We start from the raw sequence: 144,179 nt of genomic DNA, 5'->3' as shown, positions 1-144,179 counted from the left end.
TAGTGTTTTATATACGTGTAAAAGACGTTTAATGTTGTCGTTATTTAAACGCATTAAAAAAACGTTATTATAACAGTAATAATATAATACCCATGGTCATTTCGATACAATGCAAATAATTTCTACTAAACTTTTGTTTTGTTTATATCTTTTTAGGCAAATATATATTTTTTTAATTTTTTTCGACAATTTGTTATGCAATGGATAGTAAAAATTTTCTTTATTCCAATTTTCTAGAGTATCTGTTTTTAAAACGTAGTTTTTTTTATTCGTGTAAAAGACGTTTAATTTGGTTGTTATTTAAACCAATAAAATAACGTTATTTTAACAGTATATAATATCCATGGTTATTCAGATAGGTTACAATGCAAATAAATACTCTTTCATTCGTTTGTTTACAAATTTTTAAGCAAATAAAATAATTTTTAGATTTTTTTAATATTCATTTAAAACTTATACAATTATTGCACTTAAAGAATGTTCAGCTTTGCAGGCAGCTTAGAGTTTAAAGTAGAATCGATAGGTAATATATATGAGTTAGCATTATTAACATCTTTATTAACACATTTTTTTCGTCGAACTTTATCTACATATTATTCAAACGCAATTTATAGTCACCAAAAAAGAAGAAACAAAACAACAAAGTACCAAGATAATATAATGAATTTCCTATTTTATAATAATGTTTATAGAATAAATAATATCTCAATTAATAAAATTCTTTAACGTTTAAAAAACATTTAAGATGATAGAAGAAATAAAGTTATAAAAATCTGTTATTAAAATGTTATAAAAATATTAAATTTTATTTTGGATTGTATTCAACGCCCTTTTAACGTTAACTTATACCGTTTTATTTTACACCAAAATTCAACGGTTAAACTTTCAACCTAAAATGTCCTAACACCAATTATCAACGTATGACATATGAAAAAATGTTAAATAAACGTGTATGTGTTTACTGGGTATAGTCAAAGTCATAATACTTATACTTTATTTGCTAAGTTTACAAACTGGTGCTTAAAGCCTCCTAATCCAAGAATTTACAGTACTAGTAGTTATTTGGTTAAACCTAAAACAGGTTATAGAATCCATTTTGATTGTACAGGGTGGCCCAAATTTGACCCTCATCATTGAGATCTCGGAAACCGTAAGAGATACAAGGTCAGTTAAATTATGACGAAGTTACTAAATTTAATGCTTAACAAAATGCCGTCTTAAAATTAAAATAATTTCGAATAGTTCCGAAGATATCTGGAAAAAACTTCATAACTTTTTTATAACGTTATTTAAAATCGTATAATAAAATAAATAACACAATAATTATTACAGTTTCAGCTTACGTATTACCTTTTATTATTATTGTCTTTAATCTCGTTTAATAATTATTGTGTTTATTCTGTGTTCCTGTAAAGTGTTGTTTATTTACTGTTGGTCAACCTCTTCTCCAAGACAATTATTAGAGTAGTTTTAGAGTAGACGACACTTATCTTTATTATTAATTACTAATTTATTGTTGAGAATCCTAGCAGAAGACGTCTTCTTCATAGAGTACCTCGTTTTCCGTCCTTTAATCCTGCGTTCAGTGAAAATTTCCTGCACCAACATTTCCCTTAAAAATTTAATGAAAATATCATGCTAAAGCTAAGCTCCTGTTAAGCTTTGTTTACGGTTTACTTATGACCTTTAATTATTAAAAGGATAATATGTCTGATAAAGTCCTTCCACAAAAATAATCAATTTTTCCCCTTTAGATTAATATAAAAAAGGAAAGTAGCCTAACAATTTGTACTCGGCTCATATAACAATTAAATTGTAAAAGATAAAAGAAAATTAGTGTCGAGTTCGGAGAACAGTTTGAAAGATTATCGCCTCTCCTTCTCGGAAAACTTTTTCCTATAATTTCCAGGGCCTTTAGTTCTTCCGATTAAAAGGAAAAACGGATTGCGGGAAATCGGTTTTCGAACGGAGCCATTAAAAGATAAAAAATTAACTTTTATATATGGGTAATAAAGTAATACAGTGTCGCACTATTTAGATTACTTGTAAAAAAATTTTTTTTTAGTTAAATGACTCAAAAATTAGATATATTTAGGATGTACAACAGGGTGGCCATTTGAAAACGAAACAGAGCCTATTTTGGATCCCTCAGAACATTTGCGAAAAAATCCTCGGACACGTTAATTTTTGATTCAAGGGGGGAACCATTTTTTTGCTAGGGCTTGGCCCTCGGGGGGTGACAAGGGCCCCCAAAATTTTAAATGGAACGAGGGGTCGAGTGATACCTTATTTTGAAGGTATTTTTATGTGGATTATAACCCTAAAGTTTTAAATCGTTACTATTTGCCTTGTCGATACAGGGGCTAATAAAAGTTACAAAAAAATTAAAAAAAAATATAATATATTCCATTTTAAACAGAAAAACAAAATTGCACAAGAAAATTATGTTCTTCCTTAAAAATTGTATTAATTTTCAACTTTAAAGCTGAATAACCTTTTAGGATAGTTAAAAAACCCATTAAACAACCCACAAAACTTAACTAAAACACCACCAATAGCAAAAATAATATCCGAACCATTATACAGCTTTTATTTTCACTATAATAATAATAATCTCTGACCCAGTTTTTGGTCCAAGGCAATAGGAAGGACTAGTACAAGTAACTGCCATGCCGTTGATTTCTGATTACGTCACACTGCAAAATTCAACCTCACCAACGTATTACTTAGAAAGCTGATGATGGCCGCTTATATACTTTCACTTAAGGCAATCACCAAAAAAAAAATCGAGTTTTTGCGAAATGTTTCTTTTACGAATTATAATCGATAATAGCAAGTAAAATGAGACTTTTCCAGCTAAATTAACCTCCCACGATGATGATCAGAAACTTCGCAGCTACATAGAATAGTAGTAGTAGTAGATTTGACCTAGTGACCTACTTGTAATTTAATATCCGATTTAGAGACTTTTAAGCGAAATTGGTTTGAAACAAAAACAGGTTTAGGTGTTTTACTTTGATTAAATTGGGGATTTATTGCAGGCGAAGGGAGAACAATCTTTCCAAGGGGTATATATTATAAATGTAATCGAAAACGGCTCTGGATCCTTTGTATAATATGTATAAAGGGTCTATATAAGGAGTATTTTTCTTGGTAAATATGTGCAATAAGGTTTTAAAGTAGGGAAACATAATAATACTAGTATAATATAATTTTTTATTAAAATTTTATATTTTGGCTTTTTATAAGAAATATAAGATTAAATACCAACAAAAAAATTGATTCAAATGTCTGAAAAATGAGCAATTTCAAGGATATTAAAAAAAATAAAAGTTATTAAATATAATCCTACTAACTCCTTGGATAAAGTCAATGACCAATGAGGGTCTGAAAAAAAAATAGTTCAAAAATGACCCTAATTCGCTGCAACATCGTTCAAATAAAAACAAAATCTTATTTTCTAAATTGATCATATGCAGACTGACTTTCGTTTAATATCCTAACATTAAAAAATGTAATACGTTCGAGAAATCCGAAATTCAACATGGCGTCGAGACCGCTCTTTGAGTGGCATTTAAACCACCGCCGTATCCCGGTAACGTTTCCCTCTCTGGCACACAAAGCACATATTATTACGTCGTTATTGGATTTAGGTGTCCTGGAGTAGCACAATATATCTGGCAAATTGACGATGCCCACTACTATATGCGCCAATTTGGTTATATGGATATATGCGCCCACTCGCTATTACTATATATGCATCCTAATTTATTGACGCCGTATATATATAGATACATGTATGGGGGTTCATAATTATTAACTGTTTTAAATTTTCATTTTGTCTATTCACAAGACATCTTTGGAATTTTTTTTGGCATTATAAAATTTGGGAAATTATTTTCAAATTCGAAATTTTACTGCTATAGGGGGCATAATAATTAAAAAATAAATAATTCAATTGTTAATTTTCTGCGGAAAATGTCAACTCAAGATGCTTTTTTTATCAAGGAATTTTTTTCATTATTTTGGTCATATACATTGACGTACTGACCTTCATAAAATAAGGTAAGGTAGTATCTTATAATTGTTTAAATGGCTATAATTCTGAAACGACTCAATACGGGTATGTCACTTGGCATTAATAATTATTAGGTTTCTTTTCTCTATTTTCTCTCGCATTACTGACTAATCCAAATTATGACAAAATAACAACATTTCTAAAACGTCTGAAGTTATTATCCTAGTCTAATTAAAATTATGTGAGGTAAATTTAGATAGCCATGGCAAATCATGGAGAAGTTTCCATGGAGATAAACCAATGAAATTGCAAATAATTAATTTTTGACAGTTGATAAAATTAATCGGATATGCATTGTTCTCATTCAAATCCATTATTTTAATTAAATAAATTATTTTCTGCCTAATTAAAAACTCGTGCAGTATTTTTTTCTTTATGAGGCTCAAATGCCTGGAATAATAAAGCATCTCAATAAACAGGAATTCGGTTTTATGATTTAACTGCTTGGAATTGAAGGTTCAACTGTCTAAAGCTAAAAAATGAATTCGTAAATCAACTGCCTGCAGTTGATCAAGATCCGGTAAATATACTTTATGAACACTATGGTAAAATCATTAAAACTTTGATCTTATTTGAGCCAGATGTTACCGCGTAAAGTAAGTTTACGATAGGGACTGAATCTAGACTGAAAAAAATATCCGAATTATTTTTTAGCTGCCTGCCTAAGCAATAATTTCACACGATAATTTCAACTATTAATATCCGATAAAATGTCCGCATGATATACGTTGAGAAATTTAATATTGTGTTTATGTTTAAATCACGTTTAATAAGAAGGTTTATTACATGTTAATCTATACGCGATTTATCGTAAATATTATTTAATAAAAAAAATATACCACCGCATTTTTCTAAAATAAATTTTATTTATTTAATTTTGAGTAAATTTGAATATATTCTTTGGTATAATTATTGTTTCATATACGTTAATGCATTTCCAATTTTTTTCTAGATTACTTAGTGTATAATACGAGGGCGGGTCAATAAGTCCGTGACTTTTTGAATTTCCCGCCCTTTAATGGAAATGGCAACTCTGCACCTGGCAACAGAGAACTGTCAGTTGACGCCTGACAAAATTTGAACGAGCTGCGTGATTTAGTTTGTATTTGACAGCTGTTGATAGCAGACTACCACTCGTTTTGAGAAGAAAATGGAAAAAAGTGAATTTCGTGTCGAATCACTCAAACCAAGGCTAAGCTTGGTAAATATTATGGGGAGTCTGCACCATCCATTTCCATGGTAAAAAAGTGGTTTACTGAATTTCGATGTGGCCGTACAAGCACGGAAGATGCCGAACGTTCTGGACGCCCAGTCGAGGTCTCTACATCCAACACAATCGAAAAAATTCACGATATGGTTTTAGCCGATCAGAGATTGAAAGTGAGAGAGATTGTGGATCTCACATGGTTCAGTAGTTTCAATTTTGAATGATCATTTGGGTATGAGAAAGCTTTCTGCAAGATGGGTGCCGCGTTTGCTCATAATCGACTACAAACGCAACCGTGTGACAATTTCCCTGGAATGTTTGGCGTTATTCAACCGCAATATGGACGAATTTTTGCGTCGTTGCATCGTGGATCCACCACAACACGCCAGAGACCAAACGGCAGTCAAAACAGTGGATTTCTCAGGGTGAATCGGCGCCCAAGAAGGCAAAGGTGGATTTGTCAGCCAATAAAGTCATGGCGACCGTTTTTTGGGAATAATCCACATTGACTATCTTCAAAAGGGGAAAACAATCAATGGATAATATTATACCAACTTATTGGATAGATTTAATGAGGAACTGAAAGAAAAAAGACCACATTTGGCCAAAAAAAAAAAGTTCTTTTCTACCAGGACAATGCAATAAGGGTCCACACATGTGCAATTGTGCAGTTTCCATGGTTTCCAAAAATCCATGAAATATGTTACGAATTATTTCCTCATCCGTCCTATTCTTGAGATTTAGCCCCCAGTGACTATTGCCTATTCCCAAATTTAAAGAAATGGCTCGGCGGAAAAGGACGAAATCATCTCTCAAACAAATGTCTATTTTGATGACCTCGACAAATCATTTTTTTTCCGAAGGGATAAAAAAATTGGAGAAACGTTGGACTAAGTGTAGAGAACTCAAAGGAGAGTATGTTGGAAAATAAAATAACTTTTTATATAAAAACCTGTCTTTTATCCAAAAAGTCACGGACTTATTGACCCGCCCTCGTATTTTATTATTACACTATAAGACTACTATTATTACACATTTAAAATTCAGGGGTGTGTTCGAAAAAAAAAACGCTCGGAGCCGTCGATTTTTATTTCAAGTTGCGCCTCTAGTTTGTATATACAGGGTTGCTCAAAAATGAATTACGACCATCGACTTAATTTTTTCAAATGAAAGCACCTTGTTTTTATTTCATCTTTGAATTTCGCGTGGAATTCTACGTATGTTTTATGCATCACGTCCTGTACCCAAAGTCAACACACTCTTAAAAATAGGTGAATAAAAATTCAACAATTGTATAGATTTTACAAACAATTTGATTCTGGAAATGGTACAGAATCAATTTGTGTAGAATTTCTCTATGCTATTGTGTTTAAACAACTGTGGTTCTATAATCAACAAATTGTGTATCAATTTGATTTATTTTATTGTATGTATAGTACACTATTTGTGTACTTAAATTCGACAATATTTTGTATTTATTTAATATAATTGTTCAGTAAAAAAGCAAACTCTTAGTGTTTTTTTAACATGGTATGTACAGGAAAAAAACACAATTTGTGCATTTTAAATACACACGTTAGTGTAGTTTGTTTTAACAATATATTTTATTTTCTTTTATTCCAACTATTAAATTTTATTACAAATTGTGTATAATAATACTATATATTGTTTTATAAATTTAAATAGAGTGTAGGTTACTTATTTTAGGTTTGTATATCAAATTAACATGAGAACTGGAGTTTTTTATTACAATGTTTTGTATTTATATTCATAAAAATTTAAAAATAATCAATATATTTGTATAAAAAAAATAAACAAATTGTTTAAAAATTTAAAATACATTTTAGAGAATTTCGTCATAAATCTGTGTAATAATAAATTCTAGTGCACCTGGGAAAAACAGGATTAAAAAAAGCTGCTTTTTTATTTTAACAATTTATTTAATTGTAAGATTTAATACATTAAAGCAATGTATTAAATCTTTTCTTCAATCGTTTCAAACCTAAGTTTTTTCCATAGATATTTTACACTGTCTCCTTTATAGCTCCATGTAAGTTTAGGGGATCTTGGTGGACACGATATATCTACAGGAGCCTTCCTTCCTATCCAATAAAAAAAATCTTAATTATTTGTTTTAATAGTAATAGCCTAGGTAATTTTTAAAAAATTTTTAAAATTTAATTTTAAAAGGTTTTTAGTTTGTTGATAATAGTTTAGTTACCATAGAGAGTGTGAGAGCTAGTGGCTGCCCACAGTGAGTAGGTATATGTAGGTATAGGTGTTCAAATTTCTTTACAATACTACTACAGGACTTGAAAAGGACGGTACAGGACTGTCAGACAATGCTATGATTAAGTAGATACCATTTTGTAATACAAATTGAAATACAAATACAATAAAGGTTACAAATTTAACCGACCTCTACATTAAAATTGAATAGGTACAAAGATAAAAAAGATGTAAAAAAAGTAAGTATACCTACTTATCTATTCTATAAGTAATGTTATCAGTTATCACTGAACAGTTAAACTAAATAGGTACCAGCTACCTGTCTAAACGTCAAAATATACAGTAAATTCCAAAGTATACAATAAATGCAAAAAAAATATGGTGCTTACCTAATTACCTACCTACAAACTGCTCCTGGAGTTGGGCCAATAAACCCCACTCCTTAAGTTTATCTTCAACGAATATATCCATTTTTTTCTTATGCAATTTTAACACTTAACAAAACGAAAAAACCTTAAAACAAATTAATGCGGGCCGATTGATTGAAGGACTGAAGAATGAACAGTTGAACACCTGTGGCACTGGGAATTATAGCAATGCTGCCATCAAATGTATCTTAAAGATTACACCGCCAATTAAAAAAGTTACGTTTCCTTTTTCCTTACGCGTGTTATTATCACGATATTATTTAAATAAATAAAATTAGAACTTATGCTGATTGGGCTTATTTTTAAATATCCTATTAAATTATTTTCAATTAACAATGTTAAATCGACTGCAAATTTTGATGCATATCTTTACAACTGTTAATATTGAATCTGGCAACATTGACGCTAACAACGAAGTTCTAGCGGCAAAGGCAAGGGCGTCGGGCGCGTCCTCCTTTATACACAATTGTGTATTATAACTACACAATACATAGTTTAAAATTCTATAATTGTGAAGGGCTGAATTAGCAAGAATCTTTTTTATTCTACACAATTGTAAATAAAATCAAAACAAGCCAGAATAAAAAAATAATTAAAAATTGTAGTAAAAATATACTTGGTTATTAGATTTTTGTACCAAACTGCATTGGATTTAAAAAAAAAAATGTGGAATATTTATACACATTATCTTAATAATTAATATCCACTTATGGTGTATTAATTTAATATGCAATAATTGTTTGAAATATACACATTAAAATATATACAAAATGCCTGAGAATTTTTATACAGGACTGTGAGATATTATCTAACAATTGTGTATTAAAATGAAACATTTTTTTTTACACAACAAAATGTGAAATAATCCTTCGGGATTTTTCTGTGTGCAGTTATCGAAAAAAAGACGATTCATGTAACAAATAAAAAAAAGAACAAAAATTAAGTTAAATGTTTAAAATGGTTGCCATCCACAGGCTTGATAATATCCAGGCTCGTTGCACATTTTCAATAATTTCCGGAGTTATGGCGCGCACTTCTCGGCGAATTCTCTCTTTCAAGTCGTCGTAGATTATTTGGCCTATTAACAAATACCTTCGACTTGAGGTATCCTTACAAAAAAAAAAGTCCATTGGTGTTAGGTCAGGTGACCTAGCAGGCCATTCGATGGGTCCTCTCCTTCCTATCCACCGATTTGGAAAGGTTTCATCCAAAAATGTACGCACAGTGGCAGCATAGTGCGGAGGAGCGCCATCATTTCGTTTTCCTCAAGGTACAATAGCAAAATTATAACCGAATAGCTACAGTAGAGTGTATTTTTTTTATTGGTTACTTATTTTATGTATTAAGGTCATCGTCGGACCAGCGAAAAATTGTTATGACAGATTGAAGTTCTTCGCTGATCTGATGGCGCCCTATAATACCCGAAACACGTAATCAAGAAAAGTTTTACCTTATTGCAGATTTTGAAATGTGAGAACTTTGTTTTAAAGAATATGACTCACGTGTCTGGAATAAAGACATAGGTTCTTAGCCTGAAATAATAAAGCAACTTAATAAACAGGATTTTCATAATTCAGTTACCTAGAAATGGGACATGAATTCTCGGTACAACTGCCTGGAATAATGGAAGGATCAATCAGTGGAAGGCACGTTAAAGGGTTACGAGAATTTCAAAACAACCGTAAAAAGGAAGAAGTGACCTTTTAAAAAAAATATATTGACCCCGTCTGTCGTCGGTGTCGTCTTTATAAAACAAATTAAAACACGGTGACGATATCGGGCGACTTCACCGTTTCGACCACCACGAACAACCAAATCTCTCTCTCTCTTTGTCTCTCTTTCGCTCTTACTAATCACGATTTATTTTCCCGTTCTAACAAGTTTTAGTTTATGTTTCCGCTCTTTGTTATTTTTTTTACATATCACAATGGCGATTATCCGTAAATTATAACATGTGTGTGTGTGTGTGTATAGATATACCTAACGTAGCGTAATCTTTATTTTAAATCTATTTATAACCATTATGCACTTAAATAGAGTCGAACGACGAACAATATTCCACTTAGCGCGGGGAAATTTTCTATTTAAAAACGATAATGGCTCGATCCTGTTTTAATTTTTGTGTTTTGTTTATTTGTTGGTTATGGTGCCTCATGGTTATATTATATAAGGTGGAAAAGTTGCAGTGTAATCAGAAAATCACTAATGTGATAAAATAATTCTTTAAAGAAAGTAATAGTGATCAAGATATAACTAAGAAATCACTGCCATAATACTCAAAAAAAATTGTATAATTTGCAAGGTATTAAAGAAAAAACAAAGCTTTATTAAAGTAAATAATTTAATGGAAAAAAATCTATAATTGGCTTTTCAATTATAAAATATTTATCGCAGCAGTAATTTTTTTTTAAAGTTTAGTAAACAAGGATCAGTAAAAACTTATCTTAGAAATCACTAATTGTATAAAAAAAATGTTTAAAGTATTAGCAGATGCTAAAGAAGAAAATCATATTTATTGCTTTTTTAATAAAAAATTGAAATAAGTCTAACTATCGTCTGTTATATACTGTATAATTAAAAAAAAGTAAAAAGAAATTAACACAAACCGAATAAAATAAGGTTCCTCCTCCCTCCCTTATAAAACTCGTCGTCCTGACTTAATCTCCCTCCCTTATTTCCCAAGGAAACATCCCCGAGACTCTAAAGCCGACATAAATAAGACAACCCCGTTTTATTTATCTTGATGAAAATACCACCGTTGAGTTGCAAGCGGAATGCAACTTTTTCCAGGTATTACTTAATGAGTTCCTTTTCCTCTGTTTTTTATTAATTTTTTTTTTGATGATAAACGAAAGCTTTTTTGATGGTTTTAAGCTTACAGGTTTTGTTGGTACATTATGCCCTATTATTGAACATTTCAGCTTTTTAGGATAAAAATAAAATAGTTCAATGAAGAGGCGAAAAAAAATTTTAGAAACTTGAAGAATGTACTTCATCTATTCAGAGGTTAGGTCCAAATCTCTTTATAGAATATCATAGAAGTAACTGAATCATTACTTGTCCGTGTATTGTTTGTTATTGTATGTCCTAAAGATGTCAATATATAATAATAATGACGAAACGTCGGTCAATTTAAAAAAATATGGATTTTATTTAGTGATTTTTTAAAGGCACTTCAAAGGATAAACAAACCCCCTTCTATTTATTTTTTCTAATAAATAGTAGCTAAACGTTAAAAGAAAAGATTCAGAAAATCATCAATAACTACCAAAAATTGAAATATTTTTGAGCTTTATCTACATCTGAATGAGAAATTGGTTTATTTTTTACGGGCACTCCTTGATAGAACAAATTTAACAGGACCATGTTTGTTATTGTCTTGTAAAATTGTATAGTTGTCGTGACGCAGTGACGGTACACGGTTTTATTAACAAATTTCGAGGAGCGACACCTATATGGGCTTGGGTAAAAAAAGACTTCTTTGTGATGCATCTGTATCATAATTATGTGACTTTGGTTAGAAAGGTGTAATTACCGAATAAATCAAATTGCTAGGATGTAGTGTATATGCCAAAATAAAAAATAAAAAAATGAAAAAGTGCTGATTGTGAGTTTGTTTGAAATTTTGAGGTTACCAACGTTTGTTCCGTAATAGGAACATCCAACCCTATAAGAGTCTATAAGAAAGAAGTTGGTTTATTTCTTCCAGGCACTCCTGTAAGCAAAACGTCAATATTTTGACTTTCAAATTATGAATTTTAATAATTTTTTCAGTAGTTGCTTGAAAAGCTGTTGATTATCCTAGAAATCAATAATTACATCATTTTAATAAGTAGAAATCAAGATATTCAGTTGCCAATAAGAGACAAATTATTTAGTTTCTTCCAGGCACTCATGTAAGCAAAATGTCTATATCTTGATTTTTAATGTATGAATTTCAATAATTTTTTTAGTAGTTACTCAAAAAGCCCTTGTTTATCCTAGAAATCAATAATTACATTATTCTAATCACAAGAAATCAAGATATTCAATTGCCAATAAGAGACAAATTATTTTATTTCTTCCAGGCACTCCTGTAAGCAAAATGTTAATATCTTGATTTTGAATGTATGAATTTTAATCATTTTTTCAGTAGTTGCTTAAAGAGCCGTTGGTTATCCTAGAAATCAATAATTATCTCATTTTAACCACTAGAAATCAAGATATTCAGTTGCCAATAAGAGACAAATTATTTTATTTTTTCCAGGCACTCCTGTAAGCAAAACGTCAATATTTTGATTTTTAATGTATGAATTTCAATAATTTTTTCAGTAGTTACTTAAACAATCCTTGCTTATCCTAGAAATCAATAATGACATCATTTAACCACTAGAAATCAAGATATTCAGTTGCCAATAAGAGACAAATTATTTAATTCCTTCAAAGGCACTCCTGTCCAAGAGACACATCATTTTATTTCGTCCAGGCAATATGTACGAAGAATAATCATATTTTTTTGGAAAAATGTTGACAAAGCTTAAATCTTAATGATTTTTATAGCCTTAAATTCCAAGTTAATTTCAGACTTATTCCAGGATTTAAAAACTCTAAAATTTCTAGAATTTCTTAAGATTTACACATTCTAAATTATTTCAAGTAAATCCAAGATATCGTGAGGAACGTAACCCCTTAAAAAAGACTTACAAGTTTAATCTCGCTCCTTTGGGCTGAATATATAAAATTGTTTAATTATTTTTAAATTCCATGAAAAGTGACAATCCAATAAAAAAAACAATAATTTTCCTTATTTACATTATGACAATTATTTCCCATTAAATGTTTAAATAAATTTACCTTTTAATACATAAAACAGCAACAAGGCAAAAGAAACTCGCTTCTCGCTTTAGCTCACTTTTCAGTTATTTTTTGTCTCTGTTTTACGAGATCCTAAAGCAGGTAAAAGGGCACGTTTGAGCCCTCACTTGCTGAACAGTGATCGTTTGGTTGGAATTTGTTTTGGAAACGGTGAAGTGCACTTATGAAAATTTGGAAAAGTAATTAATTAGTCATCAAAAATTGTAATTATTTTTTTTCTTTTAACTCTATCTATTTTTGTTTTAATTCTTTATATTCTCTAGTTAATTCAGCAGTTTTTTGAGTTTCTACCTCATCCCATTTTCCATCCTTGTCTGAGTCATCAAATGCCAAAGTAGTGAATCTGGAAATATCCAAACTAGTCAGTATTTTCAAATTTAAATTTCACAATAGGTAGCGGAAATTCATGAATTTTAAATAACAATTTCGCCTTAACCAATTTATTTAAGTACCTCGTTAATATTAATGTGACTTGCGCCATCTGCCTTAGACAAACGGTCGTAATTATAGACTATTTAATTATTAAATAAAAAAGCCATTTTTTAGCATTAAACATCATGTTGCTTCAACCAGTTTTAAATCCAATAGTTGAAACACTATATATGCTATACGCCGTGCACGGTCTACTTTCTCTTTCTTACTTTCACCCTTGACGGGACCAATTACAACATAATTAACTGCATTACGAATCAATGGAAGTAAGTAAATGTTAATAACGTAATGAATTTTTTTTTGAAACTATTATTTGTATCTTCGCCTCAAATAGCCTAGAGTGTTTTCAAACTCGATAATTTGTATGACTAATATCTTGTATATTTAATGTTAAAAATAATTTTTTTTGGCAAAAGTAAGAGAAAAGGTGTCTCGGTATCAAAAAATGCCAAATTTGTGGTAATTCTCTAGCAGTATTGATTTGTCATTGAAAACCCTGATTTATCAATAAAAGACTGAAAATTTAGAGGATTTCTGGGTTAGCAACACTACACTTTCGGCTATAATTTCTTGAAAGAGTTTTGTAACTTAAAGTTTCATTGAAATCCCTGAAATAATAAAAAGGTTTTATTCCAGTTTTCAAAGTAGAAAAAACACTTTGGATTCCCTGGTCTCTAAGTCTCGTTCTAATACTCCAATTTTCCTCATTTTTGTTTTAAATTAATCCAGAGACTTCTCTTCAACTGTTCCATAATATGATATTTTCATAAAAATTATTTTTTTCGAAAAGAGACTTAAAATTTGGAGGATTTTTAAGCTGGCAACACTGCAATGTCAATTTTTCCTTAAAAGATTTATGACACAGAGACCAAGAATAAACAACATTATTATTCTCAGAAGAAAAATTCCAAATAAGCAAGAACTAGGGAAATAGAGCTAGAACTAGCACTATAGTTAAAATATAGTAGATTTTTTAAAATGTCACACTTTAATTAAAAATTATGCCTCAATTGCTTGGTTATTAATTAATTATTAAATTTTAAGTAAATCATTTAACAATTCTACGCAGTTGAGTTATAGGTGTTTTATTTAAATTTCAATCAATTTAAATAAAATTATGCCTCAATTACCTGGAAGAATTAATTAATTTATTAGTTTCTAATTAACGTTTAAATTAAATTATTTTAAAATTCCAGGCAGTTGAGTTGCATATTTTAAACAAAATTTAGCCACTTTAATTAAAATCATGCCTCAACTGCCTAGAATAATTAATTAATTAGGTTTTAATTAACATTTAAGTTAAATGATTTTACAGTTCCAGGCAGTTGAGTTGTAGATTTTTTTAAATTCTGGGTACATTAATTAAAATTATACCTCAATTACTTAGTTAATATTTAATTAATTAATTTAGTGCTGATGCTTGAGTTACAATTATTTTGTAATTCTAGGCAGGTGACCTGTAGATTTTTTAAATGTCAGTCACTTTAATTAAAAATCGTGCCTCAATTGCCTAGAATAATTAATTAATTAGATTTTAATTAACATTTAAGTTAAATGATTTTACAATTCTAGGCAGTTGAGTTGTAGATTTTTTTTAATTCTGGGTACATTAATTAAAATTATACCTCAATTACTTAGTCAATAATTAATTAATTAATTAATTTAGTGCTGATGCTTGAGTTACAATTATTTTGTAATTCTAGGCAGGTGACCTGTAGATTTTTTAAATGTCAGTCACTTTAATTAAAAATCGTGCCTCAATTGCCTAGAATAATTAATTAATTAGGTTTTAATTAACATTTAAGTTAAATGATTTTACAGTTCCAGGCAGTTGAGTTGTAGATTTTTTTTAATTCTGGGTACATTAATTAAAATTATACCTCAATTACTTAGTCAATAATTAATTAATTAATTAATTTAGTGCTGATGCTTGAGTTACAATTATTTTGTAATTCTAGGCAGGTGACCTGTAGATTTTTTAAATGTCAGTCACTTTAATTAAAAATCGTGCCTCAATTGCCTAGAATAATTGATTATAATTATAGATGCAACTATATAAGCTTGCGTTAATTTCTTGATAGAGTGTAAGAGAAACTCTTGAACTTGATTTTCTATATTGTATATTAAATTGACTTAAAACATGTTTATGTTTGTCCTAAACTGTACAATAGGATCGCTGATTGGCCTTTCAGCTTTATATACAGGAAGATTTAAATTATTCTTATAATAATTCCAAGACAGTCATAAATCATCCGTGGACTATTCCTATTTTCACTTGCAGCCCACTGTTTGAATTAAGAGCTTCAGAGAACTAATTATCAATAATCTTTGATTAATAAAGAGCTAAACTCGAAACTGGAAAATGCCGAGGCTTAATGCCGCCGTGTCGTGATCAGTGCGCATATTATAAACCCAGCAATATTCAAATAGGTTTACCACGAATTAATATTTCATATGGTCATACATTAGAACGGTTTCCATTAAAAAGTAATTAATTAATACCTACTTACTCTATACCATTAGTTTACATCCTTAAAAGCATAATCCTTTAAAGCACGATTAACATCTCACTCTACTCTATATTATAAACTCAAACACCACAGGTGCTATAATATCCAAAATAAAAAACAATCTCTACACGTCAGCCATAATCGCTGTCAATATTAAAGAGAAAAACTAGAAAAGGAGAAGAAGAAGTTATTTGTCTCCCTCCCCTGGTGTGTTAAAAACCAAACCGCTGGTAAACGTGAAAATCGAAACGTAAGTCTTTGGTCGGCGCGCTCCGAGCGCTGTTTCCCCGCCCGTGAATAAACTCGCACTGCACGGTCACATTCGAAATTCCCTAAAGTTCTTCTTGTTCAATCGTGGGCCGTTCAGGCCTCCGCTAGAGTCACCCTTCAAGTTGTACACCACCACCCTCGCCCCCCGACGAGGTCTCACTGAGAATATGAATTTATCTAAATTGATGCTTTTTTTTGGTCCATATTATTATCCAATCTGATAACGCTCTGTTTTTTAATTAAATATTTATACCGGGTGGTGCGTCCCGAGCGGAACATAGGAAATCCCATGTAAATTTTAAGGGGGTCAATTATTGGCTTCCCGGTACATTTTACAGAAAAAATGGAAGATAACTTTTTGAAGTGACCAATCTGGCTTCAAAAAATTTTAATAAGTTTATCTTGAATGTAATTGCAAACAGGCACCAGTAAAATGAATATTGTCACTGACGTGACAAAAAGTGTCAATAAATCAGTGACAGTCGAATTAATCAATCGATGAAAAAATTGCCATAATTAAGTGGCATTATGCGGGAAACGGAGTTTTAGAGCAGTATCTGAAATGTTTTCAGTTTATTTCCCCACTAAGCCCATTCCGTCCATTTCAACTATATTAAACATATTATTGTCAATAAGTTCGAGTCTGAAGGTACCGTAATAAATATTTGTGAATGTTCAACTCAGGATATCGAAAATAGAGCCGAAGAAAGAGAGTTCAGAGATCTTAATATTCTACTGAGTGTGGAGAAAAACAAGATGGTTAGTACGAGGGTTTTAGGGCAAGAGGTAAATAAACATCATACCAGAATATTGCGCACTTTAAAAAAACACAAGTATTATTCGTATAAATTCGAAAAACATCAAGAGCTGCAGGAAGTAGATGAAGAGCGAAAAATGGCATTTAGTTTTGAAATGATGGAAAGAGCAAATAATGATAGGCATTTTTTAAGAAATGTTTGTTTACATTTACCCTCAACAATGAACCAAATGTTCAGAATTGCCGGTATTGGAACCAAGAAAATGAACATCGCTTTGTTTATACTCGGACCCAATATCCCCAAAAAACAAATGTATTCGTGGGAATTATCGCGAAAATAAACTAAAAACATAAAATTTAGGTGAAAAATTAAAAAGATGTTCTTAAATAAATGTGAAAACGTTCAAAACACTCAAAAATAAAATCCTAAAAAGGTTTATAAAAAAACTAACAAACATGTTTGAACCTTCTATTATTGGCAGTTATTGCAACAAATTCTTTTTACGCAATGATTTTTATAAACCTATTTATGGATGTTTATTATCATTGCGTGGACAAATAGAACACCTAGGTGGTCTTTCCCCATGTTCATTTCTGCCTGGACCTATCTCTGGAATCTGACCAATTCGATGAATAAGCGCTTTTAATTCCCCGGGAATATTTTCCATTTGAGATCGGCGAAATAATTGGTTATGTATTAGATCTCTTCCTAAGGTAACTAGAAATTTTTGGTGTGTCATTTCAGCCTCTGGATGAGCATTATTATGCAAAATACTTCCATTTACAGCGCTAATATTTATCATACGAAACCAAATTGCTTGCGGCCATCTTCTAGTGCGTCTACCAACTGATCTACTACATCTACCCCCACTTATGGTAATATTGTAAAAATCTATCATGTCTGGAAGTTTATTTTCTCTGTCCAAAATTCTATCATTATGATGAAAACTTGATATAAGACAAACTGCTCGATTTTTTACTGGAACATAAGATAGCAAAGTTACGTCTCTGGTAAATCCGAAAATCGAAGAATAAACCGGTCGCTGCTTATTTATCAAAAATTCCTTTGGTAGGTCCCTTTTGTTTTTTCGGATAGTACCGACATAGGTAAGTTTACAGCGTTGTAGCTCTTCGACAAGCTCTAAAGAAGAAAACCAGTTATCCCCAGTAACATTTCGGTTAGAATTTTTTATCGGATCAACTAAAGAAAGAACATTGAGGGTGGGTATGGCTAGCTTCTTAGGATTCTGCATTTGAGTGTCTTTTCCGGTATAAACAAAGGCGTTTACTAAATAATGCGTCCGCGCGACACATCATTTTGATTCCGTATTTTTCCGGCTTACTTTTGATAAACATTCGAAATTTACAATTACCGCGAAAACCAATCAACATTTCATCCACAGTTACATATTCCCCACATGAATAGTTTGTATGACAATTATTCACGAAGCAATAAAATATATTAGAAATATGGGCTATAGCTTGTCTCCGGGTTCAATGCGCTGACTTCTGGTGTCTGGATCATCAAATCTCAAAGCTGTGAGGAGAAAATTAAATTTTTTTGCAGTCATAACGGAACGAAATATATCACGACCCGTGCCATCAGTTGCGAAAAGGGAATTAATATCTTCGTGGTTCAACTTGAATACGCCTGCCAAGAAGAAGAGACCAAAAAATGCCAACGTTTCGGTTTCGTCAACATGATTTAAAAATTGGCAGGATAAGGCATTGTGCCCATAACTAGCTTGCAAGCTCGTTATTTTTTCATTGGCCTTCTCGATAATTTGCTCGATTATTATTGTATCGTCAACTAACAGCTTAAAAGCTTCTGTGGCTGAATTTGGTTTGTTAACTCGTGCTGGTCCAGAAAGTCCTGGTGAAACAATATTGCTTGCACGAGCACGGCTTGTGGCAGGAGCTTTTGTTGACCAATAGTAGCTTCTTACGCCAATTTCACTGTCATCATCACTACTATCTTCCCAAATATCGAAATTTATTTCATCTGGCAAATTGCCAACATCCGGTTCAGAATCACTATCGCTTGAAGAAATATTTTCACTAACGATAGTCTCGGCATCAGAAATGTCGCTGTCAATATCAAAAAAAGTGTTAGCAAGCTGTTCTAACTCGTGCTTTGTTAGTGGTGCCTTTTTATTAACCCAAAAAATTACGTTTAACGTATGGCGGGGTCAATTTAGACCTATTTAATTCACAGATCTTAGCTAAAAGATAACTCAAACGCGACTGCCACGCAGAAATATTCTACTCAGTACGGCGGAGGAATACATGGAAGGCAGTGTTGTCACTTAGTTTTTGCAATAGTTTTTATTTTGGATGAGGTCAAAATTGACCCACCATACCAGTTAAGGGTTAAGTACAGTAAAATGATCAATGCAGTCAAAGGCCTTTGAGAAGTCTGTGTAAACTACATCGGTCTGGTCGACGTCATCAATAGCATCACTTAAAAATTGAGTAAATTGAAGCAGATTAGACATTGTAGAACGTTGGGGCATAAATCCGTGTTGCTGAGTGGCGATGAGTGTATGAACTGCTGGAAACATACGGTTGTATATGACTTTCTCAAAGACCTTTCCAAAACTACTGAGAATCGCAATTGGTCTGAATATGATTAATGAATTGTACATTATATGGAAAACAAAAGGGCATAACGTCGTGTCAGATGTCTAGATTTGGCCTGTATGCAAGCTTAAAAATATTAACTATAGGCTTTCATATAAAACATACTACAATTTAAATTAGAAAACTAAGTAAATGTTTTAAAAAAATGAAGTTGATTGTTGAATGTCAGTAAAATCTTATAGAGTTAGGAGTTGTTCTTTAGAGTAAGGTAGTGCCGGAAACAAAGGATCTAAGGGATATTAATGTAATCAAAGCCTAATGAACGTGAGGTTTTTACTAATTGACGCTGAATTTATATATCTAGTTTTTAAACTCGATCACTACACCTCAAATGTTTGATGAAATTCTTCTGAAAAATCACTGTTTTTCGTCCATATTATCCAATCTAATAACGATGTTTTTATATTAATTATTTATATAAAAAATTATATTTAATTTAAATAAACAGTGTTATTAAATTAAATATTGCATATATATTTTCTACAAAAATATAGTTTTTCATCAACACAACCCTTATCCCCCCACCCACCCCAAACATCTGACCAATAAGAAATTCCTTTGAAAAATTTCCGTTTTCCGTCCATAACATCTAATCTAATAGCACTACTTTAGTATTAAATATTTATTAATATACAAATATATAATTATATAAACAAACTGTGTTATTAGATTAAATATTAACGACAAAACCAGCTCTTATTCATGCGTATTATTTTGGATAACAATGATTTTTGACAACAATTTATTACTGGTAAATTGTGTGGGGTGGGTGGGGGGCTAAGGGTAAAATTAATAAAAAATGTTTTTTTTTTTGCAGAAAATAATTGCCTAACAAAAAAATATTTTTGTTAGGCAATTATAGGTGATAAAGATCAATATAAGGTCACTTTATTTTGAAATTTGCAACTCTCGATAAGTACAATATAAATATTAATTTTTTTAATGTCGTTTCAGGCACTTTCTTCCAAATATCTAAAGTTGTTATTCCAGGTATTTGATGTAATAATTTGTACTTTCCAGACAGTGGAAAACATTTTTGGTTGTTTTTTTCAGGTTTTCATGTATTTTTCTACGTGTTTCGCTTCAAATAAAATAGAATTAAAAGTTAATTAAAAAAATCTGGAATATATAAGACATGAACAATAATATACAACACCTGGAACTCCTGGAAGGCAGAAAAACTTTTCATGTTTTTAATATTTTAGACCGTTAGATAAATTTTAAATTTTATTTCAGGCATTTGGAATATTGTTATTAATATTACTTAGGGAAAATAAGTGCGCAAGCCGGTCATAAAACTGTTTGGCTAGAAATATGATTTTTCTATCGTATTCAAACCAAATACACAGGAGAGGCATAATTTCTAAATCTCAGATGGACATTAAGAATCAAAGGTCCAAAATTTCACTTTTTAACTCAGACCACTTTAAAGTCCTAACCATTTAATTAATAACAAACACGAACTCCATATAGACATTTTAACGACCTTTAATCCCCTACTTTAAATTTTTAAAAGGGTAGTTTTCCATTTAGGGTGGCTATAATACATCCCTAATGTTTCATGGAGGCCCTTAAAACATTTTAAATATTCGTCAGGTTAAGTTATTTTAAATAGTAATTGAGAATTTCTTAATTCATTTATGCTCTAATTGAAGCAAAGAAGGTTCCATGAAATTAATAAATCGTCAACATAATAGTTGTTATACTACCATAGAGAATTCACTAGTATTAAACTAAGGGTCTTGTTTCCAATGAATAGTGACCTCAGGTAAAAATAAAGCAGATTTTTGAGACTAAGGGAGCATCCTTCGAATGTTTTTGAGTATTTTAAGAATAGAAGACGACGAAATTGAAAATAATTTCCTGGTATAGATTTATTAATAAAAAATCCCTGATACTCTTAGTTGACTTTCTAATAAAGGAAAACTCAATTGTTCAAATCAAAGAAAATGACACTATGCTTCACTCACAATCCTTTATAATAATAATCATAATTGTTGCTTTGCAATTAGATAAAATTAAGATACATATCCCGTAACGAAATTGGGTCAACTGGAATTCAGTTAATTCCGGCGGGTTTAATTTTAATTCTCTAACGTAGATGCAACTTAAACGCCAAAACCAGTGAAAAAAGCAGTTTTAGTTTTCCGCATGAAAAGTGGACGCGCACATACACGAAACGGAAATGTTTCGGTTCTGACAAGTGAAATACGTCTGGTTTTCTCTTTAGAGGCTCTTATATTTTCTGTGTATGAACTTTATTTACTTATATACATATCGGAGAAGCGTATATTATCAAATACTTTTATTTTATTGAAATAAGATGAGTTTATTTTTAGCAACTGACGTTCAAGTAATACGATTCTTACTATTTAAATATTATCACTTTTATTTCTGTATTAATTACAAACAACTTGTCAAATGAAGTTGGTTCTATGGTTCTAGTTTAAGTGTATCAAGGGTTGTTCACTAAAGACTCCAAGACGTACTAACGTAAAAAAAACTGCATCTCATGCACCAATTGATTGATCTGAAAAGCGATTAGTTGCATATCAGTACCAAAGAAGATATGGCTGATTTTCAGGTGTTGATACAAATAAATACAACATGTGACACCAATATAATCGCTAACGATTATGAAAAAAAAAGCACGTCAACTCCTCATAACCATAACAATAATTTCGCGTAACAGGAAGCAATATATTTACCGCATAGTTGCCAGTTAACCCAGATTAGAATTAACACACTTTGCGGTTTAATAAGTGAAAGGAAAGACGACGAGTCCCAAACAAGTTGATGTAAATGTTCGGTAGAAACTCTTTAAGGCTTGGGTAACAAGGTCACGTTATTTTTTTTTTAGATTCGTGGCTTATTATTGCATTCAGATATGACATGGAGGAATGTTCATTTTATGTTCGTTATCGTGAAAATTAGATTCAGGTTTCAATACATGTATAAAGCAAATGGGAATATTATTATGAAATAAAGAACGTTGTCACGGGTAAAAGTAAATGCAAAATTTTTTGCAAGGGCATGCAAGGGCACACATTGCTTTGAAACATTCTGGAGGATGTCAAAATCGATCAAATAAATGTTGGTTAGCATCAAAAACAATCTAGTTGTGAGTTATATATGCAGCCTTAAGTAAGTAGTATACTCAACGTTTATCCCCACTGAAACTCAAATAACTTAAAAACCATCCTAAGTAAAAATATGGTATAAATAGCAGTGTATTTAGAAGAGTATTATCAACAAATTTTATTTGGGGTACAAAATAATCCGGGTACAACTTTTTGAATTATCCAGCCTTAAGTACAGCTGACCATATCATACTACCTGAAAGAGATAAAAATATTTTACTAATTCCAGGCAGTTGATTGAGTAACTTTTATCTAAAGTTTGCCAAAGAAAGAACCTTTCGCAGGTTAAATAGATTTTAGGTTTCATGTGCCTGAAAAAGTGAGATAAATTTCAGACAGTCAAATTGGGAAGTTCTTTGTAATATTCTTAAATATTTGGATTTTTAGTAGAGCATACCTTATAGTCAGTATTATCCAATTCATAAGAAATCTGCTAGTAGAATGTATTCGATATCACTTTAAAATAGTACGATATCGATAAAATTAAGACGCCCAAATTTAAATTTATTTGATGGTTTGTGAGTTTTGTTTTCGATAATATAAAGGGTGTTCCGTTGATAATCTTGCAAAGTTTTAAGGTAGATAGAAAACGTCAAAAAGAACGAAACGTGTATATGTATATGGGTCCGGAAATGTTTCCTCAGGGAGTACAGCTCTTTGAAGATAACCTTTAAAAACTAGTTTTCGTCTTATAGGTTCGGAACTACTTTAACTACCACAACCAATTTTAGGACATAAATTATTATTAGTACGTTTATTCTTTTGAACCTACTAAACAAAAATAATTTTAACCAGGGGCATGGAGAGCAAGAGAATAATTGGTAATTTTAACCCCATTTCTCTAAAACTTCAATTTCTGCCCATTTGGGTATCAGATTACAATGGTCCTGTGTATTTTGCATAAAAAAAAGGTGAAAAATCACCGTTTTTGTAAAAATTGCCTAAAAGGAACCATACTCTATTTCACAAATGCATATATTAAAAAAAAAACTCAAAGAACTTATTTTATAAATAAGCCTATAACTCTCAATAAAGCCTGGAATAATTTTCTATTTATCCTTCTTAAAAGTTGATTTTTTCTTTTTAAGACCTTGTCTCAAAAATTTCACGTTAACTAAGAGAATTTTGAAGCTACAACATTCTTTCACAGATAAAATTATCCTTATAAAAAGGCTTCAACTATCAATAAACCCTTTAGATTTTTGTCTCATCAATTTCACTTTAACTCGGAGATGTTAATTACAGCAACTATTATTTAAAAACCATTGAATACTCTCGTATACCTCTTGGGTCCCAAAAATCTGATTTCTTTCTTACCTGAGGTCACTATTCATTTGAAATAAGACCCTAACTTAGAGCTGCCTTTAATACAATACTGCTTATAACCAGTCGATTCTTTATGCTATTATAATTATTGTGTTCAGCATATTTACTGTATTTATTTTTAATTTTATAGAATATTTGTTTTACTAAGGGGTCATTGAGTAATTTATAAATGAAAGAAGATATTCTCGAAGACTATAATATAAAAACGACTTAAACTAACGAATATTATCGTTACCCCACGTCGAAATCATCCCTTTAAAAATTGAAAGCAGGAGGCTGAAAGTAGATTAGGGTATCTATAAGATTGTTATTAATTAAATGTTATTATAAAGGCTTTAAAGTGAAATAAGGTAGAAAATTAAAAACAGAAATTTGTGAGTTATTCAGTCTTTAAGTTCAAGTATACTCAGATGGCCAACATTTACTCCTACTAAAAGTCAAATTAAAAACTATTTAATAAATTGAAATGTATTTAGGTGTCCTCAATAAATGCTTTTATTATAAAAAAATTATTTAAGTACAATTTATTTAGTTATCCAGCTTAAAGTCCAGTTGACAGCCCGGGAAGTAGAAAGCAATTTTTCAAAGTTAAAAAGCAATGTTTCATATTATGTTCCAACTTTCGAATATTGGTCAGTTAGAAAAGGGACAGGTGTTTAGACTTATTTAATCAATAGCAAACAGGTGTGGTTACCTTTCTTTTTATTTCAATTAATACTGAATCAAGATGGAAATATCTACGTAATTCCAGGCACTCTTATGTTCCTTCCAAATAGTTTTAAGAATAAAAAGTTGGATGGAAAAACTGTCAAGTCTAAAGACCTACTGAATAAAATAAAGAGGGGTTAAGAGAGGGCACATACACATTTACTCAAAAAATAATTGGGTATACCATCAGGGCCAGCACTAAGTTTAAAGGGTAATCGAAAGTTCTTATCAAAAATTAATCCAATAGATAATTTAGGATTTGGAATAGTTATGTTTACACCAGTCTGCCAAGCAGGTAAGACTTTATTATCTCCATTATAGACAGTAAAAAAAAACTTGGCAAACCCTTCTGCAATTTGTTCACAATTTGCAAACTCCCCATTATTATAGGTCATCAAATCAGGAAGCCTATTCGTTGCTCTCCTGTTATTAAACTTTTGGGGTTTGTATAAAGTAACTGGTCCAAATTTGAAATAAAGTTCTGGTAACAAGTCTCCGTTAGAGTTTTGCACCTAGCTCTAAGATCTGAGAAGACTTCGTAGTCTGCAACAATATGACTAGTCTAATATTTTTTATGTGAAATTTTCTTTTGCTGGATCAAGTACTTTAACTCCCCTGAAAGGTTCTGAATCTCTTAAGAGGCACAAACAAAGCTATAGCCATATTCAATACATGATAGAACTCTGACACCGCATCATCAATATTAATTACATTCAAAACATGGTCCCAATTAACTCCACACAAATAATTTATATTTCTAAAGTCATAGAAGAACTGTACAAAATTTAAAGTTTTTTCTTTACCATTGTTAAAAGTTAATTCAAAATGATAAGGCTTACGATAGAGAGATTCATGAAAAACACAGTCAACAGCTTCACTCACCACCACAGATCATTCCTATTTGTAAAAGTAAGATCAAGAAAAGGTATATGTATCATTTGGCACAAAATTTCTTTGAAAAAAGTTAAGGTAAGAATAAAACTCCACATGATTTATTGTTTTTTTTTTCCATAGTTCCTGAACCAAATGACATACTGACATGAAATTTAAAACATGCGAGTCATTTAAAAAGAAAATTAAAATTTCGTATAGAGTTTTCGGTAGAGGCCACTTAATTTTTTTAAGCCCCGTATATCGGTTTAAAAAGTATCAAAATGAATTCCTTTTTAATTTTACATAGAAAATCTATACTAACCTTTGGCAGTTGGCGTTGGAGACAAGTGTACTTTAATAATACTTTAACACCCTGTATTTCAGTTACTATTAAAGGCAAGTTGACCTCAATCACATTATTTTGACGTAAGGAATCTACTGTTGTTCTATGTCCCATTACTTTCGGGACATCCTGTATTGTGGGGTCTTTATTGGCCAAATTGGTGCAATAAGTATCAAGATAAAAATACACTGAGTGTTCTTGTACGGATGTAGGGAATAGCAAAATTTAAAGCTACTAGGAGATCTGAAGCATCAATTTGATTGTTACATATTTTAAATAATTAAAGAAAAATATATTTTTATAAAAACTCTTTGTAATTAAAAGTTATTTTCTCCTTTTTAGTTTCGATTAGCGTGTGTTCTTTTGGTTTTTTTAAACTATTATTTATTTAATACGAAAACTCATTTAAGAAAATTTACTCAGATTGGGATTCATTGAGAAAATGTCTCCAAATAAATGTCCATTATGAGGCAAATAATAGATTCCAAATAGACATCCAAGAGTGTGTCTGTTTTAAAAGAAAAATTAGTAAATTCATTGTCTAATAATGCAATTTGCGTTCTTTGGTCTAAATAGCATTTATTAATTTAAGTGTAGCTGCCTGGATTCCAATACTTGCAAAAGCTTTCTATGACACACATTGTCGAAAGCCTTTGTTAAGTCTAGAATTCTTTTTAGATGTGTCAATTGAATGGTTAGGTAAGCAATTGAAGTGTCTGCGAAATCCACATTTTTTTGATGACAAAACGTTATTTTTTTAATAGTAAAGTTAAATGGTCGATTTTACAATTGCTGATTTAACTAGTCTATATCCGGTAAAAAATGTCAAATTTATGTATATGTTTAATCAAATCAGCTAATTCTTTCAGGACTTTTAAGGTTATTTTATCGAAAAAACCCAAACAGAAAGACACAAACCACTTAAACGCAAAAGACGACCCGATACGACGTCATCAAAACTAATTTGGTGGGCGGTTGAATGAATATCTGAGGCTTAGCGTCCTGTAATATTAAGACCGAATTCTATCAGGCGAACGATAGATTAGAACGACAAATAAGGAGAAGACGAAAGTAAGAGAGAGAAGGCAGAAAGGCCCCCCCTTCAAACGTAATAATTCCTATACGACACGTAAACACGTGTGGCTGAACGTCAGTAAAAAGGGTCGAGTTTTGTCGTCACCCCAAGATAACTGTTCTTCAGGGTTCAATAATCTACCGAACCAAAAGAACTTCGACTCGGAAAGTTACGAACAAATTCATCACCACTGTATACAAGCCTTCCAGGCAGTTGAATTTGATGTTGTTGCTCTTTATAACCTGAATACACTCAATTCCCTAGAATAAATATCTCTATTTGTACTAAAAGTAGAAAATTTTTCACAAAAAGTTGAATATTTCAAATAACTCAATTTTTGATTATTTTACACTCAAAACAAGATTTATTAGGAATACTTTTCTGAATATTATGCTCTTGGATTCGTATAAATAGCTTTACTAGTTTTTGAAATTTCTTCCTTAGAAATGGGTCGTCAATTTAAATCCCAAACATGCTCCTCATATCATACTTCACAAAATATTGAATATTTTTAATAATTTACCATGAACTAGTATAGATTTGTTAAGTATACATTTTTGGATAGTATGCTTTTTATTTCATACAAATAACTTTATTACATTTTGAGATTTGTGGCTTTAAAGTGAGTAGTCACTATGAATACCAAACATCTTTTTTAGACCACATTCCATAAAAAGTTACACAGTTTTCTTAATACATCTTAAAGCGATTTAGACCTTTAGGCAAGAGTCACTTAGAATACTTTTATGGATCACATGCTTTATGTTCCATCTAAATATAAGAAAATTAAAATCTGATAGCTGACTACACTCAACACTCTACAATTTAAAAAAATTACAAATAATTGAGGTTGGCGCTCTCTATAAACTCAATGCTAAAACTTTAATTAGTAACATTATCCTCTCTAATTTAAATCAAAAACTGCAGCACGAATACAACTTTAAAACTCCTTTACGTGGAATTATATCTTGTGCATTGGCAAATATGATACATAATCATATATACGATATTATTAGAGAAAACAGAACTAATTAAACATTAAAACGAAATGTCACGCAGGCAAATGGAAAACGGCTCGCACGAGAGAAATTATCGATGGGAAGACATACAATGTGGAGTTGTCAGCGGGGCCCGTGTTTGGCGATATTCTGCTTTTCATTACTCTCAGGATATGTACGCTAAATTACCTTTCGATTGAGCAAAACGTTTATTAAATATGAAGGGAAAATTGCCAGCCACTGGAACTACTGTAATTTACTAGAGAGGATTATCGATCTACCGGGAAAATCTAAACGTAAATTAGTTTTTCCTTTAAGGGTAAACAAGAAGGTTCTTGTCCTAAATAAGGAAAGCAGAAAAATTAAACGTTATTAATATTATTGGAAAATGTAATGAAATATGTGAAGTACGTTTAACTAAATATCAGGACAAATTAGTGAAAGACTTGGAAAATAAGAAAATTACGTCGTGAATTAAGAAAAATATAAAGTTACTCAACAAATTTGGAAAATATGGTTAAACATTTCTAGAAAATTTAAATAATTGTACTACTTAGTGCTTGGAAAAGAAAATGAAAAATTGTGTCTCTTATTGTGAGACTCTTGGGAAATAGAAAAATGCCTGGAATAAATTAAAAATTACTAACAAAGTCTAACGGAAAAACTTCAAATCAAAACTAGATACTCCAAAAAAATTCCAATGTTGTCAGAATATATCAGTTTTAACGAAAAATTTCATTAGTCTTGTGATTTTTTGAGGCACACGTTTTTTTAGTAGAACAATGATATTTTTAGGTGTTACTGAAAAATTAAGTTGTACTTTTGATCACCTAAAAATCGTACGATTTCTTGTCTTTATTTAGTTTCAATATAGGTCTAAAAAAATAGCATTTCCAGCAGCCGAGAAATATAACGACAATCAGTATTAAAAACAGTACAATGACCCCAAATAATAATAATAATAATAATTATAAAAAAACTGCATAAGTCGTAAAAAAAATACCTCATTTTAATACAACGATGGCAAAAATTACTTAAGCTAATCAAATCTAATAATAATACTCGCGTGTAAAGTGAAATAACCGCGACTTGTTGCTAAACAAGTAGCGGGAGAGTCGTCGGTTACATGCCGGCTGACAGGTACGAACCCGAGTGGGTACCGTACGTACCAAAAGCAACCAACCGACACACCGTGACCTTGCCTAAAGCGGTACCCGCTGTAAGAAGGTTACGAAGGAACCGACCATTATATTATACATTGACTATAGGTTCAAAAACGGTACTCGTTATTTAAAAAAAAAAAATCTCATTAGAACCGTTTGGTTTAAGTCATTTCAAGCACAATAAGTTGAAAACTATTCCAGGTACACCTATAAGAGTTTTATTGATATTTGAAGCCTTTTTAATAGGATAATTTTATTTAAATGGTACCATTTTCTATCAAAATAATTCGGGCAGAGTTATCGATAAGCTGTCAATGCATTCCCTGGCAGATTTTTTATGAATTGTGATTTTCTAATTTCTCATGCATGGTCTACTAAAAATCCGAATGATTGAAAATAGTACAAAGAATACTTCCCAATTTGACAATGACATCGTCAATTGTCTGAAATTTGTAAAATACTTCTTACTCTTCCAAGGACATGAAACCTAAGATCTGATAAACCTGGGAGAGGTTTTTCTTCTGATAAATTTTAGAGAAAAATGACTCAATCAATTGCCCAATATTAGCAACATACTTCGATTTCTTTCAGGCAGTTAATCAGGAAAGAGACACTCCCTGAAAAACTTTTTATTCTTAAAACTATTTGGAAGGAACATAAGAGTGCCTGGAATTACGTAGATATTTCCATCTTGATTCAGTATTAATTGAAATAAAAAGAAAGGTAACCACACCTGTTTGCTATTGATTAAATAAGTCTAAACACCTGTCCCTTTTCTAACTGACCAATATTCGAAAGTTGGAACATAATATGAAACATTGCTTTTTAACTTTGAAAAATTGCTTTCTACTTACTGGACTTTAAGCTGGATAACTAAATAAATTGTACTTATATAATTTTTTTATAATAAAAGCATTTATTGAGGACACCTAAATACATTTCAATTTATTAAATAGTTTTTAAGTTATTTGACTTTTAGTAGGAGTAAATGTTGGCCATCTGAGTATACTTGAACTTAAAGACTGAATAACTCACAAATTTCTGTAGAAACTCAGTTTTATTACGCCTATATTTAAATGTGGTGCTGCTAATGAAATGTTCAATTACAGGAGTGTGTGCGTACAGTCTGCTTATCCAAAACTTCTGAACAGTCTTATTTATGACCAAATTAATTTCTATTGCAAAGAACTTCTGTTAAGTGAACAGTATGGCTTTAGTCGTGGCAAGTCTGCTATTACAAACTTGTTGCTGTATCATGGTGCTGTGTTAAATGCTTTGGAGAGGGGTGAATAAGTGGATGTAATATATACAGACTTTTCCAAGGCATTTGACAGTGTCAACCATAGCTTATTATTAGAAAAATTGAGACTTTTTGGTTTTTCAGATTGTTTGGTGGCCTGGTTTGCGAGTTTTCTTTCTGACAGATTTCAGCAGGTACAAATTAGGGATGCTAGGTCGCGTCTTATCAGTGTGACCTCTGGGGTTCCACAGGGTCATGTCATTGTTCTCCCCTATTATTCAATATTTTCAATAATGATATTGTTCAATATTTTCATTGATGATTTAAAGTTTTATAGGGTGATCAGTTCAGAGCAAGACCTGGTTCTCTTGCAAGATGATCTGAATAGATTGTGTGAATGGTGTGTTGGTAATAGTTTGGCTTTCAATGTGGGTAAACGCAGTTACATTAGTTTCTACAAATGAAACAAACGGGTAATTTCCTCCTATACTATTGATAATGTCAATTTTAGGTACACTGAAGTAGTCCCTTGGAATCTTTTTTAATTGAATTTTAAAACCCATGTGAATATTATTATAACTAAATCATCTAAGGTCCTCGGTTTTGTCTGTCTCAAACTTGCAAAAGGTTGTACTTATCACTTGTTGTCTCTTTGTTGGAGTACGGATCAATAATTTGGTCTCCTCTGTACATGAATAATTGTATGGCACTGGAGAGGGTTCAAAATAAATTTCTGCGATTCTGCCTTTATAAACTTCGCATTTCAGTTCCTAATGACCATTGTTATAATGAAGCAATGAACCTGCTGAATATGCGGAGTTTACTTAAGAGACGCACTGAGAATGATTTGGAGTTTATTTATAAACTTTTGAATGGCCTTGTGATTTGTCCCGAACTGCTTAATAAGATTTCATTTAATATTCCACAACGTAATCTGAGGGTAAATCTATAAAAATACCAACTATGCTATGCACTCGCCTGTCGAAAGAACCTTGAAACTGGTAAACTCTACTGGTATTGAAGTTTTGGGAATTTCCTTAGGAGTTTGTAGGATTTTGTTTTTTCTTAGCTAATTTTGCATTGTTGATTGTTCAGATTTTGAGAGAATATTATTACTTCTTGTAAAACAGTTTAGTTATCCTTGGTATTAAGATTAAGTCTGATAATTATTGTTAATTAGTAATTATAGTTTAGGAGTTATGGTCGTTTGAAGTTTCCTTCACGTCAGTAAAGCTTTGATAAGTCAGGCTCGAGGTTATTGGTTGATAACTCTTGATCTACTAAAGCTAGAAGCATAAAATAAATTTTAAGGACTCACAATGACTATTTCTAAAAAGCTAATAATAACTATTAAAACCCTAAACTCAATATCATTGGAGATATTCAAATTATTAGACCTAATATCCCTTTAACAGCAGTCATGGCACAAAAATCGCTTGTATCTTCTTTGAGAGTTAATTTACAGTCGTCAGCATCATAACCAAAGTTGAAGAATGTCTAAATGGCTACAAGAATCTTCTTAAATTTTTTTAAAAGAGCTTATAGTTTAAGTGTTATGATCATTTGAAGTTTGTTGCACGTCAGTAAGGGTTTGATACGTCAGACTCTGAGTTATTGGCTAATAACTCTTGATCTACCAAAGCTAGAAGCATAAAATAAACTTTGTTGGATTGGTGATGAATAATTCTAAAATGTTGATAATAACTACTAAAGCCCTAAACCTAATACCACTGAAGATAATCAAGCTGTTAGACCTAATACCCCTTTTACAGCAGTCATGGCATTAAAGTCTCTTGTATCTTCTTTGGTAGTTCATCTACAGTAATGAGTATCATAACAATAGTTAAAGAATATCTGACTGGTTATAATAATCTTCTTAATTTTTTTTAATAGGATTAATGGTTTTGGAGTTATGGTCATTTGAAGTTTCCTTCACGTCAGTAAAGCTTTGATAAGTCAGGCTCGAGGTTATTGGCTAATAACTCTTGATCTACCAAAGCTAGAAGCATACAATAAATTTTAATGGATTCACAATGACTTTTTCTAAAATGTTAATAATAACTATTAAAACCCTAAACTCAATATCATTGGAGATATTCAAATTATTAGACCTGATATCTCTTTAACAGCAGTCATGGCACAAAAATCGCTCGTATCTTCTTTGGAAGTTGATCTACTGTCGTCAGCGTCATAATCAAGTGGTTAGGTAGTATAGCTTTTATTTCTTTTTCAGAAATGTATATATTTTTTGTAATGGGGTTGATCCCGTGTATTGATTAAATAAAAAATTAAAAAAAAAAAATCAAATAATTCTTTGACACCCTGTATTTCAGTTACTATTAAAGTTAAGATGAGGAAAATTGACCTCAATCACATTGTTTTGACGTAAGGACTCTACTGTTGTTCTATGTCCCGTTACTTTCGGGACACCATGTATAGAGATGGTTCAATTATATTCAGCTAAGGATTAATGTTGATCTGTTTGGCATGGCTTTGACTGATTCCAAATCTATTATCTCAGGTAGAACTAGACTGTTAATTGTTTAAGTACTTATTGAAACACCTATTATTAGTTTTATATTGTACCAGTTAATGAGTTTGATATTGTTATTTATTGCATTACTGAATTTATTGTATTATCAGTCGATATTTTAATAATTGTTTTATTATGGGAATTTGTTTCCTGTTGGACAATAAAACTTTGAATTTGAATTATTACAGTAGTAGAAGGTCGGACAATCAATCATAATTATTTACCTCAAATATATAAAAATCATAAAAAAATTTATGAGAATAATTTAAACCAAAGTAAAAACCCTGGAGTATATTATATGAATGAACACTTTTAGATAATTAGTTCAAAGTACCTGAAATATGACTTTGAATGGCTGCATTCCTTGAAAAAAAAAGAAATTAAAAAAATAAAAATTAGTTTAGTCATCAAAAAGTTAATCGAAACATTCCAGTGCCTGAAAATATACAAATAAATCGTGTTAAAACCTAAAAAGCTAATTAACCGTTTTTTACAATTTGTAGGAGTTTCCTTGTTGTAAAAATGTTTATGGCCATAATCTTGGTATTGTTATATAGCTCAAAACCTCAGAAAAGCCATTCGTTAAGCACCTTTTTAATATACTTTAATAAAACTTTATGATTTGACCAACAAAAGAGAGCCGAACCTCAGTTAATCTTATTTCTGTCATTTGCTTTCGTCCACATTCAGCAAATTCACTACACGACACCTACAAAACGCATATTTGCGAAGTCGAAAATGAATTTAAATTGCACATTATCGAGGCGAAAACAATGACAAATTAATGCGGCACCAGATATTCTTAAGATTGATTAAAGTCTATTTCGGTGAACGTATACAACGGCAGCCATCGCATCGCGGGCCTCATCGTCGGAGTAAATTACAAAACGCTTTTACAGCGACGTTTATGACTGAATCGTTGTTTAAAGGTCGTTCGATAAAACGTGTTTCGCTACACATTCGGGCTTTTAGGATGCGAGGATGATATTACACTTGTTCGGTAATTATTCACGTAATTTCATTTTTATTGCTCGTGTGTACGATAACTTTTACGCTAATCAAGTCTCGTGAGTCGTATTTTTTTGTAGGAAAAAATTCAGAAGTTATCATATACAAGTTATATTGTTTTTCTTGAATCATGTGCTCAGTCCAATCTAAGATTTTCATGCTGAGTTGATGGATTTATTTATTTTTACCTTTTAACTCCCCAAAATCTCCCCTATAATGACTTAAATTCTTTTTTTAGCAATATTGCCAAGAGCCTGCAACATCACTTAGGTTGATCCAATAAGTATTCTCTCTTTAGTTTTTCCTTCCAATAAAGATGTTGCTAAAAAAGCACTATATATCCACTATTAAAAACAAAAATTTCTACGGTGAGAAGGGCTTATCTTGCGTTTTAAATTCCTTTTAAACCATTTATATGTATTGCCGCAAAAAACCCAAATAAATAAACCGTTTAAGTTACGAAATAAACATGGCCAAAGTGGTGGAGGAGTATCTTCGATTTTGCTGTCGACAGATGTTTACTAGGGGGAGAAAAAGAGAGAGAGAGAGAAAGAGAGAGACGCTATATTGCAGAGAATTCATTTCAGTAAGTATTTCGACCCCCGAAACAGCCCTTAATGTTTGTTCCGGACGCACTATGGCAATCGGAATTGTCAAGATCAAAAAATATGATTAAGAGCAGGTTATGATGGGAAATTAGTATTAGATTAGATTATGTGTAGGACTTAGAGATTGATAATAAAATGAAACTTGCTTAAAATATTAATATATTAAAGTCGGAGTTGTAGTGGTCCGACTCAGCTATTAGGTTAGCAACACGTTTTCTATGTTTCTCTTTTACAACTTTTTTATATTGATTGAGGTAAACAATATAATATATATATATATAAAAGCTTTATTGGTATTTATATTTTAAAATTTTTCCCCTTGTGTAAACAGAATTGTTTACGATATACGTATATTCTACAATTTAATAAATATAAATTTACCAATACTTTTAATTTAAAAATTGTCTTCATACTTTAATAAAAAAAATTAATTTTCACTTAATTGCGATAGAAATGGCACAATTATTGCATCTTTTATAGCATAGGGTTTTTCCACGTTTTATTCGAAAATCTTAAGGGTATGTGAGAAAAATATAAATACAAAAATTATAGATTTTTTTATTAATCCTATCCTTACCCCCCCACCCACCCCACACAACTTACCAGTAATAAATTGTTGTAATAAAATGTTTGTTTTCCAAAATGATATGCATAAATAAGAGCTGCTTTTGTCATTAATATCTAATCTAATAACACAGTTTATTTATTTAAATTTAATATAATTATATATATTGTATAATAATAAATATTTAATACAAAAACAGTGCTATTATATTGAATATTATACATAATAAAACTATATCAAATTTAAATAAACCAGTGTTATTAAATTAAATATTGAATATAATATTTTGTGCAAAAACATTGTTTTTAATTAACAAAACCCTTATATCCTCACCCACCCCCTGTAAGAAATTCTTTTAAAAAATCACCGTTTTTCGTCCATAATATCCAATCTAATAACAATGTTTATTTATTAAATATTTATTAATATACATATATAAATTTATATTAAATCTAAATAAACAAACTGAGTTATTATATTAGATATTAATGAAAAAACCAGCTATAATTCATACGTGTTATTTTAGAAAACGATGATTTTTGAAAAGAATTTCTTACTGGTAAGTTATGTGGGGTGAGTGGGGAGGCAAAGGTAGAGTCAATAAAAAACGTTTTTTTTCCAAAAAATAATTGTCTGAGAGAAAAATGCTTTCTAAGGAAATTATAGGTGATAAAAAAATCTATAGTTTTTGTATCTATACTTTTCTCACATAACCTTGAGGTTTTCGAGTCAAACGTGAAAAAACCCTTTTTTATCACTATGAAAATTGCAGTAGTTGTGCCATTTTTGATCGCAAATAAGTGAACATTTAGTTTTGACAAAATTTCATTTCTAATTTACTAATGGTTTTCGTACGTCGACTATGAATAGAACGCTTTATAAATTCAGTAATTTTCCAGTAGTTTGAACCATTTTTCCTAGAAACCTTCATAAATACAACAATATTAATTGACCATTTTACTTCAATAAAGTTTCTGCAAATCTGATAAACTCTCTCTCTATTAGGCATATTCTTTGAATACGCTCCATAAAACATTCTAAAAATATTTTATGTTTAATCATTAATTAATTTAAAAAACATGTTATTAAACAAAAATTATAACAATATGCGCACTGTAACTGAATTAATTTTTAAAACTGGTGTATGGGTAAAACTCGTTAGTTTTGTTCGATCATCGGTCAGTGCAGTTCGATTAGGCATCTCTTTGTCCGATTATCCGTTATGCTTTATACCGGTTTATTAACAAAATGAACATTTAAAAATCAGGAAATATTTTCGGTGTATATTTCACATTTTAGATGGAATTTTTTGCAATTAAAGATTCTTTTGTTTTTATGTAAAAATTCACAATTTACCACATGATGAACATGGATATGAACAATTTATTTGGGTGTAAGACGCTTTTTTTAAGTGATTATTACTAATTAATAAAATTGGATAAAATATTCACAGTTTGGTAAAAGATTTTTGATTCTAGATTTTGTATAACTATAGGACAAACTATTTATATATTATATTGAATAAAATTATTTATTTTACACGATTTTTGGATCAATTATTCCTTTTTCCCTATAAAGATTAAAAAATTAGTATTTATATGCAATATTTAATTAAGTTCTTATGGGAATTATAATTCTTTATTAGTTGTTTATAGTAATTAAAATATTTTTTCTTTGTCTTTTTTAGAATTGATAATAGAAAATATTTTTTTATTTATTATGGAAGAATATCAAATGTAAAAATAAAAATTGTAAATCGCCCTATTTTGGTTCAACGATTTTTTCTCATTATATGACAAATAGAATTAATTTTCATGGCTATCGAGGATGATTCCTATATAATATCTAGTAAATATCCACCTGATCGTTAAAAACTGAACCGCGTTCATTTTTCCGCAAAATTAATATGAATATGCAAATTAGAATATTCGCGTTTCTTTGTTTGTTTTCGCATTTTTTGCGGCCGAATGCTCTATGAAGTATGAAGGTAAACATGCACGCCAAAGGTTTTTATACCCGTTTTTCTTCATAATTAATTAGAATTACCGGCGAACTGTGGCGGGTATTGAGAACAATATAGAGTGTTATTAGATATTTACTATTTGTAAGTTTTTATACTAAATATTTATATATGAAATTTAAATCAAAAGTATTATTAATTTAAATATTTAATATATATTTTTTGCTGAAACATGTTTTTCATCAATACAACCCTTGCCCCCCCACCCACCCCAAATATTTGCCCAGTAAGGAATTCTTTTGAAAAATCGCTGTTTTTCGTTTATAAAATCTAACTTAATAGCACTGTTTTTGTATTAAATATTTATTAATATATATAATTATATCACATTTAAATAAACAAACTGTGTTATTAGATTAGATATTAACGATAAAATCAGCTGTTATTCATGCATATTATTTTGGAAAACAATGATTTTTGAAAAACAAATTTTTACTGATAAGTAGTGTGGGGTGGGTGGGGGGCTAAGGGTATGATTAATAAAAAACGCTTTTTTTGCAGAAAATAACTGCCTGAGAAAAAAATGCTTTTTAAGCCAATTATAAAAAAATCTATAGTTTTTGTATCTACACTTTTCTCACATTACTTTAAAGTTTTTAATATATAAATAAAAAAAAATTCGATAATATAAATTTGTTCAAAGCTAAACAAGGATTTGTTTACAAAAATGGAGTGGTTTATTTATTTATTTTTCTAAATAATATTTACGATAAGCCCCTTATGGACGCCAGTGATAAAAATTAATTTTTTTCATTGTAGGTCAAAAAATGCCCCGTGATGACTAAAATACGTCTGCAAATTTAAAAAAAAAAATCCGTTAATCGCATTTTATAAATGTCTTTAAATAGTAAACAATATGCCATACTTAAACGTGGATATTAAATTCCTTAAGGTATATCACGCGGACATTTTATCCGAAATTTCTTGACTTGCCCAAAGCACCAAATAAAGAAGAACACTAAATGCAAATTTAATATGACGCAATAAATGCGCGTTATATACGTGGTCCATTAATAAACCTCATTAGAATAAATACGTTCATGCATAAAACCATTTTGCTGCAACGGCAATAACAATAAAACTCGTCGGACAAAAGGATTTTCGTTTCGCGAATGTAAATATCTGGGGTTCAACGAAATATGAGCAAGTCCAAGACCATTTAGTTGGACCCCGTCCAAAAACAATAATGTCATCGGGACTCGAAGGGTTTTAACCGAACAAATTAGCGGTTCACTTTACGTTTAATGAAGTGTTCGACTATTTATTTTATTATTTATGGAAATAAATCAAAGTGAAAAGGGAAGAAGGAGAATTTATTGGCCCTATACGGGTATAAACTGGATATAATAAATAGTAATATTTTAAATAAAAGCAGCCCTAGAAACACATCATAATTATTTTCGTTAAATATATATTGATTCAATGTTTTTTTTGTTATATTTATCAACCCTATATGATCAAAATATATTTATTAAACTGTAGAATATATTATGATTCTGTTAGAGAGAAAAACTTTTAACAAAATTAATACCGAATTTAGATATCTAGTTTTTAAACTCAATCACTACACCTCAAATATTTGATGATATTCTTCTGAAAAATCGCTGTTTTTTCAGTTTTATTATCCAATATAATAATACTGGTTTTATACTAAATATTTATATAAAAAATTATCCCACCCACCCCAATATTTTTCTAGTAAGAAATTGTTTTGAAAAATCACCGTTTATCGCCCATAATATAGTACTATTTTTGTATTAAATATTTATTAATATACATATATATAATTCTATCAAATTTAAATAAACAAACTGTGTTATTGAATTAGATATTAATGACGAAATCAGCTATTATTCCTACATACTATCTTGCAAAACAATGATTTTTGAAAACAATTCCTTACTGGTAAAATGAGTGGGGTGGGTGGGGGGCTAAGGGTATGATTATTGAAAAACGTTTTTTTTGCAGAAAATAATTGACCGAGAAAATATACTTTTTAAGATAATTATAAGTGATAAAAAAATCTACAGGGTGTCTCAAAAATAGTGGACGAAACGCGAACCCTGTATTCTTTGGTCAAAAATAACCTCACTTTTTCCTATAAACATATATCGGCAAACGCCCCCCAAGGGAGCTACGCCCCTTTTAAAGGGGGCACCTGAAGATGGTTTTTTCCACTTATTTTCGAAACGGGTAAATATACAAATTTTAAATTTTGGTATTCTCCCAATTTTGATATGCTGAATTTAGTTGTCATTTCATAATTTTCATTATTTGGTCAGGTGTGTATCATTTAGGGGGTGAGCCTAAAAAAATATCTAAAAAAAAATTGTGTGCAAAGTTTTTGTTTTTTTTTCATTAAATTTTAAAAATTTGAAGCTTTTTACGTAGAAAAGTACCTCTTGGTCAATAACGCTAGGAATTACCATTTTCGAGAAAAACGCATTTATATTTACCCGTTTCGAAAATAAGTGGAAAAAACCATCTTCAGGTGCCCCCTTTAAAAGGGGCGTAGCTCCCTTGGAGGGCGTTTGCCGATATATGTTTATAGGAAAAAGGGAGGTTATTTTTGACCAAAGAATACATGGTTCGCGTTTCGTCCACTAATTTTGGGACACCCTGTATAAATATCTAGTATAATAACAGCGTCATTAGATTGGTATAATATGGACGAAAAACAGGAATTTTTAAGATTTTCATCAAATACATATATTCAGTCAGACAGAAACAGAATCGTAAGCGAAAAAATTATCCTTAAATTTAAAAATACTTAAAAACCTTAAATTACGACCAATTTAGGTACGCGAATACTACAGGGATTACGAAACGTTTTATGGGTAATCTACTTATGAAAACCATAAGTAAATTGGTCAACTATTAATGGTTTTATGGAAGTTTCTCTAAAAAGTGGCCCAAAAAAAACTATCTCAAATTTACAAATATTAACTTACAAAACTCAAATCAAGATCAATTTACTTACAAGCATTATAAAACGTTCTAGAAAGAACAAAAGAACGTTCTACTAGTTATCGATGTCTCAAAACCGTAATTGAATTGATCAATTATCTTTGAATTTATGAAAGTTTTTGGAAAAGCAGCCCAATAAAAATTATTATCAAGTTTAAAAATTAATAAGACTATAAACGGTTTTATTGGTAATTAATGTGCAAAAACCAATTTATCAATTATTTGTGAATCTATAGAAGTTTTTCAGTAAATGGTCCAAAAAAATTACTATCAAGTTTAAAAATTCAAATAAAAATAAATTTACTTGTAACTTACTGAAATTATATTATAGTTCAATTGATAATCAACGTATGAAAACCGTTAGTAAATTGGTTAATTTTTTTTTAAATTTATAAAAAATTTTTTAGAAAGTGATTTAAAAAAATTCATCTGAAGTTCATTTAAAATTAAAAAAACGATCAATTAACTTAAAACTTACTGAGAATAAAAAACGATTTTATTGGTAATTGATATGCAAAAACCATAAGTTAATTGGTCAAAAGTTTTTCAGAAAATTATTTGAAAAAATTAACTCTTTCTACGTTTTAGCTTCCTGGAATAACTAAAATAATATATTTCTTTCAAACAGTTTACAGAATTCAATTCAAATTAAATTATGCCAATAGAGTTGGTTGTAGCATTTTACATAATTTTATATAAAAAACAAACAGTACAACGCAAATCCATAATACGAGCATAATAAATCAAAAATACCTGAATTATTATCATTTTCAAGGAATGATAACGATTAGCCGAATGGATCTCTTAAACCCATTGAAGTAAACATTTCCATTTCCGATCTTGCCGCAGATGGCATCTATTTATATGTACTTACATCTGCATACGACGTTCGAATACATACGATCGTGTTTTTATCGCTTAAGCAGCTTTTGTGGCAGCTCTCTTTATTGTGTAATTATTTTCAACAGCTTTATTAGGGCCAGCAAGTTTATGTCAATTGTAAATAATTTTAGTTTAATAATATTAGCTAATAATCTCGTTCATTTTGTACGTGAATTTTATGAAACAAAATAACTGCTGCTGTTCAGTTTAATATACATTTTTTTGAAATATTGTAAAAAAATATACAAATTATTGTCAATAATTAATATGCCAAGCGATAATTCATATCGGTCCTACCACGCTAACAAATCCATTAGTAAAACCAACAATTTTAATCAACTTTAAACGGCAAAAGGGCAATACTCAAATTACAATTTATTAACTCTGGCCATGCGATTCGTATTGATTTTAAATGGCATCGGCATCGCAGCGCACAGTATTGCGCTTTATAGGCACGTTGAGACCAAAATTCATTCATATTCTTATAATAATATGCGTATTGGGTACAAATAAAATCCGAAAATAAACAGTTTAGGCTTTATATTAACTAATGCAATCTATTATATACAGGGTGTCCATTTAATATCGCGGTGCTTGATTGCGGCTAAACCGTGAAACGAAAAAAGAACTTTAATAGTGGGAATGTTAAATGGGTTATAGGGATGACATTTTTAAAATTAGTTTGGTTGATACAGGGTGTCCCAAAAAAGCGTGATACATACTTTGAACTTTTATTTAAATGGAACTACCTATATTTTTTTTCTGAAATGGGAGTCTCTCTCTATGACCCTAAAATTATTTTGGCCTCAAAAACGGTCGAAAAAAAAAAATTTTTGGTGAAAAAATTCGATACGGGGGGGTATACCCGAAAAATGAAAAAACCCAAACTTTGACGGTCGATATCTCGGCTTCTATGGGAGCTATCGGGAAAATTCCAACGGTTTTGTCTTAGTTTCGTCATTCTAAATCCAACGAGACCATCCGCAAGGTCGTAGCTCTTCTAATAGCTGAGATATGGCATTTTTGATGCCCATTTTTGGCCTCAAAAACGGACGTCGAAAACGACTTTTTCACGATTTTCAAAGTGCTCTCATTCCCTTAGTTTTGCTCAGATCCTGCTACAACCCGGTGTTTTCGTAATCTAGGTGACCCAATTAAGACGCTGGTATACTTAGTTTGATTTCGACAAAAATCAATTTTTGGTGAAAAAATTCGATACGGGGGGGTATACCCGAAAAATGAAAAAACCCAAACTTTGACGGTCGATATCTCGGCTTCTATGGGAGCTATCGGGAAAATTCCAACGGTTTTGTCTTAGTTTCGTCATTCTAAATCCAACGAGACCATCCGCAAGGTCGTAGCTCTTCTAATAGCTGAGATATGGCATTTTTGATGCCCATTTTTGGCCTCAAAAACGGACGTCGAAAACGACTTTTTCACGATTTTCAAAGTGCTCTCATTCCCTTAGTTTTGCTCAGATCCTGCTACAACCCGGTGTTTTCGTAATCTAGGTGACCCAATTAAGACGCTGGTATACTTAGTTTGATTTCGACAAAAATCAATTTTTGGTGAAAAAATTCGATACGGGGGGGTATACCCGAAAAATGAAAAAACCCAAACTTTGAAGGTCGATATCTCGGCTTCTATGGGAGCTATCGGGAAAATTCCAACGGTTCTGTCTTAGTTTCATCATTCTAAATCCAACGAGACTATCCGCAAGGTCGTAGCTCTTTTAATAGCTGAGATATGGCATTTTTGATGCCCATTTTTGGCCTCAAAAACGGACGTCGAAAACGACTTTTTTCACGATTTTCAAAGTGCTCTCATTCCCTTAGTTTTGCTCAGATCCTGCTACAACCCGGTGTTTTCGTAATCTAGGTGACCCAATTAAGACGCTGGTATACTTAGTTTGATTTCGACAAAAATCAATTTTTGGTGAAAAAATTCGATACGGGGGGGTATACCCGAAAAATGAAAAAACCCAAACTTTGACGGTCGATATCTCGGCTTCTATGGGAGCTATCGGGAAAATTCCAACGGTTCTGTCTTAGTTTCGTCATTCTAAATCCAACGAGACCATCCGCAAGGTCGTAGCTCTTCTAATAGCTGAGATATGGCATTTTTGATGCCCATTTTTGGCCTCAAAAACGGACGTCGAAAACGACTTTTTCACGATTTTCAAAGTGCTCTCATTCCCTTAGTTTTGCTCAGATCCTGCTACAACCCGGTGTTTTCGTAATCTAGGTGACCCAATTAAGACGCTGGTATACTTAGTTTGATTTCGACAAAAATCAATTTTTGGTGAAAAAATTCGATACGGGGGGGTATACCCGAAAAATGAAAAAACCCAAACTTTGACGGTCGATATCTCGGCTTCTATGGGAGCTATCGGGAAAATTCCAACGGTTCTGTCTTAGTTTCGTCATTCTAAATCCAACGAGACTATCCGCAAGGTCGTAGCTCTTCTAATAGCTGAGATATGGCATTTTTGATGCCCATTTTTGGCCTCAAAAACGGACGTCGAAAACGACTTTTTCACGATTTTCAAAGTGCTCTCATTCCCTTAGTTTTGCTCAGATCCTGCTACAACCCGGTGTTTTCGTAATCTAGGTGACCCAATTAAGACGCTGGTATACTTAGTTTGATTTCGACAAAAATCAATTTTTGGTGAAAAAATTCGATACGGGGGGGTATACCCGAAAAATGAAAAAACCCAAACTTTGACGGTCGATATCTCGGCTTCTATGGGAGCTATCGGGAAAATTCCAACGGTTCTGTCTTAGTTTCGTCATTCTAAATCCAACGAGACTATCCGCAAGGTCGTAGCTCTTCTAATAGCTGAGATATGGCATTTTTGATGCCCATTTTTGGCCTCAAAAACGGACGTCGAAAACGACTTTTTCACGATTTTCAAAGTGCTCTCATTCCCTTAGTTCTGCTCGGATCCTGCTATAACCCGGTGTTTTCGTAATCTAGGTGACCCAATTAAGACGCTGGTATACTTAGTTTGATTTCGACAAAAATCAATTTTTGGTGAAAAAATTCGATACGGGGGGGTATACCCGAAAAATGAAAAAACCCAAACTTTGAAGGTCGATATCTCGGCTTCTATGGGAGCTATCGGGAAAATTCCAACGGTTCTGTCTTAGTTTCGTCATTCTAAATCCAACGAGACTATCCGCAAGGTCGTAGCTCTTCTAATAGCTGAGATATGGCATTTTTTGATGCCCATTTTTGGCCTCAAAAACGGACGTCGAAAACGACTTTTTCACGATTTTCAAAGTGCTCTCATTCCCTTAGTTTTTGCTCAGATCTGCTACAACCCGGTGTTTTCGTAATCTAGGTGACCCAATTAAGACGCTGGTATACTTAGTTTGATTTCGACAAAAATCAATTTTTGGTGAAAAAATTCGATACGGGGGGGGTATACCCGAAAAATGAAAAAACCCAAACTTTGACGGTCGATATCTCGGCTTCTATGGGAGCTATCGGGAAAATTCCAACGGTTCTGTCTTAGTTTCGTCACTCTCACGAGATGTGTTATCCGCAAGGTCGTAGCTCTTCTAATAGCTGAGATATGGCATTTTTGATGCCCATTTTTGGCCTCAAAAACGGACGTCGAAAACGACTTTTTCACGATTTTCAAAGTGCTCTCATTCCCTTAGTTCTGCTCGGATCCTGCTATAACCCGGTGTTTTCGTAATCTAGGTGACCCAATTAAGACGCTGGTATACTTAGTTTGATTTCGACAAAAATCAATTTTTGGTGAAAAAATTCGATACGGGGGGGTATACCCGAAAAATGAAAAAACCCAAACTTTGAAGGTCGATATCTCGGCTTCTATGGGAGCTATCGGGAAAATTCCAACGGTTCTGTCTTAGTTTCGTCATTCTAAATCCAACGAGACCATCCGCAAGGTCGTAGCTCTTCTAATAGCTGAGATATGGCATTTTTGATGCCCATTTTTGGCCTCAAAAACGGACGTCGAAAACGACTTTTTCACGATTTTCAAAGTGCTCTCATTCCCTTAGTTTTGCTCAGATCCTGCTACAACCCGGTGTTTTCGTAATCTAGGTGACCCAATTAAGACGCTGGTATACTTAGTTTGATTTCGACAAAAATCAATTTTTGGTGAAAAAATTCGATACGGGGGGGTATACCCGAAAAATGAAAAAACCCAAACTTTGACGGTCGATATCTCGGCTTCTATGGGAGCTATCGGGAAAATTCCAACGGTTCTGTCTTAGTTTCGTCATTCTAAATCCAACGAGACTATCCGCAAGGTCGTAGCTCTTCTAATAGCTGAGATATGGCATTTTTGATGCCCATTTTTGGCCTCAAAAACGGACGTCGAAAACGACTTTTTCACGATTTTCAAAGTGCTCTCATTCCCTTAGTTTTGCTCAGATCCTGCTACAACCCGGTGTTTTCGTAATCTAGGTGACCCAATTAAGACGCTGGTATACTTAGTTTGATTTCGACAAAAATCAATTTTTGGTGAAAAAATTCGATACGGGGGGGTATACCCGAAAAATGAAAAAACCCAAACTTTGACGGTCGATATCTCGGCTTCTATGGGAGCTATCGGGAAAATTCCAACGGTTCTGTCTTAGTTTCGTCATTCTAAATCCAACGAGACTATCCGCAAGGTCGTAGCTCTTCTAATAGCTGAGATATGGCATTTTTGATGCCCATTTTTGGCCTCAAAAACGGACGTCGAAAACGACTTTTTCACGATTTTCAAAGTGCTCTCATTCCCTTAGTTTTGCTCAGATCCTGCTACAACCCGGTGTTTTCGTAATCTAGGTGACCCAATTAAGACGCTGGTATACTTAGTTTGATTTCGACAAAAATCAATTTTTGGTGAAAAAATTCGATACGGGGGGGTATACCCGAAAAATGAAAAAACCCAAACTTTGAAGGTCGATATCTCGGCTTCTATGGGAGCTATCGGGAAAATTCCAACGGTTCTGTCTTAGTTTCGTCATTCTAAATCCAACGAGACCATCCGCAAGGTCGTAGCTCTTCTAATAGCTGAGATATGGCATTTTTGATGCCCATTTTTGGCCTCAAAAACGGACGTCGAAAACGACTTTTTCACGATTTTCAAAGTGCTCTCATTCCCTTAGTTTTGCTCAGATCCTGCTACAACCCGGTGTTTTCGTAATCTAGGTGACCCAATTAAGACGCTGGTATACTTAGTTTGATTTCGACAAAAATCAATTTTTGGTGAAAAAATTCGATACGGGGGGGTATACCCGAAAAATGAAAAAAACCCAAACTTTGACGGTCGATATCTCGGCTTCTATGGGAGCTATCGGGAAAATTCCAACGGTTCTGTCTTAGTTTCGTCATTCTAAATCCAACGAGACTATCCGCAAGGTCGTAGCTCTTCTAATAGCTGAGATATGGCATTTTTGATGCCCATTTTTGGCCTCAAAAACGGACGTCGAAAACGACTTTTTCACGATTTTCAAAGTGCTCTCATTCCCTTAGTTTTGCTCAGATCCTGCTACAACCCGGTGTTTTCGTAATCTAGGTGACCCAATTAAGACGCTGGTATACTTAGTTTGATTTCGACAAAAATCAATTTTTGGTGAAAAAATTCGATACGGGGGGGTATACCCGAAAAATGAAAAAACCCAAACTTTGAAGGTCGATATCTCGGCTTCTATGGGAGCTATCGGGAAAATTCCAACGGTTCTGTCTTAGTTTCGTCATTCTAAATCCAACGAGACTATCCGCAAGGTCGTAGCTCTTCTAATAGCTGAGATATGGCATTTTTGATGCCCATTTTTGGCCTCAAAAACGGACGTCGAAAACGACTTTTTCACGATTTTCAAAGTGCTCTCATTCCCTTAGTTCTGCTCGGATCCTGCTATAACCCGGTGTTTTCGTAATCTAGGTGACCCAATTAAGACGCTGGTATACTTAGTTTGATTTCGACAAAAATCAATTTTTGGTGAAAAAATTCGATACGGGGGGGTATACCCGAAAAATGAAAAAACCCAAACTTTGAAGGTCGATATCTCGGCTTCTATGGGAGCTATCGGGAAAATTCCAACGGTTCTGTCTTAGTTTCGTCATTCTAAATCCAACGAGACTATCCGCAAGGTCGTAGCTCTTCTAATAGCTGAGATATGGCATTTTTGATGCCCATTTTTGGCCTCAAAAACGGACGTCGAAAACGACTTTTTCACGATTTTCAAAGTGCTCTCATTCCCTTAGTTTTGCTCAGATCCTGCTACAACCCGGTGTTTTCGTAATCTAGGTGACCCAATTAAGACGCTGGTATACTTAGTTTGATTTCGACAAAAATCAATTTTTGGTGAAAAAATTCGATACGGGGGGGTATACCCGAAAAATGAAAAAACCCAAACTTTGAAGGTCGATATCTCGGCTTCTATGGGAGCTATCGGGAAAATTCCAACGGTTCTGTCTTAGTTTCGTCATTCTAAATCCAACGAGACTATCCGCAAGGTCGTAGCTCTTCTAATAGCTGAGATATGGCATTTTTGATGCCCATTTTTGGCCTCAAAAACGGACGTCGAAAACGACTTTTTCACGATTTTCAAAGTGCTCTCATTCCCTTAGTTCTGCTCGGATCCTGCTACAACCCGGTGTTTTCGTAATCTAGGTGACCCAATTAAGACGCTGGTATACTTAGTTTGATTTCGACAAAAATCAATTTTTGGTGAAAAAATTCGATACGGGGGGGTATACCCGAAAAATGAAAAAACCCAAACTTTGAAGGTCGATATCTCGGCTTCTATGGGAGCTATCGGGAAAATTCCAACGGTTCTGTCTTAGTTTCGTCATTCTAAATCCAACGAGACCATCCGCAAGGTCGTAGCTCTTCTAATAGCTGAGATATGGCATTTTTGATGCCCATTTTTGGCCTCAAAAACGGACGTCGAAAACGACTTTTTCACGATTTTCAAAGTGCTCTCATTCCCTTAGTTCTGCTCGGATCCTGCTATAACCCGGTGTTTTCGTAATCTAGGTGACCCAATTAAGACGCTGGTATACTTAGTTTGATTTCGACAAAAATCAATTTTTGGTGAAAAAATTCGATACGGGGGGGTATACCCGAAAAATGAAAAAACCCAAACTTTGAAGGTCGATATCTCGGCTTCTATGGGAGCTATCGGGAAAATTCCAACGGTTCTGTCTTAGTTTCGTCATTCTAAATCCAACGAGACCATCCGCAAGGTCGTAGCTCTTCTAATAGCTGAGATATGGCATTTTTGATGCCCATTTTTGGCCTCAAAAACGGACGTCGAAAACGACTTTTTCACGATTTTCAAAGTGCTCTCATTCCCTTAGTTCTGCTCGGATCCTGCTATAACCCGGTGTTTTCGTAATCTAGGTGACCCAATTAAGACGCTGGTATACTTAGTTTGATTTCGACAAAAATCAATTTTTGGTGAAAAAATTCGATACGGGGGGGTATACCCGAAAAATGAAAAAACCCAAACTTTGAAGGTCGATATCTCGGCTTCTATGGGAGCTATCGGGAAAATTCCAACGGTTCTGTCTTAGTTTCGTCATTCTAAATCCAACGAGACTATCCGCAAGGTCGTAGCTCTTCTAATAGCTGAGATATGGCATTTTTGATGCCCATTTTTGGCCTCAAAAACGGACGTCGAAAACGACTTTTTCAGGATTTTCAAAGTGCTCTCATTCCCTTAGTTCTGCTCGGATTCTGCTATAACCCGGTGTTTTCGTCATGTAAGTAATAGGAACAGAACGCTATTATAATATACATATAAATCTACTAAACAAAGATTGTTAATCGAAAGCTGAGTTAGTAGCATCGCCTGTATATTTAGTGCATAATTTCACTTCATTACTCATACTTTTATGACAACTAACATCATTTTTCTAAAAGCGAATAGGTAATTTCCCTTGAATCAGGACAATTTTTATTTTCTTTGGAATATTAACAGCCTGGAAGCATTAAGCAAAAATTGTTTTTCACTGGATATTTCCAGCATCTTTTACATGTAACAACTTATCTAGTTAGATGCCAAAATTTAAAAAAAATACATTTTTATTAGGCTTGAGATGAAGTATAAGTTTGACAATATTATACTTCAAATTTTTTGAAACTGTGCTTCATAAAATATTATAATATTTTCAAAATATATAAAATCGTTTTATTATTAAATAAAGGTAAACAGGTTTAAACGCTTTATCTGGTCGACTAATTAATCCTCGATCATTTACAGAATCCGGCCGCGCTCACTGACCCGAATTTCGTCCCGATAATAAGTGAATTAAAATATTCAATTACCGGCTCTCTTATCTCTATTATTATTGCAACCTGAATATTATATTTTCTATTAAATAGAGAAGAAAATCGATACCAGTAATTTATAAAATATTTATCTGTAATAAAAATAATAATCATCAAAACCCAATCCGAAAGCCCTCAAGCGTGCCATTTCACTTCCTAACAAGTGTGTTCTCACAAAATATCCTTATAATCTAGCTCGAGCTCTATGATTGAGCCTTATCGTCCCGTCTCTCTCATACCCTCGCTGCTGCCTGTAATTCTATCCATTCCGTGATGCCCCCTTTATATACATATCGATCTTTCCAGACCCTTATTCTTAACCGTCCTGTTTTTCGTATCTGCGTCTCCCTTTCTCTAGTAAAACTATATTAAATCCCTAATGGAATTTATCGTTTTATATACTGAGCGATTCACCTGGAAAGTTGCCATACTGTTTTGTAGTTATTAGTTGTAGCTATTTCAACTAGTGTTAATCTAAAACTGATATGTGAATATGTAGCAGTAGTAGTTATTAGTTGGAAATTAGAGACAATTGCCAATAAAAAACCCTGTTAAATAATTACAGTTTTTGGAATGAATCATTTATTACTAGTGATAATGGAGTAAGTCTTTTTTTGTATCAAGTAACGTACTTGTTTATTTATTTATTTATCTTTATTAGCAGTTTTGAACAGTTTACAAAAAAAGAAAGCATTTTTTCACATTTCCTATAAACCCCATGTTAAAGAAAGCATGGACGAAGGTATGCCAGATCAGTTCATTAAAGGATTTGTAATAACCTTATTCCAACCATTTTTCTGCTTCAAATTATAATAATTGTGATGATGACCAATCGTATGGTCTCTGCTAAAACATCAGGTTCTGTTAGAACTAAGTCCAGTCAAATTGTTCACCTTATTTTAATATTTCCACATTTTTATTTAAATAAATATTCATTTCTCTTGGAAAATAGAAAAGGCATTCTTGCCAAGGCTATTTTCAGAAGATAGCTTAACTCATGAAAAGAAAATTGTTTTTATATGTTAAGAAGCAATGTATAATGTCCATAAATCCATTGTGAGCAAGTTATCTAAATCGACATTACTTCTAAAAAATGAAAGAGAAAATTTGCCTTGCTTCTTTAAAGTCTCTTTATAATGATGGGCGTTTCCAGTTTCTAGAATCTTAATGAAGTAACTAAAGAATTCACCACTCTCAATTGCTAAATGCAAATTGTTCCTCTTTTGATCGCATCAGTGTGGGTCCAATTCAAAATATAAGTCCAATCAAAGAATACTGCAGTTTGATAATAATTGCACTATGCTGGCCGAAAGTATTTCTATAGAAATCAACATAAAAAAGCATAATTTAAAGATAAAACATCAATTTTTTTTTTATCACCTTTTTTACACCCATAATAGAAATTTGCCAGAGGTGTACATTTTTTTAAACAAAAATCCTTGTAGTACTAAATCCCAAGATATTCCAATAAGAGACCAAGTGTTTTGTTCCTTACAGGCACTCCTGGAATAAGAAATCCAATATGTTGACTTTTAGTGAATGGATTTTCGTGATTTTTTAAAAAAAGACTAGACAAGTCTTAAGAGCAGTCCATAAATCAATAATTTCTAAATTTTGACTATGAAATGACAAGATATTCACTTACCAATAGGAGACAAATTATTTTGTTTCTTTACAGGCATTCCTGGAATAGAAATTCCATTAGCTTGACTTTAATTGAATCAATGATAGTAGTTTTCTTAAAAATGACTGAAATGACATGACTGGCTGTCCCAATCTCTGTCCGACACACGGTTTTAGGCATAAATGTCTCCCCGTCACACTCATACTCATTTTGAAGTAAACGAACGATCTACTCAGTCAAGTTCCAAGGAGTTAAGAGAAACTTTCCCAGTGTTTCAAATTAATAATCCAGGCAATTGATTTATTACTGCTATTGGTAGTCAACTAATGCTAAAGGCTATTGGTAGTTCATTGCATTATTCCAGATAGAAAAATAAAGCATTGATTTTTTACAAGGATATAACATAGATGAAGTAATGGAGAAAAATACTAGTAGAGCTCCCACCACTCAATTTCCTGGAATTAAAATGCGTATTACGTAAATTAATTTATTTTAGTTCCAAGCAGTTAAGTGGTTATTCATCAATTTTTTAGGCAGTTGCAGCAGGTACTTGCTTGCTAATTTTTGCAGTTTTTCCTTGCCTCCAAGCAGCTGAGCCGTTCAAATTTGAATTCCAGACAATTGAGTGTAGTCTGGTAAATAAATTGTACTTTATATTACCACCATTAAAAACGAATACAATTTTGTTATAACACCCTGATGATGGCTTATTCTAGGCCGAAACGTTGACGAAAAGAAATTAACTTATTCTGTCATCCTGAATTAGTAATAAATTATTGGAAACAACGAGGTTGGTGTGTTGGGCGCCAAAAAGTTTTCGTAAATTCACCGAATTTTTTTATTATACTATTTACCTAAACGATTTTCAGTTTCAAGCAGCCTTAATTTCGAATAATTAATGGTAATAACTGAACAGATATTAGTGATTTCTTCAAGCAAGTCTAAACAGGTCTTCAGAGTAGCTTATGAAACAATAATTTTTAAATTTTGACTACTAGAACTCAAGATATTCGCTTGCAAACAAAGACAAATTATTTTGTTCCTTCCAAGCACTCCTGGAATAAGATTTCCATTATCTTGACTTTAAGTTAATGAATTTTAATAATTTTTGCAAAAAAGACTAAGCAAGTCTTCAGAGCAGTCCATAAATTAATAATTTCTAAATTTGGACTGGAAAAACCCAAGATATTCAATTGTCAATAAGAGACAAATTATTTTGTTCTTTACAGGCACTCCTGGAACAGAAATTCCATTATCTTGTTGACTTTTATTAAATCGATTTTAGTTATTTTTTTAAAAATGACTAAAAAGGTCTTTAGAGTAGTCTATAAATCAATAATTTGAAAATTTTGACTACTAGAACCCAAGATATTCATTTTCCAATAAGAGACAAATTATTTTGTTTCTTACAGGCACTCCTGGACTAAGAATTCCCATATCTTGAGTTATAGTGAGTGGATTCTAGTCATTTCTTTATTTAAGACTAAAAAGGTCTTCAGACTAGTCCATGAATCAATAATTTCTAAATTTGAACTACTAGATCCCAAGATATTCAATTGCCAATAAGAGACAAATTATTTTGTTCCTCACAGGCACTCCTGGACTAAGAATTCCCATATCATGACTTATAATAACAATAATAATAATAATAATAAATGTCTTTTATTATTCAAATTCATCAAAACTTGATACAAAAAAAAAACAAAGTACCTGAACCTGGCGCAGTCTAGCTTTATATAGCTACGCCACTGAACCAGATCAGGGTGTATTCGAAGTATATAAACCAACATTATAACAACATGTTATATGTAAAGAGACATTCCCAATTATAATATAATGTAAGACAAAAAAAGTTTTCTTCTTCTATAAAAAACAGCAAATTTGATACATATTAAACAGGAAGAGAATTGTCTTGAATATTCATAAGAACAATTTTATATTTCCTCCTAAATTTATCTGCACGAAGGTCAACAAATTCTGCAGGTATTTTATTGTAGCACTGAACAGCATTGTAAGAAAACGATCGCTGAAACATAGCACTCCTATGGACCGGCATGGTTAACTTATTTCAACATTTACCCCGTGTACATTTGCTCTAAACAACAATTTATTCCTTATATTCGCAGGTGCCTTTGGGCTGCTAAAGATTTTGATCAAAAAAGTGGAAAAGTGAAGAGTTCTACGATTGTCCATTTTAAGCCAGTTAATTATTTTAAAATATGATCATACTTACGTAAGCCATAAACCAATTTGATACAGGCATTCTGAATTTTTTGTATGCGCATTTTACAATCATTATCTAAGCAAAAACCATAAACATAATCACAGTAGTTAAAATAAGAGAGCACCATGGCCTCACATAGGCTGCGTTTAAGATTAGATTAAGAATAACTCTTACTATATAAGATTTTTAAAACCGTAAACGATTTTTGAATAATTCTTTTAACATGCTCCCTGAATCTCAACTTACTGTCTATCACAATGCCCAAATTTTTGGCAGTTTCATCAATATAGTGAATGGATTCTAGTCATTTCTTTAATTAAGACTAAAAAGGTCTTCAGACTAGTCCATGAATCAATAATTTCTAAATTTGAACTACTAGAACCCAATATATTCAATTGCTAATGAGAAACAAATTATTTTGTTCCTTACAGGCACTCTTAGACTAAGAATTTCCATATCTTGACTTATAGTGAGTGGATTTTAGTCACTTCTTTAATAAAGACTAGAAAAGTTTTCAGACTAGTCCACGAATCAATAACTTTTAAATTTGAACTACCAGATCTCAAGATATTCAATTGCCAATGAGAGACAAATTATTTTGTTCCTTACAGGCATTCCTGGACTAAGAATTCCCATATCTTGACTTAAAGTGAATGAATTTTAGTCATTTTTTTAATTAAGATTAAAAAGGTCTTCAGACTAGTCCATGAATAAATAATTTCTAAATTTGAACTACTAGATCCCAAGATATTCAATTGCCAATGAGAGACAAATTATTTTGATCCTTACAGGCACTCCATGACTAAGAATTCCCATATCTTAATTTATGGTGAATGGATTTCAGTCGTTTCTTTAATCAAGACTAAAAAAGTCTTTAGACTAATCCATAAATCCATAATTTCCAAATTTGGACTACTAGATCCCAAGATTTTCAATTGCCAACGAGAGACAAATTATTTTGTTCCTCACAGGCACTCCTGGACTAAGAATTCCCATATCTTGACTTATAGTGAGTGGATTTCAGTAATTTCTTTAATCAAGACTAAAGAAGTCTTCAGACTAGTCCACGAATCAACAATTTCCAAATTTCAACTACTAGATCCCAAGATATTCAATTGCCAATGAGAGACAAATTATTTTGTTCCTTACAGGCACTCCAGGACTAAGAGTTCCATTATCTTGACTTTTAGTAAATGAATTGTGGTCTTTCTTTAAAAAAAACTTAAGAGTAATCCATTAATCTTAACTAAGCATTTTAACAAATTTTATTAAAGTATTATATTTTAAAATAAAAATTGTTCTGAATACATGTGGTTTGATTGATTTCTATTGTCCTTCGAGCAACACAGCCACTTCCCTCTTCTATCTAATCATCTATAGCTAAAATTCCTTTTTGTGTAATAATGATTAATTAATACTATTGAAAAGTCTTCTTAAATAAAAAAAATGTCAGGAAAAGTCAGAAATATCCTTAATAAGAAATTTAATTTAAGTATCCCTCTGAACAAGACCTGAATAAGAATTGCAATGTTTTAAAACTAAGAAATCTATGCTTACATTGTACAATAAATTATATATATCAAATATAGAATAAATTGAACAACAAACAATGTTCGTCTCCTTCTGTGATTTAACGATTTATATCTATTTATTGGTCTGCGGTATTTAATAAACTTCCCTTAAATATTAAAGCCTTATCAGTAACTAGTAAAATTAAACTTACGAAATTTTTGCCTCATAACCAACGTCTTTTAATGTCATGACTTTGTCGTTTAGTATTAAGAATAAATAATTTACTTAGAGTCATTATTTCTCTTAGGTTGACTATAATTTGCGAAATGGCATTGTATATAGAGAATTTTAAAAATAAAAGTAATAATTATATTTTGAGACAATATGTTCAGTTGTATTTTAGAAATATGAAGCCATACGTCTCATGTCCTTTTGTTAAACTTATTTTAAGGTAGTTGTTTCTGGAAATTTAATGTAAGCTTTCTAGGTAAACCTTCAAAAGTACTTTTTCAAATTGTTGCTCCAAAAAGTCTATAAATTATTTATAATTGCCAATATTCACTCATTTATTTATACGAAAACGTGAAAATGACTAAATATCAAGCGCCCTCGCCCTCGAGCGACAAAAAGGAATTTAATTTTGAAATAAATTATACGGATCGAAAGGATTCAAGCGAAATGTTCTTTAGAAACGTCGTTCGAGATAAAAGGGAAAGTTTTCGGGACCCGCTCGCTTGAGAAAATTCGTATTCATGAAAATCTTCAATTCCGTATTAAATGGTCAACTTCGGAGAATGGTCCTTTAATATTTAAACCCTCCGTGTCGGTTCAATTTCGGTAAGTGACGGTCTTATTTTGTTTTCGAAAATATTGTATACATATAACCAGGATCGCTTATACGTTTCATATAAAATTAGAGCGAGGAGATTTTTGGGTCTTTTCTAGCTCTATCTAGATAAAAGAAGTACTATATGCAATTTACATAAACCTAAAAGCGCAATGTTCCTTTTTTCCACGGGAATTGATTGAACCGGTAATAGAGCAATAGGAAGGACACCCCTAACGGAATCCTAATTTCACAAAAACCGAATTAAACAGAAATTTATCATCATCGCTCGCCTTTCAGTGTATGTACAAAGCGACCCGACTCCATTTGAATATGGCCGCCGCCGTTCTGAATTAATTCGAAATGTCGTATCACCATGTTGATTTATTAAATAGCACTTTCGCCGTTTAACGTTAATTAATGCCCCCCTGGCATACAAAAGTATTTATGGCTCTTATCTTATCTGTAACACCGATTGACTGTTGTTTTATATACAGGGTGTTCTTTAAAGAGGTGCTAATATTTAAGGGGGTGATTCTTGGACCCATTTTAAGAAAAAAAGTTCCTATGAATTTATGTCCTAAATGTCTTAATTTTTGAGAAACAGGGTGTTCAAGTTTTCAAAAAAAATCAGTTTTTTAATCATAACTTTAACAATCTTGTTATGAAATTTGGTACATGTGTTCTATGCATCAAGACGCATTTTTTTATGTACAAAAAAAATATTCTATTAAATATATTTAGAGAAAAAAATATGTTACGCCACTGCTTTTTCTTAAAATAAAAATTATTTTAAAAATTCTCAATCACTTCTTTTTTTCCAAATGCATGGAATGTATGGAAACGTTAAAAAATATAAATAAATTAAGAAATACTCATGCTTTTAAGCTGTTTAGAAAGTAAATGGGAGTAAAAACGTTGTTATGGACAACAAGCCTTTTTAGGGAAGTTAAATTGTTTTTATTTTTTTTAAGCAAAAACCATGCGTCGGACGAAAAAAAACCAGATCAAATTTACTAGAAAGTGATCAAAGATTTTAAAAATAATTTTTATTTAAAAAAAAAGCAGTGGCGTAGTATTTTTTTCACTAAAAATATTCAATGGAAAGCCTGTAGGGACGCCACTGGCAGAGAAAATACTACGTTTTGCACGTCAAAAAATGAATCTTGATGCATGAAATACATGTAGCGAATTTCATAAAAATGTCTACAATATTGTTTAAGTTATTATTAAAAAACTGATTTTTTTGAAAACTTTAACACCCTGTATCTCAAGAGATAAAACATTTAGGACATATGTTTATAGGAACTTTTTTTTTACACTTTACCTTTCTTAAATATTAGCACGTCTTTAAGGAACACCCTGTACAAGGATAAGCGAAATTTTTTCCTAAAACTTCTTCTTCTTCTTTGTTGTTGTGCCTTGTTATCTGCGGAACCTTTTTGTGCCTAAACGTTTGAAATTCCCAAGAAATGGAACTAAAACGTTGAATAGCATATAAGACAAACGACCCGACCGGTTTCGTCCGTCACAAAACTCCTCAGTGCTTCATATAACTGTAATTTAATACTAACTGGGACGAATCTGTTAAGTGTCAAACTTAAGAAGGCAATTAGAATCTCGTTAATTTAAACACTTTTTTGTTGTATTACTGTTGTACTGTGTATAATTTATTCTGCTCTTTGTTTTTGTCCTATTTATGAAGAAAATTAATAATTTAATAGTTGAAGTGAAAGTAATATCCCAAGCAACACGCTCTAGTTAAAAAAACGTTTATTTTTGGTTTAAGCTAGATGTACATTTTTGGTTCAACTATAAATATCGAATAAAATGTCCGCGTAATATACGTTGACGAATTTAACAGTATATTTTATCACGTTTAACAATAATACAATTATTATTTCATAAAAGTTAAACGTTTAAGTATGGTATATTGTATACAATTTAAAGACATTTATAAAATGCAATGGTCAAGGGTTGTGTTGATGAGAAAAAGGTTTTTGCAGAAAATGTATATTCAATATTTAATTTAATGTAGGAGTGAAGTATAGCAGGTTAAGGACAGAAATCAAACCTCAAGATTTGAAATTAGCCGACGTTTCGACGTTTATTTACGTCTTTTTCAAGGCTGAAAAAGATACAATTGGTACAAAATGGTGAAAGCAATAGTTATTAATACAATAGTTAAGAAACCACCCAAACAAAAACACAAATAAACGAAGACTAAAGGTTATGTACTTTAAATAAGATAATTATTTCGAGCTAAGAATCGTACCATTTTAGGACAAAATAAATATCCTTGGCGCAAACATTTATGTAACTGTGAAAAGTAATCCTTTTTTATAAAAATATACGTTTAATTTTTTTTCTCTTATATCGAAAAATATATGTATAATATACAGTATGATCATAATAGTAAGCAATAAATTCAATATTTCATTGTCATTCATCATGTTAATTTTTTCAGAATATTCTATTAAGTTATCATAGGTGGTTAGTCTGGTTAGCAGATATTAGCTACAAGTATTCGAGTTTTGGAAATGTAAATAACTTAGAAACCATAAACCTAGACAATAGTTATTAAATAATTTAAAAAAATAAGACTAGTGCAATAAGTGTTACAGATTTTAAAAATTTTTTTTTGATGCTCATAGCATAATAGAGAGTTTAATTTTACCTTTAGGTTAAATATTAACGATATAATATTAGTATGTATTTTGTGAAACTTATGACTTCCATAATATAAAATAAAAGTGTGTTATTAATATTTTATCTTCTTTTCTTTTTTATATCCTCGAACAAACCTCGTAAAAACCGCTATAAATTTTGCTTCGATATTTAATATTGAATGCGAAAACTTATTTAAGTGAATAAAATATAAAAAGTAAAATCAAAAACAGTTTATGAAAAATGAAAACATAAGATACATTTTAATAAAAATGATAATAATAATAAAGATAATATATAAAGATAATAATAATAAATAATAAAGATATTATATACTCGTATACGTATTTGGTTGTGAACAGTCATAATCTACAAAAAAATGTAAAATTGTGTGTGAACCTGTCTAATTAATATTATAGTGTTTTCTGACAGGCTTAACTTAATTTTATATTTTTTTGTGAGTTATATTACGAAATTTCGAAAAGTTATCTTCCGAAACCGAAATAATAATTCTTGGGTCAAGTAAATAATTTCTTAATACAAAATTTTTAATATTTGACGTAAGAACTTAATGATCTTGAATCCATTAAATTTTTAGATTTTAAGCCATTCATTTATTTCGGTCAAAGAAATGTCTTTCAGACAAGTACATTTATGTACATATGAGAAGATCACACGTTTTGAAGTTAAGATTAGGACTCTTGTACCAAAAACATAATGACCTTGGGGAGAGAAAATTATTTTTTTTTTCTTCTCTTAGACCAAATAACTAAATAATTTGCTGTTCTTACAATTAGGACATATTTACTTAACAATTCAAAATAGTAGTAGACTAAAGCTAAGGATATGGTAAGTTTTTCCTAAGGTAATATTCATTTGGCTATATCCAAAGACATGGCGGCCTTGGTTTAAACTCGTTTTACTTTATGTTAAGAGATCCTTTTTATCTGTGATATACATATATTTAACGATAATAATACAGGGTGTTTCAGAGTTGTGGTGCCAAAACCTTAGGGGAGATTCCGCTCAGCAAAATAAGAAAAAAAGTTTATATGAACATGGGTCAGGAAATGTTTCGTTTCCGAGATACAGGGTGTCAACTTTTTTCCAAAAATTAAGTTTTTTATTAATAACTTAGAAATGCGTTAGTCGATTTCATTGAATTTTTTACAGTTTATTTAAACCATTATCAGACATCTACTGAAGCAATTAAATTTGATCCAAAATTTCCAGGGGCGTACCAATAGAGCAAGTATTTTGTCTTTTTGTAGAAAAATATATCACCCTGCAACTTTTTTGCGGTTTTTATTTACTTATTTTAAAAAACCCACTAAAATACAACTTTTTGGTCTCTTGACTTTTTTTAGTGTCTCGCTTCGTTTTTGAGAAAAAATTACAATACGGCACCACGGCACGTCTCTGAACTCCATAAGGAAAAATAAAAATGCTTAGGAATTATCCAAAAATGTATCGCAGTGTGGTTATTTTTGAAAACTAAAAAAAAATATCAAATAAAATTTTCTCTAAAATAATACATTATTTCTCAATTTTCTTAGTAGGTACGAGAATACATTTTTGTTAAAGTAATCACCCATGTTCACCCATGTTCATATAAACTTTTTTTCTTATTTTGCTGAGCGGAATCTCCCCTAAAGTTTTGGCACCACAACTCTGAAACACCCTTTATATGATGTGTCGCTTGGGAGAATATACATGTGAAAATGTTCTTAATTTTGCTTTTTATTTTTTTTCTGGAAAACTATTGGATATTGGAATTTTAATAAAGGAATAAGTTAGGAATAAAGTACAATAATTTCCCAGGAAACTGGAAAAAAAAAACCTCCAAGGAGTTTTTCCTCATTTTCTCAAAAACTATGGAAAATTTTTTTTAGCATTGTATTCCTAATCAGAAATAGAATAAATCATTAAAAATTATATTTAGCTGTAAATCAAAAAATAAAAGAGTTATAGACATTTAAAAGAAATTTGAAATGCACTAAAGATAAACTCGGTTATAAGATTACGGTGTAAATTAACAGGTCATAACGTATACAGGCCTTATTGTGTACCAAAAATCAAAAATCAAAAATCCTTAGATATGGTTGAGTTGTATGTACCTAAAACAACTGCTTAACTTGTCTTTACTGCGTTACTGGTTGAGAAAGAACGTTTCCTGGACGATCATCGATTATACTGTCGCCATGTTACCTAAACTACCTAATATAATAATTATTGTTATTTAATGCACAAATTAATAGGCATTATATGCAATAACCAATAAGCCGTACATCAATTCCAGAGTTGCCGTATTTAAAGGCCCAAACGAACCAAAAACGCGTTCAATACGGGGCTTATTTATTAATTATTGCACAAAACAGGTAACTGTGATAAAATAAACGTCCATGTTGGGAAAGTTCAAAAGCAATTTTCGTAATGAACAAAGTGCATAGATTATGCGCTCTCGTGTACATATTTTGTTTTAATAACGACGAGCGACGGGATTTGACATACAGCTGCAGTATTATTACCACTTTAAGCCAAGTGATTTACGCGGGGTGAAGGGGAAGGGAAACAGAACGTTCTCACTCACTCACTCACTCACTCCGAATATCTCTTTTTCTCCCTTATTTTCCTTCTCACTTTAACTAAGCCGAGGCCGCGACATACGCCGCATAAAGAATGAGTCGAGGAATAACTCGCGACAGTTCCCATTATGGTTGCTGAGAGATTTAAAATTGTTATATTGTTTGTCTTGTGGAATAGAAACGGATAATTTGACGATTAAAAGCTTAATTTAAAGTTAGGACTTGAAAGAAAATATTTTCTGTGTCTCAAGAAATAAAACTATTTATTTGCTGTTATAAAGATATATGCAGATATCTGCCTGAAATCGTTAATTCATATAACATCGCAGGACCAACTGATAATATGTTAAATGCTCTAGATAGTGCTTGGAATAAAATAATGAATCCATTCAACTCAGCTCAACTGCCTGGAAATGATCAATTCCTTCATTTTTAATTGATTTTCTTTGAGTGCCTGAAATTTAATAATTAAGACCCCCTTGAAAAGGCTTCATGTATCGGATTTTATTCAACTTTTTGTTCCTACAAATGCCATTCTAAGGAATCAAAGAGAGAACTTGAACTGCATTATATGATTCAACCGTATCAGTAATTTATTGCATATTAAAACTTTCATAAGTAAAATACCGTTATATGGCACTTAGTAGGCACTAAACCCCACATTTACTCACGTCAAACTATTTATAAATAATATAATTTACTTAGTATACAATATATGCGACCGATATACGACGCTACAAACTATAATATAAACAATATAAATCCCAAAGCGGTGTTTAATTTGGTTGGCACTTATCCACGATGCACGACGTTTCCTCGTATGTTAGAACCGGAGGAGATCTTTAAATAGATCTTTTTAACTTTTAATTGCGTAAAACTTTTCGGTATTTTTATCAGTTACTTACGGTTGTTTTTGTCTTTGAATTTGTTGGAGTTTTTAAACGATAATGCTCTAATAGGATGTTTTTTTTTTGGTTAGTACATTGTAATGTCTATCTCGTTCTCTCAGTCATAAAATATTTAAAGGGATTTTTCACTTAACCCGGTTTCATTGTTTATGTCTATAAAATAATTATTTATATTTACTGGTATGTTTTTTAATATTTTCCAAAACTTTAATTTATTTTTTATGTTTCAAAGGTTCTGCAAATAATTTTCTTTACGTAATTTATGTAGTAATTTCTAAATTTTTCTTTATTTTTAGGTATAATTAAATAATATTGAATTTCTTAGGAATTTAAGTAGTAATTCATACAGTCAATTAAGGAAGATTTAAAAAAATCATGCTGCAGTTGTTCTTTTCGTAGGTGGTCTAAGAAGAAATCTTAGAAAAAACTAACTTTGTTCCCGTTGATTTTATAGCTTCGCTCCCAGAGGAATTATGGAAAGTTTAATTGTCCCAAAGTTTTGCTCTATATAAACTATATAATATAATATAATCAATATAAACTTACCCAGAAAATTAAATTAAACAGAAAAGGCAAGGGTACGGTATATACGTTGTATGATTCATCCAAATTTATTTATTAAAAAACAATATCTGCTCGAATAAGATATAAAAAAAAAAATTAAATGAGTTTTCCCAGAGAATCCAAATTTTTTGGACATTAATAAAACTTCACTGGAAAAAAATTAAAGTCAAACACTATTAAGAAAATTAAAATTTTAAGAGGAAAATCGAATTCTCTTAGCAACTTTAAAAAGTCATATCTCGGAAAATATTCGTCGTAAAGTTTTCCCAGTAGTACTAATCGATTTAGAAGGGTCCAAGTAAGCATGTTACAAATATTTGAAGCACAATAGTTTTCCCAAGAAAAAAATCGAAAATATGCCTTTTTTATGTCGAATTATCGAATAGCTTTGATATTCATCATATCTCAAAAAATGTACAATACTCACCATGTACAGTACCATATCTCAAAAAATGTTAGTCGTATAGCTTTTCCAGTAGTACCAAACGATTCAGGAGGTCCCGAGTATTTTAGAAATGTCGAGAAACTTATTGGAAGGTTAATAATTTTTCGAGAAAAAAATTCCAAAATTAGCCCTTTTTGAGCACACAAACTCAACACTTCCTCTATCGGTTAAATTGTCTCATTAACTTTGAAGAACCATATCTCGGAAAATATTGGTCGTACAGCTTTGTCAGTGGTACCAAACGATTCAGAAAATTTCAAGTATTCTAAAAACATTAAAAAAGCCATTTGAAAAATAATAGTTTTTCCAGGAAAAAAATCCGAAATTGGTCTTTTTTCAGCTACATCCCTTTCATACGTCGAATTTTCCTAGCAACTTTGAACGGCCATATCTTAAAAAATGTTTTTCATTCAGCTTTTCCAGTGGTACCAAATGATTCAAAAGGTTCCAGATATCCAGAAAATTTAAAGAAAAAAATTTGGAAAGCGATAGTTTTTCCCATAAAAAAATGCAAAGTTGGTCTTTTTTGAACAATACTCTCCTTACAGGTTGAATTTTGAAGGGCCATATCTCAAGTAATGTTTGTTGCGACTTTTCCAGAGGTACCAAACAATTCAGAAGGTCCCGAGTATTTTAGAAATGTCGAGAAAATCATTGGAAGGTTAATAATTTTTCGAGAAAAAAATTTCAAAGTTGGCCTTTTTTGAGCACTCAAACTCAACACTCCCTCTACCGGTTGAATTGTCTCAGTAACTTTGAAGAACCATATCTCGGAAAATATTGGTCGTACAGCCTTGCTAGTAATGCTTAACTATTAAGAAGGTTCCATATACTTAAAAACGTCAAGAAATTCATTTAAAGGTTATTAGTTTTCATACCAAAAAATTCCAAATTTGGCCTTTTTTGAGCAACAGCCGCCTCTATAGGTCGAATTTTCCCAGCAACTTTGACGGGCCATATCTCGGAAAATATTGCTCATACAGCTTTGTCAGTGGTACCAAACGATTCAAAAGGTTCCAGATATCCAGAAAATTTAAAGAAAAAAATTTGGAAAGCGATAGTTTTTCCTATAAAAAAATTCAAAGTTGGTCTTCTTTGAGCAACACTTCACCTATGGGTCGAATTTACCCGGCAACTTTAAAGGGTTATATTTCGAGAAATTATTGTCATAAAATTTTTTCCAGGGGCACCAAACAATTGAAAAAATTCTAAATATTATAGGAATTTTAAAAGGTCCATTTAAAAGTCAGGAATTTTCTTAGAAAAAAATTCCAAATTTGGTCTTTTTTGAGCACTCAAACTCAACACTCCCTCTATCGGTTGAATTGTCTCAGTAACTTTAAAGAACCATATCTCGGAAAATATTGGTCGTACAGCCTTTCTAGTAATGCTTAGGCATTGAAAAGGTTCCAAATACTTTATAAACGTCAAGAAATTCATTTAAAAATTATAAGTTTTCATACCAAAAAATTCCAAATTTGACCTTTTTTGAGCAACAGCCGCCTCTATAGGTCGAATTTTCCCGGCAACTTTGAAAGGCCATATCTCAGAAAATGTTGCTCTCATAGCTTTTCCAGTGGTACCAAATGATTCAAAAGGTTCCAAATATCCAGAAAATTTAAAGAAAAAAATTTGGAAAGCGATAGTTTTTCCCATAAAAAAATGCAAAGTTGGCCTTTATTGAACAACATTCTTTCCTATGGGTAAAATTTTCCCTGCAACTTTAAAGGGCCATATCTCCGAAAATATTGCCCACACAGCTTTGACAGTGGTACCAAACAATTCAGAAGATTTCAAGTATTCTAAAAACATTAGAAAACTTATTTGAAAAACAATAGTTTTTCCAGAAAAAAAATCCGAAATTGGTCTTTTATGAGTAACATCCCTTTCATACGTCGAATTTTCCTAGCAACTTTGAACGGCCATATCTTAGAAAATGTTTTTCATTCAGCTTTACCAGTGGTACCAAATGATTCAAAAGGTTCCAAATATCCAGAAAATTTAGAGAAACAAATTTGGAAAACGATAGTTTTTTCCCACAAAAAATGCAAAGTTGGTCTTTTTTGAGCAATATTTTCCTTACAGGTCGAATTTTGAAGGGCCATATCTCAAATAATGTTTGTTGTGCGACTTTTCCAGTGGTACCAAACGATTCAGACGGTCCCGAGAATTTTAGAAATGTCGAGAAAATCATTGGAAGGTTAATAATTTTTCGAGAAAAAAATTTCAAAGTTGGCCTTTTTTGAGCACTCAAACTCAACACTCCCTCTACCGGTTGAATTGTCTCATTAACTTTGAAGAACCATATCTCGGAAAATATTGGTCGTACAGCCTTTCTAGTAATGCTTAACCATTGAAAAGGTTCCAAATACTTTAGAAACGTCAAGAAATTCATTTAAAGGTTATGAGTTTTTATACCAAAAAATTCCAAATTTGGCCTTTTTTGAGCCCCTATAGGTCGAATTTTCCTAGCAACTTTGAACGGCCATATCTTAAAAAATGTTTTTCATTCAGCTTTTCCAGTGGTACCAAATGATTCAAAAGGTTCCAAATATCCAGAAAATTTAAAGAAAAAAATTTGAAAAGCGATAGTTTTTTCCACAAAAAAATGCAAAATTGGCCTTTTTTGAGCAACACTCACCCTACGGGTCGAATTTTCCCTGCAACTTTAAAGGGTTATATTTCGAGAAATTATTGTCATACAATTTTTCCAAGGGCACCAAACAATTGTAGAGATTCTAAATATTATAGGAATTTTAAAAAGTCAGGAATTTTCTCAGAACAAAATTCCAAATTTGGCCTTTTTGAGCAACACCCCTCCTATGAGTCGAATTTTGAAGGGCCATACCTCAATAAATGTTTGTTGTACGAGTTTTTCAGTGTTACCAAAGGATTCAAAAGATTCCAAATATCTAAAAAACGTTAAAAAAGTATTTGTAAATTAATGGTTATTTTAAGAAAAAATTCCAAAATGGTTTTTTTTTTCAGTAACACCCTTCTATGGGCTAAATTTTGCTAGCAACTTTAAAATACCATATATCTCGGAAAATGTTTATCGTATAACTTTTCCAATGGTACCAAACGATTCAGAAGACTCCAAACATCCTAGAAACGTCAAAAAAAAACATTTTAAAGATAATAGTTTTCCTAGAAAAAAAATTCAAAGTTACGGCTATTTTCGAGGAGTGTCCTCAGAAAGCCAAAGAAAAAACTATTTTGTCACAACACCTAAATGTTATTTGATAGCCTAATTACTTGTTATTAAAGTCAAATATGAGGCATTTCAATTTTCACTTATTGTAAACCCCTTTAACATTAAACACACTAATAATATCATTAAAAGTAATTGCACCATCGGTAAAGTTACTTAAATACTATATTAGATTAACACTAGAAATAGTTTTGCCAATTATTATTTCAATTTATATATGTTGTCTTGTATTGGACCCGGTGCCTTCGCCAACTTACAAGAGAGTTATTGCAAATATTACTGAAAGTACGTTAAAGAATTTCTTTATTGTATTCTTATTTATTTATAATTTTTCACCAGTGGTATTTGTACACGATTAGATTTTATGGGTTTTTCTAAAAATAACAGATTGCCACAATTTTTAGGGAAAATCTGTTTAAAAATTAAGTTTCCTTTATTTTGCTTACAGTAATGTGTCCTTATTTTCAGCAGTGGTCTGAGCTCTGTACCTGGCAAAACATTCAAATTTTCTTAATTTTTTTTCTTATATACGAATAATATTCTATACATAAATAAAAATTGAACCTTTCTTCTTCTCCTCCCTCTGCACCACCCTCTATATTTATTTAGGTACTTTTAATTAAAAAAAATATATAATTTCCTCTTCTCTCTGAACGAAAACATAATCAATACACAAATAGCAAACCGATTCAGTGGGTTTATGTACGTGACGTCAGGAAGTTAAGGGGACAATATAACCGGTTTGAATATATCCGAAGGGTTCTATAGCAGCGTAAAATGTTATGCGTTTTCACCTGTGGTATATCATGCAGCTGTTTCGTACTTTTTGGGTCTAGTTGCCCTATTACGATCACCCCTAATGTAGACAACCGAGTCAATAGTTAATTAAAGTGCTACAAGTGAGTGGGAATTTAAATTCCTCTGTATATATTTAATTTCCGGAAATTCGTTATTTAGGGGTGTTTAAAGGGAAGCTTATAATTTGGCCTTTTATTTTGTATATTATAGGACAGTAGCGTAAAAATTCAATGATGATCTAGGGAAAAAATACAACAGTGTCAAATTTCTATTTTAATATTTCTATTTCAGTCTAAAGCATCATAAAAGAACGATGCTAAAAAAGCACAATCTCCAGCCTACTTAGGCTATAATACATTTGATTATAATTATTGTTTTTTACAGTTAATTAACATTTAAAATTAACATTTTTTACAGTTAAGTGACATCTATGAATCAAACGAACGAAGTTAAAAAGGAGTAAAATGACAGGAAACTTTAGAACTAAAGTCAATTTAATTTAGTTTAGCTGTTTCCGAATAGAGGGCGAAAATCGATTGAATAGAATGGGATTGATTGACTCATCCTATATTTTGTTGTATATGCGACAGATGGCGCATATATTTCCTTTTTACTGTATAGAAATTTTTATTAATACATTTTTTGTTCTAAATTGAAAATCCTTTACACAGATCTAATTTTCATACAAATCGGTGGAAAATTAGGTAAATTATTCCAGTCTTCCCACTTTCGACATGTGGTGGTATTTCATTGATACAGCTTTTAATGCTTCGATAGTTACAGCCTTATTGGCATAAATATGTGACATCAGATAACCCTACAGCCAGAAGTCTAAAGGTGTTAAATTGGAAGAGCATGGAAGCCAATTCTGGTCACCAAATCGGGAAATGACCCGCCTCGCTGTCCCAATCTCTGTTTTATGCAACACGGTTTTATGCATTATTACAGGTCTACCTGCACAGGTCGATTTTTGGTCGTAGGGTGTGTGTGAGACATTCCGGTTTACTTTACCGGACAGAAATTTAGCAGTGTTTCACTATGGCTTCCCGTGACGACGACGACGATGATGACAATCTCCTAGCATCAGTAGGACTTAGGCGATAGTTTTATAGGTAAACAGTGCCAAAAACGCAAGAAAGAAGAGATCACAATGGTGTAACTGTGATTGGCTATTAAAAAGGAAATCCTTTAGTCATATGAACTTGTTCAAAACAATCTCCGAATGGATGAGAAAACCTACTTGGAACTACTTACCATGGTTACACCATTAATAATAAAACAAGACACTGTTATAAGGAGTAGTATTTCTCCACACGAAAGATTATTGGTTATTTTGAGATTTCTTGCGACCGGCAGCAGCTACGAGGATCTGAAATTTTCAGCAGTTATTTCTCCTCAAGCTATTGGAAAAATCATTGTGAAGCCTTGTATAAAGTCCTAAAGAAAGAATATTTAAGGATAAGTAAAAACACACTTATTATGAATATTATTATTTATTACAAACATTGGTATCTGCTCTTATTATTCGTATAATACAACAAAAAATAACTTACTTATTACTCAAAATCATTAACATTAAAGTTTGTAACGAATTGCCCAGCAGAACCTTCTAAATTCGTCAATTTATTGGTTTTACTGGTCTGGGGTTCAGGAATAGTTTCAGTTTGAAAGGAGCAGGAATAAGAATTTTGGAAGTTACCCTGAGAACTGTCGTTACAGATGTTAAGAAGGGACTGTGATTGTGGAAAATTCTGTGAATGTTGTGTTGCTTGTGATTGTGGATAATGCAGTATAGGATGACTTGACTGTGACTGTGGTTAATACCGTTGACTGGAGGTGGAACAAAGGGGTGGGCTGGGGCTTGGTGAAGGATAATATGAGTTATATGACCTATTAGAAACTGGAGACATTAGACGAGAATGAGAAACTTGTCGATAATGCTGAGCAGAAACATAGTTTGGTTCATGGTGCCTCATCAATACATCGTGTATGTTAATATGCGCGCGTGCTCGGCAGTAACATCTGCTTCAAAGAGCAAATCGTTAATTAGTTTTTCGGATACCAATATTTGTTTCCTATTTAAGGCCTTTAATTTTATTGCCACATTATTGGCAAAAGCTGTACACCGATCTTCTGATGCAGGATTTAGCCGAGGGCGTTTAAAATGGTCCCTTACACATCATTTGCTAGAGTGTCGGTTTTTTTTTTACGATTTTGCAGATGTACGTTTTGAATACTTCTGTTGGGTTTCTGACTAAGACACCGGAACAGGAATATCCTGAGATGCGGCATTTTCTAACTCAGGACCTAGATTTAAATCCTGGTCTCGATCCTGGTCGGATTGGTCCTCGTTTTCAACTAATAAAATTTCGTCAGCAGTTAGAGACTCTTGAATCTCCTAAAAGATAAAAAGCTAGTTAATTGACAATTGACCATATACCTGAAATTAAAAATAACATGTACATTATTGTACCTATTATAATATTTTACATAATAATATGTAGTATACATTCAGTTTTTTATTTTTTCAGTTTCCTAAATCCGAAGAAGAATGGAAACAAGTATTCAAGATGGAATTTTCCTCATAAATGGTAAACACATCGCAATCGTGCCACCAGCTAATAGTGGATCATATTATTATAATTATAAAAAACACCATAGTATAGTTCTTATGGCAATTGTTGATGCAAAGTACCAATTCATGTATATAGATGTTGGTATGAATGGAAGGATATCAGATGGGGGTGTATTACAACACACAACATTTTTCCAGAAAATAGTGAATTACAAATTGCAAGCAGTGATTTTTTAACAGGAACTAATCGAAATTTGCCATATGACGCGTTTCTTTTGCGCCCTAACATGATGAAACCCTTTCGAAAGGCAGATTTAACATCACGTGAAAAAAAAATTTACAATTATAGATTGTCCCGTGCCAGGCGCACTGTAGAAAATGCCTTCGTGATACTGGGGTCGCGACTTCGAATATTTTATACCGATATTAATTTAATTAAAGTTGAAAATATCAAGAAGGTAGTTAAAGCTTCCTGTGCACTGCACAATTTTTTAAACGAACGCGAACTCAAAAAAGTCTTACGCCCCTTTAAAAGTGTTTTTATATAGTGAACATTCTGAAAACGGACGTTTAATTTCTGATGGCTATAATACTCGAAATAGTGCTATGGAAAATTCACAAAGAAGGAACCCAGGCAACACTTTAAAAACATCAAAAATTATTCCAGAAAACTATTTTTGTGGTGGAGAAAGGAAAAATACCATGGCAAGATGAATATATAGCTTAAAACTGAAAATTTATATGTTTTGTTTTGCTATATAAATTATTTAATTCCTGAGCAGTGTATTTTACTTACCCCATCATCATCATTATCTAAGTTACTTGATGACTCTCTGGGTTGACTTTGGTCGTTTAGAAAATCCATCAATTCGTAATACCACAATTTAATTGTATACACATCATCAGTAGATGCCCCAGATTTTAAAGATCGTTCTTTTTTTCTTTTCTTACGTTGCTTCTCAAATTATTTATTTTTTTGACAACTGCTGCTTTGTCGGCATCAGAATCAATTTCCTTCAGCTTTTTCACAAGCAATTTATAGGCTGCATCTTTTTTATCTCGATTGTGGTATTCTTTAGTTTTGACTTTCCAAAGACACGGACTATCTTTATAAATTTCAATAAAATCTGTTAAGACAGCTTTAGTTTTTGCTGTTGGAGCAATTTTTTAATGCACGCGGTTTTAACATCACACATCAATCAACGACTACGCGATATGATGAAAAAGACTGAAATCCTAGCAGAAATCCAACTCAACAACTGCCACCTGTGTAGGTTCTCGGAAAAAGTCGCACAGACGCACAGGTTTACTCATGGAGAGGATCTTGCTTTGGTCGCCTATACAGGTTCAAAAATCAAAACGACCGACTCCAACACACGCTACGGTTTTCCGGACAGGTATACCTGTACATGTAAACCTCTCCGGTAAACCGTAGCGTGTATGGCTTGCATTAGGCATAAGTGTCTCTCCGTCACACTCACATTCATTTTGAAGTAAACGAACGATCTATCCAGTCAAGTTCCAAGGAGTTAAAAGAGTTTTTCAGTGTTTCAAATTAATATTCCAGGCATTAGTGCTATTGGTAGTCAACAGCTATCTGTTCAATCCCTTATTGATCACTAAATCCAGGCAGTCGACTTGTTTATTGCTATATTTCAGAGTTAGTAAAGCTTTGATTCTTTACAGGGATATAATATAGATGAAATAATGAATGAGAAAAATACTTAGTAGAGCTCCGATCACTCTGGAATAATTAAATTAAAGTTTCAATTGCCTGGAAGTAAAATGCATATTACGTAAATTAATTTATTTTAGTTCCAAGCAGTTAAGTGGTTATTCTTTAATTTTTAAGAGAGATTATCAAAGAGTGGTATTTACAGATTGCAGTGTGATTCTTGTGATTGCTCATATGTGGGACGAACCTGTAGACCCTCAGAAACACGCATAGCCGACCACTTAAGTAGACCCTCATCTGCATTTGGTGAACATATAAAATCTAACAACCATAATTTCAGTCCAAAGTCTTATTCTAAAATTCTCCAACAGGTTACTTCTAAGAACTATAACCAACTAGATTTTCTTGAAGACATTTACATGTAAGAAAACACCGAGTTTTAATTAAATTATGATTTAATAAAACGAAAAATCTTAAAATAAAACAGAACAAATTTCTCTTCAGAAATAATGCGTCGCAGACGCTGTCTAAAATTCGAATATTCCCTTTTCTTTTTAATAGCAAAACTATTACTTAAAACTTAAAACTAACACAAACACTCCGCATCCATAAATCGTCATCATAAAGTGTCCAATAAATAATAGTCCATAATGTCAAATAAATAAAGGTAATGGCCCGGGTGACGATTTCATGAAGAGGGCCCTATTGAGTTTCGAATCTAGCTGGTCCGGCACGGAATATATTCTCACATACATCACCAAGGAGCTCATAAAAAATCCCTCTTGTTTAAATATACAAGTGAACCTTAACAGACCTTACGTTCCATTACATAGAAGACTCCACAATTAAAATTTTTTACAAGCATTGGCAACTTTCTGATTTAAAAGTTCACTTTACATCCTTAAAGGATAACAACTTCCTTATCCGAACAAAAATTCACTGTTGTAGTTTAATTTGTGCCACCAATTTATAACCAACTCGCACTACCGCACCAGACCAACGTTCTCCCCTTTTTAAATACTGTTCGTACTGTTTAGTGTTTTGTATAGTCTTAAGTGTGTCTAAATGTTACGTATAATTTTAATAATATCGAATGTATTCCCACTATGGTAAACTTACTGGGCTTAACTGACAAGTGAGTACATTCCATTCGTTCACGTTTGACTATAGTGTCTTTTACGCATTTAACACCCAACTCATTGCAGTCAGCACTGATGATGGCTCATACGCCGAAAGCGCTCTGCTAAGTTTTTAAAATAAAAATTGCTCTGAATACATCTGGTTTGATTGATTTGTATTAATTTTTAAAGCAGTTGCAGCAGGTAGTTGCTTGCTAATTTTTGCAGTTTTTCCTTGCCTCCAAGCAGCTGAACCGTTCAATTTTGAATTTTAGACTATTGAGTGTAGTCTGGTAAATAAATTCTACTTTATATTACTAACATTAAAGACGAATACACTTTTGTTATATCACCCTGATGATGTCTTATTTTACGTCGAAACGTTGGCGTAAAGAAACTGACTTATTCTGTCACCCTCGATTAGTAATAAACCATTTAAAACAGCGAGGTTGGTGTGTAACCACACTGTTGGGCGCCAAAAAGTATTTCATAAATTCCCCGAATTTTTTTATTATACTTTTTATTTAGCGATTTTCAGCTCCAAGCAGCTTAATTTTCGAATAAATAATGGTAATGTCTGACACATATAAGATGAAAATGATTGTGGCATAATTTAAAACCAAGATGATCACCTTGAGATGAATAGATAATTAACAATGTACCTTTTCTTAATCAGTGGAGGGTGCATTTTCTGATTTACTAAACAGCAGAGACTTTATTTAACCCTCACTAAACCCGAAGATCCTTCCATATCGAGTCCAACAAGAATTCTTAAAGACTATATGAACTCTTTTACAAATATTTAGGGTTTTTTTCACTAAACATCACTGTGAATGAAGGAAGCATCCCGAAAGAACATTTTCCAAGGTTGCTAAATCGATTGTGGTCCCATAATAAAAACACTTCTTCCACAAATCTTCAATCTGGCTTTAGAGCAACAGGGCTGAGTCCCTTTAATCCAGAAAGAGTTTTGGCAAAAATTCCTGGCGAAAAGCCAGATTTCGAGGAGAGCGCTAGATTCCAGTTTGTTAGAATATCTCCAGAAGGCTAGAGGATATTCCAAGGAACCGACAAATTCTCTCAAAAGGGGGAAAAAAAGTGTCCGCAAGACCAGGCCAACAGATGCAAAGACCAGTTGAAACAAGCACTCCAACCCGTTCAGACTCACCAATGGATTTACCAGAAATGTTTGTTGATGCAACTCCAACTACGAAGGAACCAAAGACGAGACTCCCCATCAAACCAAAAAAATCAAAGACCGTTGATCCTGATAAACCTGGACCGTCCAGAGCTCGCCGAAACGAGACAAACATTGTCGACATTGACTCCGATTCTTCCTGCTCTATATGCAAATGTTCTTACGCAACCTACACTAACAGCAATGAGTGGATTTGTTGCGTTTCTTGTTTAAAGTGGGTGTGCAATGATGGCTCCAAAGACCCGCAATATGAATGTCCTTCATGCAATTATTGTTACATTGCAAGTCTTGGATCAAGTGTGTGAACTGTGGAAAGTGGGTTTGTGGACACTGCAACAAGGGATCCAAACAAGCGAGATACGAGTGTCCCATTTGTTTCGACGAAGCCTAAATCCGTTGTTTTCATGTTCTATATATTTTTATATATTGCTGTTGTTACTTTATTTAAGGAGTTTAGTTTGGAAAATTTTATTTTAGTTTTTCATTTTTATATTTAACAGCTTCATACCAAATTTTTTAAGAAGAATAAACTGTATTTTCGTTTTTCGGTGTTTTATTTGCCCAATTGTAGCTCTTTAAACCATTTTCCAATGCTTCTAATTAATGATGGTTTACTATTTTGGTGTCGAAGTTGCCCTCAAAAAATACACTTCGACATTTTGTAGAATTAAGTGTGGTGTCGAAGTTACCCCACTACACGGGGTTACTTCGACACTTAAAAAACCCACAAAAAAAGTAGATGGGGGAAAAATGTTTTTGGCTATAAAGAGCCAAAGTTTCAATTGTTACGATAGCACATAGGCCAAGTTTTTAAGATGAATGGTTTTTTTACACAGCATGAATTATATAGCTAAAACCTGTCGAAGTACCCTCGTTTTACCTCTTGCAGCAGCCTTTTTCGATATGTGACTTATATTTTGGATCACATTCTGGTCCATCGGCTGAACCAGGGCAGTGCAGTTAAATGGAAGAAACATGACTTGAATATTACCATGATGGCTAGCTAGTGTATGGTCTGGTCTGTGAGCTGAAGCATTGCCAATATTAAAAGGGTTTTCTCTTCAGTTGCATTTGCACAAGGCATAAATGTAATTCGGTCTTTATTGATTTTCTGGGGCACCCTTTTTGTCTGCGGGTACTAATGTCTTTTCAGGAAGGCAGCGCCAGTAAAATCGTTGTATATCGTATCGTATCGTATAATCGTCATCGATTCGTCCGCGTTATAGATTTGCTCTGAAGAAAGACCGAGTTGCTCAATTTTTTGTTTGAGTTCTATACGAAAAGGTTTGACAGCATTTTCGTCACTCGACAGCTTTTTTAACAAGCGGATCTCAAATATGTGTTTGAAGCCTTGAAAACGTCTTCTGCTAGCTTCGAAGTTGACTCCTTCGTCATTATTCATTTCTGTGAAAAATTGGCGAGCCTTTTGAAGTATGATTGCTTCGGAAATTGGTGCATGTCGTCCTATCTATTGCAAAAACCATGTATACACTGCATTTTCAACAACAGAAATTTCCGTTTTGCGCATCGGTTTTCTTGTTGCCGGACCTTTTTCAGTACGCGATACATCACGATTAATTTGACTCTTTTTTTTCTTGATATCAGATATTGTTGACATCCCGACATTAAAACGTGTCGCCAAGGACATGAATGAACATGCGGAATCTAGCAGACATCCAGTAAAATTTTAGCCTTTTGTTTAAGACTTAATGTGACATGCTTACGTTTAGAAACCATGAAATATGCGATATATGCAGCGTGCAACTCACAACACAACTACATAACTCTACCCTTTCCATAAAACACGTCAAAACCACTATGAAACCACGCAACTTCTTGCTGCAAGAACAAACTTACAATTATTATGAACTAAGTACTCACATAAATTAAATGTTGCATTATCTTTTCGTACTAGACGTCCACGCTCGCGTACGTACCGACAGTTCGGATTACGGAATTTACGGTGTTCACATTATGGAATCAATTTTACGCAATTGGGGCGTTCGGACTTTCCATACATTACTGTACTATTTACTTAAACGATTTTCAGTTCCAAGCAGCTTTAATTTCGAATAATTAATGATAATGTTTGACACATATAAAATGATTGTGGCATAATTAAAAACCAAGATGATCCTTGAGATGAATAGATAATTGACAATGTACCTTTCCTTAATCAGTAGAGGGTTTATTTTCTGATTCACTAAATATCGAGTCCAACAAAAATTCTTAAAGACTATATGAACTCTTTTACAAATATTTAGGGTTTTTCTTTAATAAACATCACTGTGAATATTTTTTTAGCAAAAAAACTGCGATCACGAAATATTTCTTAACACATGAAGATTTTAATATAAACTTGACAACCGTGTAAAACAAGAAAATAAGGGAAAATCGAATCGCCGTGTGTAGCGCTCTAAAGTCGCGCAACGGCCTTTAGACGAACTATAACAAACGGGATCGCCATCCATACTGTTGTTATTCAAGTAGGACAGAGCGGCACAATGAACCTCGAGGGACGCCACTCTTTTGTTTCATAAATAATTTGTTGTTTCTCTTTTGAGATTTTTATCGTTCGATATTTCGTATGTTGGCTCGTTTTCTCGTTGCACGTTCCCTTTATTATCCAGAGGGGGAGAGGAAGATTGAGTTCGGTATGTTCCAGACGATCGATTCCAAAAAAGGGGGATTTCCAGGGGGTATTGGGGCAGGCCCAAAGTGACGCCGAAGAAACCAGGTCAAAAAAACAACGAGCGGGAATCGTAAAAGTTAATTTTACGTTTTTTGGGTTTGTTTTTAGGTTATGAAATTATTAAGATTTCTTGGGGGAAAAACTGGAATAATTGTCGCAATTTGACAGCGATTTTTATGAAAGTTGGTTCTAAGAAAAGGATTTTTAATTTAAAGCAATAAATGTCTCTATAAAAATATTGAAAAACTGAGTATATTCGGAGTTAGAAGGAAATATTGGATAATGTGTCAAATTAATAAGATCTTTAAGGGATAAACTGGAATGATGCATCCAATTTCTCACCATCCAGTTCTATGAAAGCGATTTTTAATTTAGAAGAAAAAAAATTATTCATAAAAAATAACAAAAACTGAAGAAATAAAGAATTTTAGAAAATGTCTAAAACTAGTGAAAGGATCTAAGGGGAAAAATTGGTATAACTTTCCTAATTTCTCACCGATTCTTATGAAACATAGTTTTCTGAAAAGGATTTTTAATTTACAACAATAAGTGTTTTTATGAAAAATTGGATAAACTCAAAAGTTTTAGAGTAAAGAGAAATATTGGGAAAAATGTGTCCAACTAATAAGAGCGTCGAAGTAGAAAAACTTAAATAATTTCTTTAATTTTTCACCAATTTTTTTAAAAATTAGCATTTTGGAAGGGATTTTTAATTTATAATAAAAAGTGTAGATACAAAAATTTTGAAAAACCATCCGAGTAAATAGGAACTTTGGAAAATGTGTCAAACTAATGAGAGAGTCGAAGTGGTAAGACTGGAATAATTTTCCCATTGATTTTTATATCTTCTGGGCTGGAAAAACCTAATTTCCCTATTTCATGTTGGAAAAACTTCATTTTCTTAGTCCAGGGGGCTGGGGCATAAAAAATCCATAACTATCTGGAAAACCTTATCCAGACTAAGAAAAACGTCTATTACTTAGCCTAGGCAGCTGGGACATAGAAAACCTTCAACTGCTTGGAAGGAAACTCAATTTTACTTCTTCTAGAGTGGAAAAACGTGAATTCCTTATTCCAGGCATATAAGGCATAGAAAACCTTCAATTGCCTGAAAGAAAACCTAATTTTACCTTATCCAGACTAGAAAAAACGTCTATTACTTAGTCTAGGCAGCTGGGACATAGGAAATCTTCAACTGCCTGGAAGGAAACTCAATTTTACTTCTTCTAGGGCGGAAAAACGTGAATTCCTTATTCCAGGCATATGAAGCACAAGAAACCTTCAATTGCCTGGAAGAAAACCTAATTTTACCTTATCCAGACTAGAAAAAACGTCTATTACTTAGTCTAGGCAGCTGGGACATAGGAAATCTTCAACTGCCTGGATGGAAACTTAATTTTACTTCTTCTAGAGTGGAAAAACGTGAATTCCTTATTCCAGGCATATGAGGCATAGGAAACCTTCAATTGCCTGGAAGAAAACCTAATTTTACCTTATCCAGACTAGAAAAAACGTCTATTTCTTAGTCTAGGCAGCTGGGACATAGGAAATCTTCAACTGCCTGGATGGAAACTTAATTTTACTTCTTCTAGAGTGGAAAAACGTGAATTCCTTATTCCAGGCATATGAGGCATAGGAAACCTTCAATTGCCTGGAAGAAAACCTAATTTTACCTTATCCAGACTAGAAAAAACGTCTATTTCTTAGTCTAGGCAGCTGGGACATAGGAAATCTTCAACTGCCTGGATGGAAACTTAATTTTACTTCTTCTAGAGTGGAAAAACGTGAATTCCTTATTCCAGAGATATGAGGCATAGGAAACCTTCAATTGCCTGGAAGAAAACCTAATTTTACCTTATCCAGACTAGAAAAAACGTCTATTTCTTAGTCTAGGCAGCTGGGACATAGGAAATCTTCAACTGCTTGGAAGGAAACTCAATTTTACTTCTCCTTAAATTAAATTCCTTATTCCAGGCATATGAGACATAAGAAATCTTCAATTGCCTGGAAGAAACCCTAATTTTACTTCTTTCATACTAGAAAAACTTCATTTTCTTAGTCCAGGGGGCTGGAGCATAGGAAATCTTCAACTGCCTGGAAGGAAACTCAATTTTACTTCTTCTAGAGTAAAAAAACGTAAATTCCTTATTCCAGGCATATGAGGCATAAGAAACCTTCAATTGCCTGGAAGAAACCCTAATTTTTCCAACTGAAATCAAAATGTTTCTTTTTATATAAGATGTATTTTTGCTTATATCGTTTTTAATTTATTTTCTAGTTTTTTTTTTTAAAAAACCTCTTGCAGACATATTTTTTGGAGACGGTTTTTATAATCGAGGTTTTTATAATGTTTGTTATGTGTAGGGTTTCCAGACCGGGATCCCGGGACATTTTTAATCCCGAAAATCCAGGGATTGCTGTATGTCCCGAAAATCCCGATTTTTTGTAACATATAGTCATGAATATTTACTGACAGTAGCGCCAACTAGTGTCGAAGCTGAAAGAGCCTTTTCTTTGGCGGTCACATTTGCGACTAAACTTAGATCTCGTTTAGAAGTGATTTATCTTTAGATACCTTAGTGTTTTTAAGAGCATATCTTTAGACTTTTTAGTTAGGTTGTTAGGTAGTAGGTACCTAGGTATGTAATATGTAATACGTAATGTACTGAAAATGTTTTTAGTTCTGAATTATTAAATAATTTCTTTTCAGTTAAGTGCATTTGTATTTGCTCGGGATACTGTTATTACTGTTGAATATTTTATTCAAAATATAATTAGGATCGGTCCCGGGATCCCGATCCCGAAAACTGGAATTCTAGTTGTGTGTTTTATAAAATAATTAATTAACAGGTTCCACCACCCTAGAACTCCATAGAACTTTCTGCACAATAGTTCGTTTGTAGGGAATTTCCGAATACTTCAATATTACCTAAAAAACATGCAGGATTTAAAAAGAAAAATTTTTTTTATGCAATTGTCCAATAATGAAGTGGGACAACTAATAAAACATAAATTCATCAACATTTATTTACAAATCGATTAGGGCAACGAATTTTGAAACATACTTGGGTGAATTATTAGGAGTTTTTGCCTCTATTTCAATCTCTTTTTCTAAGGATTTTCCCTGGAGCAACCTGGCAACGTGGCAATATCCAAAGACCTAAAACGCGGCTGATTTCCAACCCTTTAGTTTGCCGACATATTTTGACGATCCGGGTTTTATTCGATCATCCGTTAAACATGCTCGGCTCGCACGTATTAATCGGTTTTTTTACGTAACCATTGACGTACGTTCGCGGCATATCCCAAAGATATTCCCGAGAAATGATAAATGAAATATAACAAAAAAAAAATAGTTATTCGCGATATGCACGTGACTGTTACTAAAGACGTGCCGAAATGTCTCTTCGATGTCTCAAACTGGGGGGACATTAGGAGGATCGCGTTTTTACGGTATGATTTTCTTCTTGAAAATTTTACGAGATGTTCCGATTGAGGTGACGCGGTGTGAAAACCGTCAAAATTTCCGCCACGATGCCCGGGGGTCGTAGGGGGCTCGTTGCCCCACAAAACACCTTTTTGGAGAACATCATTCGGAGATCCAATCAGCAGCGTAAGTCGGTTATTATTGCATTGAATATGTTCGGTTTTTTTTCGCATAAAAAGCCATAGAAGAAAACACACTTTGTTTGATAAATGAAAAGAGAAAAAATGGCTCTAGTTCTGAACCAGATTGACTGATTTAAACTATAGTGAAAAACCTTTTATGAAATTATTGGAAAATTAACAAAACTTGTAGTCATCTTGATTTCTGGATCTTTAAGTGACATTTAGACCGATTTGGAAGTCAAAAGGGCCTTTTTTGATTTATTACTAATAAAATTCACTTAACTATAAAAAGTTGAAATTTAAAAGTAGTATTTCAATAAAACATAGCATTAAAAAATTTTTTTTCATAAAAATATAAATTTAAAGTAGACGAAATTCATATATAAAGTAAATTGAAAAAAGTAGGTACCATAGTGTGAAAACTATAAAATAAATTCCCATAACAAACATAAAACGTCAAAGTCTTTCTATTTAAAAATGTTTCTTCATTTTTCTCTATAAAATATCCCAAACAACACGTCATATATTATTATCGTTAAAAATACAGTACCGAGCAAAAGTGGAGAAACATTTTATTTAATAAATACATATAAAGCCAGAGTAATCGACTATTGCCAATAAACAAATACTCACATTATTTCTTTAGGTTCAAAAAAATGCAAAAACATATTTGGTATTTACAAGTTCTCGCAACAAAAACATTCTATTAGTTATAGATTTCAAAGACGAAAAGGCTTTTTTAAAAAATTTATTTTAAGAACATTACAGCGTTGTGACTTAACTCTACCAATGCTTAGCTTAAATCCATCTAATTAAAACGATACAAATTACTTCTTAGCTAAAGTAAAAATGATAACAATGCAAAAGATCATATTCTATAAACTAAGGAATAAAATATACTATAGTAAGGGGTTATATGTTCCATAACTCCTCCCTCCTAAAAAACGAGCTTACGGATGGTACAGGAGTGGTGAGGTGGTTATATGACGATTTCTGAACAGGATTTCGTCATAGATTCGTCTGGATGTAGGCTTCTCTTAGATATTCTTGGCATCAGGAATTTCTGCACCATAAAGTACCTAATTATTGCTACTAGCAGTATATAAAGTAATACGGTATAAATGCTGGTTCTGTGGTAGTATACAGGTTGGTTCAGGGCCCGGTCAAGTCTTTGATGCTGAATCTCGATGGATTTATGAAGATGTTTGGCTTCATTTAGGTTCAGTGAGCTTAATTCCAAATTATTGAAGAGAATTGGTGTAGCTTTATTGCTAGGAGGTGATAGGTTGATTTGAGGTGGTTCGATGTTTTTGTAATGAGTTTCTGGATCCTTGTAATTTTTGATGACAATGTTTCCGACACGAAGTTCACAAGTAGAATCCAGTTCTACGATATAGGTGCCATTTAGTGGGATATTGTCTTTATTGGAACCACAAGTCTGGATAGTTGCAAGAGGTCGAGGTACGATTAGCTTCTATTTTCCTTCTTCCAGTTTTTCTGCTTTGTTGGTGGTAATTTGGATTTTCGTCTGCTGGCATTGGGATATTGATTCTCTGAATTTTAGCATCTGTACTTCGCAAGATGCATCTTCGTCTATAGGCAAGGAGTTAAAGTCTTGGCAAACGTATTCGTTGGTGGTGATCTTTCTGCATAGTTGGTTGGATTTTGCATACTTCAGCTCATTAAGGATTAGGTATTTGGTTTGCGGAAATATTACATCATGGAAGGTTTTTGAAGGTGTAGGTAGAAGATAGAGGTGGTACAGTAGATAACTGTTCTTCTCTACGATCGGCATTTCGATGATAAATATGACTTTATTTCCCTTTGCGTAACTTTTTATATTAAGGACTTTCTCAAAAAGAAAGACATTTTTAAAAGTTGGTCAAATGGGAGTTTACCGGATGTTAAACTCGTAGAAATTAATTGAATTTCCTTAAATAAGTCTTTTGGACTAATGATCGATGGATGAAAGGTATTTAATTTTGAAAAAGTTATTGCTATTTAAAGTAGCATTGTTTGCAAAAGAAAGAAATGAGAATGAATTTATTTGAAGTATTTGATTTTTTTTTAAGGTTGAAGCTAAATTGTATAAATTAAAATATTCTTTTTTATATAAAGAACAGTTTTCTATGTTTTTTTCTAGGTCGTATCTAGTTTTTTGCATGCATTCATTGATGCATTTTCATTGGGATATGGGTCAGATTCGTTTTGCTCTAAGAAATAAAAATCGTAATGGGCGATTTTAATTCGTTTTTCATTTTTATTAATAATTAAACTACTTAATTTAGCAAACAAATGACTTCTGGCATCTTGTATTCTCATGCCGAAATTTAATGGTGGTTCATTTTTATAAGGCCTAATGGAAATTAAGTCTTGTATTAGACAGTCAATACCCCTTTGATTTACGAATGTTAAATTTAAGGTTTCTTTTATTAAAGCCCAAGTATTTAATTCTGATCTAGAGCCAATTAAATCAGCTGCTTTACCCCTTAATTTGCCTAAAATCAAGTCTATTAAAATTGAATTAATAGGGTCTTCACAAGTTTGACTATTTTGAAAATTTCTTAGAAGATTTTCACACGATAAATTAAATCTTAGCAATAACTTTGGATTCCCATCGAAATGTGGGATGTTATCCGTTTGGTATTTTAAAAGTGGCATATCAGTAGGCATGGTTCTGGATACAACTGATACAGATTCTACTTCGAGTTCTTCCTCCAGTAAGGCAGGTAAAGTATTATGAATATCGGCGGTATTATCAGAAACAATTTGATTTAAATTAGGCGGATCCGTTTCAGTATTTGTTACGGATAACCTTCCCAAATGAGAAAGTAATTCGTCAATAATTTCAGAATTATTTTCAGACATAAAATTAATAAGATATTACGTTACTTGACTAAAAAGAAAAAATAAAAACTGAATAAAATTGTAATTCTATATGTAACCTAAATAAAATTGCCAATCGTAAAAACAACAGTATATGTTATCGTTTGCAATTGTGCAAAAACGGAAAAATCAATTTAAAAAGAAAGGACAATGAGCACTTATAATTTTAAATGATTTTGACCAGTACGTGCGTATTCGAGGGTAACTTAAAACTCCCATTAATAACAAAGCAAAGTCACGGTCTCTCTGACTCTGACTGTGACTCTGACTTTGTGTTTTTAACCTTTGTTTTGTTTTCGTTTGGTCTCTTAGAGAAAAAATGGATGATACGTTTCTATCCCATTAATAATGTAATTCCGACGTAGGCACGTATTTCGGTCTCGCTTGCGTTAAGCAAAGTATTACAAGTTTGTTGAAAATGAAAATTTGTAATTTCCGTTTGATTTTTAAAAAAAGCTTCATCGAAGTACTGATGGAGATAATCAATTGGATAATAGTTTTTCCTTTCCCGAACATCAGGTAAAGGAGGAACGAATTGCGCAAAATCAGTCTCTAAATCGCAGCCCTCTTCTACGTCATGCCATTTTTGAGCCGGTACTTTTTGAGTTTTTTGCCTCTTACGGGATTGATTTTAGTTACCAACAGAAACAGATATTTTTTTTGAGTTATTACCGAAGGAGCTGCTGACATATACAATGTCATACATAAAAAAATCTGGAAACAGATAGGAAATGCTCTAACGTGTATGAAACAATAATTATATTAAATAAGATACACAAATACAAAAAGACCGAAGAATACAAATCTGGAATATTTTACGACGTACTCCAGAATTCGTTTAGTTTTATCGTCTGCAATAATCTTGAAAATCTCGTTTTATGTTCCAATAATTACAAATTCAATTAAATATTATACAAAGCGACGAGGGCACAGAATTCTCAAACAAAACTGAGTGTATAAAATTGTTTGGATATAACGAAAAAGAAAAGCTCTTATAAAGGGTAACAAGTGGTTAACCTTAAGTGCAAAACGGCATATCTGACGCAAAATCTCGCGGTAATAAATTACGTTCGTATATGGGGGCTTAGGGCCGACCTTTGACCATGGTCATTTTCGCAATAGTCATCGCGGATCGATCCTATCTTGATTTTTTGGCCTCGTGAAACTTTTAACTTAAAATTTGGGTTACTGGGACGCACTTAAGTTATACATAACGGTGATTAATGGTTGTTTTAATATTGAAATTTGATTTACAGGGTGAGTACTGAGTTTAATAATGACCTAACTCCATTACTGCTTTCATTACTAAAAATACAGTAAGAAAATAAGTTTTCCTCCATAATTTTTCCACTTGTTCTTCATATAGTCACGAACAGAATTCCACGTGCATCCAGCCATAATGAAGATCGATTAATTGCTCTCACGAAAATTAAAACTGTGACCTTTTCCTAGTGCCACTTAATGCAAAACGGCTTATTTTTCGAGAGACTCTCGCTGACGTAATCAAAGCACTTAGCTTTTAATTAAAGGCAAACAGTTCAGGGTTCTCAAGGAAATGGGAAAAGACAATTTCCGTATTTGGTTGAAAAAAAAAACATTGGGTTTGTTTTATCTGTGAATAGTATTGATTAGGTTGTTTAAGGATTAGGAATATTAATTAATTATTAGATTGGTTTAATATACTGTACTAAGAAAATTTGATCAACGGTATTAGAGGTAGATAGGTACGAGGACATACAAGCATTAAATTAGTTTTTCCTATATTATATGATATTTTAAGGGCTCACAGGTAATTTAAAAATTAGGAAACTGATTACGATATTTTGGCCCTAAAGGGCTTAAAAAAAACTTAAAAGCGACGACTTACGATAGTTATTTTTGACTTTATTACAGTTTTCTAAGCAATTTGTTAACGTTTCTTAATTTTCTTATTTAATTTTAATCTTCTGTATCACTTTAATATTTTTTTCTGTCCTTACTTTTAAATTTTGTTCTTCTTGCATATTAACATGTTATTCAAAAATATACCTTTAATCGATATCCTAAGACTTATCAGCAATTTTATCATTATTATATTGTACTTATATCATCCAGTCATTGAACATTTGTATACCAAGTGACCTCATATTCTTCTAATTAAAGTCAAAAAGATTCTTCCAGGCTTTCGCAGCCATATTTCAGACATTTAAAATAATTCTTCATTTCCTCCTGGGTGTCCCGCTTGATCCAGATTTTGGGCAATTTCTTCGCTCTTTCAAGCTTTTAAGCCAGTAATCTCTATTTAATTCCATGCGTTTGGGAATTTTGAAATTTTTTTATCTCTTACAGAATCCAGGCATTAGGGTCATGCTTTATATGGTCCAGGAATTAAAAATTATCCGGAGCTTTACAATCATTTCCAGGTATCTAGGGCATCAAAAACTGTCTAGAATTTAAAAAATCCAGGAATTAACTGCATGATATTAAAAGAAAACGTTTTAACTACTTGAAATTCTAAGACTCAATTGCCTGGAATTATAAAATCAGTTTTCCTTATCATATTTATAAAAATAGATTTAGGATACCAACAAGCATTCTTTCTGTAAGCATTTTAATTTATTTTTAGGCCTAATGATGCTACGATTGGAGCGAATGAAAATTACATACATGGGACCTTGACTTTCTGTTTTTACTATTACTTTGTATTTAATTATTCAAGGGATTTTATCATATAATCACAGCAATCGGAGTTAAATTTTATACAATACCTGCATGAACTTATAAATGAAAAATATTTCTTTACAATCCAAAAGCAAACGAGGAATTCTAATTTTATCGCTTCTTCGTGCAACCCTTTTACCAAACAAGGAACAAACCAGAATAGATTAAAGTATTAATTTTCCGATGTCATGACTTAAAATGCAGCAGTAAACTGGGACATTCTCTATAAATAGCTTTTGCTTATTTTTTTGTATAGATTTGGAAGAATAAATTTCTTTGAAAAAAACAGACATTTTATGTCTCTAATTTGTTTAAAATCATTGTTTTTTTAACCTTTGTCACTTTAAGGCAACTTTCTATAAAGTACAGGATCTCTAGCACGTAATATCCTCAAAGCTTTTGCAACTTTACTGGCGTCAAAGCTGTTTAATAGTTGTTTTAGTCTGTGGCCTTTAGTCTTTTGGTATTTACACTTGCAAGCCTAAGTTTCACACCAGTTTAAATATAAATAAATTGTTCAACGTTTTGACCCATTTCATTTTTATTTTTTTCAAAGTTTGAAAATTCGCTGGACTCATTATATATTTTTTTCTTGTTTGATTGTCTTTGCACTTTAATTAACTACCAGAAATTCCTAAAATATAGGAAACTTATTAAATAAAATATAGGAAAATATAGGAATACTTTTTTTAGAAAATTACTATGTCTAGTCTAGTCTGTTAAGTCCTTGAAAATAGATAGATGGTTCAATGGGTGATTCCTTGTTGTACGGTTGTTGTTATATTACGGTGATTGGGTGGAATGTATTACTTATATAGGCAAGGGTTCATTTTCCTAAATTTAACATTAATTTCCAAAATAAAATTTTCAACCGAACCATACAGCACCAAGATTAAAAATGGCACCTACCTTGATCTTTTGGAGCACTTGGATGAAATAAATGAGTTTCTTGTGGCGGGCCCGCACTTATATTCGGCACAAACACATTAGACTTGGTATTAGTGGTGTGTAATGAAAATTAGATTATATTGTAGAAACTTTTCCCATATTTTTGGGGAAATTATAGAAGCACTTTTTAGACGAAGTCTGGAGCCTCGATCATGGCAACGGCAAAAGCTGAAGTTGCCGGTTTTTCTTTGTACCCAAACTCTTGATAAACCATTCGACGTCGGCGCCAAGCTTGACTTTGTATGGTTAATGTAAATTTGAAATTACGTAGTTAAAAGACGAAATATAATTTAATATGTTCAAAAGTTGCGTATACACTTGTAAAAAAATATGAGAAAAAGTTTCTATAAACGTGGGTCCGGAAATGCACAGTTTTTAAGATAGAGAATTATATGCAAAGAGCTTGGTCATTCTTTTATTTAATTAAATATTAAGTATCTTGGCCTTTTTAGAATTCATGGTATTTTTTGATTGTCAAATTTCTTTTTTATTAATCTAATTTTCAAAATGTTTATATTCTTATACATTAATTATTAAAAAAATTGACTTTTTTTGGAAAGTTTCGCATATAAGTATTGAAATTCTTCTTACATTTAATAAATTTAAAAAAATATTTTTTTTTGGGATTGCTGGAATATTTAGGGAAAAATAGACTTTTTGGGAACTCCTGGATTTTTTGTCATTTCCAAAACGTTTTGCAATTAAGTAAATTTAGTTGAAATTTGAAATTTTTTCGGAGTCCCTTGAAAATTTCATTAAACAGGACTAAATTTTCAAGTTAACTTAATATTCTTTATTCAGAATGATGTGGAACAAGAGTTTCTTAAAGTAGTAGTTCTAGTTACTGTAATTCCTAAGTAGTTCCTAGTTGAGGTAAAATATTGGTAAAAACCTTCTGTTTCGTTCTCTCTCCTTTTGTTACTTTTTACTAATTTTACTTATTTTTAGTTAACATAAGTTTTCTTTAAAGTCTAAGATATTTAATAATTAGTTCGGTAATACTTTGTTGATTTTGGTTTATTCACATTGATTTTGCATATAAAAGTTCACCCGGTAAAACACACGCGTTTCTTGGTAAATTGTTAATATTTAAACTCGACCATTTCCTTACTCTCTTACTCCAATGTTCCTTCCATAGAGCCTTGCTCTTTTATCCTACTTTACCTTATGGACCCCTCGGGGCGAGAGGAGTAGGCTATTTAACCGAGGTCATCCGCCAAAAACTTAAAATACTGAACAAGTGTGCAATACCGGAAAGCAGTAGTACTACGACAATTATTGAATCGGTACCTAAATCTCATGCGAGATAATACCGAAGTGCATCACGTCTTTGTCAATTGGGGTGTTCCTTATATCAACATCCTTTACTTCATTTATTACTAAGGTAAATCGAGTCATTTTTTTTCCTTTCACATTAAATTGTGTCTCTTTGTTTCTATTTTATGTCACTCATTACATAGTCACTGTTTTGTTGCTGCTCCGCTGCTGGATCACCAAATTGTGTAGTGTCTCTGCTGCTGGGAACAGCAAGGGTTGTTTGTGGACTGTATTTTATTTTATAGTTGAATTAAACAAACAAGTCCATCGTGAACCACTTCTTTATTTTAGAAATGCACTTAATGTGTAAAGAAAGTGGAGGGCTTATTTTACGGCGTTAGTTCGTCGTTGACAACAACGTGACGTTTTTGCTGTCTATCAAAAAAAACAATTCAGGTGTTTTAATTAACGTAAACCTTAACATGCCCCTCACCTTGAAAGAATGAAAATACTTTCAATGAAAACTAGAGAAATACAAATCACTAAACATAAAAAACATGACTTAACCTAAGTAAAAAATGAAATACGCAGGTTAGTTGAAATAAATAAAGTAAAATTGAAAATGAACTTAATAATTATTAATAACAGACTTACTAAATTAGAACTATTCTAAACAATGTCAACTTTGCTAAATGTCAATTGTCACTAATTGGAAGCGGACACAGTTTGGTAACAGTCACTAAGGGTGTGCGTCGAAAACAGAAGGATCACCTTTTTTCAGTGTGACTGGAGCAGCGTTCTTATTTTTTTACAGTCCGGCCTTGATAACTTGATAAATAATTAAGATCGAAATAACCTTGATTTAAGTAATTAAACAGACTCGAAACACCTTCTAAATATGGGAAGAAGATAGAGGTGTAAGCACGTATAATTATCATTTTTATAAAACCTTCTATTAAGCGGTAATAAATTTTCTAAAGCACCTAATATTATTTAGTCAAAGCGATGTGAGACAAGAGTTTCTAATAAAAAAGTGTTTATTATCCTGACTACTTTAAAGTAAAATATTGATAAAACCATCAATGAATAGAAGAAAGATAAAGTTGTAAGAAAATTATTGAGGGTTTAATTAAACAGAAATAAATTTTCAAAACTAACATATTCCTTATTTAGAGAATTTTTAAAGAAAATGTGTTTCAGTTAAAGTCCTGATTATTTCGATGTAGAATATTGGTATATCTATTAATTAATAGGAGAAGAGTAGTGCTATAAGCACATAAAATTGTCAATTTAATAAATCGTTGCATTAAACAGTAATGGATTTTCAAATTACCTTAATATCCTTTATTTCGAATGATGTGGAACAAAAGTTTCCCAAAGAAGTAGTTCGAAATAAAGTGCTGTAATAAGAGAGCGTAAGTAATTTTTTTTATTTTAGTGAGGAAAGAAAAAGGCCTTTGGTTTGAGGTTGATCTTATTATTTATACAGTAAAATAATAACCGACATTAAAAGCGTCACTTTACAACAGTCATTTCCAGTTTTTTTTATTAAATATTTGTTAGGTTTCTCGATTTTTTTTATTTATTTTTCTTATTGTTTCTCTTCTTTATTATATTTTTTCTGTCATCTCTTTAGAAGCTTTCTTAAATAAGTTTCAGCAAGTTTCGAATAAAAGAAAAAAAAAATTAAAGTAAGTATTAATTAGAAAAAGACTATTAAAGAGAGTGGCAAAGAGGGTGAATATTTTGGATAATTGATTCTTGATTTGGGGTTTTTAGTCATCTTAATAAACAGTTGGGATAATGTAATAGAGGTAATATTTTTTTAAATAATAACAAAATATTACCTTCTTTGTTTTATAGAGTTAGAACATAAATTATTCTTCGTAGATATAAAAATTAAATTAACAATAACGAGTTAGTAAAATAGTATAATTGTGATTAAGTTACATTTTAGTGTAATATTCTGTTCTTATACACCTTCATCCAAAATATCTGACAAGTTGTTATTATTTTTTTGCAAATCGTACCAAATCCTTCTTCGGTTTTCTTGCATTTTTGGTATCATTTTAATAATAATTTTCTTTTTGTCTAACGAAGCACCCCTTAGTCCTTTTGCCCTTTCGAAAAATTGATGTGTGGCGGAAATATATTTCTCAATTTATTCACAGCCAAATATTCATATTTGTATTTGGTAGTAGTCTACGAAAAAAAATGTTATTTGACCTCAATCAAAGAGAAACGGCATTTTTTCAATTCGTAGGTTATTGAACATTATTAAAACAAAAATTAATGTATTTAGATCTTGCTAAGTCAAAACAGTGTAATAAGCAAGAAATTACATAAAACCAAGATAAAACAAGGTAATATAAAATATCTTGTTTTGACAAAGGATTTTTTAGTTAGGCCGCAATTTTGCTTACATTCTTTTGTCAGTGTATGACTAAGAAAACATTAATATTACATTGCCATAGTGGTATAATGGAAACTACTGATCATATTGCAACTATTTTCAGACCATTTTAAAGAGCATCCAGATTAAAATCACTGTTTTGACATGAAACTGCACATATTTAAATTTTGGTTTGCATTATTACAGACATTAGACATATTTCTCTTGATAATTTGATACGTGTCCAATAGTAAACCAGTTACTACAACTAATTGAGTTTTTAGCGATTTTATCTATCAGCATAGATGCCATAATATCCTTTAGTCCATCTAATTTCAATGCTATTGCCTCTTGAAGAATGACTAATATACGACAATCCTCTCAAAACCAAGGGTTTTTTATATATATTTTGCCGATTACTTAAGTATTGATGTAGTATGGTCATGAGAGTAATTTGAAAAATGAATTCCAGCCGACAGCAGCTTCCTGCTGGCCAACGCACAGATAGTGGACTACCCGATCGTGTACTGCAACGAGTCCTTCTGCAAAATCTCCGGATACAATCGTGCCGAGGTGATGCAGAAGTCCTGCCGTTGCGCCTTCATGTTCGGCGAACTCACCGACAAAGAGACAATCAGCAGGATCGACCACGTGCTCGAACATCAGCTGCATGATCAGTTCGAAATACTGCTCTACAAGAAGAATAGTGAGTGTCTTTTTCTCTTCTTCTTTTTTTTTAATTAGTTTTTATGTGTGAGTGGGTAGCGCTTTAATAATTAACAGAAAAATTAAATACGAAATTTAAATGAGTTATTATCAGTTTGGTGTTAAATAATAATAATAACGATTGGGGACAAATAATGATAAATTCAGGAAAGCATCATAACCTAATTGGAAGATATTTTCATTTTTTTTTCATTGTAAAAAAATGTATTTGGCTTAAGATCTCTATATAGTGCCACACTATACAAAGATACTACACTATATACAGTGCATTCAGTGCTAAAGATATGAATATAGATCTCGATAAGAGATTGTGTTATTTTTTTACTGTAAATGCTAACAATATTATTTTGCTTTAATTATAAGCATTTCATCCAGAGGATTGTAAATTATGCAGAAGAATCACTCTATAATTTTGATCGTAAATTTCCTTCTGGATTCGATTCCTGGGTCTCAGATAGGTTTTCATGACAAAAACTGGGTCAAAAGTCCATTATTTGGCATTCTACCGCATCTCACCTCTCTAATATGCCTTAAATCATATTAAAATGTTCATATTTTGGGTCCAAAATTTTTATTATTTTAGCCTTTGATTTTTTCAATCAATTCAATTGATGAATTTTCGACTTTCACCTCGTCATATCGTTTATTATTAAAACACACAACTGACAATAAATTATTATATTTTAAATAAATAATGATGAAATATTATATATTTAAATAACAACCTATTTTACCTGCTTTGTATGTATGTACGTTGAAATTATTTTAGAAATATACCACTACGAGTCTTTGATGGTTTTTTATGCGATATATTGCGATTAAACCTGAGCTTGAAAGAACAATTTTGCATAAATAATCCAGAAGAGTTTGCTAAAAATGCTTAAAGGAAATTAATTTGAAATTAATTAGTAAATTGATACATTCCACCTAAAAGTGTCATATTTCAAGCACACCTCAAAATGAAACGTTTTTTAGCCTTATCAATTATTTACATGAAAAGGGAATTATTCTTTAAATAAAATGTTTGTTTTGGAAAGTCCCATTTTCTTATTAATTTATTGAAAAATGGAATTTTATTATATTGCATTGTAATATTTGGATGTTAATGTTACGTATACCCAAATTGTTGCAATTATTACTTTTTCATGGACAAAATGGGCCAATTAAAGTTCACATATCAAAATATATAATTAAAGAAATTGAGTTAAAGGTCGTGATTTAAGAAGTACATTATTCATTCTTCCTATTCCAAATGTACCATATTTTTGGCAAGTTTTCAAAGATTATATTATGGAGAGATCATCAAATATCCGCAATATTAAAGATGATGGACAAGAAATGTTCAAAGAGCAAGATGAGAAAATCAATCAACAGTAATCAGACTTAAAGGAGTAAAGAAAACGATGGACAATTTTTGATCTATTTCTCATTACTAATAAACAATTACCAATAAAATTAATTATATTATAACCAAGAGTTTAATGAATAAAATATTATATTGCAAGAAATTATTTAAATAAGACATTCTAAAAAACCAGACCATAAGCACATAAAGATTTCTTTTCATGTGTACCGTTCCTGTGTCACGGCAACGATATAAACTTACTAAGAAATAAACATGCATTTAATTAAAACAAATATAATTGTCTTTCAAGGCTGTTGAAATTTGTAAGGACGACTCTTAGTCCTAGTCTTCACTTACTTAGACTTGGCAATTTTAATTTACGAACGACCTTTAAAACTAAAAACACCGCAAACAGACGGCAAAGTTTGTAAAGGAAATCCAATCTGTGACAAGATAAAAATATGGTATCAGGTGGGTAGGGCGCATATTTTTAAAACTTTGTCGCGTTATAACTTATCATCCCCCCCTTCGCCAATCCAACCCAACCCTGGGGTGTAACCTTGAATCCTTGAGGTTAAATCATGGACGTAGTGAAAAAATATTTATTAATTCTAATGCAATTAATGTGGATATCATGTTCAAGAATCGTATACGTTTTCCTGTTTTCATCTAAACTGAAAACAAATCACTATATATTTATTTCTGTCCTGGAAATTATAAAAAGTACATCGAATTTTCCCAAAAAAAAACTGAAGAAATGGCTTTAGAAAGTGCCTGGACGAGGTTAGAAATTTAAGCATTAAGAAGTAATTTCATGTTAATTTCAGACAATTTAACGTAGCATTTTTCGATTAGGCTATATTATACAGGAGTAAAACAAACTGTTGTTTTTTCTCGTCAAATTTCAAATTTCAAAAGACCCTGTAGGAAAATTAAGGTGGTTTATTCTGTTTACATACTATTCCTTGTAATCTTTGATGTATTCTAAACGTTTCGATTTTTGATTCATTCTATTATCTCATTTCTGCTGCGAGCTGCAAATTTTTTATTAAACCGCTGATTTGAAGCGTATTTTTATTAGGAGAAACAAACACTAGGTATATCATAAATTTAATTAAAAAAAAACAATTTTAATAGCGTGTATTTCATCCTCTCGCAGCAATAACAGGTTGCAGTCTTCGCGGCATCGAATGAATAAGGTTCCTTATTCTTTCTTGAGGAATAGCCTCATATTCTTCGATAAGCGCTAGTCGTAAAACTTGCAAGGTTTGTGGTTGTACAGGACGACGACGAATGACCCTTTTAAGTTGATCCCAAAGATGTTCTATTGGGTTGAGATCCGGGCTACATGCGGGCCATTCCAATCGTGGGAGTCCAACTTCATCCAGATATTCGCTCAGTACATGTGCAACGTGAAGTCTAGCATTATCATGCATTAATGTAAATTGGTTCCCAATGAATGGAGCAAATGGGACAACAACTTCTTGAAGGATTTTCTCAATGTAACGGTGGGCGGTTAGAGCTCAATTTTCAATAAATACAAGATTGGTGCGTGCTTCGGTAGAAATACCCGCCCAAATCATGACTGAACCGCCACGATATGAGATTTGTTCTGAAATGGTTCAGTCAGCATATCTTTCATTTCTACGCCTGTATACCCGCTCACGACCATCCGGCTTCCTTAAACAAACCCTGGATTCATCTGTGAATAGTACGTTTGCCCACTGTTCTCAAAATGCGATCTTGCAAACCTCAGTGGCGAAGCATGAACTTTTTTTTCGGGTAGACAAACAATAAAAATCGTTAATTAGAAAAAAATGTTTTTTCAATATTATTCACTTTAATGAAATAGAGAATGAAAGCGCATAAAATATTAACTCAAAGAGAAAAATTATGTAGTAATATAAAAAAGAAAAAAATAATTACTACTAGTATAAAAAGATAGATAAAAAAACACAACTAAAATACAATTGCCAATATCGATCGTATAGAAATCGATGTATAGAAATCGATCAATTTCTATACACCCAAAAATAAAAATACTTATTAAATTACTATAGCACGCGTCCGCATCAAATGCCAAATGCAGATTGATCAAAAAACAAAACTGAAGATGTATTGCGGCCGACCAGATCAAGCGTGTCCATAAGTAATAACCCTCAACAGCATAATAAAATAGCTGGTCGACTTCGATAGACAAAAGCTCGAATGTCTAATAGTATAGGCTGAATACTGATACGGCCGGACCTCTGTCACCTGCTTGATGCGTATATGGTTCGATTAGATGCTCCAAATTTCCGAAGACAAATATCAATGTGTCTTCCTCATATACATTAATTGGGTGACATTAATTACGTAATAAATTAATGACAAATAACTGGATAATTTTGGGTAGACAGTGTTTACCTTGTCTATGGTGACAAAGTGATCATCAGCTGCAGTGGTCATTCTCCTACTGCCAGAGCCTTGTCGTCTAATAAAAAGTCCCGTCTGTAAATACCTATTTCAAGCATCTCGAACTATAGACCGCGGAAATCTCTATTAACGCAACAATTCTACCCACGTCTGCTGGAGTTAATACCATATTGACATACAACAAATTATAATAGTGACATTGTCAAACTTTATGTCACATTAATTGCGTCCTTAGTCAACGTCGATAATTTTTAACCGAAAACTTGACATTAATTATCTAAAAATAAGCTTCAAATCAGCGTTTTAATAAAAAATTTGCAGCTCGCAGCAGAAATGAGATAATGGAATGAATCAAAAATCGAAATGTTTAGAATACATCAAAGATGACAAGGAACAGTATGCAAACAGAATTAACCACCTTAATTTTCCTACAGGGTCTTTTGAAATTACGAGAAAAACAACAGTTTGTTTTACTCCTGTGTATACAAAATCATTTCAAAAAATCATAACAAATGTATCTAAAAACTGATGGAAAAATCGTGAGAATCCGATAAAAAATAAAAAATGTATAAAACATCAAACTTGGCCAATATGTCAGGGTGGCGGAATTTTGTGCCGGCGAGTATAGTTGAAGGTCGCTCTCTCTTATGCCAGATACTGGAAGTGATTTCGTATCAGTTCTAATTGCTTGGAAAAAGTGAAGAATGACTTCAACTGCTCAAAATTAATACAAAATATGTTCGCATAATTGACAGTAATAAGAAATTAGTTTCCAGGGAGCTAAAGCAGTTTTTTATCTATTCCAAAAAATTTCATTTCGTTTGTCCCATTATTATTATTTATTATTTTTATCACACTTTTATTTATTTTTGGCTTAGTTTTTTACGCATTTTTTTTCCAGATATTCTTCGTAATTTCATTAATGTACTAATATTTACTTTATAATTATTAAGAAGAAATAAAATAATAAGTTCATCGTTCTGTTTCTTTTTAATTTATTAGTAATTCTATATTTTCGTCTTCCCATATATTTATACTAAAAAAATGGGTTTTGTTTTCTTTTAAATTATTTATTTCTGATTGTTCCATTATAATTTTATAATTGTCACACCCTATTTATGCAGGATGTCTTTTTACTCACTATAGCTTTCTTAGAAAAATTGATTTTGTAACTTTTTATGTATTGCATTATCTTTTTTTTTAATTACTATTTTATTTTGTTTTTCTCTTTTCATTTCTCCTTCTGTTTTTCAGCATTTTTATCGTACTTCTTTTTTCATTTTGCGTTTTCTTTTACATATTTATATTTTGCAATACATATAATTTTAATAATTTCCTAAAACTGTATAATAAATTATCGTTAACCTTGATTCGGGAACAGTTGGCACGCGTCAACTCTCCATAGGCCACCTCGCCGTTCCTCTTTTGCTATGTGCGAAACAAGGACGGAAATATATGACGGAGCGTCATAGTAGCGGAACATCCGAACTGGTCTGCAATTTTCTGTGTTATATTTTGTATTTTTAGAAAAGGGTAAATTTTATTTTTTTTAAATTGATAAGTAAATGTCTTTGACAGTTTTTGTTCCAGGAACGCTTTCGATAAATGAACATTAAATTTATACAGTGTAATTCAAAATTGAGTGCCAAGATTTCAAGGGCGTATTTACCAGCCAAAAATAAGAAGTTTTTTTCATAAAATCGTATGTCCTATTAACTTGTTTCGTTTTCTAGATACATAGTGTAAAAGTTTTTTCTTTGCACTTAATTTGGAATCACCCTATATATAAAAAGCATAAAAAAATAAATTATACACGATATATAAGAAATTACAACTATGATAGGAAAACATCGAAGTTTTTCCCACATTTGAGTCCAGGAAATTCAGTTCTTATGATTTTTCTAGAGTTAGGTTTATTAAGAAACTAGTATATAAAACGGAGACAGTGCCACTATTGGCTTTTTCCATTTAATTTTTCTTATATCCAGAAAAAACATTTTTTTAAATTAATTATTAAAATAATATTGACGATTTGTAAAGCCGTCACTAGAGAAAATAATTTAGCAAACTCTTTAAGGTTATTATGCTTGCCCTCTATTTTATCCACTCTAGTCCTGATCTAAATAGAGTAATCATTCAAAGAGTATTTTAAAGCTAGGACAAAGTCCAACCTTTAGGTTGCCTCTTGCCCATTAACTAATTATATTTAAACCCAAATCAGACGTCTTTAATTATTGTCTATCTCTATTTGTTCTTGGACTATTAAAACTCTTTTATATATAAATATAAATTAATTTCTTGTAAATAATTCGTTTGTGTTTGCTCGGTCCGTTTCGCCTGCACCCGCGCATGCTCTATTATAGAAAACAAAGGTATGTAGTTCTTACAAATAATAATAAATAATAATGGACTGTTGTCTAGAAAGTGTTTAGATAATTTGTGGTAATCATATTATGATCATGTAAATTTTCTTTAAGTGTTTTTGAAGTTTTCGATGTGTTAATTAGTATACAGGTTGTTATAATATGAAGGCCAAGATAGCCATATATACGTAACACCCTGTATATAGCGCTTATGTAAATGTGAAAAGTCTTGATTAGATTGTATATTAGAGTGCATGCGGTTTAGTCAGCAAAATTGTTTAAAAAAATGTTAACGAATTTAGTTTGAAGTTTTTATATATTATATAAATATGACGAATAGCATGTGGATGCAGAGTTGAAGTTAAATTAAAGCCACTTTAATACTCTTGTATTTATTCTTTAGACAAGCATATTATGCGGATGATTGCGCAATAAAGTGACCTTTAAGGTTCAATGTCGAACAATACTGTTTTAATATTTTTAAGCTGATAGTAAAACTCGGCCATTAAAACGATCCTTGGGACCATAAAAGTAAGAAAACGTTAAAGTTGAATTTACGGTCCGGATTAATTTCTGTAAAGTAACTCGGGAACGAATTAATGTTTATGGGCGGTTTCTATTTGTGCAAATAAAGATAAAAGTTGTTTAAGGCAAGTGGGTTTTCTTTAGGAGGGAGTCTTAAATTAGGTCATAAAATTAAAGTTATCGTGAATTTTCAAGCTCCTTTGGAAGATTAACGAATTAAAATTGTTTAAAACTACAAAATATGTTTTAGTAAGGAAATATTTAGATATTGGCAAAGAATAAAAGAAAAATACCAAAAAAAATATATATATATATAAAAAGGGACTGTCTGATCCAAAAAATTAAATTTTTCAGCAATTTTTAAGAATTAAATCTGGAATTTCAAATAAACCGACACTTGTATTGTAAAAAAACCATAATGTTCTTTTCTTTTAAAATTTAAATTAGGAGTGTGCAAAATAGACAAACCCCTTAAATAAACTCTTGATATATGACATAATTTACAATAAAAAAAATAATTATAAACTTCTGTAAATTTTTAAAATATTTCTGAAACAACTTCCTAGAATATTCTATTAGCCACCTCCACTCTCAGAACGTTCCAGGAATATGCTAATTCTATATTATACTAAATGTGCATTCCTGGTACATACATCTCTATGTTATTAGGTTATAAGGGCTATCGGAAAAATTCCAACGGTTTTGTCTTAGTTTCGTCATTCTGAATCTAACGAGACCATCCGCAAGGTCGTAGCTCTTATAATAGCTGAGATATGGCATTTTTGATGCCCATTTTTGGCCTCAAAAACGGACGTCGAAAACGACTTTTTCAGGATTTTCAAAGTGCTCTCATTCCCTTAGTTCTGCTCGGGTCCTGTTATAACCCGGTGTTTTCGTAATCTAGGTGACCCAAATAAGACGCTGGTATACTTAGTTTGATTTCGAAAAAAATCAATTTTTGGTGAAAAAATTCGATACGGGGGGGTATACCCGAAAAATGAAAAAACCCAAACTTTGAAGGTCGATATCTCGGCTTCTATTGGAGCTATCGGGAAAATTCCAACGGTTTTGTCTTAGTTTCGTCATTTTGAATCCAACGAGACCATCCGCAAGGTCGTAGCTCTTATAATAGCTGAGATATGGCATTTTTGATGCCCATTTTTGGCCTCAAAAACGGACGTCGAAAACGACTTTTTCAGGATATTCAAAGTGCTCTCATTCCCTTAGTTCTGCTCGGATCCTGTTATAACCCGGTGTTTTCGTAATCTAGGTGACCCAAATAAGACGCTGGTATAATTAGTTCGAATTCAAAAAAAAAATTACTCACAATCCCCAGCAACACACAATAGTTGATAAATCGTTTATTTGTGTTTTATATCAGGTGTATATTTTTGCTTAAACTTCAATAAGTATCAGATAAAATGCTTGTATTCAATATTATGTTTAGGTTATTCACGTTTAACAAGAACGTTTATTACCGTATAATAAATAAAAATGTATACAAAAAAAAAACTATTAAATTATAGATATAACACAAATATACATATTTTGTATGTATATTTGTGTTAATTATTGTTGTTAATTTTTATCTCCATCCAATAGTTTTCCAGAAAAAAAAATAAAAACATAAATTATGAACATTTTTCTATATTAAACGTATTCTATGATTCCTGTAAAATTTAAGTTTTATTTTGTTTATTTATTGAAATTTAATATATGTAACATATTTTATTATAAACTAATTCTCCCGTCTATAGAGCGTTAAATTTCCCAAGAAAATTAATATTTCCAGGACAATGTCTAAAGTCAGAATTAAGAAACTAAATACAGTAAATTAATTGATACTGTATTAACAGTGTCAATTTTTTTAAATGCTGAAATTTTCTCCCTTTTGTAAACAGAATAGTATATAATATACGTGTATTCTACAGTAAAAAAAAATCGTTGAACAAACCTTGATAACGCATGGTGTGTTGCTCGGGTTATTTTTATAGCAATTTAAGAGAAGACACTTGAATTAATTTTAATTTTTATTATTTTTGTGTGTGAAAATGATTCAGTACGTAAAAAATTAATCTGTTATTGTGATTTCAGGTATACCAGAAGGTACGTAGTTTTTAAGAAAATTTTGAATTGCTGTAAAAAGTTGCTAGACATTTCTTCTTAACCATTTTTTCTTCTATCTTTATCTTATTATCGCTTTATTAGAATATAGTGAATCTTTCACCTTTCATTTCCACCCCCCCTTTAATTATTATATATTATGCACTTGTCTAATGATACCATGTTACCAATTCACTTTCATTATTTGCTTTTATAATTATTATTCTTAAATATGTCTTTTTATAGTTAATTCACTCACTATTTTTTGTACTACTACACACTTGTGCGCTTTTTTGCTTTAGTTATCACTGAAAGTAGCAAGTTGTATTTAAGACAAGTGCATACTTGAGTAGAGTACCTTCTTTCGAGTAATCCCTTATTAATTATAGTAAATATTTACAAATTTTGTATTATGGTATTGTAATGTTTGCTCTTTTTTTAGTATTTGATATTGCGGTAAATATGTTTATTACTTATAATTGATTAAAATCACATTTAAAACTATAACATATAAAAAGAGAAAAAAAAACATAACTAAATTATATCCCGGTTAACTTTAGCCAATGTAAATATTAAATCTCATCAGGCCCGTATATAATATGGGAAAGCACTAGCGCTAACATTAATTAACACATGGGGGTTATTTGAAATGTTAATGCGAAAACGTGGAGTTTTCAAGATCCACTTTAACAGGTGAACATTTATCCTCGCTTATAATTTATGAAATATTTCTGTTAAAATATGGGGCAAGGCAGGTAGGGATTTATATGTACGTACACATACAACGTGAAGTCGTATAATGGGAAATTTTTTTTTTATGTTTTACTCATTTTTATTTAAGGAGAATTTGAAGACGAGGTCAAATTGTTGATTTAACAAGTGAGTTTCAAAATTAAAGAATGGACTTTTTTTGCCCTTAGGACATTACGTTACGCGTTTCGCCGCATAAGGGCATCATCAGACCTATCGAGATACAAAAACCACACACTGACTCACATTAACATAAATAAAAAAAATTAAAATAAAATACGTTTACACCGTCGTGTATCGTTATTGACAAAAACGCGTAAACTTTAATAGACGCTGATTTATGACACTTGTACTTTGAGTTTACTTTTTTCCCTCCTTTGGTCCTATACTTAAGTCTCTTTGAGAGTATTACTTATGTATTTATTGTAATCATTTATGTAGATAATAGGAAAAATGCCTTGAGAGAGTATTCAAAAAAAGACGTTTATTTGAGAAATTATTCGAATTAATTCAAGGCATAATTGGAAATTATACCTTTTTGATGGTTTCGGAAAATGCTCAAAAATAGCGATTTTTTTGAAAAATTTCCAAAAAAAAATATTGACGGAAAATTTGTGGCGGAGAAGCGGGAATCAGAAATTTTATTAACGAACATGCCGTTGTAATTACGAAAAATAGAAAAAACAATCTATGAATATTTATAACAATGAAGAGAAATCCATGATGAGTTGAAGAAAAAATTGAATTTTTATGGAAGAAAATCGACGCTCGCAAATAAGAAGATCGTATCTCGAAAAAGCCCGTTTTGAGAAAAATGGGTTTAAAGTTTCAGATTTTGTTTATGATTTGTAAAGCAACCACTACGGATTAGGCATTAAAATTTTACAACGGTGTAAATATTTTATTTAGGCACCTTTTCAAAGAAAAAAATATTTTTATTTTTAATTTTTTTACACGTAAGAGAATAAATGTCATACTAGTCTTAACTCAATTTCGTCAAGAATCGAGTTATGTATGATGTTCTTATTTGCGAGCGTCGAAATGCTCATATCTGTAAAACTATTAAAGTTAGATATTCGAAACATGGAACATAGCTTGTTCTAATAAGTTCAGTGAATACTTATTTCGGGGTTTTGGTCAAAAACTTTTAAAAATTGTGATATTAGTCTTGGAAGTTGAAAAAAAGATGTTTAAAAAAAATGGGGATTTCAAGGGACGAAATGCTCATATCTCGACAATTACTAAAGTTAGAGATGTGAAAATTGGCACACAGCATCTTCTAATAAATTCATTGGACACCTGTATTAGTGTTTCTCTCAAAATTGTTAAAAAACAAATTTATTAGCCCTGGAAGTTAAAAAGTTTCCTTAAGAAAAAAGTAGACTTTCCAGGGATAAAATGCTTGTATCTCTAGAACCAAAAGAGTTAGAAACATGAAATTTGGAGAATAGCTTTCTCTAATAAAATCACTGAATACCTGTTTCAGGGTATTCATCAAAAACCTATAAAAATGGACATATTAGTATTGAAAATTGAAAAAAAAAATTTTAAAAAAATTTCTAGAATGAAGACAATTAGAGGTCTGAAAATTAAAACATACCCTCTTCTAATAAATTCACTGGATTTTAGGGTTTTCCTCAAAAACTTTTAAAGACAGAGATATTAGTCTTGGAAGTTGAAAAAAAAATCTTTAAAGAAAATCGGGATTTTAAGGGACGAACTGCTCAAATCTTTAAAATCAAGACAGTTACAGATATAAAAATTAGAACAAAGCTTCTTCTAATAAATTTATTGGATACCTGCTTAGGCGTTTTTTTTTTTAAATTGTTTAAAAATAAATTCATTATCCTTGGAATTTGAAAAAATGTCTTTAACAAAAAATGGACCTTCCAGTGACAAAATGCTTATATCTCTGAAACCAAAAGAGTTAGAAACGTAAAAATTGAAACACAGCTTCCTCTAATAATATCACCGAATTCCCATTTTAGGGTATTCATCAAAAACTTTTAGAAATGAAGATATTAGTCTTGAAAATCGTTAAAAAAAATCGGGATTATGAGGGACAAAATGCTTATATCTCTAAAATGCAGACAGTTAGATATCTGAAAGTTGGAACATAGCTTCTTCTGGCAAATTCATTGGATACCTATCCAAGCGTTTTTTTTTTCAAAATTATTTAAAAATAAATTTATTATCGCTAGAAAAAAATTTCTTTAAAGAAAAATAGGTTTTTGCAAGGACAAATTGCTTATATTTCTGAAACTAAGAGAGTTAGAAATCTGAAATTTGCAAAATAATTGAAGAGCATCTCCTCCGAGGTCTCCTAAAACTTTTACGATGTTTTTTTACGTCGGTAATCTTTAAAATTTTTTTTTTGATTCTTTAGAACTCTTGCAAGAATCTTTAAATTCTTGATTTTATTACGTCGATGGCGCCTAAGAGTTGAATTCTTATAGGAACTTAAAAAAAAATTTTTTTTTTACGTCGTTGATCTTTAGATTTTTTTTACATCGATGAATTTTCAAAAGTGTTAAATAGAGGATTATACTCCCAATAGGAGTAATTCATTTAATCGAATTTCATAACAATAAAAAAGAACCTTGAGAGGAACTAGGAGAACTACAGATAACTTTTCTCTAATACAATCAAGGGTTTTAACCGAGTGAGTAAAGAGAGTCATTGACTCAACTGCCTGAAAGAATATTTTAATTCTTCCAGGCAGTTGAGTGAATTCAATCAATTTACAGTGAATATATGAGTTTTTGAGAGGATAGTAGTTTGGTAACATGTTTTTTCATAATCATTCATGCAGTTTTTCACATGCATCAGATTCTCTTATGCATATATTTATACAGTTCTCCCTGTAGTCCAGTTCAGTAATTTTTCTCTGAATTTTGAAAATTCTTTCTAATTGTCCAGAATGTCCTAATGCAAGAATAATGCTATTGGAAATCTACAGTGAAAGAGTCCAAAGTATGAAACACACACTTTTCCAAATTATACAACAGATATAAGCTGCTCTTCAGTCCACACATCACAGAGTGCTGCAACGTGCACATCCCAAAGTAGCCTGGTATTAAGTTTAACTCACAGAAACTTTCACTTGTTTGTTTTATCAACATTCAAATATAAGCCATTGACTGCAAACCAGTAACCCCGATAAAACCTCCATAGTAGAGGTGTCATCAGCAAAAAGTGTGAATTTTGCTATTGGTTTTGAAGTTGATAGATGTAGATTGAAAAAAGCGCTCTACTCGTGTTCTGTTTAATTGGTATGATACCACCAATAAAAGACTCTTGTATTACTAAAAAAGTATTTTTTGAGTTTGCATAGGAGGATATCACACCAGACACAGTTAAAGGCCTTGCTAAGGTCACAGAATACGGAATTATCATTGGTCGATTTGAACTGGGTTTAACTGCCTGGAAGAAATAATTTTTTTCTTCCAGGCAGTCACATCTTACCACTGGATTCAACTGCCTGGAAAAAATTATTTTTTTCTTCCAGGCAGTTGAATGGTAAGGCAATGAACTGGATTCAACTGTCTAGAAGAAAAAAATAATTTCTTCCAGGCAGTTGAATCCAATGGTAAGATGTGACTGTACAGGGTGTCAACCAAATTCGAGGGTGACCATTGGAATCTCGGAAACCGTAAGAGTTACGGGGTCGGTTAAATGGAGGCAAAGTTGCGCAATTTAAGGCTTAATAAAATAATGTTTAAAAAATTTTAAAATTCCGGATACTTCCGGAGATATTCAAAAAAAACCAAAATTTGTCAAATATTGGAAAACTGAAAACAGTTTTTCATTGCCACTTTTTATGCTCTACAACAAGACGCAAAAAAAAACGAAATCCGACGTTTCGTTTTTTTTTTTGATCATCATCAACTTTATTTTTTCATATCGGCACCATATTGGATTTTCTAATTTTAAAAAAATGTACTTTTAATTGCCTTTAAAATGAGGTATCGCAAACATGCAAGTTCGATTACTCCTTCTAGTACTTCCCATAAGAACTCCATGAGTACAAGAGAGAAAGAAAAAAAATGAAACGTCGAATTAATTTTTTTTTTGCAATGTAAAATTGTTTTTAGTTTTCCGATGTCTCTTTAAATAAAATCGCTAGAAGGTAAAAACGATTTTGACAATTTTCGTTTTTTTTTGGATATCTCCAGAAGTATCCGAAATTTTAAAATTTTTTAAAAGTCATCTTATTAAGCTCCAAATTGCGCAACTTTGCCTCCATTTAACCGACCCCGTAACTCTTATGGTTTCCGAGTTTCCAATGGTCACCCTCGAATTTGGGACACTCTGTACAGCTTTAAATTGCTGAATTCAATGTTTCTTAAGTATTTGAGTCAATATACAAAATTAGTTTGTTTAAAGATACCTAAAGCAATCTACCAAGTAAAAATAAATTTAAGCGACTAATTGTTTAAAAAATATATTGAATAAAAATATCCACTTACGCCTTGTAGTTTATTGAAATAAAGTAAAACTGTTGTATGTTTACTTGTTTTAAACAGCTTTTATCCATAAAACGTTCTTTTCTCTTCTTAAATTTCCCTGAAAGCTAAAGGGTCGCACACCCGACCAACTTTCCGGTCAAAGTTTCCTATAAAGAAACGCAATGGGGCTTTTCTTAACTTTCCAAATGAGTCCGTTGCCTTTCTCTGCTTTTACTCGAAGTAACTCCCTAATCTTTTCAATGCGAACGGATCGTTTCATAAACAATTGACGAAATGGACTTTATGTTGACTTGGTTTGTTTAAAATAAGGCTTTTTTGCTGAATTATGTAACGGCAAAAGGGCCAAAATTAATCACGAAAAGTGCGCAATAAAAGACAAAAACCACGTATCAATTTAATCATCATCGTCGCAATAATTGGATATTCAGAACATGGCGTGGGCTTAAAAGTTTTTAACGTTATTGGACCGCTTATGGTTACACGGTAGGCAATCATACTTTTAACTTTATTGGCAAGCACTTTCACATTATCCAAAATGGAAAGAGAATAATTTTAATAATAATTCTCACTCAATATTTATGATTATAATAATTGTAAGCTATATAGAAGATTTAGCAGGCCTTAATCATAATAGAAATAAATGTAAGGACCTTTTAGGTGGTTTTTTCATCAAAAATCTCCTGACATTATCCAAGATTACTACTGTTTAAGAGCCCTGATATATCTGAGCCTTTTGGCAATTTTGTGCAATGTATACCAACTTATTTATTATCAGTGATATCAACCCAGGAATAATTTCAACTACCTGGAAGAAAATTAATTTTTCCAAGCAATTAAATTGTGTTGGAGATAGAAATAAAAATATTAAGGAAACATTTTTGCACATACTTTGTACGACTTCTTTGACTCATGCTAAAGGAAGTAATGAGGGGTGTTATGTCTAAAAAACATTCAAAGATTGAAAGACAAACAAATTCCTAAAAATAACATTATTCTATCATAGTTTTGTTAATTTTAAAATAAACTTAAACTGTATTAAATACGAACAAAATTTAAGCATCGACAATAAAAAAAAAGATTTAAAATAATATAATAAATTAGTTCGCATAAATGCGTGCGACACGTAATGGCACTAAGTGTGTGCGTGACTCGATTTTTTGCGAATTTCCCCCCTTCCCCCCCTAAATGACCTAAATAGGTCAAATAAAGTAAGAATAAAAAATTATTAAAAAAAAATATTAATATTTGGACTTAAAAGTGTTGCACTCCTGACGATTGATTTATCGGGAAATTAAGTATTTATTAGTATAGTTTTCTATATATGATTGTGCTAGTTTAAATAGAACTTTTGCTTTCGGACGTGCTTGTTAAACCCTTAATTAAATAGTTTTTAGCGCCTAATTAGTTGGATGCATTTTATTTAACACTCGAAAATGTTTATACAAACATATCTGTACTCATAAAACCGGTACACTTCCGGTCTACTTCTTCTTCCTGAAACCATAAATCGAAAGATTAATTAACATGAAGAACTTTTGGCCATTTTAGAGACTCCGCTATGGCTGCTGCTGCAGATTTCTCCCGATAAAAAACGAAAGGGACGTCGTCGTGCTGTTCCTGTTAACGTTCAGGGACATCACGGCCTTGAAACAACCGATAGAGACGGACGACTCTAAAGGGGGTGAGTAAGACTTTATGGCTCGAGATTTGGGTTTTTCTTCTTTTTTTGCCTTTGTTCGTCTTTTTTTTTTATTATGTCTCGTCTATCCAACTATATGGAAAAAAAAAACATTCTTTTATTGATGATTAATCGACTAATTTACCTCTTAAGGACTATCAAAGTTTGCCAAGTTGGCGAGATCGGTGACGAGGAGTCGCTCCGTCTTGGTGTCCCAATTCTCATCTCATCTGCCCAACCTTAAGGATACAACGAAACAGTCACACCTGGCACAAGTCAGTAGCACTCGAAATTATTACTTTTTTTTATTAAAATCTCATTTTAATGCTTAACTTGTATAATAATTAATAAGCGCTTATATTTTCTAGATGATGAGTTTGAGTGCGGACATTATGCCCCAATACAGGCAAGAAGCACCCAAGACCCCACCCCACATTTTACTGCATTACTGCGCCTTCAAAGCCATTTGGGATTGGATTATTTTATGTTTAACTTTTTATACTGCTATTATGGTACGTATCACTTAAATATAATTTTTCCTATACAAAATAAATCCTTTGGGACACATTGTATAAACTCATTAAAAAAAAAAAAAAATTATTCCTCACACGTCAAGAAACAGCCAAGAAACTCTAAGTGAAAATAACCATATTATATGCATACTTACTTAAATCGATTCTCCATTAACTTTATAAATTTACCCTGTTATCGATCGCGTGGTGTGTGTGTGGGATGCCTGTGTAAATATAAAACAATACCATATTTTTATTGAAACCGTGCCAAAAAGGTAGTAAAGTTTATATTGGGGTCTATAAGGGATTGAGTATCCTTTTTCCGTGGTGCAGAGACTGGTGAAGCGAATATGCTTTACTCGAATGCGGTTTTAATATCTCTCGTTTAATATTTCTTTATGTGCTATACATAACGGGGTTTATCGGGAAAAATGGTTTATATTCTATAATTATTATTATTATTATTATAGCATGTTTCTATAATTATTTTATACCACTTATAAATTAAGAATCTTCAAAGTGTCTTCAATCCTATAAATTTGCTCACATCAAATTGTATATCCCATGTTTCAATTATGAATGAGATGCGAACAAAATGCTAAAATTACTGGATCAAATTAAAAAAAAAAATTTCGCTAAAAGATATCCATGCTCCCAGAAATCAATAAACTTAAATTTTGAAACTCGATATTTTGGCTTCTATAGGCATTTTCTAAAAAATTTTAACGGTTTTATATTAGTTTCTTCCTTCTAAATCCATAGCGAGACTATACCCAAAGTCGTAGCTTTTCTAATAGCTGAGATATGGCATTTTTGATGCCCATTTTTGGCCTCAAAAACGGACGTCGAAAACGACTTTTTCACGATTTTCAAAGTGCTCTCATTCCCTTAGTTCTGCTCGGATCCTGCTATAACCCGGTGTTTTCGTAATCTAGGTGACCCAATTAAGACGCTGGTGTACTTAGTTTGATTTCGAAAAAAATCAATTTTTGGTGAAAAAATTCGATACGGGGGGGTATACCCGAAAAATGAAAAAACCCAAACTTTGAAGGTCGATATCTCGGCTTCTATGGGAGCTATCGGGAAAATTCCAACGGTTTTGTCTTAGTTTCGTCATTCTGAATCCAACAAGACCATCCGCAAGGTCGTAGCTCTTCTAATAGCCGAGATATGGCATTTTTGATGCCCATTTTTGGCCTCAAAAACGGACGTCGAAAACGACTTTTTCACGATTTTCAAAGTGCTCTCATTCCCTTAGTTCTGCTCGGATCCTGTTATAATCCGGTGTTTTCGTAATCTAGGTGACCCAAATAAGACGCTGGTGTACTTAGTTTGATTTCGACAAAAATCAATTTTTGGTGAAAAAATTCGATACGGGGGGGTATACCCGAAAAATGAAAAAACCCAAACTTTGAAGGTCGATATCTCGGCTTCTATGGGAGCTATCGGAAAAATTCCAACGGTTTTGTCTTAGTTTCGTCGTTCTGAATCCAACGAGACCATCCGCAAGGTCGTAGCTCTTCTAATAGCTGAGATATGGCATTTTTGATGCCCATTTTTGGCCTCAAAAACGGACGTCGAAAACGACTTTTTCACGATTTTCAAAGTGCTCTCATTCCCTTAGTTCTGCTCGGATCCTGTTATAACCCGGTGTTTTCGTAATCTATGTGACCCAAATAAGACGCTGGTATACTTAGTTTGATTTAAAAAAAAATCGATTTTTGGTCAAAAAGTTCGATACTCGAAAAATTAAAATCCCACACTTTAAAAGTTTAATTTAAACAAATCATTTAATTTTTCCTTTAAATTACTAATTTCTCACTTTAATATACAAACCGATTGGGTGCGCGAATTCCGCAAAAATAACTCTATAATATAATTAAAAAATAAACCATTGAATAATATTTCGTATTTAAATAATAAATAATTATTTAAAAAATCCTTGTTAATATTATCTTTATTTTATTTTCAGGTACCTTATAACGTAGCTTTTAGGAAAAAAACATCGGAAGATATCTCCCAATTGGTACTGGATCATAATGGGGTAGGGTTCTAATTTATTTTATTGTGTTCGCATATCAGCACCAGAAACAGTACGTAGTTAGTCTTAATAGTTTTATTTGAAAAAAAAAAAGAATTCCTAGGCCACTTTATTAATGATTATAATCAAATACCCTACCCCAATAATATTCATTGCCAAGAAACAAAAAGTACAATTTTTTTTCTATTATACTGCAACTTAAGAGCACTTTTACACTTAATTTGACATAAACAACCAAAGTTGTACTGAAAATAGTATAGCTTTGGTTTGAATTAATAATTACACATGCGTGGGCACACTATATAAACACCTAAGTGGAACACAATAATATAAAATTGTATGTGCTTTACAACTAATAATAACCATTAGTACAATTATTGGTAGTGCTTCATAGGCTTTAGATAAAAAACCTGGAAAAAAGCAATTTTTTTCAGATAATATGTTCGCAGTAAAAGTAAGATGTGAGGGCATGAACAAGTGAACTTGAATAGTTGTTAGTGCATGCTCATAATTGGCAAGTGAGGGTTAGTTTTGACAAAGAAACATTTTTTATTGAATCCATTATAATACAGTTGGAAAATTGGCTTTTGCAAAATATTACGGGAATTTGCTATCTTAAGGAAGAGTAAAAATAGATGGAGAGGATGAAGAAGGTTAAACGAAAGTCTGTGAGAAATTAAGGAGAGCGCAAATGGTTACTCCTTCATCAGGAGCATACATATATAAGTCATTTTACCATTCTACTACCAAACAATCAATCATCCGATTTTTCTTGATCAAATAAAACGAATAAACCCCAAAAAAATCTGTTTTTGTTCCAGGTTCCTTATAACGTAGCATTTAAGAACAAGACGTCCGAGGACGTCTCCTTGTTGGTTGTGGACTCAATTGTCGATGTGATATTCTTTATTGACATAGTACTTAATTTCCATACGACTTTCGTGGGTCCCGGTGGTGAAGTCGTCTCCGACCCGAAGGTCATACGGATGAATTACCTCAAAAGTTGGTTCATCATCGATCTTCTAAGTTGTCTGCCTTATGACGTTTTCAATGCTTTCGATCACGATGAAGACGTAAGTTAACAATGCTCAACTGCTTCAGTAAATTTAATAAAATAATTTCTTCTTCTAGGGAATTGGGAGCTTATTTAGTGCTTTAAAAGTGGTAAGACTTCTAAGACTAGGACGCGTAGTGAGAAAACTGGATCGATATTTAGAATATGGGGCGGCCATGCTGATTTTACTTCTCTGTTTCTATATGTTGGTGAGTAGTTTAAATGATCATATTTTCTTGACCTATGACGTGTGTAAAATTATGGAGCGATTCCAGGCAATTGATCCGTGATTCTGGTTAATTCCAGGCAGACAACTATTTATTTTAGGCAATTAGGACATAATTCTTGGCACTACTGGCCGGGCATAAAACTTTGAATTTGAGCAATAATTTCAGACAGTTCCAGAAAATTAAGACTTGAGGTTTTTTTGCCTGAAATTTTGACCCAATTGCGTAGAATAATGAATTTTTTAATTATCTTAAGCAATGACTTGACTGCCTGGAATATTGAATGAATTATCTTAGAAAATAATTCGCCACCTGTCCAATTTCAGACAATTGGATCAATATTCAATGCAAATTTTTGAAGCAATTCGTTTCGAAACTCGCTATAGATAGCATTACTTGAGTTATTTTAGGAAATCCGAGTGGCAAATCTCGAACCGTCCATTACCTGTTTTTTTGTCAAATATGTCATTTATTTGTCAAATGTCAAACTTTTGCTTCCTGTAACTCAACTGCCTGGAATACTGACATAATTACAAGCAATTTGTTTAAAATTTCGCTAAAGATGGCGTCACTTAAACGATTTCATAACTATTGACTGAACCATCCATCATCACCTATTGTCAAATGTCTTATTTGCTAGTTAAATGTAAAACCTTTGCCTCTTATTACTGTCAATTGTCAAATCTGTCAAGTTTAAAACGTTTACTCGAATTCGCTATAAATGGCGTGGACTAAAATTAAAATTTAACAACGGTCAAATGTCAACTGTCTACTGGGATCAATGCAGAGATGGCGTTACTGAACTTGAAATATTTGTCTGGTAAATTCCGAACTGTCAATGCCAAATCAAACGTGACTTATTTGTCAAATGTCAAACCTGTTACTTAAGTTTACTGCAGAAGGCGATACTTAATGGTGTTTCATGATTTTTAAAATTACAGGCAGTTGAGCCCTTAGTTTCTGGAATTTGAGCTATTCTTCCAGGCTCTTGCTATTATGATCCATTAAATTGCAAGATGTTATGATCCTAACTACAGTTGAATCATTAATCCACGTATTCTTGTCAGAAGACACTTACTTATTTTTGCCTGGAATTATGATCCAATTTCCTGGAATAATGGATCAATTAATAATCTTAAGCAATGATTCAACTGCTCAATTACCTGGACTAAAAAGGGAGACGGTTGCATACGCATCAATACGTCTATCAGGCGGGCACCACACCACCTCGTGAGGAAGGTGGAGGGTGCTCTGGGTAGTGACAAGGCCTGTCTGGGTGCGTTTCTAGACATTGAAGGGGCGTTCGACAACAAACCCTTTCGCATTAATCTGCCAAGCACTCGAGAGCCGCGGCTCAGAACCCTGTTGGTTAGCTGGATAGATGCCATGGTCTCGAAACGTCATGTATCTGCCCAGCTCAACAACGAGATTGTCCCCTACCTTGTGGTGCCTTGTGGTCGACAGCCTGATAAATCTTTTAAACAATGCTGGCCTATACACACAAGCCTACGCTGATGATCAGGTAATCCTTTGCCCGGGGAAAGACGCCGTTTCAATGCCGGGCCCTATGATGAGAGCCCTGCGTATGGTGGACACATGGTGCCTCTCGAGGGGTCTCAGGATTAACCCCAAAAAAGCAGAGCTCCTACTATTCACGAGAAGACGTAACTTTGGCACGCCCCCTGTTATATCTGTAGGTGGCATGCAGCTGCATTACTCCAGGACAGTTCGATTTTTGGGAATCAAGTTAGATCCCAAACTCTCCTGGCACGATCATGCAGACACCAGAATGAAGAAGGCCACCTGCGCGCTATGGGCCTGCAGGCGGGCTTTCGGCAATACCTGGGGTCTGTTTCCTAAGATCCTCCACTGGATCTACTCGCACTTTGTGAGACCTCTTCTCACATACGGGGCTCTCGTTTGGTGGCCATGTACGAAGAAACCGAAAATTCGTGCTCAACTGGACAGAGTCCAACGTCTTGCATGTCTCAGCATAACGGGTTCCATGCGGACGGCGCCAACTAGAGCGCTTGAGACTCTGCTGAGCCTTCCGCTTCTGGACCTCGTTGTGCAATTCGAGGCAATGAGGACTGCGTGCAGGCTATACGTCCTCGGCGAACTACGTGCTGGCGAGATCGGTCACGCAAAAATTTGTTTACAGGAATGTCCTCTCCTTCTGATGGGCAGTGACTGCATAGCTCCAGTGACTGTGAACAGTGACTGCGAGGGATTCGTAACGCACATTGCAGGCAGAGAGGAGTGGCAACATTCCAACAGACCTGCATTGCTAAATATGGAGACCATTTGGTACACAGATGGCTCCAGAATGAATAAGAAAGCTGGATCAGGGCTTTGTGGTGGGATCCCACATTTCAGTAGGGCATCATACTCGCTGGGGGAGCACGCCACTGTGTTCCAGGCCAAAGTATTCGCTTTGTGAATGTGCCGATGGGACCGAAACCCATAGTTGGTATCGCCAAATGCGTTGCGGTCGCCTCAATGAAGGGTCTGCTGGACAAGTGGACCCACCGAAGATGGACCGAGTCCCCTGGTATGAGACAGGCCAAAGCGCACATAGGTGGGCCCTCTGCCAGGAGACCTATATGCACAACTGCCTCGGCAGCCCACTGTTTCGATAATTCAATTCAAGGGGGACGGCTCAACTGCCTGGAATATTGAATCAATTATCTAAAACAATTACTTGTTTCACCTGTCTAATTTCAGGCAATTGGATCAATATTCAATGTAATTTTTTGAAGAAATTCATCCAGAAACTTCAGCTATAAATGGCGTTATTTGAATGAATTCATAAATATTGACTCTTAATTCTGACTTCCAAATCTTCTAAAACCTTTGTCTTTTATTACTGTCAATTGTCAAATCTGTCAACTTTAATTCTCGAATTCTCTGTAAATGGGGTAGACTAAAATTGAAATTTATCCCAGGAAGATAAATTTTAATTTACTGGGATCAATGTAGAGATGGCGTTACTGAACCTAAGATTTTTATTTAGTAAATTCGGACCTGCCAATCAATCAATCAATCAATGCTTTATTGTCAAGAAATTGTTACAATTTGTAGACAAAGCTGTAAAACAAAAAAGACACAAAAATGCAAACAAAACACAGTTAAAAAAAAGAGAAAAACAAAACAAAATTTAAAAAAAAAATATAAATAAATAAATAGAATAGATTATCTACAATATATACAGATTAATACAATTTAAAAATTGTAAGTAGTCAAAAATATTATTATAAAATATACAATTTAATGTATACAATGTCAAAAAAATAGATCATTAAAAAAAAATGTAAAAAATGTTTAAAAAAGTAAAAAATTATAAAAAATCCTAAAATAGCTATAAAAAGCAGTATACAGTGTCAATGTCAAATCATACGTGACTTATTTGTCAAATGTCAAACATTTGCCTTTTATGACTCAACTGTCTTAAATAATGACATAATAGAAATTCTTCGAATATTAATTCCAGGTTGCTCATTGGTTGGCGTGTATATGGTACTCGATTGGTCGATCAGATGCGGATAACGGTGTGCAATATAGTTGGCTGTGGAAACTTGCCAATATTACTCAAAGTCCGTATTCATATGTGTGGCCTAACGACTCAAGGTTAGAATTCATTTTAGTATAAGTACCTTTTAATTATTGATATAGATATTCTTGGAAGTTTTTTTAGTTTATAATAATTATGTCTAATTGTTTTAGTACCCCAGAACTCATTAACGGCCCCTCAAGAAAGACCATGTACGTAACCGCGCTATATTTTACGATGACCTGTATGACTTCGGTGGGGTTTGGTAATGTCGCGGCCGAAACTGATAACGAACGGATATTCACCATTTGTATGATGATCATTGCAGGTAAAATAAATATTAACGATTAAATAAATTCATTCATATTTTGCGCAATAATGGCGTTAATAGGCATCAAAATCCAAATACGATCAATTATTCAGCATATTTGCTAAAACCATATAAACCCCAAGAGTAATTATAAATGACAAAGCGATGAAAATTAAGGGAGTTCCGCTGAGCATCATAAACTAACCACACAACGTGTTAATATTAGGACCGTATAACATAATAAGACCAAGTATATTCGTTATTTGTTCACTTTAGCTTTATTATATGCCACGATATTTGGTCATGTAACGACGATAATTCAACAAATGACGTCGGCGACAGCGAAGTACCACGACATGTTAAATAACGTGAGGGAGTTCATGAAGTTACACGAGGTTCCCAAGGCACTCTCGGAAAGGGTTATGGATTATGTGGTGTCAACGTGGGCTATGACCAAGGGACTGGATCAAGATAAAGTACGAAAAAACTATGAATGAGTTTGAAAATAATAAAAAAAACTATTTTTTTTTTAAATCGTGTTTTAGGTGCTAAATTTCTGCCCAAAAGACATGAAAGCCGACATTTGCGTACATCTGAACCGAAAAGTGTTTAACGAACATCCGGCATTTCGATTGGCCTCCGACGGGTGTTTGAGGGCTTTAGCGATGCACTTCACCATGTCCCATTCGGCCCCCGGAGATCTGCTCTACCACACCGGCGAATCGATCGACTCGTTATGCTTTATTGTCACCGGATCGTTGGAAGTTATACAGGACGACGAGGTCGTCGCGATATTAGGTAGGAATAAGAGAAACTAATTGTCCTATGAGAGTTTCTTAAATTACCCACTCAGTTTTCTTCAAGTATCTTTACATGAAAATTTGCAAAGACTTATAGAACAAACAGATCCTTCTCTAATAAAATGGTTCAAAGTTTTTATCACAGTTTTCCAGATATCTGGACTTCACTGATGGTTGACATTTCTAGGTAAGGGTGACGTGTTCGGAGATTCCTTTTGGAAAGACAACGCCGTAGGCCAATCGGCTGCAAACGTTCGGGCTTTAACTTACTGTGATTTACACACCATCAAGCGAGACAAACTCCTCGAGGTGTTAGACTTCTATCAAGCATTCGCCAATAGCTTCGCTAGGAATTTAGTTTTAACGTATAACCTTAGGCACCGGCTGATTTTCCGAAAAGTGGCCGACGTGAAGAGGGAAAAAGAGCTGGCGGAAAGGAGGAAAAACGAGCCGCAACTGGATCAAAATCAAGACCATTTGGTGAGTGCCATTAGAGATAACTAAAATTCATTCACTACCAGTCAAGACACTGAAACTTTTAGCCAGAAGTGCATGTAAAAAATGAACATATTTGTTTCTTTCTTCTCTACTCTTTTAGTATTTTCTAAGAAAATTAGTGAAATCCATTGACTAAATGTCAAGAAACTAGAATTTTTATGCCAGGAATGCCTGTAAGAAATAAAATAATTTGTCTCTTATTGGCAATTGATTATTTTTGGTTTTAGTTGTTAAAATTTACAAATTATTAATTGAAATTGAAATTATGATTCTAGGAGTGTAAGAAACTGTAAGAAACAAAATTATTTGTCTCTTATTAAAAGTTGAACATTCTGAATTCTAGTAGTCAAAACTAGTGATTTATCGACGTTTTTTTTTAAGTTTTTACTATAGTTCAATCACTAAAAGTCAAGAAATTAAAATTTTTATACTAGGTGTGTTAATGAATTAAAGGTAAAGGAAAGGGGTTAATGGTGGACGCTTTTTAAGGTCAGGAAGATCTTTTCGAAGTTCAGAAGGGATAGAAGTCAGGCGGCAGCTGCGGCTTCGACTCCTGCCAGTGACGTGGAAAAAGGTGGGGAGGATAGTGCCGAAAAAAATATTACGAGGGTGGTTTCGACCACTAAGCTCTCGTCTGTAGCCGAGAAAGACGATAGCAGTGGCGGGAGTGTGAAAACTACCATCACTAGACCTTCTTCGGGTATGTTTGATGACCTGAACTCTTCTTATGAAAGCTTATTAAGTAAGATTGACTTTAGTAGGAAAACGACAAAGAGATTATCTATTTTAAACTGCACGAATAATCTTTCATTTCAGTTAGGGGTAGTAAGTGGAGTAGACTCTTGGGCTCCGCAAGCTTAGACTCTGGATCGGAAAGTTCCACCCAACCAGCCACAGCGTTCCAAAGGAGTTTGAGTGCGAAAGATCCCAAGGACCGACCGAGCTCCTCGTCCTCCGGAAGTTCAGCCAGTCAACCCACTGCAGGATCTGGTAACAAGATATTTCCTAAGTTGCAAAAGGTTTCTGCCACGTCTAGTCCAGGTATGACTCTTTTTTTCAGTTCAACGTCTTTATAAAAGTGTTTACTGTTCAGTAAAAGTTCGTCCAATTTATAGAAAATTAAATAAAGAATACGTTTAGTAGTCATTATACAAAGCGATGAGGATCATGAATTTTCAAACAAAGAATTGTTTGCATAAAAGTGTTTATTGCTCGGTTTAAATTGGTCCAATTTTACTCTAGTTTCCATTAACTACTAAAGAACACTTAAAAGTAGAATTTAAAAAATTAACGAAGACACCAACCATTGTAGATATAATATATTATCAACCATTATTCTACAAAGTGAGGAGGATTGCGAATTTTCAAATAAAAGGTGTCTGTATAAAAGTGTTTACTGCTCTTTGGTCCGATTTTACTGTAATTTCCACTGATAACTAAAGAACACTTTCCTCCAATTTAGCCCAGGTTTCTTAAATGTACGATACTGTAAAACTGTTTTTTTTTCTTTATTACTAGCCGCGATAACCAGACAAGACACCATAGACGAGATGGTAGAAGTAGAACAGCCGAGGAATTTATCCCTAAGGAAAATGCAAAGTTACGATTGCGGTCTACGCGATCCCTCTACTGCTTCAATGTATCAGCCGGCCGTCCCTGACTCCATCGCTCCAATAGAATATAAGGAATTGATGACGAATCTTATGGATTTTAAAGTAATTTTAATGTTCTATTATTTGGTTTCTATAAATCAACCGGACGTATTTCCCAGGTAGACGTTAAGCTCGAAATTCAAAAAATGAACCAAAAAATGAACCGAATGGAAGAGATGATGACCGAAATTCTTAAGAGACTCAGTCCAGAAAGCGGTTCCAGTTCGCAATCCCCGAGTGAATCCGCCGAGAATACCACAAAAAAGTCTTCCAATAGTGGGACGCCTGTAGAAAGACCTACAGAGCTATTGAGCAAACCAGGAAGTTCTGTAGACAATTTGGGATTGGGCACGGTCATACTTAAGAAGAGAAGATCGAAAATTAGAATGAAAGGTTCGGCACCGCAAGTAAGTTTTGGCTTTTATCATCTCTTAATGAATTGTTTGAGTTTGAATGTGTCAAATATCTCTTTTGGTAGAGGGTTTAGAGATGGAGAAGTATTGTTGTAAAGAAGATTATCTTTCCAATAAAGTTTATTTCAAGAAGCTCGAATGTTTGGATCGAATAAGGACTCTGAGCCTAACGTCTCAAGCTAGCAGTGATATTGGTAAAATTCAAACGACCATAACTCAAGAACGAAAAATCGCAACGGAGTTTTTTATGATTCTTTGGATTAGCAATGAAAGAATCAATAATTTTCCATAATATATTAATTATGCTAATTTTAATATTAAGAGAGTTATGGAAGATTTTTGGCTTTTATTCACTCGCAAAGATTCTTTGACAGCTTTTTTAGGTCACTCTTGCAGCCATTTTGTCTTCTTTGTACTCTAACTACGTATAATAGACCAGTTAAAGTAGCTATTTAACACATTAACTGCCACGTGAATCAAGTGTGTCTCACAGGTAGCATATTAGTTTATGCCACGTGAATTCACAGGAAAACTATTGTAATTATGCCTGTAGCTCACCGGTGATTCTCAGTAGCCATATAAATCAATGGTAATTTAAAAAGCGTGGCCTGGCGTAGATTAGCACACGAAATTTTTGTATAAATGGCGTTAAATGGAAGGTTTTTTAATTTTTGTCGAACAAAAACAAAATTTATTTTTGAAGATATTTTTATTAGGAAAAATTAAAGACATTTTAGAAGCTCAAAGTACAGATTAGGTACACAGTTTTTAAAAGCATAAAAATAACTATTCTTTTAAGTAGACATGACACTCGGTGAAACAAGTCACGCAGTAATACTTATCGCACTGAATGCACTTCCATCTAATTTGTGCAGAATTTTTAGCTACCACAGACCTGCCCTTTTCTTGGGATATTTTGGAATAACAAAAGCAGCATCTTCGCCGGTTAGCAGTACCGACGTCTTCCAAAATATGTTTCACTCAATTTGCGTTTATTTGTGAATCTCTTCGCTCATTTTGGTTTTCTTGGGAAAGATGTAAAAGGGATGTAGCAACTTCTTCTCTAAATGCTGTTATTGTCATTTTTTGTCCAGTTACTACCCTAAACAATATGTACGCATCTACCATAGCTGCTCCCAAAAGCAATTCCACTGCAATTTTTCGGTACCATTTGATTCCCTTTCTCAAAGCTGAGGAAGATGCTTTGATTTGGTCCGATAAATCGATAAAAGCTTTACATGTATTATAGTCAGCAACGACATCCGGCTTCCCTATATCCGCATTACGCCGTGTTGGTACTTTGATCATTTGACCAGTATACTTGGTAGATAAAATAAGGGCATCCCGTTTGTCTTGCCATTTTGAAATTGAATAGCCTAGACGAAAAAGGGCCCATCTGTACAGTTTGTCGAAAACCCGTTTTTTATGAATTCTGATTCCTTGTCAAAGTTGGCATATACCGAGTAGAAGAAAAGCCCACTAAACGTACTCTAAAACGGATTGAATCAGCTGTTTTTCTCTGCTGAGAAGAATAAGGGCCCGTCTGCTGCATTTGGGCCTTTCTTTCGCCAAGTTAAATACCCATAATTTGTGTTGATATTTGTAAACATAACCTTCAAGTCATAATAATAACAATAAAATATCAGTGTGGTTTTTGGATTTTTGTTTCTTGATTCATATAATCATGGATGTCTTAGAAAATGAGGAAGCAAGTGTTATAAAATCGAAAAGAAAGAGGAAAATTGAAGAGTGGAAAAGTGTCAAAAATAAAAAGTTAAAGGCAAAAGGGGAGGAGTTCATTGGTAAATCAGGAAGAAAAGCTGCTAGACAAACAGGTCAAAAATGCAAAAATGCAGGTAAGTTAGGATTGTAATGAATGTTGTATATAGTTTAAAATATATCTTATTTTTGTGTAGATGTAAACGAAAATGTCTTACATCATTATCAAAAGAAGAGATGGCTCGTATATTGAAAAATTTTAATGAGATTGGAGATCATGGGGCCCAGAATGTTCACTTACAACCTCTTATCACAGTATCGTCAGTAAACCGAAAAAGAAAGGGAGTGTTCAAGAAGAAGTTTAATTTTTCGTATAAAGTGCATGTCGGTGAAAGGGTGTTATCTGTATGTCGTGAAGGCTTTGCCAGTTTGCATGGAATTGGAGTCAAGAGGGTGCGAAATATTGGAGCATGCAAGACTTTAGCCGCTGTGCCAACCGATAATCGTGGCAAGCACACTAACCGAAAAAACAAATTATCTGGTATTGTTGTTCAAAATATTGAAGTTTTCCATATTATATTGTGCACTATGGACCAAGCGGTGAGCAAAGAAGGTATCTGTCACCACAGCTGAGTGTTTTGAAAATGTATGAAATGTTTCTGGAAAAACATTACCCAGAAGTCCTACTCGACGCCAAACAAAATGATCTAAATTTCCAAAAATTGAAATGTGAAGTGAAATATTCTTTTTATCTACAGTATTTTCGTGACAACTACAACTACACGTTTGGTCGCCCTCGTTCAGATGTTTGTACTACGTGTTCAGAAATAGAGGCCAAAATTTCCCGCGAAAAAAATGGCGCATTAAGAAGAGGTTATGAAATAGATCTTAAGTTACATAAGAAAAAAGCAAAGCTATTTTACACAAAGATGCAAGAATGTTTGATGAAAGCTAAAGAAAATGAAGATACAGAAGTTCTCTGCTTCGACTTTAAACAAAATATTCCCTGTCCACATATGTGTACTAGTGATGTCTTTTATAAAAGACAACTTTGGTTGTACTGTACATCCATTTACTCTGGCAAAAAGCAAAGAGCATTATGTATACTTGGCCTGAAAATATTGCAAAGCGGGGCTGTAACGAAGTTCTCTCTGTACTTAACCATTACATAGAAGCATTCCTACCTAGCACTGTTAAAAAGTTATATATATTTACTGACGGTTGCAGGGGCCAGAATCATAACCAAAACATGCTAAAATTTTGGCAGTCATTGGTACTTAATAGAAAGTTTAAAAATGTTCAGCATTTTTTTCCACAACGGGGTCACAGTTTCCTGCCTTGTGACAGGCATTTTGCTGTTATAGAAAAAATGCAAAGAAAAAGGGAAGTAGTTGAATCGCCTTCAAATTGGAACAGCATCATAAGTACCAAATTTACCGTTGTTGAGCTTAAAAGCAATATGGTAAAGGACTTTGTAGCCGGATTGTCTGAACCGTTTTTTAAAAAAACCTTCACCACAAATAAGTTAAAGTTTCAAATAACCAAATACAAGTTCTTTGACTTTAAAGCTGAATCAAAGTACTTCATGTTTGGCAGCTTTTCTTTGAATGGTGTGTGTCCCGATGTATTTCGTCTTCTGAAACCTGGCGTTGAACGTGTCCCTATACCCGAAAAGCTTGCTTATTCTGGTGATATACCGCATTTTATGATACCTTGTCAGATGCTACATGTACACACGAGGATGATCAGGAAGACCCTTAGCTCATGGAAAACATATTTCTGTATAAAAAAACGTAATTAGATTTTCAAATAAATATTTTTCATTTTCTGTTTTTCATTTTATTTTCTAGTAGTTCTTTTGTAATCTTCAATAGATTATCACTTGGAAGAAAAAGGGCCCATTTTTAGAATTTTTGTAACCCTGTATATCCTGTAGACATATATTTTCAGAAAAAAATTTGGTGTAAAAACATTTTGAAATATGTCACAAATACATAGGTCAATTTCATATATTACATTTTTACTTTCTTTATCCGAAATGACCGAAATACAATTTTTTGCATTTCCTGAAAAATCCACTTTTTCAAAGATGGGCCCTTTTTCATCTAGGTCATTCAATTACAACTCCTGTATTACTCTCTTGACTATATGCTTCGCTTTTCTTTACTTTTGGATTATTTTTACGATTTTTTCTAAGCGTACTTACTAAATGAGTTTTTCTTTCTAGTAACTTGTGAGTTAGCTTCATACTTGCGTAGTAGTTATCTACGTAAATGCACCGCCCACAGTTCAAAAGTAGTTCGCAAAGGTTCATAACAACGTTAGTTAGCACGGTTGATCCATCTATTTTTTCCTTGCCACAATATATTTTCAGATCATAAGTATATCCTCCTTCAAGACATAATTTGTATAACTTCACGATGAACCTATGCCGTTTATTCTTGATGTACTGCATGAAAGCCAGCCTTCCACGAAAAGGGACAAGCGTCGTCAACGCATATTTGCTCTGTACTTTTGAAAATTCCCTTTCAGTTGGTTCCAAAAGGGGTCCAAGTTTGTATAATCGATTAGAACTATAAGCATTTTCATTATCTTGAAAATGCCAATTTGCCAACAACAACTCAAACCTATTGCGTGACATCACATTTGAAATTTGGTTTACATAAATTTTCTTTTTGGACTAATAGTCTGCCAATTTAGGTGCACGAAGTAAGCCCATCCAAATTTAAAGACCGATGTCCTTCATTGTTCAGTGTTCACATGCCCTTGAACACTGTATTGATTATAGTTTTGCTGATGATAAACAATTATTATACTTTGAATCAACTAGTTCGAAACTCAGAAAAACACCACTTAAAATTAAACCCTTTAAAAACTAAAATACTTGCTTTTGGAAAACAAAAAATTGACTTAGAAAACCAACTTAAAATTAATTTAAATAACTCAGAGCTTACCTTTGAAAAAAAATCTAGGAATTTGGGGGTAATGTTAGATACAGATTTAAGATTCAGCGAACATGTATCTGCGTGTGTACAGAGGGCGTATGCAAATTTAAAGTTGTTATATCCACATAGGCGTGCACTAAGTCAAAAACTAAAATTAACATTGTCAGATGCTCTTGTGTTAAGTCACTTTAATTATTGTGATGCATTGTATGGTCCATGCCTAACCAAACAGGATAGGGACAGGATACAGCGAGTTCAGAGGTCGTGTTTGCGGTTTGCATTTGGCATAAGGAAGTTTGAGCCAGTAATTCACAAACTCAAAACTTGCAATTGGTTGGATATGGAAAATCGCCGTACATTTCACTCCGCTGTCTTATTCCACAGAATAATATTTAATAAAAGTCCGCCATATTTGTACAACAAAATAAAGTTTAGAACAGATGTTCACAACTTAAACCTAAGGTATAGGGGCTTAATATCTCCTTCTTTCCATAAGACTGCCTTGTTTGCAAGATCTTTCTCTTATAATGTTTACCTATTATACAATCATATTCCTCCCGAAATGAAAATACTCACGCCAACAAAATTCAAATATCTATATAAAAATAACTTGCTAACACACCACTAAGTCTTGTTGTTTTTTATTTATCTTTTTTTTTTCATACGGTATAGTGTACTTGTGTTTTGGATAGGTACAAACGTCTACTATAAGTATAAGAACTAGGAACTATTAGAATGTTTTAGGTAAAAACAGTGTTGTAATTTACTTGTGTTAAAATTATAAAACTACATACTACTTATGATTTGCTATTGTGCTAACATTGAATCTATATATTAATTTAATATTCTTTGTTGTTAGTTACAGTTACAAAATTTTTACGGAGTTTATTCAATATCAGTTTTACTGCCTTAAACTCCATTTTGCAGTAATACATTTATCATGTATGAAGAATGTATACCAATAATGCACTATAAACTTGTGCTATTACTGGCAAATAAATTTATTTATTATTATTATTATTTATTATTATAAAAATATAATCTTCTCAGGATTAGTATCCATTTACTTATACGGGACCATTTTAAAAGTGTTGATTCTTTTTTCTGCGCAGCGAAACACAATGTTACTTACAACATTGTCATCCACCATCAGCTTGAAAAAAAAAACAGGAGGCTTATCAATGTGTTGAAATAAGTGATTTACAATACCACTTTCAGGAATATCAGCTGGAAAGTTCTTTAGGTATTATCCAGTCACTTCTTGCCACATCAATCTTGGAACAAATTCCTCATCATCTGAACTATCTAACTGAAACTGCTGAATAACTGCCTCTATGGTCTCCGAAATTGCGTCATTTTTATTTACGTTTTTGGAAAAATGGTGGATCATCAGCTCTGTTAAGAAGTTGCGTACTGGAACCTTCTCCGCCAACATCTGGAAATCCTAATGAAGTGCGCATGTTTATTGTTTTCTTCTTTTTTACTAATGGCTCGTTGCTATTTTCCGAGCTACATGAAGATGATGAAGGCGAACTATCAGGTTCATATTTATCTGAGGATTCTCCGAAAGGATCGGGCTCTTTATCAGAAAATATCCCGTTCATCAGCTTTTGAAGACGCTGCTGTTCTTTATTATAACTATCCATCTTTTCAAAAAAAAAATCTAAAATTAGCTTGGAAAACAAGATTTGCGGTAAAATCTTACCTTAGTCAATAATAAAGACCTATAATAAACAAATATCAAAACACAAGTTTTTAGTTCTTTACTGTTTGACTGATCACACATAAATGACGATAAACAACAAGAATAGGCTAGTTTTGTTTTGAATCAAGTATGATTCACATGGCCTACACCATGGCCTGTGCAATTTTCGTCAGCCACGCCTTATGAGACACACTTGATTCATGTTCAAAAACACAATTTTTGACAGGTGTTTTGACAAGTAATTAATTGTAGGTCATCATTTTTATTATTTTAGAAGTGAAACAAATAAAAAATAGCTTTTGGCTCGTAGGGGTAAAAAAGAAATTGTATTGTGACAGTTAACGTGTTAATACGAGGTTTTATTGTAGGTTCCGACCCCAACAGGAACGAAAGCGACCTCTCCAGAGAGTTCCAGTCCTACTGAAACGTCAAAAATGCTTCATCAAGATCCGGTCCCCACCCCGTCCTCGCGCAAGCCCAAGGAATTTCTTTAACGGTGGCTAATGTCCTTCGTAGAATTTAACGATTTTCTTAATTAGTTGTTATCTAGTTATTAAGTTTTTTTAATATAAGCCTTAAGGTAAGTTTGTTCGGGGGAGAAATATGGCTAATTTCATTGGTGAAGATCATTAATGGTTATTTTTTAGACAAAGATATTTTAGGCATTAAATGTCTGAATGTCTTACGTGAAATACTGAAAAAAGCATAAAAATTCATTAAAAAAATACATATTTTTCAAATTGACGTCAAATGCTTGGAATATTCTTTTTTTGAATAATTGAAAGGCATGTTGGATAATATTATGTCATACTCATTAAAATTAAATATTATTTTCTTTGTACATTTATTTTATATACTACTCACATTCCAAGAAAGAAATAATGAAAGTATTTTAGCCGTGTTACGCCCTTATATTTAAATGTTTATACTTTAATTGTTCAACTTTTATTGTACCAATGAAAATTAGTCATTTTTTTTCCAAAAAAAAAAAATTAAAATCAAATGCAATACTTTTTCAGCTAAGAACCAGCAAAAAGCAAGTCACCGTTTATTTGTAAATATTGTCTTATGCCTTTACGACAAACAAACATTCTAAATAATATAAGGATTTCTAATAAAAAACCTACTTTGGATTAGATTTTTTAATGTATCTTCTAAACTGGGTCAATAAGCTACTTTATGATTGATGGTGCTGATGTTAATTTAATCATTTTTATGTCCAGGATTTCAATTAAATTAAATAGATTTGTTTTTACACATTATGGAATGCCTTAAATTTAGCTTCGAGCTTTGACATTCGATTAAATTTTTCTAATATTATTACCGGTACTTCTTAAAAAACAACAATAAAAATGTGTATTTATGGTAAATATTTTTTTATCATACAGTTTGATTTGTTACTCTGTTTATCCCATTTGTTAATTTAAAATGTTCTATTTATTAATCTTCATAAATAGCCCCTGTATTTAAAAGCAAGTCTTGTTAAAAAAAAAAACTAAAAGGAATATTAATGTAGAATTTAAACGGTAGCTAATAAGAAACAACATTTTAAGTGAGGTATATTAAAATATAATTAATAATTCACTTGACGTAGCTTTTCTAAATAAACCAAGGGAAATCAAAACTATAATATATAGAAATAAAAGCAATTTTAGGTGAGGTCATTACATGTTTTTTTGTACATTTGTGAATACTTTTCTTCTCTAATAGTAGGCTTCGTTTGTAAGTAAAGTATGATCAATTTGATTTTTTTTTTCAGTTAAAATGTCATATTAGTAAATTCATAATTTAAGCAATATTAATACACGAGGAAACAATTTATGCACGAAATGTGGTTAAAAAAAAATTATTTCCAGTTTTTTTCGATAAATTGATATGGAAATATCAAAGTGTTATAGTTTCATTAGATTTAAAAAAAAATAATAAACAATTTTTGTTTTATTTTTTATTGGGTTTAATGCAAGAATATATTAATCACAACTGTGATTTTAATTGATCATACTTTATAATTTTGATACTCTAAAGGCTTTTACATTTTCTATTTATTATAGGGTGAAGTGGGGTAAGTGTAATAAAAAAAATAATAGTGGCACTTTAAAATTTCATAACAAAAAAACCAAAAGAGAAATCGGGTTTATATTTAGGAGGCACAGAGCTTATTTCTTTGTTAAATCAATGTCATATTTATTTATTTTTTGTCTGCTTTTGTTTTTTTTATAAACCAAAATAAAAAAAACATGTCGGCTGATTACACTTGCCCCGGAGAATGGGGCAAGTGTACTCACGGCTCCTAACTGCCATATGCTTACTATGCCGATGGATCTGGGGCAAGTGTACTATAGTATGAAGAATTCTGGGTTAAAAAAAAATAGCTTGATACCTATCTTAATTTATAAGGAAGTTATGAACTTTTTTCGTGGAGCAATGATAGGGAATAAAATTCAAAGATTTTCTGAAAAGTATATTACGTAGGTAAGTTGAGGAAAACAGGCTGTGACATTTTTTTTTTAATTTATTAAACGTTATATGAGGTAAAGGATACTGGAAAAGTTAGTTCTCCTCTTCGCCCTAAAGTGGGTTGTGGTAAAACTCGTTCTATATCTGATGCAGTCACTAAGTGATGGTCCTCTTGTTCAGGCCAGTGAAACACTGAACTATGCGCGTTTCGGATTGATGATTTAGGTTGTAATTCCTCATCAAGCGTTGTTATTTAACCAGCATAGAAAAGTATACTTTTCTTTCCTTTAAATGAGACCAAAACCCAGTTTCCAATGTTAAGGTTTTCTACCCCTTTGAGAAACAATTTGTCTTGTTTTAATGGTTCTTCATCTTCCTCTAACCTTTTTACATAAGTCTCAAAGGTGACGTCGTCGGATTCACTGTCACTTAAAATTTGCGGTTCGTCTTCATCTGAAGAGCTCTCATTAATATGTTTTGCTGTTAGTTTTTTTGATTTCTTCTTTGTTTTCTTTGCTAATTCTTTCTCTATTCTTTCATTTTCTTTCTCTTGCTAACCTTTTTCTTTTTTTGTATGTTTTCTTTTGCTGTTTCAAGTATTTTTTAAGGATTATAGAAACTTTGTATTCGGAACTCAAAAACTTTCCTAAGTTAGAATTCCCCATTTAAAGGATTTAAAAGGTCTAAAAAAGGGAGAAAACCTTCAACTATTTCTATACATCCTAGAGACTCACTACTCACATAAAACATGCATCAATCCTAAGCTGATCCAGGCTAATGACCTATTTGGAGATAATCCGACGCGTTCCAGTTTTTTACTAACTGTTATATTTACAAATCTCGGGCCAGGATAACAACGAAATAGAGAGAGAAAAAAACCTGGAAAATCTGTACTGGAAACTCAAGCTGGAATGGCGCTGCGGAGAATTGTCTGAACCACCACCACCCCTTCCCCCCGGTGAAACAAAAGATGATATTTTACGTTCTTAATAAAAAAAAAAAAAAAGAAACTTCACCCCGGATTTCCAGAGGAATATGAATAATATCGGAGTCGAGGATTTATTTTCTAGGCAGCATTTCTTAATTTAACCTCAGGGCCATTTCGGCAACTTCATTTCATCTGTAGAGCATACAGTCAGATAAGTTAAAGGATATCTACATGATCTTCCAGATCAATTAACTCACTGGTCCACAATAAGGTTCTGTGAACTTAAAAGAGATCTTTAGTAATTAAATTATGTGGAAAGGAAAAGATCGAAGATGAGTAAGGTATTCTCCAAGAAACCCATTGAATTGTCAAAGTTAAGATTAACAAATGGTTATCTATAATACCAAGAGATCCTCGATATATGATCACTCTGTGTTTTTTTTCTTTCTTTTTCGTTAGGGCGGGGCGATTGTCTCACTGTTTCCAGCAACAATTCTTTAAATGATACAGAACTGCTACTTGGTGCTGCTATTGCTTCTGGTCACGGTTCTGATGCTAGCTGCTGCGTGGTTGGGTGGTTTCTCTCTCGATGGCTCTTCATGGCCGCTTGTGCTGGGTTCATTAAGAAGTTCATTCTCAAACGTTCTTCATATCTTCGTAGAGCTTCTGGATCATATTTAGAGCGGTCGATGACAGATTTATTAAACGGGCATATTCCCCCTCTCTGATGTCAGTAAAGCTGGATCTGTCTCTTTCGAAATTGTGCTCACAAGTACCGAAAAATCTTTCTTTGGTATTTTAACACCCATCACATGTTTTCTTTGGTACTCCGTTAATTTGGAATCCCAGCGTGACTTAAGGCTCTTAAAGACCGCTAGGTCCATGGGTCGCACTCTCTCTTCCAGGCCCGGTGGTTATTCTTGAAGTAGGGGCATTTTTCTGACCCACAATTTTAGTTTTACTTGAATCGAGCGTAAAACTAGTTTCGTCGATGTTATAAATGTGAGAAGGCTTATTTTGCAGGTCGTTATTTTCTAAGCTGGCTTTTAACATGTCAAAATATTGTTCAATCGCAAATGGATCATTGGCTTTTTTTCTGGCACACTCCAGTCCTTGTGCCTTTTTTTAAAGGATAAGAACCAATCCTCGCCAGGTATTCCATCTTTAAATGGCCTTTTTATATTATTTTTCGTGACATACTTTCCCACCAATTCTAAGATTTCTTTTCTGCTGAGCCCCCAACCCCACTTCTCCATGATTTTTATGGCATTCACTAATTTTTCTTCATCAGCTGCAGGTATTGCGGTAGGTCTTCCTTTGGACGTGCTTTTTGATCCTCGGGTTCCTCGAAGGTGTTTTTGAAGAGTGGAAAATGGGATTTGATACCTCTGGGCAGCACCACGAATACTGATACGATTTTCTTGGATGTTTCTGATCGCATCTTTTAAAAGTTCAGCACTGTAAGGAGGATCTTGTTTCTTTTTTTTATACACTCTCACCATTTTGAAGGAACTCACTAGGAACTGTATAAACTAGTCTTAGATCGAAATCTTTGGTAAGTATTTACAGTATTTCTTCGATATTAGTCTTAGCCTGTAACAATAGAGAAAATGATAGGTTATAGTCTAAAAACTCAAGAAGGAGGGGGCTGGGGCAAATGTAGTCAGTGATTACATTTACCTCATATGCGTATTTCGGTGGTGTAAACGTAATCGCTGGCATAGCAGAATCAACATCCTTGTCGAAAATTACCTAAGGGAGCAAAATATTACAACTAAATACTAATATTAGCAGTAGTAATAGGGAATTAAAATTCCTAAAAGGCGCTCACAAAATTATTATAAATGTCAAAGTACAAAAAAGAAAAAGGGAAATCTTTGAAACTGGAACTAAGAGGTTAATAAAAAGTAATATGGGTATAAAAAGGGTCATATTTTCGAATTTCGAAGAAAATATGTTCCAAAATGTTATAAAAAAAAAATCATAGGGCTTGATAACATTTACCCCACTTCACCCTATTGTAAAAATAATTTACACTTTTACTAAAAAAAAATTAATTTAGTTTAGGAAAGTGTATAGCTTAAAAAGCACGAAAAATGATTTATTTATATAAAATTCAATATTATTTAACTTCTATATAAAAGAAATTTATAAGGGCGGACATTTTGTTTAGTGAAGTATGGAGGCTGTGCCTAAAATTAAGTGTTTTTGAGAAATTATTTAAAAAAAAAAAGAAAATATTTAATATTGTTACTATTTTTCTTTTTAAAGTTATTATTTATTGAATTTGTAAGGCGCGTACGCAGATTATGCAGAAAAAAGTCTAATAAGGAATCAAATCAAAGTGATGACTCAAAAAATTCAATATCAACACAACTAATTGGAATATTCTCGTCAAATAAAGAGAATGATATTCACAAGAATATTCTTTACAAATATTATCCTATACCTACTAAGAATTTTTTTAAATATCGAGGTTTTTATGCGAATATTCTTAGGACCCAACTGGCATTTTCTGCGTCAGCTTCACAAATTCAACATATTTTATATTAAAATCGCGGTTATTTAAATCACAAACCAATCCTGTATATACTCGACAAGAACCATTTTTACATAAGCCTTAATCACAATCTATTAATTTTTATACCCTATATACTCAAAAAAAAAGTTCTATATGCCTCAGAGTACTTTAGTAGCATTATTTTATATAAATAGAGCCACCACCACCGCATCATGTATAAAGAATAACGATAATTATTATTGTACAATAACGAATTGTACAGTCTCCTTACATAATTTAAATTATATTTCTATAGCAGACACCAAGTAGTAGATCCACCCACCACTACGATAGACGAAATTATGTGGTACAATTAATATTGCTGAGGTATAACTATCGTTAAAAATGAACTTGAAACGCTTACGATTTTGTTACGGACTTAAATTTTAATAAATACGTTGTAGTTTGAAAACGAGTTTGTAAAAATGCAAAATAAAATTCTTTCAAATATTTTATGTGTTTTATTTACGTGCGAGTTTTTGCTCATCTTTTCAAATGTATTCGCCATCTAGTATTAAACTTGAAAAGTACAATTTGAAATTAAGGGCTCTCTTTATTCCTCCATTTCATTGATATTCGGATAAAGTTGCTATGTTGGCCGATAGATGACGACCAACAAATAGAATCAATATTTTCATTTTATTAAAAAACCGAATTGTGAACACTCTGTATTTGACAAATTATTGTTCTATTTTTTTTTGTTACTACAACAAACCAAAATCGTTCGTTTATTATTATTTATGGTCCTCTAATCCGCATGCGGTCTCCGGTACCATTATACCATTACGACCGAGTACCATTTTCGAGAAAATCGAAAAGTGGGTTTGTAGTTTCAATGCCTCTTGGTTGACCCGATTTTAAATTTTTCTGGGTCAGTTTTATTGGTTTATTACCCGTGCACAATGAGACATTGTGTCATTTTATCAGGACCGTATATAAAATACCACATTTTGGTTTTTCTGAATAATTGGTTGGCTTGACTAATGCCGTAAAGATTTCTTTGTTATATATCGTAAATCAAGGGTGACAGCCAAGAGAGGGTGTATGTAGGAAGGAATATTGAAAGTAAAATTATTTAAAATGCCTTATATAAAATTATTTCAATAAATAGACCAGAAAAGGTGCCGAATCCAATGGCAGAATGGCAACTGCGGTCTTAGGTCAATTTTGAAAAATTTTATGACATAATGAACTAAGAATTGAATACCTGAAATTTGAAATTAAATAATGAATGCGGTAGAAACAATGAAAAGTCAATCACATCATTATATCCCACTTTCTTCTATCTCAGACCCAAAAATCATTGATGATCGTAATAAAATTATGCTTATCATATTTAGTGAGACAAACTACGTACGAAAAATTTGCAATTCTGCCATTGAATTTGGCACCAAAAGTTCTTCTGATTTGTTCTTTCTTTTTTAGGAAAAGGTATTTTATGAGCTAAAGAACATATTGCCCCATCTAAAAATCGATTCTCGATTTCGAAAATCGAAATAATTTTGAAGTTCAAGAATAATATGAACAAAATTATTTCAAATGCCTGGACTAAAAAGAAAAATTAAGTTACGTGCCTGGAAGAAAATAAACAATATTTTAAATGTCTGAACTACAAAGACTAACGTGAAATGCTTGAAATAAAATACAATAATCTGACGTGCCTCGAATAAAATGAAAAATAATTTCAAGAATGGAATATTGTAATTAAAATTATTTCAAAAGACCTTGCAACATAAAAATTTACTCCAAATGCCTGGAATAAGATAAAAAATTATTTCAAAAGCTTGCAAGTAATGAAAATTTATTTTGAAATTACTGGACTAAAATAAAAAGTAATATTATATTTCTGAAAGAAATCGATAATTTATTTTAAAAGTTTGGACGACATAAAAATCGATTATTATTGGGTAAAATAAAATATAAAATTATTTCAAAAGTCAGGAATATTATAAACGGAATTATTTCAAATGCCTGGATTAAAAATAAAAATAGTGTTACATGCCTGGAAGAAAATAAACAATATTTCAAATGTCTGGACTACAACGACTAATGTGAAATGCCTGAAATAAAATTCAAATTCCTAGACAGTATACAAAATTGATTCCGATTGCCTGGAATAACTTAAAAAAGTATTTCAAATGACTGAATTAAAATACAATGATCTGACGTGCCTGGAATAAGATAAAAAATTATTTCAAAAGCTCGCAAGTCATGAAAATTAATTTCAAATGCCTGGACTAAAAATAAAAATGACGTTACATGCCTGGAAGAAAATAAACAATATTTTAAATGTCTGAACTACAAAGGACTAACGTGAAATGCCTGAAATAAAATTCAAATTCCTAGACAGTATACAAAATTGATTGCAAATGCCTGGAATAACTTGAAAAAGTATTTCAAATGGCACAATTTTAAAAAAATTATCTGACGTGCCTCGAATAAGATGGAAAATAATTTCAAGCCTGGAATATTAAAATTAAAATTATTTCAAAAGACCTTGCAACATAAAAATCCGCTACAAATGCTTGCAATAAGATAAAAAATTATTCCAAAAGCTTGCAAGACATTATTTCAAATTACTGGACTAAAATGAAAAGTGGTGATATATTCCTGGAAGAATTTGATAACTTATTTTAAATGTCTGGACGACCTAAAAATCGATTCCTATTGGTTAAGATAAAATATAAATTCATTTTAAAAGTCAGGAATATTATAAACGAAATTATTTCAAATGCCTGAACTAACAATAAAAATGACGTTACATGCCTGGAAGAAAATAAACAATATTTTAAATGTCTGAACTACAAAGACTAACGGGAAATGCCTGAAATAAAATACAAATTATTTCAAATTTTTAAACAGCATACAAAATTGATTGCAAATGCCTATTTCAAATGACTGAATTAAAATACAATGATCTAACGTGCCTCGAATAAGATGGAAAATAATTTCAAGCCTGAAATGGTAGAAAAAAAAATTATTTCAAAAGACCTTGCAAGATAAAAATTTTCTCCAAATGCCTGGAATAAGATAAAATATTATTTCAGAAGCTTGCAAGACATTAAAATTTATTTCAAATTACTGGACTAAAATGAAAAGTGATGTTATATTCCCTAAAAGAATTAAAAAAATTTATTTTAAATGTCTGAACGACCTAAAGCTCGATTTCTATTGCCTGAAATAAAATTTAAAAAAATTATTTTAAAAATCAGGAATAATATGGACAAAATTATTTGAAATGCCTGGACTAAAAATAGAAATGACGTTACATACCTGGAAGAAAATAAACAATATTTTAAATGTCTGAACTACAAAGGACTAACGTGAAATGTCTGAAATAAAATACAAATTATTTCAAATTCCTAGACAGTATACAAAATTGATTTCGAATGCCTAGAATAACTTAAAAAAATATTTCAAATGACTGAATTAAAATACAATGATCTGACGTGTCTCGAATAAGATGAAAAATAATTTCAAGCCTAAAATATTAGAATTAGAATTATTTCAAAAGACCTTGCAACATGAAAATTCGCTCCAAATGCCTGGAATAAGATAAAAAATTATTCCAAAAGCTCGCAAGTCATGAAAATTTATTTCAAATGCCTGGGCTAAAAAGAAAAATAACGTTACATGCGTGGAAGAAAATAAGCAATATTTTAAATGTCTGAACTACAAAAGTCTAACGTGAAATGCCTAAAATAAAATACAAATTATTTAAAATTCCTGGACATCATACAAAATTGATTGCAAATGCCTAGAATAACTTGAAAAAGTATTTCAAATGACTCAATTTAAAAAAAAAATGATCTGACGTGCCTCGAATAAGATGGAAATTAATTTCAAGCCTAAAATATTAGAATTTGAATTATTTCAATAGACCTTGCAACATAAAAATTCACTCCAAATGCCTGCAAGTAATGAAAATTTATTTCAAATTAGTGGACTAAAATGAAAAGTGATGACATATTCCTGGAATAAATTGATAATTTATTTTAAATATCTGGACGACCTTAAAATCGATTCCTATTGATACAATGATTATATCGATACAATCATAACGCGTTTTGTGTGGACCAGATCCAGTGACATAATTGTTTCACACAAGGTCTCAAAGTCTCTCTCGGTTGTGCAAGGAGGGACATAGATCACAAATAAATAAAATACAAAATAATCATAAGTGAGCTTACAACCTAAAATATCTATAAGTGGTGTGGAGTTAAGGGTGTCTTCGAAGTTAACCCTCTCTAGGTGGATGTTGTGAGAAGCTTGCTTGCTTGTTATGAAATACCCTGTATTTAATTGATACATTTTCATTGAATTGGTTTAAAAAAAAACTATATCAAATACAGATTATTTCATAGCTTCAGTTTATATAGAATCAATTTATGTGGAAATTCCATTGATATATCTTTCTCTCTTGAACTCATGGAGTCATCCTTGTATTTGGGACACCCTGTACACGAATCTGAGTAATTCGTTCACTGTGACATTGCGCTCCAGATGACCATGTTATTGACGCATATTCTAAGTGAGGCATTGTAAAGTTTCACTATTATTGATAATTTTTTTAAAACTTCTGTAGTTGCGTGTAATGAAACAAAATTTTTTATAACCTTTGCCAACCACAAAATCATAGTGTGAGTTAAATTTTAAGTTACTTTGCCTATAAATACCCAGATCTTTAAATCTAACGTTTTTGGTGTTCAGAAATAAATTTAGACACTATCAAAGACTTTTAAATTTTAGACCTACTTGAGTTATCAAAGCTGTTCTAAATATATATCCTGCATCAAATTCTATTTTACAAACATTTACGATAAATCACAATAATAGTTAAAAATTTCCAGAAAATATTTGTGCACGCTTTCTCACTTCCCAGTCGAACAATGGTACTTTAAACGAGTACAACCTCCATAAAACTTTCGAAAGTAGAAGTCAACCTAAATTGCACGTTGTAAATCTAAAAATACAAAAAAGTTTATGGTTTGTTTTGGTATGGTTTTCGATTGTTCTGCGTTGTGTGTTTCTTAAATAGAATTTGGCCACCGGTTTATGGCACCAGTCGATTTTCTGTCCTGGTCCTGTTAGTTATGCAGGGTTTTATTGAGAAAAAACCAATTAAAATATTTTTTTTTTCCATAAGAAATCGGTACACACTTCACAGGAAACAAGGATTAAATTAGGCAAAATGTGTCGCATCTACACGGAAAACATTAGTAAATCCGTTTTTGTAAATTATCGCTCTTTAATATATACGGAATTTCTACCAGGAGTTTTTAATCCTTGAGGATTTACCGGTTTTAATCTGTAACTTTCACCCCGCTATATAAGCCCGATGGGTCGCATATTGACGACAACCTTAAGCCGTAAGAAAATAATCGTCACCAAACATCTGGGGATTAAGATATCCTCGGGAAATTATTGTTTCGAATAATCTATTTTGAAATCGTTGCTTGTCATTTTATTTGTTAAAAAAGAAAAACATTTAGAAGAGTGATTTTTTGATGTGACGTTTAATTTTTTAAGAAGTAGTCTCAAGTTGAACAAAAAATTGTAAAATTCACTTGAGAAATCGATCAATCATGTTTCAACGTTCCACTGATTTCTCTCCGAGTTTTATTACGCTTTAAAAGGCCAAAAAATTATTAAGAAAACCAAACTGTGGGTCGTTGAAAGAATTTTATCTATATAGTAAGCGTCACAATGACGTTGTGCACGGTCGTAAAGTCCATTATCAAACGGACCTAAATCATTTAGAAATGGGTCAGCAAGTGACCAATAAACTTTCATTTCTCGTTTGCGGATTCCAATGCATCATTAGGAGGTAAGAATCCTTCCGACTTTTTTAAATATATTAAATTTTATTAAAACTCTACAATTTTCAATATATACTTGTCCTTAGATCTCTAAAATAAGCAACACACTGTAAAATCTGTATTGCTGTGACGAATTCATAATGAGTTACTTATTTTATTAAGTATTACGTCACTTATAGCAAAAACCAATCTTTTTCTGTTTTCTTCTTCTTTTCAATTTTTTGAGCATGTGAGATAAAAGTTTCTTTTTTTTTTATAACTTATTCTACTGGTAAGCAAGAATTATCCCGCTGGTAAGACAAACAAGAAGTTCATAATTCAATTTTTAATGTTACCAGCAGGATAACTTTTCCAGGCACTTTACAAGCCAGTTAATAATTTGGCCCTAAACGTGATAAGTTATAGCTATAGTTTCTAACTATATTGCTTAGTCTTGTAAATTAGAATAAGATTTACAAATAAACTTTGTTTACCCAATTGCTAACAATATACTTTTCAGTAATTATTTATATATGTTTTTTTGAGTAATGTGAAAAAAACGTTCTTCGAACATAATATAATGGAACCTTAGATTCAAATAGAATGCATCGTTTGGAAACATATGTCGCTTAAGTCGTCGCTTTGATATTCGGCTCGTTAACTGGAAAATAAACACCTGGGGTATCAAAGTGTCGTCGATATGTCCAATTATCTATTCTAAGAGGAGCTGAATGGTAAAAACTGGATAAAGGACTTCTTGACTTTTTGTATGTTTATAATGTAAGTAGAATTACCGTTTATAGAGTAATTATTTCGTATTTATTATGACCTAAAAATAATTTCAATAAGTCTTACTCAACCATAGTTTCTGGTCCACGAGTTGGAAGAGTAGAACGAGAGAAAAGTAGGTTTTTCTTAGTTTTTTCTTCAAGGTTTTCTAGGTTTTTCTTCAAAGTAATTTTTCTTAGCAAAGTTTTCATATAAATTTTTAGTTAATCCCATTATAATATGGTCAATTGTAGATTTCCCTTTGCGAAAACCAAATTGATTTGGATCAATGAGATTGTTTTTTTTAAGTACCACATCAATCTAAAATTTACTATTTTTTCTAAAATTTTGCTTAAATGGTTTGTAAGGGTTTTAGGTCGGTAGCTTTCTATATTGGTATGTGGTTCGCGGGTCTTACAGAATTGAATGTCTGTTGGTATCGTAGTATTTTGCGATATAAGTGTAATTGCTACTGCTTCAATATCTGTGTTCAATAGTATTTCCTTATATTGTATTTTATCGTTGATTAAAATAGCCACACCACCTCTGATGCTCTGTTGGCGGTTATCCGGTATTTGTTTACTATATTGTAATTTGTTTTGAGTTTTTGGATTTTTTTTTCTTGGAGTCAAAGAAGATTTATCGAAAGAAACAAAAATTTCATCGTCACTTGAAATAATTAAATTATTAACTTTTCAAATAAACTGTTGATTGTTTTTTACTAAAGAAATATTCATATGTTAATTTTTATGCCTAAAATTGCTTAACTTACTATAGAGAAAGAAAGAGAAAAACTCAACAGTACAGATAATTGGTTTAATTTTATGCCAGGTTTATGGATTTTGGGTAAACAATATAGTTTTGATTGAGATAACACGATTTTATACATATCATTCATATACAGTGCGTTCTAAAAGTTATGTCTAAATTCATTATTTAAAATTCAGGGGTGTGTTTAAAAAAACGTTCGGACCCGTCAATTTTTATTTCAAGTTGCGCATTTTTGTACGAGAAGTTTGTGTATACAGGGTTGCTCAAAAATAAATTACAGCCATCAACTTAATTTTTTCAAATGAAAGCACCTTTTTTTATTTAATCTTTGAATTTCGCACTTCAAATCAAAATTTGGTAATTTTACAGCAAATTTAGTAGGTCATATGTGGTCATAAGTGGTAAACTTATTTTAGTACTGTAAATTTAAAATATCTGTAAAAATGTGAATTTTTTGTCTTGTAATTTTACTGCGGTCTTCTGTAAAATGTAAGCAATAATTACAGTAAGTTTTAAGCAATATTACTAAAGATTTACTGTAGTCTTGTACTTTTACAATGGTTTTAATGCAAATTCAACGATTATATCCGTAAAAATCCTGTAAAAGACGTTAAGCATTTTTCAGAGACCCTGTAAATTTATTATAATATTTTTGGTTAAAAAAAGCTGGTATGTTTTCTGTGTTTTTATTTTATATTTAGATATAATAGATTTTTGCTGTAATACTTTTTAAATTGGGGTGCATTTAGATATATAAAAGAGAGAGAAAAAAATCAAGAGAGTTCAAATCAATTTCATGAAAAAATATATTTTTTTAATTCCAAGCAGTGGGGTGCATTTAAACATATAAAAGGGAGAGTACAACTCAATTGCCTGGAAAAATCTTTTTCTTAATTCCAGGCACTTAAGTGCATCAGACTACACGACAGAAACAGAGAAAGAGAGAGAGAGAGAGAGAGAGAAGAGAGTAATAGTTTCCAACTAATTTGCCTGAGACTTTTTTTTAACTGTTTCACTCACCTGAGTGCATTTGACCACATGACAAAGAGAGTAAAAAAATCAAGAGAGTTCAAGTCAATTTTATAAAAGAATCTTTTTTTTTCCACTTTTATTTTACACGACAGAGAGAGAAAAAGAGTAAGAGTAATAATTTTCACTTAGATTTCTTTGAGGCATCTAAGTGCATTAGAGCACATGACAGAGAGAGAAAGAGAGTAATTTTATGAAACAATCTTATTGTTTATTCCAGGCAATTGAGTCCATTTAACCACTTAAGAGAGAGAGAGAGAGTAAAAGAGCACTACACAATTGCCTGGAAGAATCTTTTATTTAATTCTAGGCACTTGAGTGCATTTAACCCTCTAAGACAGAGAAAGAGTAAAAAACTTCAACTTAAGAGCCTGAAAGAATAAATTTTTAATAATTTATTTCTTATTATTATTTTCTTTCAGGTAGTTACAATAAATTTTAAATTATATCAAAAAATTAAAAAAAAAAAAATTCCTAAATTTTTAGAAACATTGAAAAATCCAGCTTTTCCAGATAAATTTTAAAATGTTCCCAGTTAATTCTTAATTTTTTAAAACTTTTCCATAAAATTAAAATAAATTCTGAATTTTTCCACTTATTCGACTTGTTTTTTCCAGAAGTTATATAGTAACCAAAAAAAAACATTAAATTTTCCAGACAATTGAAGAATAATTTGTGTCTGAAAATTATATACCAGATAATTTATAAAATTCTTAAATTGTTCAGTTCATCTTAATTGAAACAGGAAGAATTTTTTAAGGAGTTAATTGCTGCTAAGGGATCTTCTATGGACCCAAAAACATCGACTGCACACTATATTAACCTTTAAATTATTTCGTTGATTTATATTTGTAATTAATTTCTAGCTAAAAAATCTATTGAATTAATTTATGATTTTTAAATTGCTTCAAGATAAGAATTAGACAAGACCTTATTATTGACTACATGGATTGTGTCTTGGAAACTTTAAGAAATTGCACCCAAAGAAAGTAAAGTCGTAAATCTAAAAGAGTTCAGGCTATATATTAAATAAATTATAATATTGCTTAAGGAATACATTTATACAAGAGTCCAAGGGTTTCTGAAGTAAAATCGTTTAAAAATTGTGGGATTATCCCAAACTAAAAGCTTTTATGAAAAAATAAAAATATTTCCTTATACATTTATTTAAACATGTCTTAACATAACAAATTTATTTTGTAGTGAAACAAAGGATAAAAGATAAACTTAATGGAACTATTAACCTTAAAATATTAGGATTTATAAACATTTAACATGCTTACATGCAGGAAAAATAATATGGGCCCCTTATTGTGTTTGCTTTTTGAACTACATATTTTGTTAAAGTAATGTTTAAAAGTTTAATTTCACTAAGTTTATTTTTAATGGTACATATACTAAACGAATATAAATAAAACAACGTTAACATCCATATTAATACAAATTTTAATATAATTCCAAAACTTATGCGATTCCATATTTCTTGACTTTCAGGTTTGATGTTCTTAAAAAAAATAAAAAACCGTAAGCTATTAAAAAATTATATATTTACAGCCTGTACTTATTGATAACACAAGGTCGACAAATCTTCTCTAAAGTAATGTGCCGGTATTCTTAGTGACTGCAGCACGATTTCGTCCTGATCTTCGTCAAAAATGGTATAAACTTCTTATACTTAGCTTTGGAAAATGCCAAAATATAGCTTTTTTAGTAAAAAACACAGGCCATTCTTTTTTAATACTCCCAATTTTAGGTGGATTAGTGTTTGTTAGGAAATTTTTCTTCTAACAAATCTATAAAATTGGTGTGGTCCAATACTATTAATAATTACTTTCGAATTACTAGCATCATTTTCTATTAGTGGTTTCCACATTAATGCAAAGCATCCAGTATTTCTATTAATGAGTTTCTTTTTGTAAATTTTTTTGGTCTAATAAAATAACCTATTCTCGTGGTACTTCTATTCATATACCAATTTCGCTCTTGCATTTGGCTTACTAAGATGCAAGCTGCCTAACATTCGAATTTACAGGTACCTGTGATGTTATAATAATATAAGCAGGGAATTTTAACCGTATTTCAATCAGTTTTACGGGGTTCGGTAATTTTCGTGACGTTCTGTAAGAGTGCCGGGTTTTTTAACCATATGGATTAATTTTTATGCAAAATTACTATATCGACAGTAAAAAAGCTATAATTTTCTTAAATCTAGTATCATTTAGGTTAGTTTAATAAATATAGTAAATTCAGATTCTGACATGGTAAATTTGTTTTAATTATAACAGTTAATACTGCTATAAGATGTTGCCATTGTGAAAACCGCAACTTTGCTCATACACTTCACACTTGACAATATCTGTTTGGCGTACAACTGTTATATAGTTTCTATGAAAATACACGGTCACCAGCCGACAATAAAAAAACACGAATGAATGGAATTTTGTTCGTTATAAAAATGATTAGAGATAAGGTGACTCGACTCGTAAGGTGAACTTCAATAATAATGTTTGGTCGTCTTTTTTTCGATAACTGTTGACTTTAGGTATAGGACATCATGCATAAAACATATGTAGAATTCCACGCGAAAATCAAAAATGAAATAAAAAAAAGGTGCTTCACAGTTCGTAATTTGTTTTTGAGTAACTCTGTATATAAAAACTTCACGTACAAAAATGCGCAACTTGAAATAAAAATCGACGGGTCCGAGCGTTTTTTATTCGAACACACCCCTGAATTTAGACTTAACTTTTGGGATGCACTGTATATCTTTTTATAATAGGCCCATAGAAAATGTCTTGGCTACCGAAAACACCAATTTTGACATCTCAACCGAAAAAAAAGGTGTTTTCCATTCATATCGTATGTCGAACAACTCCTTCTTAATCAGACTAACAAACAAATCTTCCTTCTCAGAAAAACACACGTGATAGAATATGATTGATTTCTTCATTCTGGCTTATTTGCAACTCGCCTTTTCTATATGAATATAACGAATTGACATCTTTGTGTATCTGTTGGTAACCAGACCATGACAAAAACGTCAAGAAATCTCAAAGCATACAAACGCGAATGATTGAGAGCTTCGGACCCTTTCGTTGGCACGTTGCAAAGAAGAAACAGCAAGAAATTTCTTTATTGATGCGTTCCTCGGTTGGTTTGACGTCGACATGCAATTTGCAACAGTACCAAGCTGCTTCGCTTGCGGTACACACTTGTCTTTTTATTATATTTTAACGAAATACGGGAACACACTTTTATCGTCAACGTCAAAAACACTAACCTAACTCGCCTTGACTGTCGTTTAATTGTTTCCAAGGTAAATACTGACTAAACAATTAAAACTGAATGAATCGTCACGAGACGCGTCTTTTTTAAAGCCCGATGGAACAGTTTAGGATTATCTTCATTGTTTTTGCCCAAAGAGGCCAATAATTTTAGGAGAATACTGAGGTTCTAGTCGACTTTAGGTATCTCTAAATTTTAACATTTTTGAATATGAAATAGTAAGCTAATCTTCTTTGGACTATTTTAAGCAAAAAAAATTGGAGGATGAATAACATTTTCTTTAATAAAATAATAAAAACAAAAAAAAATCATGACAATGTGTACCCATGTAGGATATAAATTCGTTTTCGAACATTCGCCGCAAGCGCTTTATGGCTCAACGGTAATGGAAGTAAACTATGAGTCGGTCGGCCTGGGTTCAGATTTCGACTGTGCCAGTTCTACTTTTTTATTTTTTTTGTAGGAAAAATTATTTAATTTAAATGAAATTATACGTAAAACATGACCAAAAAGACGAAATTGTTTATATAACATAAAAAAAAAAGATTTTACCTTTTCTTGTAATTAAGTCCCTTTATTTTCGTGTAAAAAAACATACCGAAGACACCCATAATGTATTATTTATTGTTTTGGTACTTTTTAGATTTCGATCCTAATTAAAAATAATATGAAATATAGGCATATTCTATTTAAAATTAAGTCTAAAGAAAATTTATTTTTCATATAAATAACAAAAACAAAATTCCCTTCCACTTTCCTTCATTATTCTTTTTTATTGACGTTTGACATAACGCCGCGAGGTGACAGCATTGCCATATATGTTCTTTGATTAAAGAATTTTTTATTTCTTCTATATGAATGTTTTTAGTGTTTTGGGCTCGGGTGAATTGCATTGGGTTGATTTTGAGTTGCCTCGGTATTAGGTTCTCGGCGGTGTTGGGTTGGGCTGGAAAAATATGATGGTCTACTCGAGCTACCCGTTCCAGAAGGAGTCACTTCAGTGGGTTATGCTGACGATGTCGCTGCGGTAATCACAGGTCGACACCTAGAGAACGACGTAGCGCTCACAGCCACTAATGAATGGCTAAGAAAAAACAAATTGGAGCTTGCAACAGAGAAAACAGAACTCGTAATAGTGACAAAGAAGAAGCAAAAAATTGAAGCCTCATTAAACATTTGCAACGCAAAAATAGTATCCAAACATGCGATCAAATACCTTGGAGTATGGATAGATCGGAAACTGAGTTTTGGAACACATATCGAGAAGATAGCTTCCAGGGCAAGTCAAACGTCCATGGCCTTAAGCAAACTCATGTCAAATATAGGAGGTCTTCGACCCAGCAACCGAAAAGTCCTAGCTAGCGTTGCTAACTCTATATTGCTGTACGCAGCTGATACCTTCAGCGATGCCATGAAATATAAGAAAAATAGAGAAATCCTTAGAAGAGTACAGAGGCAAGGCGCGGTACGGATTTGCAGTGCCTATCGAACTGCTCCAACAGAAGCATTACTAATAATAGCAGACCAACATCCTATAGAGCTGCTGGTGGAAGAAAAAACGCCTTATGTAACACCAATAAGAATGAAAGAAAACAGAAGAAGAGAGAAGCTAGAGAACAAACACTTCAAAAATGGCAAGACAAATGGAACGACAACGATACTGAGGCATGCAGATGGACCAAAAGACTAATACCCCTGTTAGAACCATGGATAAATCAAAGCATGGAGAGGGAAATCTTTATATGACGCAATTTCTAACCGGACATGGAAGCTTCAGGGTTTTTACGAGAATGATAGGAAAAACAGATGATGACGAATGCCTATACTGTGAAATAGATAACGCCGAAAAAGATATAGCCGAACACACGGTTTTCTACTGTCCCAGATGGAGAGAGGAGAGAGAGGCAGTGTACAACAATCTTAGGAAAAGACTTACTGCAGAAAATATTATCACCGAAATGCTAGAAAGAGAAGAAAAATGGGACCATATAAGTAACATGTTGTATGAAATATTACACCAAAAGAATACTGAAGAGAGAGAAACGGAAGAAGGCTAGATAAAACTCTCCCCCATCTGAAGTAATGCTTGCGCGGTTCCAGATGGATCAGGGATGAACAGAGGAAAGGGTTGTAGTGGGTCGGGGCTAAGCCGTGATTGGCCACCCTATCCCCACACTCCCCCAGGCGACCGAACACTAATGCCGGGGGGGTCTGCATACAGATTTCCTAAACCTCTCAAAAAAAAAAAAAAAAAAAAAAAAAAAAAAAAAAAAGGGTTGGGTTGGGTTGGGATAAATTGTTTTAAGTTAGGATGTTGCTCCACATTTACGAGCCCTCTCTATATTTTTTCATATGAATAGAATCTCAAAATGTTAGAAAATATGGAGGCTACGAACCTTTGCATAAGAGAATGAATTTTTTGCTTGTGTACAAATTTGTGTAAAAGTAAAACCCATTCACTTTTATAGTGTAAAAACACTGCTATAATTTTGGCAGATAGATTTAGATGTCTTTCATGTTTTCTCTTATATAAGATATGCTTTTTAGATGTGCTTGTTGCTTATTACACAATTTGGCAACTGCGAGATCATATGTCAAAAGTTTGACAATGTAATTATCAATAGCAACGAGTTTCGATCATCATATAGAGTAGAGTAGACCTCTTTTTTGACATAATTTAATATTATTTTTTAACGTCCTATATGTGAATGATCCGCAAATTTTTTTCTCTTAATCTATTCTTTTCAAAGTACTCTTTATGCTCAAATTTTAAAATATTGCAAAATCGGAGATACTTAAAGTCGACAAGACTCAAATACTGACAGTCAAAGCAAGCAAGTATGCAAATTCTAGAAAATTAGAACTACAGGGATTTACAATAATATAACCTAAATAACCTAAAATGGGGTCTCGAACAAGATGAACTACTTAAAAACTAAACACTATAGATAAAAATAATAAACCAAACGTAAGTAGAACCCTAAAGAAACCCTACGAATCAACTTTAACTACAGAATACTAATAAAATTGTACAAAAACTAGGAGAATAATTAACGTATTTACATTTTCATAATAATATATTAATCAAACAAAAGACTGTACTACTAAAAAAAAATATTTTCTCACAGAATATATTAGGTTCGAATGCTGAAAAGCAAACGCACCTCACTAATTCACCCTCGTATTTTCTAACCGATTGGAGTTGAAGTTTCGCGA

At 32.2% G+C, this 144,179-nt stretch overlaps 2 protein-coding genes and 1 long non-coding RNA gene across 5 annotated transcripts in view; 2 read left to right on the top strand and 1 right to left on the bottom strand.

Annotated features, from left to right (window-relative positions):
• LOC126744433 (uncharacterized) overlaps window positions 1–16,035 on the bottom strand; it is a 73,341-nt gene extending 57,306 nt beyond the window's left edge. Inside the window, exon 1 of one of the 2 annotated variants that reach the window (XM_050451847.1) lies at window positions 15,735–16,035. The gene's annotated coding sequence lies outside the window, so the exon portion shown is untranslated. The remainder of the gene's footprint in view (window positions 1–15,734) is intronic. The other variant, XM_050451846.1, reaches the window with a different exon arrangement.
• Window positions 16,036–41,839: 25,804 nt separating this feature from the next.
• Window positions 41,840–46,088, top strand: LOC126744562 (uncharacterized). Of its 2 annotated transcripts, none has more exons than XR_007663233.1 (3): window positions 41,840–42,115; window positions 43,947–44,039; window positions 44,772–46,088. It is a non-coding gene; the product is annotated as an uncharacterized LOC126744562 (long non-coding RNA). The 2 variants fall into 2 exon arrangements; XR_007663234.1 differs by lacking the exon at window positions 44,772–46,088 and adding an exon at window positions 44,406–44,635.
• Window positions 46,089–78,985: 32,897 nt separating this feature from the next.
• On the top strand, window positions 78,986–124,288 carry LOC126744561 (potassium voltage-gated channel protein eag). The gene is given in 18 exon segments (XM_050452018.1): window positions 78,986–79,388; window positions 90,040–90,273; window positions 105,812–105,843; window positions 105,845–105,944; window positions 106,095–106,216; window positions 106,310–106,453; window positions 109,316–109,567; window positions 109,626–109,757; window positions 113,266–113,402; window positions 113,499–113,653; window positions 113,912–114,111; window positions 114,181–114,433; window positions 114,623–114,915; window positions 115,423–115,633; window positions 115,750–115,974; window positions 116,452–116,648; window positions 116,705–116,992; window positions 123,736–124,288. Coding segments are annotated over 18 exon segments (3,180 nt in total). The 5' UTR covers window positions 78,986–79,309; the 3' UTR covers window positions 123,862–124,288.
• Window positions 124,289–144,179: the final 19,891 nt, after the last annotated feature.

The sequence above is a fragment of the Anthonomus grandis genome, chromosome 14 (assembly GCF_022605725.1).
Source record: "Anthonomus grandis grandis chromosome 14, icAntGran1.3, whole genome shotgun sequence".
NCBI classification, from domain to species: domain Eukaryota; kingdom Metazoa; phylum Arthropoda; class Insecta; order Coleoptera; family Curculionidae; genus Anthonomus; species Anthonomus grandis.
The sequence above is the reverse complement of the archived record's forward strand: the minus strand, read 5'-3'. Positions and strand labels throughout refer to the sequence as shown.